At 46.6% G+C, this 144,179-nt stretch overlaps 1 protein-coding gene and 1 pseudogene across 1 annotated transcript; both read right to left on the bottom strand.

Annotated features, from left to right (window-relative positions):
• Positions 1–58,538: 58,538 nt before the first annotated feature.
• LOC8024664 (brain-specific serine protease 4-like) lies at positions 58,539–114,273 on the bottom strand. Its single transcript, XM_042292668.1, has 8 exons — positions 114,251–114,273; positions 83,481–83,613; positions 80,253–80,448; positions 79,629–80,146; positions 76,235–76,397; positions 67,005–67,285; positions 61,208–61,365; positions 58,539–59,224 (listed from the first exon to the last, which is right to left on the bottom strand). Exons 2-8 carry the CDS (start codon positions 83,581–83,583, stop codon positions 59,069–59,071), a joined length of 1,575 nt encoding a protein of 524 aa, XP_042148602.1. The 5' UTR covers positions 83,584–83,613; positions 114,251–114,273; the 3' UTR covers positions 58,539–59,068.
• Positions 91,170–92,583, bottom strand: LOC121835370 (annotated as a pseudogene).
• Positions 114,274–144,179: the final 29,906 nt, after the last annotated feature.

Below are 144,179 nucleotides of genomic sequence, written 5' to 3'. Positions count from 1 at the left end.
CCCCATCGGGATACCACAGGATCAGGAGGTAAAGGTAGGTTTGTAGAGTGGAGCCGTTGACTAAAGAATGCAACGCTGGCTCCTTACCGATGCCAAAATATTTTTCAATGGGTGAAAGGCACATTATATACGGACGTTTCAGTTAAGGAACTGGACATTTACTGACAAATCGGGACAAGGGGGACAATATTAAATCTTTCGGGATACTCGACGTAAACCGGGACGATCCGTGACAGGAAAGTTGACGAAAACCGAATGAAAACTACTTGATACATGTGTACTGCATAGCAGCTGACACTGCTATCGGGACACTTTTTGAAATAAGGATATATCCCGGAAATCCCGACTCTAATCATAACGTCTAGTGACATCTTGACTTCAAGCGACACCCGAACATTCCGTCGTGTGATATCACAAAATAACGTGACGTCACGATTTTACGTGACGTTGCGGTGTCAAGTCACTATGAGCGCATGTGACGTCATGTGGTCACGTGACTTTGTGATGTCACACGCATACATTGCCCAGCTCGTTCGCTACACATAATGTGCGTCTCTAAGGGCCGGTTGCACCAACGTCGCTTAGCGCAAAGCGGGGCTTAGTCGGGAACTTAAGTTTAGTTTCGGTTTCGTTCGGTTGCACCAAACTCGCTTATCGCTAAACCTAGCACTAAACTACGCTTAACTTGAGCGCTCAACATTGGGCGCTTTTCTTCTGGTTATTTTTTAATCCTGGATTTAAAACATAGCGGCTGGCTTGTCGCGGTCGACGCGGTGGACGAAATTGGTTGTGCAAAGTGCTTTAGGCTACATCAGCGTGAAAGTCTCGACAAAATGACCTTCGATTGTGACAAGGATGCAAAATATTGTCGCGTGAAGTGTTTATCGACCCCTGTTTTCAAGTTGGCTCTCCACTCTCAGGGCGTGTTAGCCCTAACCGAGATACGTACGGAGCTATGGGTCTGTGGGGCTCACGGGGCTCACGTCTGTCTTCCCGTTGGCTTTTCTGTCAACGAGCTTATTCGTATGTACTTACTAATTTTCGCATAACCGTAACGTATTGTTATTTACCACCTTGTTTATTTACACTTGCAGCGCGTATCCTTCAATTCGATCAGCGCCTTTGAATAGTGGCCGTACATGATCTCGGCGATCAGCTGATTGTCGACACCTCTGCCGTTCGCATTAGATTGCGGCGCTTTTAAGTAATAAAACAACGAAAATTCAATTTCTTTCGTTTTCAGAGTTTTGAGACAATCTTCAGTGAATTTTCCTAATCTCGCGAGTAGAATCTTGGCTTCAAAAAACTGTATCGTTCCATAACCGTAACTTTTTTGGTGACCGCGATTTTTAAGGAATATTTTGCTTTATATCTTTCATTCGTGGCGACGACAAATCGTAACGACTACTATGCTAGATTCGTTCATTGCTGTATCGGGGCAGGCTGGGGCAGGCAATGCGAAGAGACGACTGTTGTTATCGGCACGATGTGATGTACTAGTGGGAGATTTTTTTTTTCTGAACTCGACAGTGTGAAACTGAAGTCCGTTTGAGGCTGCAGCGGATGTTCAACGACGGTACAGTGCAGTTCTGTCACCTTGCTGATAGCAACGAGTACCGTCGATGCAAGGTCTCGTGACCTGACCTCTCGACGACTTCTATTCGACGATTTCCGGGCATTTTCGCAGCTGCCGTGGCGAGTTCGTCACTGTTTTGAACTTCATCGGTCTCAGGCATGACTTGATTTTAGTAGTCATCTTACCTGCCTACTTATATCGATGATGTTTTGTCTTCAGCGATGTAGCGAGTAGAGTCCCCGATGTCTCCTTCATTTCAAAATGTGATCACGAAAACTACTACCACTGTCAAAATATCCTGTTATCAACCGATATTAAACACACAATCACAGATGTAAAGAGCATTCGTGTTTATTTGAAGCTTTGACTTCTGTTATTGAAAGTTAAACGAAAAAATGATTGAATTTGGAGACCTTTAATTTGTTACTCACCCAAGAAATACAGCGAAAAGCAGACGCCGACGACAACTACTACGGTAGATTTTTTTTTTTTTTTTTTTTTTTTTGCATTACGTGATTCCTTTTTGTTAATCGTGTTCTTCCCTCTGAGCGTTCCCCAGTTCGCTCTGTTTGTCCCTATATTCCCTACGCAAATCCAGCGTTTAGCTAGGGGCGCGTCTGTAAAGCCGGCTTAACGTTGGTGCAACCGGAATTTAAACCCGTGCTTACCTGAGCTCCGTTTAAGGCGCTAAGCCGGCTTAGGAAAGTGCCGCTTTGGGTTAAGGTAAGCGGCGTTGGTGCAACCGGCCCTTAGTTTATCAGATAAAATCATGAAATGCTTAAATTTTTCATGTTTTTTGGATCGTCAAACAACATTATTTTATGCGATTAAAACGTCGCCGTTGGTCACATTTTAGTGTCATAAAAAAGCAACTAGACTGTTGTATTGAAAGAAAGGTGATTTCGCACAATGCTGACCGATTTTTGAAGTGCTGGAAACAACACTGCAAATTGACTGAATAATGCCTTTCCTCTTCGTTTTTTTTTTTTTATAAGTTGCTGGGAATTCTATTGCTGCAACCCGTCTCGGAGGGTGACACAACGCACAGGTTCGACAACACGTAGACATTTAATGACCGTTACCGCCTTCGTCGCGATCCCAAGAGCCCCCGATCCCCAAGTTGTTCACAAAGTGAACACACCACACTTAAGTAGAGATTCCGTTCGAAGGTTATTACGAGTCATCTTTTTTCACAAAACGTGCTCAAACCTTTTCTTTTTTTCAACTCTTCGAGAACCCTAACGCCTGCTCATTCATCCTACAAAAGACGGTCTGCAAACATGGGTCACCGCCATGTCTCTGGTTCGAATGCCGCGTGCCAAGTTTTCTCCTTGAACCCATTGCCATGCGGCATTCGGAGCACGGATCTCGCGGTGACTCGCGCTCGAACCTCTATGCAGACTGTCTTTTGTATGATGTATTCGCGGCGATAAATTTGCGTATCGCCGCCTAGTGGACATTTTTCACAACTTAGAGTGAGGATGCCTCCACTTCCTCTGCAGGTGCAAGAACGTGCATTGCACGTATCATATATGCACTATGAAAATTAAAACATAGACGCGTGGGTAGCACGAGCACTGCACAAAGTGAGGAAAATACAAGCACCCCTAGCGAGCTTCTCACCGCGAAGTAGCAGTGCGACCCCGGCTTAATAGGTTGGTAGTTAATTTAACTAAATCCTCCTTCTGTGATAACTTCAACGGGTAGCGAGAAGTTGGGCAATGCACTGGGCGGGCGTGCTGGGCGCTATTCGTGCTGTCCCGAGAATACGACGGTGCACTATTTTTTTTTTCTAGATTTCGCGCAACAAGTAACGTTGATACTTTTCAAACAGGCGAAGCGTGCACCGTATAGACCAACGTGCTGTTCACAAACAAGCCGGCACGAAGTGTGGGCAAACGCTCAGTTCCCGCACGAGCTGGTACGCACTGCGCCTGCGCAGGAACCAGATTCGCGTCAAGTGAAGAGTTTGCGAATGCGCCCTGCTAATAGCTGCGCCACCAAAGTGGAGTGACGTCAGGGCCACATGTCAGTGTGTATAGGAAGTATTCACTGGACGCCATATTTGTGGGTGCTGTTTAAAGCGCATGCTCAGAACGAGCTCACATCAATAGGCTGCTAAGACCGGCGCTCTTGATGGTGCGGAATGCACGTTGCAAAAGAACTGTGGAAGCTCGCCATCAGCACGCGCTCAGAATTCGCGCACACAGCTATGGCTGCCAGTAAATACTCCCTATACTCCGTTTCACCTCATGTCGTTCCGCCGTGAAGGCTTAGCGCGAGCTCAGCATTTGCAGCTGCCCTTAATGCGCGAGAGGCAGCTGCCCTTAATGCGACGAGATGTGCCCTGAGCAAGGAGCTCGCGCTTGTAGCCTTTTCTGCGATGCATCATAGGGGGAAAACGAGTGTGCATGGACGTGCAGCGTGCGCGTGAGCATAGTTTTGGCAAGCTTGCAATTGCACGGGCTTGCCCGCACGAGCAGAGATATGGCGGCGGCCGGTCGCCTTTCTTGCACTCATCCATAAGGAGTCTTTCAAAAAGCTAACACGCTGCACTTCAACCTGCGAAATAAACGACGCTGCTAATTACTACTGAGATAGCCGGTCATCAAACTATTGATACTGTAGAGTTCGAGGACTACAGAACTTCCTCATATTGTGGCGAAGAAAACATGAACTCGATCAATAAAACGCGTGGGAATAGCTGCTGACTCGGCTATTCGCACGCGGCAATATGCCGAATGGCATTCATCGTGAAGCGAAGGACCGAGGCTTAACTCTTTGTCTTGAGATCGTTTCAACCGCAGTCACCCGGATGCGAAGTTGTTGAAAAAAAATTTTCGGGGAAATTACGGCAGCAGGTCACTTAGCCCTACAATGCCGTGACTGCAAGGGCAAGGCGAACCTATACAAAGTTATCATTATGTGGCATCATCGAAACTGGTTTGCACGTGAGGTTTTAGAAGCTTTAAACATACAAGGGAAAGGGGACATGTGTGTAAGTTCACCATTTGTGACCTTAACCAGAGAAGAAAGGACGTTCTTGCGAAGTGGAAGTACCGCCCACAAGTAGACAGACGAAAAGGATGCCTTAGTTTAAAAATGAGGAAAAAAGGAAAGAAGTGAAGCAAGCTAGGTATGAATGATCTTGGCCGATCGATGAAGATGAAGTGTTTCATTAAATGTAGTTGGTAGTCCAGCGGTTCAATGCGTGTCTCTCGTCCTCCTTACATTTGTATGCTTGGTTTGTTCAGCTGGGGTCTTCTAAATACGCATATACTCTTCGTGGGAAAAAGAAACGCCTTGTCTAGACATCCTGAGGTTTTTAGCATTGAACGGAGTTGAAAGTTATGGATAGGCTTCACTAATATTGCAACGTGCGCCCTCCTAGTTTAATAACCTCCTTGCGACCATCCGACAAACCTTTGCGTTTTGTGACGTCACGCAGCAACTATGGATGTCAGCTATTGACACTGGCGATATTCGGGGTTCAGTTTCGTACATACGCTCATGAAAAGTTTAATTAATAGCAGGAGATCATATATCAAAATAAAAATGACGTTTGTCTACATGAAGGCTCCCTCAACGTAACGAGCGCAAAAACTTAAGTACTTCCGGTTTCGAGCGGACAATCCCTTTAAGTATGAAGCAGGAATATAGCACAGTGAAACCTTGGCACTCTCCAGGCCTCGAGCTCGAAAATTTATATCGCCGGAAGAAAATAGACCAATCTCACTAAGCTTTCCACTATGGTAACTATGGTTAGAGTGTACTAGAAGGGACTAGAGTTCCTGTATAGGCTCCCTACAGGCTCCCGTATGCTGTATCCTGTATAGGCTCCCGTAGGGAGCCTATGCAGGAACTCTAGAAGGAACAAGTGGGGCCACGGGAGCGCTATTTTGGTACCTCCGCATGTGGAAAAAAAAAACGGCTAATCCAAGCCACTTCGCTCGTAGCGCCCTCTAAGCGAAGTGGTTTGGATTAGCCGCTTTTTATGAAAAACGCGTTTCGCTCCAACCCAAGTTTGACCAAAAAAAAAAAAATTGGGTTGTGAGTGTGTTTATACAGCCTAGAACTTGGTCTGCCTCACAGGGGCGACGAGTCTCCCAGCTGTAGATGAGAAATTTAGCCAGTGCGGTACAGCCGCTAGCCTGGGGTCTTTAACGTGCATCACGCAGTAGTGATACACGACCGCACGCCGGTACGATGCTCATCCAGATCGAAACGGGCAGGGGTGGGGCTCGAACCCAGGATCCCTGGGTTCTGCAGCGCGAGCTTTCGCTCCACGTGCTCCGAGCTGGTGTGCGCTAGACCACTCGGCCACCGATCCTCTTTTTTTTTTCTTTATTGCAAGATTTTGACAGTGAACAAAGATTCACAATGCACGATAAATTTCACTTGAACATGTGCAATATTATATTGACGACGCTAGTGAAGGCGACGATAGAACGTCGCCTGTAAGGTTTGGAGAGGCGGTGAGAATTGTTAAAAGTTTCTCATCATCGACAGCTTCAAAAATGCAGGCAACCACTCCAGTTCCAGACATACTTTCTCGTAGACAGCTGCTATCAAGTTTATATTTTCAATGAAATAATACCGTACTGGACGGGCATCCAGATCCGCGTGACGAACTGCCATCCTACATCTCCAAATAGCATGCAGGCCCAGTAAAAATACGAGATCATATGGGAAAGGCGTCCCTTCCACAGACAAAAAGCGTATTCCCCGAGCCGTGAGCGGTAGGTCTTTTTTAAGAGTGCGTTGGAGCACGTCCCAGAACAGGATAGCATCCCAGCAGTCCAGGAACACGTGCTCCACGGTCTCCGGTTTCTTGCACAAAATACAATGCTCGCTCCATGGTACAAACATTCCCTTTTTTGCTAACCATGTCTTTACTGGAAGCGTGTTGGTATGTAGTTTAAAATAAAAGGTTTTCACAGATCCGGGAACTAGCATTCTTTTCACGCGGGAAAGCACATCACGGTCAGTACTGTCGGAGAACAAAGAGCGATACAATGGGACGGGAAACAGGCATTCAACAAGATCTCGCTTCAGACGCTTTCGTGTGACAAAGTTTAAGTACTCTCTTGAAAATCGCACACTAAGAAATTGGTACGCACAAACAACCTCTCTAAGAAAGCCCGTTACTTGGCCTTCACACGTGTCACACGTCGAAACAATGAACTCGGGTAACTCTCTGAACAACCGTACTTGAATGACAGTTCTCAGAAACGGGTCAGCCTGGTCTCGCAAAAAGAAAAACCTCGATACCAGCTGTCGTATGAACAAATGCGACAAACTAAGCCCACCCGACTTCACGCGGCGAAAAAGGTTATCTCGTCTAGTCCTTTCCCAGGTAGACTTCCATATGTACACGGCCATCACCCGGTGCATGCGTTGCAAATGCACACGAGAGCAGTGCAGAGCCTGTAACAGGTACCAAATCTTTGCAACAAAAAATAAATTACACACTGTTGCCCGTGCGAAGATAGAAAATTCCTTGCCACCCCACTTCGCGGCTTTAAGACTCATCTCCTCTGTTTTGTTACGCCAGAGCTCGTTGCTTTCACGGTAATTGTTCAAAGGCACTCCCAAGTATACGCCGGGCTCTGTAGACCACTGAATAGATTCAAACACACGCGGAGTCACGTCCCAGTGGCCGTGCCAGATCCCCAAGCATTTCGCCCAGTTCACAGCACACGCTGTCTGGGCGCAATATGATCTCGTGAGTTGAACAGCCGCTGAGACGCTTTCTCTATCACTACAAAAAATCGCAACATCATCTGCGTACGCTAATATGTTAACATCACATGCATTTAAAGAAAAACCACGTATGTTCCTACACTTTATGACACTTAGGCAGTAGGGCTCAAAAAATATGGCGAACAACAACGGCGAAAGTGGGCACCCTTGCCGAACAGAGGATAACACAGAAATGCGTTTAGTTACTTGTTTGTTAATTACAAGACTAGTCGTGCAGTTACTATAGGCCATCTTTACTCCATCAAAAATAATTTTACCAACGCCAACATGGTTTAGAATGCAAAAAAGAACATCATGGGACACTCGATCAAAAGCTTTTTCAAGATCGACTTGCAACAGAGCAACTTTCCGGAAATTAGCATCACATAGTTCCAACTCACTACGCGCAACATGAATGTTACTCATAATCGTACGTCCCTTGATACCGCACGTTTGATGTTCTCCCACCACATCTCCAATAACCGATTGCATTCGTCTCGCAAGGATTTTCATTAGAATCTTATAGTCCGTATTAGCTAGTGTAATGGGCCAGTAATTGGCTACATTACGAAGTTTATTAGTGTCTTCACTTTTGGGGATAAGGACTGTGTGGGTAAATAAAAAGGAAGGGGGAAAAACTTGGTTTTCATAACATTCGCGGTACACTTGTAACAAAATACAAGCTAAATCTTTTTTATACTTTTTATAAAAGGCAGCACCCAAACCATCAGGGCCCGGTGATTTTCCGCTTTGCAAATCATCAATGGCTCTTTCTACTTCGGACAGACCTATCGGCTGTTCTAACCATTCTTTTATTTCACTACCTATCTTTGGCAGAAGGGGCAAAAAATTTTCTGTGAAACCTCCTTCTTTTGGTTCTTTTTCTTGATCATCAATGCGACATCAACAAAGATACGTCGAATGCCAATGTGCGGTCGTTTACGAAATACCGTTTACATCTGGGAAAGTGTATGTGGGTCAGACAGGAAGGTGTGTCAACGATCGTCTAATGGCGAATTCGCGTGGTCATTTCCCGGCAAAATATTTTGCCATATCTCCGCCAAGGGCGTTCGCGTGGTCAAAGGCTGGCGAGTGCGCGCCGTTCGGGTGGCAGTTCTCAGGCGTGTGCTGGCAATTTACCGGCACAATTTTTGCCCGAGCTCCAAGAGGTCGGGCAGTTTGTCTGCCAGACTGTATCCGGTATCGTCATATCCTCTACTCAAGTTCACACATGAGTTACCTGTTAACACCGTCCTTCAATTCTTGGATCTACGACTGTCTTTCTTCGAACATCATACTTGTTGGAAGTACTCCCCAAGGTCCAAGAAAGGCCTCCTGCAATACGATTCGGCACATTCGAAGATTATTAAGAGAGGAATTGTAAAAAACTCCCTAAATGCGGCGCTAAAGAAATCCTGTGTACATTCAGCGGGGGAAAGCTTTCATGATCAAGTGCAGCGTCTTCAAGATTCTGGCTACCAGAGTTCCATCTTGTATGACGTGGCCGAGTCTATTATCACCACACGGGGACGACAGACGATACAAAGGGACACAAATATCCGACCGGCTGTGCTTCCATACATTCACCGCATTTCCCACAACCTTAAGAAGATTGCATCGAAGTATAACGTCAAGGTCGTGTTGTCTGCACCGGACAAACTAAAGAAGTTGTGTCCGAAAATTAACAACAAGTAGCAGCAGCAAGATGGGTGCGGAGTTCAACATCAACAAAGATACGTCGAATGCCAATGTGCGGTCGTTTACTAAATACCGTTGACATGTGGGAAAGTGTATGTGGGTCAGACAGGAAGGTGTGTCAACGATCGTCTAAGAGAACATGCCGTGTCACTAAAGTCGTCGCCATCAGGCCACTTTGCCATACATGTCAGGGACTGCCAGTGCTCCGCCTTGTTCAGGAAGCAAAAATCCTGAAACGTTTAGGGGAACGACGAACTCGCGAGCTCTACGAGGCACAGGTTATTCTGTCCTGTGGGGATGCCTGCGTAAGCGCGCCGTCCGTGGCCTTGTCACAAAAAGAACTTTACTTTTTAAGTCGCGATCTTTAACGGTCTTTAGATTCGGTGAATATTTTAAACGTAAATTTCCTCTTTCTTTTTTCTACCGGAATTTCTATTCACGTCGTCCCAGGACTCAATCGACAACCTAAACTGTCACATTCAGTGGGACCGTGGCCTTAAATTTAAGGCCACGGTCCCACTGAATGTGACAGTTTAGGTACTTTTTGGCAGGTCATTACTCATCTTCTTTTAAAAACTGTTTTGTGGGATTAATGTCATTCGAAAGGCAATGCAAAACTCTTTCATTTGATATTATGTATGTGTTGGTTTTTACTGTTCATGCGTGTTTGTAGCGTTGCGAATATGATGGCGCGGACCCTCACTTGCTCCGCAAGTTCATGTTTTATGAACGATCCATTAAAGATAGCACGGTTCCAATATAGCAGTTTTGTTAAGATGATGTCGGAGCAGAATGTAACGATACACTTTTTTGGTATTTGCACTACTTTGTTTTTTTCATCCCTCCAAATATTGCCCTAAAATTGACATTTTTCAGCACAAATATGTTTTTAATCACAAGCGCTAGGGCAATGAAATTAGCTACAGATGTAGTGCTGATAATTGGTAATATGCAAAAAAAAATTTAATGTCGTGTAAAATTTGTTTGTTTAGATATTTTATATCAAACGTAGCACTTTTTTGTGCTTCGAGTCATGGTACTTCAAATGCCGCTGAGGAAATAATTAAGCTATGACAAAATCTTTTATAACATTTAGAGCTACACTGGTTGCCCAAGAGGTGGACGATGGCTTTTTTTCATTTTCAAAGTCATAACGCTCCAGGAGCCCTTCAAAGTTACCTGTTTTTTATGCACATCTTTTTTGGACATCAAACAGATTTATTGGCATCTAATAACATTTATTGCTTGGAATAGATATACATTGCGATGTATTCAATTTTCACAATGACCTTGCTTTGGTTTCTTAATAGGTATAGAGCTTAGCTAATTTTAAAAACAATTAAAAACTGTTTGGATGTTTTGTTGCGCTACCTGGCGGGTGGCAGACAAACTGCTGATTTCTAGTGTTCAAAAAATTTCCGAGGGCGGCGTTGGCGTCTGTATCATCATCAATCTCCGTGTCTTTTTACCTTCACATTTAAAAAAATATATTGGAAGATTTACTATCAAAAAATGAATGGTTTAAGTACTGGGTCCGATTAATAAATCTAAGACAAATAATTACACACGTGTAGCGTGATATAATGTGTTCATTATTCGATATGATTGAAATCAATAAACAATGAAGACGAAGAGGAAAATAATACACCCGAGTTCACTTCATGTCTAGAGTCACTAAATGAGCTTTAAAGTATCGGCATTCCGTTCCCCGAAATTGTTTTGGGCGCCGACATTTTGGGTCTTGTTCAGAGCAAACGCAACTGCCGATCGTCATGATCCAAAAGTACGACTTCCTCAGCATTAGATGCGGTGCTAGGAAGCTGATGCAATATTGCAATGCTCTGTCGCGGGTTGTTTAAACATTTGTGGGGTACGTAAAAGCGTTTCCTGTGATTTTAGATAAAGCTTCAGGTAACTGGCCACCATGATTTTAAGCCACAATATGGCTTAAATCATGGTTGCTACGGTTCAGAGTAACTGTCGTTACTCTGAACCGTAGCTAATTATACCCCTGTTACACGAGCATCCTTAACCGTGGTTAACTCAGCTTTAACTGCTGTTACGTGGCACCACAGTCACCGCACTATACTCTCAGACAGCTATTTCAGAAGAAGTGGAGAGCGCTCGTGCACTGCTTCGATGTGTGCTCAAGATGCTCAAGCGCACGTTCGCCCATAGCTTTGACTGCATAGCCAAAGAATGTTGTCGGCCAGTATTGTGCGCTAACTGTGGCTTAGCGTAACTGCAGTTAAGTGCGCCCGTATAACAAGGGTATTACTGGCACAAGTGGGAACAATGAGGAAGAGGCAGGTGTCAAAAGGTAGCGGCTTGTGGAATCCACGGGGCTTACGTCATGGCCCCTCCAGGTATTACAAGCCTCTTGAACAAGAGCATGAATAGTGTCATTAGATAAGCTACGCGTCAGAGTAGCGACACTTGGCCATATTGTGGCTTAAAATCATGTTTGCCAGTTATTTGAAGCTTTATCTGAAATCACAAGAAGCGCTTTTCCGTCCTCAACTTGAAACAGTGTGCGACAAAGCAAAGCAACATTACATGAGCTTCCTAACACCAAATCTAATGCTGAGGATGTCGCACTTTTAAATCTTGATGATCGGCAGTTGCGCCTGCACTGCACAAGCACCAGAATGGCGCCGTTCACAACACTGACGGGGAAGAGAGTGCCGATACTCCAAGCGCAGCTCATTTATTTGCTCTAGTTCCAGCAAAACTCCTTCTCCCTGACTGAAACTGAAAGTAAATATGAATAATACATTATTATTATAGCTGATTTAGTTATAACTGGGGTGTGTACTTTCCGGTGTTTATTTGTGACAAAAATCGGCGGATGTTTTTCGGTGTTTATTTATTTTCAAAACACCGGTGTGTTTCGGTGGAACGTCTCACGACTAGGCTAAAATCGGTGATTATCGGTGGAAAAAAAATGCGATGGATCACAGACAGAGAGTTCCAATTTTATTCACATATTTCATACACTTCTTCTCTAGGAAGCACCTATTTCTCACACTTGGTTATTATAGAAGATGTAAGCATACTTCGAGAATCTTGCATCCGTCATTGCAGCACGTTCCTTGCGGTTCACAACCCGCAATTATGAAAACACACGCTCCTGTACGACACAGACGTTGGCTCTTTCAGGAACCACAGCAACCTCTGCACCGACACCACTTGGCCAGACATAATGGGGAAAGGGCACGTGAGGGCCCAACCTCCATTGCGTTAATTTTTTCACAAAAGGGGGCTATGGGAGACGCAATAGGGGAAAGGTGTGTGAGAGCTTAGCTTTGGCTGCGTTAACTTGACGCTTTTGACCCCCAAAAAGGAGGCTGACTGACGCCACGTGCAAGCCATGTATAAACACTGGAAGAATGAAAGATCCACGAGATGACACGTTTGACGAACCTCTACGAGGAAAGGGTTTCGCTAGGTCGGAAACATGCAACGACCGGTGTTTTTCGGTTTTAACCAGGGCAAAAATATCCAACCACCGGTGTTTTCCGGTTTTAACCGATTTTATATTTTCGTCACCGACGGATGTTTATCAGTGTTTTTCGGTTAAAACCGGAAAATACACACCCTAGTTATAACCAACTACACATAATGAGAGGAGGAAGCGGCCGGGTAGGTGAAACGTGGGTTTTATGTGCGACCGTTCTAACCGTCTCAAAAGAGAGAACGCGCGAGCTTGCGCTGGTTTAAAAAGAGGCATCCAAGGAAAGAGGCGGCACGCTGTGCTCTTTGTTATTTTGCGTCTAATTGCAAATTGTTGTGTGTATGTTTATACAGCCGGAAGTTAGTCCGCCTTAGTGGGCGTCTGACTCTCAGCTGTAGATGAGCAGTTTAGCCAGTGCGGTACAACCGCAAGCCTGGCGTCTTTAACGTACACCACGCAGTACTGATGCACACGACCGCACGCCGGTACGCTGCTCTTCCAGATCGAAACGGGCAGGGGCGAGGTGGCTTCTGCAGCGCGAGCTTTCGCTCCAAGTGCTCCGAGCTGGTGTGCGCTACACCATGCACTCGGCCACCGACCCCCCCCCCCCCCCCCCCCTTTGTGCGTCTAATTTATATACAGGTATAAGTATTTGAAGATCGACGATGGACGTCGATCGTCTCGAGGTAATGTAACGCAATAACATTATATAAATAATAAACATGTTGAAGGACTGAACAACTCAATTTTTCAATTCTTGTATTGTAATATGGCGATAGCCTATTGTACTTACTGTTGATGAAGAGCAATATGAGGTGACGATGTAATGATTAAATGATGAGGCTCTATAAGGACGACGACATTAGTGGGTGTCGAACCACAACGTACAGTGCCAGACTTGTCTCAAGTATCGTGTACCCAGACTTTCTTCACCCGCAACAGAATATGGTAGAATCAATGAGGATGCTGCTTTACAACTGCACTGTGCAGAAGTGCGGCTTATTCCTTAAAAGGAGGATTGAATTTCTAGCAGAATTCCCTGATTGACTACTTGGAACAAATGGCCTCGTTGACGTAAAGTGTCCCCGTTCCAAAAGATTCTTGAAGCATACTTAAACCGCAAAGGAGTATGAGGCGAAAAATAAGAAAATGGAGCCTGGTGCGAGAGGTACAAATCACCACCATAGCTTCTACTATGAAATACAAGGGCAGTTGCACAATACACAAAGAGAGTTTTGTGATTTAGTTATATTTACACTCAAGGGCATTGATATCCAACGTATTCAGAGAGATGACACCTTCTGGTCAACCAACATAGAGCCTTTTCTACTTAAGTTTTACATGGAAGGCCCGACTTCCGATGAAATTTCTTACGTAGACGAGTTGTCCGACCGAATAAACTGCAATTACTCCCGATCTGGGAATCTCTCGATCTTCGTTCGTAAGCCATGGTATCATGACATCGAGGGGTGTGGCTCTTTGTCCGCTGAATATTGCTTCGGCGGATGTTTTTGCCGTGTAAGATGAGACCGTCGCTTGCTGCTGGAACAACAACCTGGCGATTCTTCACTGAACTGCTTCTTCCGTAAGCTTCAAAAGGGCTTTTTTTTAGAGCGCAGCTCTTAGGGGCCCGTTCCCGGCTTGAGCGGCGTCGGCGTAACCAAGGTCACCCCAAGGTCACGCGACCCCCCAAGGTCACCCCAAGGCCACGCGACCCCAAGGTCATCCCAAGGTCACGTGACCCCCAAGGTCACCCCAAGGCCACGTGACCCCTCCCCAGGGTAACGCGACCCCTGTCACGTGACACCACCCGAGGTCACGTGACCACACCCCAGGGTCACGTGACCCCCCACCGAGGTCACGTGACCTCCCCGATGACGTCACCGGCATCCGTATCGTCATCGTCATCATCACTGATGACATCCGTGATGATGACGATGGCGATGCGGATGCGGGTGACGTCATTATTGACGTCACTGGTGACGTCATCAGTGATGATGACGATGACGATGCGGATGCCGGTGACGTCATCAGTGACGTCACTGATGACGTCATCAGTGATGATGACGATGACGATGCGGATGCCGGTGAGGTCAACAGTGACGTCACTGATGACGTCATCAGTGATGATGACGATGCGGATGCCGGTGACGTCATCAGTGACGATGACGTCATCGGGGAGGTCACGTAACCTCGGCGGGGGTCACGTGACCTGGGGGTGTCACGTGACTTCGGGGGGGCATCCGCATCGTCATCGTCATCATCACAGATGACGTCATCAGTGACGTCACTGATGACGTCAGTACCCTTCCCTCCTCCCCCAGTACCCTTCCCTCCTCCTCCTCAAGAGCTGCGCTCTAATTCGGTGTTACAGGAAGTTGTAAACGGCTTTCACTTTTTTTTTTATTTCGCACACCATCTGTTCTGCATGCCCGTTAGTTGCAGGATGGTATGGTGCACTAATGTGATGCCTGATGCCGGTTTTTTTTTCTTCAAAAACTTGTTTATTTTGTTTGAAGCAAGATTTGGCGCGTTATCAAAGAAAAGTATTTTCGGTAGGGCAAAAGTAGGTAAAAGAGACCGTAGAACGTCAATGACGTGTTTGGACGTCGTGGCAGGCATTGTGTAAACTTCCAACCACATAGAGTACGCATCGTCCATGACTCCGCAGATGCGGATACGCTTCGCCGCCCACGGATTGAATGGTGGATCGTTTTCAGTTACTGTTCATGATGGCGTTGGACTCAAGGAAGACTTCGAGTCTTTCCAGAAAGTTAGCCCAGGTGCCAGGACTTTTGTCGAAAGCGGTAAGTGTTCGAAACGTCGAAAACGTCGGTAGCCACGTGTTATGCCTGACACATGGACACTTACCATTCACTGAGAAGAAACTTGCATGTTCGTCTGCTACGAGTCGTCTGATATCAGGTCATCACCGCAACACCATCTCCCGACAAAAACGCATGTCCATAGTTAGCAATCACGTGAACTTATAAATTCCCGAACGCTCATAACTTGCCGTCGCTAAACGCCGTTCATTCATAGCGTCATCATTGCAAATAAACGTCTTCCTATTTCTTTTGATGGTTTTCATCATATTCCTCCTAAGCTGTACTTACAACATTATGTGTGTCGGTACTTCCGAAAATATTGCAACGGCGTTTGTTTTCTGGGAACCTATAATGTAACAACCTTTACAACATCTGCCGGACTCCGTGAAACACAATATTTCGTGACGTTTTAAAATGCTGAGGTAAGCACCGTAAATCGCGACTTGACGTCCGCTTCCACTCGTGTCTTGGAAGATTGAGTCTACTGAGCGTGCATTCCCGCAGAAGAAATTTTCATTGATAGAATATTAACACGTCAATCAACATTTGAATCCTTCTTGGAAAGATTTGTTGTGAAAGCCCGTTACAACCGCCGAACCGCGTCTCCGCATACATTCGTTTGATGGGCCACGCTACTTGAGCTAGCTGAGCACAGCTGGCAGCGGCGCGAGCAAGGCCACGAGGGGAACGTGATGGTGCTCGAGCCATCCCACTGTTAACCAATGTTTCGGCCACCCCACGGGTACGTGTCGCCATCTATTGGTTGAACTAAAGCCTTGTTCAAGATGGCTGCCGTGGGACCGCAGCCTTAAGCGACCAGCTTAAAGCTCGGTATTCTTAGCAATTCATTTTCAGGCAACTCAAGCTATAGCATATCTTTTTGCGGGTTTTCATTATGCATGTTTTAAAAGCATTTTTCGGTTCTTCTTCCTCTTTCTCTTTTTATTAAACGTCAGTTGTTAGTTCAGCGCTCTATTCTGTCTACCTTATCTCTCCTTCCTGTCGTATTTGCGCTGTTAATTCTACAAGAAGTACAGGGTGTCACAACAGAAAATTTACACTGTCTTTTTTACCGCAAAAATAAACTAGGCATCGCCAAACGCTAATTCTCCGCCCAAAGGTAGAGCTAGAGATCACAACCAGATGCCAAAGTTTCAGCCCGATCCGATAACTCAATCAAAAGTTATAAGTGATTTTATGAAAATTTCAATGGGAAAATGGAGCCCATTTTTGCCTGTTTTCGGTTTCTAGTGCCGTAGAGCCCCATGTGTTTGAAAAGTCTGTCGGCCGCCATTTTCCCATTGAAATTTTCAGAAAATCACTGATAACTTTTGATTAAGTTATCGGATCGGGCTGAAACTTTGGCCTCTGGTTGTGACCTCTAGCTCTACCTTTGGGCAGAAAATTAGCGTTCGGCAATGCCTAGTTTATTTTTGGGGTTAAAAAGACCGTGTAAATTTTCTTTTGTGACACCCTGTATATATGAGCAATTTAATGTAGTCTATATATATGCAGGTAAGCTCTCGACATTTGATAGCTCCAACTTGAGTGGTGGCATGTAGACTTTTTCATACCTTTCACATACCATGGGGCTTGCAGTGATAACCTAATTGGACCACCTGCACCGGTAATTAAAATCTGTCCCCTTGTCGTACACGAAGTGATCGTGAGCTTAAACGTGACGTTCAGCCTGATACGTATCTCTCGCGATTAAATCTCGCAATCGTCTGATTTCATAAATTAGGATTCTTGGGGAAAATGCGAAGCTCGATAAAATTGCAGCCAGACTCGCGCTGCAGCTTCTTGTGCTCATGGCACACTTTCTGCTATTGTTCTTATGCTTTTTGGAATTATTTATTCATCCGACGACCACGCAGTGGTAGCCAGACATCCATAGATTTTCGTAAATTGCAGCACAGTAAATAGGAGCACTCGGAACTAACTCATGCACGACGTCTGTTTTTAAGCCTTTTCGCCCATACCCTTGGCGGTTGCATACCCTGTGTCGGCGGGCAATCTAAAAATGCACCAGGTCGAGGGTACGTCAGTTACTGGCTGGTTTGAGGTCATGCGAAAAAGGTATATAGCTCGTCCCACTCGTACCTTCTAGTACACTCTACTATGATTCCATGCATCCGTGACGCCCCCATAAGCACGGCCACTCGATCCCCCCTGTTGTGCGGCCTGCCGATGTTATTCCGAAAACAAAAGAGCGCGCGTGAGAGGAGAACTTCTCCCATTTTCCGTGGGGGCGCTGCATATCGGTGAGCGGTAGGGTGCCTACATGTCTGTCTGTCTCAGGGTGAAGACATCCATTGTTGCCCTGAATGTACCAGCGCGTGATGCTGTCGCGCACTCGGTGCGTGACTTGGGTGGTAAAATGGCGTCTATGCATTAGCTAAAGTTACGCGCTCGAGCTGAGTGACACCGGATTGCGCGCACTTCGAAATGCATAAAAATACGATTGGGCGGAAAAATGGCTGAGATGTCACCACTCAAGCAAAAGCGCGCGTGTGTATGAAGGCACTCTAGTGAGCGGTCTTGTGATCTGAAAGCTATACCGTGGCTATACTCCGTTTCACCTTACGTTGTACCGCAGGAAAGGCTGTAAGCGCGAGCTCCTTTCTCTGGGGCAGATCTCGGCGGCACAAGCTCTCGTGCAGTAAGGGCCGCTGTCAACGCTATGAGCTCGCGCTTCCAGCCTTCGCTGCGGTACAACATAAGGTGAAACGGAGTATAGAGAAGGTGCCAAACGCGCTCTTGCTCCGCTACCCAGATAAAATATCTGCCTGTCATTGGCTTCGCCGATACCGAGGTGCTGCCGCGGTTGCAGAAGGCAGCAAAACTCGCTTTCCCCCCACCTATGCACCGCTGTGCTCGGCGAAAATATCGTAGTGTCACTCTGCGCTCGCGTGTGTGGTTTGTGTTGGCATTTTGGAAGCTGCCGGAAATGTAAATGCGCGTTCTAGTTGTGAGTGCCAGACTGCGATGAAATGTGCCAACTCCACTCGTGAAACAAGAAATCCTGCAGTTGATGAAGTACAATGAAGTCTCTTCCAAACTTGAGTTCGCACCGCTGACTTACATGGCTGGCTACTTGGCCTTCGTTCGCGAACAAAAGGTGACCATTTTTATTTGTAGAAATTGTTGTAATTTCAAAGTAATTAGCTGAAACATTCAACCTAGCAAAGCACTAAGAATTTCTCAGTGAAAGAAAGGAAGGCTAATGTGTAAAACCCGCTAAACTTTGCAGGTGACGTGTCCTGAATGCAAGCGCAACTTAAGGGAAATGCATCACATAATGGAGCATATCAGTCCATGTTTAACCTTGACCAAGGAGGACTCAGCTATCCACGACCTGAAGCTGTCTGGCTGTGCAAGCTCGTCTGCACCTTTGTCGAGAGGGCTCTACAGTCGGCAGAGATTCGTGGTTGTGGAAGGATTTGCAAGGTCCTTTTGAGCGCTGTGCTTCCACACCTTATGGACTGCCCACTGATGTGGTGTGTTAACTGCCGAGACCTTACCACAGCGAAGAGCTCTGCGAGCTCTTTCTCAGAAAACTCCTTAGACCTTTTTTGGCAAACTGGGCTTGTGACCGTAACAGCACACTAGTGAATATATTGAGGCTTTCGCGGAAGCCTCTTTCCCGAAAGGTACTACGCTTGTGGACTATATGACTCCCTTGGTCTGTTTTTGTGAACAATGAAGTTTATATTGCTGAAGTTATGCACGCGGAATCCGATTTTGTGTTGTCCTTCATAGATGAATAAATGGCACAGCTCGCGCGTGCTCAAGCGTGGGTTAAAACCGGAAATCATACGGCCTAGCTATATCCAACTATAACTCCTATATTACAGTGGTAATAGAAACGGGGCAACAGTTACGGGAACAAGAAAACGACAATTCGCTCATACTGCCAGCAGAATGCAGCTTTAAAACGCAGCCTGCAGCTGAGTGAGCTTTTCGCAGAAAAAATCATGTGCTTTTATCCTACACAGATTTGTCACATCACTCATGCAATCTGGCACTCGTTTCAATGGAAACATGCGGCTTCACGAAAAAAAAAATCTAAATAGCCACACCGGGCCAGGCAGGGCGTACTGCTCCTCTCTCACTGCATTTCGTCTTACCTTAGCATGGACTAACCGCGAACGCTGTGCTAGCGCGAGCGGCTAGCCTCTACTGCCTTGACTGGAGCACTCGCTGCACGAGCGCCCATGCAGCCGCCGAGGCTTCCTTCGAAGCAACTATCTCGCGCTTTTAGCACGCGCGGCTAACAAGTACACACTGACGTGAAACGAAGTATAGAGTTCCTCGATATGTTCCCCCGAAAGGAACTCTATCTGTCACCGATAACAAGCGCCACGGCTGGAGCCTGCGGGGTAAAGTAGAACTATCGCTCTCACCGGCGGAGTGAGGCATACGGCAGGCCGCTCCCAAGGGGAGTCCTAATCGAGTGACCGTGCCACAAGTGTAGTTCATAGGAGGCGGGCGCCAGTTCACAAGACAGCCTGTCTCGCCCCGTGCTCTGCACGCGCAACCGCTCAGCGGGGTTGTCGCGCGTGCAGAAAGACTACACAGTTCCAACGGTGCATTCCAGGCTTCCAGGGGGGATCGGTGGCCGAGTGGTCTAGCGCACACCAGCTCGGAGCACGTGGAGCGAAAGCTCGCGCTCGAGCCCCACCCCCGCCCGTTTCGATCTGGATGAGCATCGTGCCGGCGTGCGGTCGTGTATCACTACTGCGTGTTGCACGTTAAAGACTCCAGGCTAGCGGCTGTACCGCACTGGCTAAATTTCTCATCTACAGCTGGGAGACTCGTCGCCCCTGTGAGGCAGACCAAGTTCTAGGCTGTATAAACACACACACAAACCAATTTTTTTTTTTCAGGCTTCCTTTCTTTTCAACACTTCTCTCTCTCTGCCGGCAGCGCTGGTTTAATGAAACCGGCTGCGAGATCGGTCTATTACCTACAGTTTTCAAATATCGCTGAATTCTCTACCCAAGAACATGAATTTCACATGCATGTCTTATATGGGTGATTTCAGATAAGATCGACCAAAGGGTGGCTGGTCGACATTTTTAAATCAACTGATGTTTTTATATGACATTGTCTAGTGTCTGGTATAAACGAATCCACACTTAGTTTTGACCAGAAAAACAATTTGGAGACAAGAAAAATCGTAAGGCAGGGAGAGGTGGACAGTTGCAATAACGCGCACTGATGGAGGGGGCAAGTTTGAAAGTGAATAATTAAAACAATAAAATTAGGAGAATTTTAAAACTTTTTACAAACAAACTATGGGTACAACTTGCTTGTAATATAAAGTAATAATATTTATTAAAAATTTATTTAGTTTTCTAAAAATTGCCAAACATGCCTGCTCGAACGACAAATGGCAAACTTTGGAAATCTGTATCTCATGAAATAATTTAATCATTATTACATAACTTGCAGACATTATTTTACTAATATATGGCTATTATTGAAAAAATAAATAAGGTATCTGAGTGACACAATAGTTACAATATATTTAGGCAAACATGGGAAAAAAATCAAACAAAGAAAAATTCCAATGCGAATAAAAAGAAAACACCACCTTCGATTTTTTTAAAATTTGGGTACCCTGTTATACTCTATTTCGGCATTCATTTCTATTAAAAACATGTTGCATCATTGCACTGTGAAAGAAGAAACAACTCCCCAAAGTAGGGTCCTTTTTCAAAGCCTACATTTAGCAGTGTCCTATACAAGAAGTGACTCTGAGTTCCAGTTTCATGAAACTTGCACAAATCTTTTATATACATTTATTCAGATGAGGTCATTGATAAAAAGAGCGATTGGTCACACAGTAAAAGGGAGGAGAAACTATATACAGCATTTTACATAAGCGTACAAAGTGGTATCATATTAGAGACTAATGATTTGAGAAAAGATGATGCAGTGTGAAGTTGTACCTTCCGGTATATTTTACATCTAGAGTAAAATAAATAACTTTACTTCCACACACAAAAACAAAGATATAATAGTAAGATATTTAGGCTGGCTGTGTATTTACGATTACAAACAATTTCAGGTGACGGATGCCATAGTGCCTAACTGGAGCAGCTTCGATGCTCTCGGTGTATGAATGAATCGTGGCAAGCCGATATATTTTATCCTGCTCGAGGATAACATTTTAGGATTTTTTTATAGTGATCAGATAAAAATTATTAGTAACCACCAACAAAAACAGTAGGTTAAATACCCCGTGAAGAAAAATGTGATAAATAAGATGTCCCTGCATTCAAAATGAGCAGTCCTTGGGAAATCAAATTCGGCACTTTACGCTAAGGTTTTCCTCGCTGTACCCATTTAATAAAGTTGCTTCCAAGCAGATCCGACTGTCCGTGCTACATATACGTCACAGGTCCCTTCTGTTGATGACTTGCTGAGCCGCCACGCGTGCCAAGACTGAATGCCAGGGAAGGCGCGCACCGTCAGCCACTTTTCTTTTTTTTGTGCACGATACCGAACAACCTCATTTTTGTCCAGATATACAAGATGCACGCCTTTCAGTTTCTTTGATAGAACGCTCACCATTGTCCTGGCCGTCTGAATTGCGCTTACTGAACGTTCTCTCAGGTTGTTCAGCGTGGCCTGGTGCTTCACGAGTCCGCCAACTCCGTCACATGCATTTTTCCCATGTCCAGATGCAGAAAATAACCACTGGGCTTGTGGGCAATCGTCCTTTGCAAATTGGTGAAGCTGGTAGCGATTCTTGAAATGACTGGCGGCGCCGTCACTTACCTACGTCACGTACGAGTATACCGCAACGTTGTCTTCAACCCACTCCTTCACTTTTTCTAGAGCCAAGCAAGCGTGAGCGGCGTCGTGACACAGGTCCTCACTGATGATGGCAAAGCTGTTTGTAGATTTTCTTGTCGTCACTACACATGTAAATATCGAAACTTGTTTTTTTTCCAGTGATATGCTTGCACGTCGTCAGGAAGCACGATGGTCCAGTTTTCAGCAAAGTCGAAATGAAAGACAATGGTCCCGCGTTGCATGCACTGTTTTTCATCGTAGATAGCTTTACCTTGCGTTTGCCGGATATGGTTGTGAAGTACCCAACTTCCAACCGTCACTTGGATGACTTTTAGGAAAGTCTCAGGTTCCAAAGTTTTTTTCACAAGGTCGCCGGACTCCCATGTTGCAAGCACAATCTCTTCATCCTCCGGGATATCAAGTTCCTGGAGTGTAAGAAACTGGCCTTTTGGGCAGTGATCACAGTCTCCTTGAAGGCACAGTTCTGTTGCTGGGTCGCACAGAAATGCCGAGTTCATTTCACCAGTGTTGAATGTTGAGCCTGTAACGTTCTCTAGAGCGGCAATACAAAGATAATAATTGGCGCTGCGCACACAAACGCACACTTCCTGGTGTGGAATACATTGGACCCATCTAGGGCGCAACGAATAAAATTTCGTTAGCCCAACGCCGGAATCGGGATGCTTGTCTTTGTATATACGGAAGGCCTCTCGTATTGAGCGTGTCATGAAGCGCTTTGGCACGAACGTTTTCTCTCCGTTGAGCATGACAGAGATGACGTCCTTCTGGTCGGGACTTTGGCGCGAACATTGCAGCTCGTCTTTCGCGAAGTACTCTAGGGCAGCAGACAGGTTCTCAGGGCTCACCTTGCACCTCGTGTAAGGATCCGGCTCATACCACACGCCATGCTTTTCCTTGAGTTTTCGGGATTTACTGATGAGGTACATTGAGGCCTGTGGAATCATCTTTTGAACCTCATTCTTCGTCAGTGTTGACGGCAGGAGCGTAAGCAGTCGACAACGTTCCCGGAGAGAGGTGGCGGTTTCAAAGGCCTGCCGAAAGTTGTCCACCCACTCAGTGCATGTGGAGCATGTTGGTTCGGACGACCCCGATGGTGCGTCCCTGTCGTACGCAATACGTAGCCTTGAGCGTATATTCTTGACAGCAACCTGCTCTAGTTCTGTCTGCTTTCTCTTGACATAGGCAGGCCTGTCCGGACTTCTTACGACGCTTGGTTGTCTCAGCGGCGACACATCTGTAGGTCGTATGCTGCGATTTAGATCTTCAATTGCTTCTTCAGCTGGCACAAATATGTCAGGGCACTGCTCCGAGCTTCGCATCGAGATCTCCTTAGTGATGTGCATGAAGCAATGGTAGCACAGGTAGTCCGTCGCACTCACTTTGGTGGAACAGTCAGGCGGAAGAATTTGCTTCAACGAGTTTAGGTCCAACTCGCCAACACTTCGAAAATTCCGCTGCTTTGGTATAGTCTTTTTGTGTTTGCAAAAGTAATCTGCACAAAACACTCGTTCGGAGCTCCAGGACGTCTTCATAATGTATACATAAATAATAGAAATTAAACCCCAACTGATGGCATATAATTGCCAAGTGAAAGAACTACTGGGTGCACAAGTGACAAGTCCGAGGCTGAGGAGCTCACTCACTGCAAACGTACATTTGAAAAGAGAGGTCACAACTGAGGCTGTCGGCAAAGCTTGATCCACGTCAAAGGAAGAAAGAGGGAAAGTCTCCACACAAAAAATTGTGGTCAGCGGCCTTCGAAAGAGACTTTCCGGAATCGCACTGTCGTCCCTCCACGCGCTGATATGAAAGCACCCGAGCTTCTACCACGTGGTTCATGACACAGCCTGAGCCATGTCGGCGACCGGTTCGCGAGGGGTTGGCGGTGGGGTTACGTTGATGGTCACTCGGATTAGCCCTTGCTGTACTGAGCTACCGCCTGCAGTGCCTTATCGGCGGCTGGTGTCAACAACGGGAACACACACACCCTGTCTACACCAAAACTACAAGCGTTCACCGCACACGCGTCGCCGCCGCTTTTAAGCTTTTGTGAAATTGCTTTCTTTTGCCGCGGAGAACCGCCTTATCTTAACTACGCGCCTGAAATCCTTCCAGGCGGGCGTAAACAATATCAAGCGTTTCGAGAAATGCCCGTGGAGTAGAACTATGGGAAAATTCGGAGCCCGCGATGTCGATATCGTCGCCGTTGTGTTAGTACGCCGTCGCGTACTGCAGTCCCCCGTTGGGGGAGGGGGGGGGGGCGGTCTTACTACGATAACATGGCGACAGCGTTTACACTCTATGTATTTACGCGAGGCTCGAGTATTTGGGGATAATGCTGCCGGTTGGTGTGCCCCTTTGTGCCTGATATTATCGCCCGTGACGCCAGCGAGTGAGATGGCGACAGGCATGACTGCTCAGTAAACAGGCGTCGGCGTCCATGTTTTGCTGGTTGAAGCGAACCCCCTTGTCCTTGACAGCGAGCGGGGAAATGCGAAAAAAAGATTGTATCGGCCGTTTTGCCAGAACTAGCGACGAGTGTCGTCTGCGGTTTCCGGCAACTATTTTGCCATAATCGTGAGCTTGGCGAGGAAATGATTTTTGCTAGCCACAGAACACTACCACGCAGAAAGGGAATGCTTGAACATGTTTTTGTTCTGGATATATATCAGGGATATTTATGAGAGAGAGAGAGAGAGAGAGATGAAGGTAGAGCGGAAGAGGGAATAGCATATAGTGTCGCAGGAGAATAAAGTAAACAGAGTTCCTAGTGGCCGATGGCTGCATGATCTTTTCTCGGATCACTAGTCCGTAATATGATACCTCTTTGTAGACAGTAGTTTCTCCTTAATTTAAGTGTGTGAACGATTTCTTTAGTTATCATTGGCCTCATCTGAATAAAAATATATAAAAGATGTGTGTTGGTTTCATGAAACTGGAACTCAGAGTCAGTTCTTGTATAAAACACTGCTAAGTGTAGGCTTTGAAAAAGGACCCTACTTTGGGGAGTTGTATCTTCTTTCTCAATAAAATGATGCAACATGTTTTTAATGGAAATGAATGCCGAAATAGAGTATAACAGGTTACCTAAATTTAAAAAAAATCGAGGGTGGTGTTTTTTTTTTATTCGCATCGGAATTTTTCTTTGTTTGATTTTTTTTCCATGTTTGACTAAATATATCCTAACTATTGTATCACACAGATACCTTAGTTATTTTTTAAACATTAGCTATATATTAGTAGAATAATATCTGCAAATTATATCATAATGATTAAATTATTTCATGAGATACAGACCTCCAAAGTTTGCCATTTGTCGTTCGAGCAGGCATGTTTGTCAATTTTTAGAAAAATAAATAAATTTTAAATAAATATGATTACTTTATATTACAAGCAAGCTATACTCATAGTTTGCGCCTAAAACGTATTAGAGTTCTCCTAATGTTATCGCTTTAGTTATTCACTCTCAAACGGGCCCCCTCCATCAGTGCGCGTTAATGCAACTGTCCACCACCTCATGCATTACGATTTTTCCTGTCCCCAAGTATTTTTTCTAGTCAAAACTAAGTTTTGATTCGTTCATACCAGACACTAGACAATAACATATAAAAACATCAGTTGATTTGAAAATGTCGACTAGCCATCCTTTGGTCGATCTTATCTGAAATCACCCATATACATATGCACAAAAATATGACCCGGACCATCATTGTACAATTTGACGTGGAATCACCCTACATTATTTCACAAACCCTGCCTGCGTCTCGTCTTTATCAAAGCTTCTTCTCATGATATCTCGAGCACCATTACCACACCGCACCTGTGGTTCAACGGCCGAAGGTATTAAAATATTACTCGTAAAGGTGTGGTGCAACGATATTCAATTGGAATGTTTTTCACTTTTCACGACCCTACTGGCACTAGTGAGACTCAAGGATACTCGCACGCAACGCCACTGGCCAAGAAACTGCCTTGTTTCGGTGTAATTTCAAGGACAAAAGCGAATGACGATATTGGAATGCGGCTCATATGTTGGACCCGAGCACTGCGTGGGCACTCGATTTGGGCTCGTGATAATCGATAGCTCAAGAAGCACTCGGGTCGTGGCCCGTGTCCAATCGCTGCAATGACGACCATAGCAATGACGACCATGTATGAAACTTAGCGCGTTTCCTGTGCCTTGCCAACTCCAGCGCGTGGCTATGATCTACATTGGCGGCATATAATCGGCTCGAGATCACGGGGTCGCTTTTTCTGGCTGTAATTTGAGGGGGTGAACGCTGCTTGTTTCTCTTTAATTTCTTCTGCGACTTCGATTGAGTGTGGTGATAAACGAACGGGTGTCTCACAGGTCATTAACGTCAGGGATCCGTTCGAAGCGGTATTTTCGCGAAGCACAAAAATCATTGCATCGCCCCTTAAAAAGCCTCTAACACGCCAAACAATTTTTTCATGCTAGGTGTTGAAATGGCGTATCAGAACATTACAAAATAATTGTTTCATTATAGAGTTGGGTAGTCTTTTTATAAAGAATAGAAATATGAGGGCCAGTTCAAAGTTCCCGCCAGTGCACTGTGACGTAACAGTGTACCAGAAGGTGTCGGGGAGGTCAGAACGGAGGCATCAACCTACGTCACTAAACGTTGGTTCGCCGGAAGTCACGTGAGTTTCACTCCTCATGCTCTCCGCGACCGTGCCTAAGACTTTTTTTTATTTTTTTTTTATTCTGCTCTTTGTACGAGCGATCGTAGAAAACGAAGTTTCAGTTCCACTAGCTCTTTATCGCCGAACTGTTGGTTAGTGTGCGTGCTGTAAAAGTTGAGGACGAAGAGTCAGTGGATCGACGTGATGGAGGTCAATGATGAAAGCGGTGCGAGTACAAGCCAATGTACGAGTGCATGCCGTCAGTCCAATGATAGAGAGCTATACTGGGCACAAAACTGGCTATCAATATTTGAAAAAAAAAATTTAGAACGCTCGCAGAAATTAGGGTTGCTAGCATACGACACGCCCGATCGCATTGCTGAAGGTTCAGAGACCGAGGTCGTTGAATCATCAGATACTCTCCAGGCTGAAGATGCCTGCCGTCTAAAGAATACGAACTAGTGAGTGTACGAAGTACAAGTAAAAGCCAAGCATAAAGTACGTGTTTTGTGTAAAACATGAGTAGAACTTGTTTACTAGGTGCACATGCAGCCGATGTGTCGTGATGCCTGAGTTCAATCCTCTTGAGTGCCGCTGCTGCAGGGAGATGGGCAGGAAACTTACAGGCCTGCAGTTGAAATCTCACATCGAAACCAGTGAGTTTTAGTAAACTTCGCCTAGGGTTTTAATCTTTATCACTAGAGGGCATCGAGCGTATCCATCGCCTACCCACGGATTCTAATAGCTGTCCTGCGGGAACCGCAGTCAGCCGCCGGTGCATCTCTCTTAGTCTCTCGGAAATGCATGCAGTGTGATCTCTTCTTCAGTTGCTGAAATACCGGGACAGTCCCTCACACAGCACATTTTAAGCATAGACCCGTTGCTCTCGGGCAGGGGGCGCGAGTGCGTCCGCAAGACGCGACCATGTTATGCTGGCAGCACTATCCAGGCGGCGCTGTAATGTTCGATTTTGCACGTGCTACGTTCGGATTAAAGCAGCAGTCAGCATCTGTAGGCGCGCGATAACAAAACGTCTAAAAAAAAAAAAATAGAGAAGAATTATGCAGCTCGAGGCCTCAGCGTCCCATTCAGCTTTATTATTTTATTGCGTTCTTTCATAGCTTCCGTGAGCCCGTATGTTTCATTTTATGTGATGGCGAAGCTGATGCTACTTGCAAGAACCTGTTCCCCTGAACGATGCTCGCACTGCACGAGCGCGCGTGCTTGGAATGGTCACTGCAAGCTCGGAGCTCGCTCTCGTAGACCCCGCAGGGGGCACCTGTGAAAGCAGGTGTTTGGAGAGTGGCGTCTCCACGGACCCCGAGCCATGCGGGTTCGCCCGCCCACGTCTGGCTGTGCGTGGCTTTCCCGTGTCCGGGGAAAAGGGCATCCTGGTGGTTGAGCCGAGCCCGGGGTAGGTTTGGACCCTTCGGGGCCCCCCGGGCGAGGCGATACACCACTTCGGCCCCCGCTTCCCGTAGACGGGTGTCCTGGCTTGGCCCGACCAGGATGATTCAGTCAGTCGCCACTTCTACTATCCCCTCCCTTCTTTCGCCCTTATCTTCCCATACTCTTCACTCTCCTCATTTCTCTTCTTTCCTTTTTCAACTCCTTTGGCGGCAAGGGCTAACCTTGGGTGGTGACAGATACTCTCGTCCGGATCCACACTTGGTTATAGTTTCTGGGTCGCGCTAATAGAGTAATGCTTCCAGCAAAGCCATATTTGTTATGGGGTGTTACCTATTCCCTCGTTGGGCTCCGTGGTGGGCGGCGCGCCACAGATTCCGAACACTCCTTGCCCTCTTATGGCGCCCCTCTCTTCCAAACCCCGTTCGGGGCACGCCCTTAAAAGGCGCTGTCCTGAACACAAGACCATCGAAAAGGAATCTGAGATAGAAAGTTTTACGAAGTTTTTCGTTGTTCATTCTCTTGATGAACAGAAACCCGTGTCAAAGCTATCACCATTTGTTGTAGCCAAAGTACTTGAACAGCTTGTAGGGTTTTCCTACAAGGCTAAAAAACTCCACTCTGGAGACCTCCTAGTGGAAGTAAACAACAAAAAGCAAAGCGAAGCAATTCTCAAGCTGAACACCATCCTTGAAGTGAAAGTGTCGGTGAGCCCTCACCGCACACTTAACACCATCCGCGGAGTCCTCTCCGAGGACGACTTCTTGCTCACTAGTGAGGAAGAACTCCTCGAGGGACTCCAAGGTGCCGCTGTCGTTGCAGCAAAACGCATTATGTTTAGAAAAGATGGTGAAGAAGTCCCTTCAAAACATGTCATACTTACTTTTGAGAGGCATACACTGCCAGAAACAATCAAGGCTGGATACCTGAACTGCCACATCCGCCCTTACGTCCCCAACCCCCAGCGGTGCTTCCGTTGCCAGCGTTTTGGCCACGGAACACGCAGCTGTCGAGGGAAGGAGACATGTGCGAAGTGTGGCAGTCAAGATCACTTCTCTGACATTTGTGAGAATGTTGCCCACTGCATTAATTGCAATGGACCACACCCCACTTATTATCGTGGCTGTCCCATCTGGAAACAAGAAAAAGAAATCATTGCTATCAAAGTCAAAGAAAACATCAGTTATATCGAAGCTAAGAAACGGTATTCCTTTATGTCGAAGGGATCCTACGCCGACGTGGCGCGCAGGGGTCTTGCGCCACGTTCGGAATCGAGGGCTACCCAGGTCTCACCTGAGGTTCTGGAGGCAGCCCTCAAGGCCCCCCTCCTCCTGGAGGGAGTGCACAGGCTGCTTCGCTGGTTCCAGACAGGCCGGCAAATGCCGTACCTGTTCGCACATCGCTGTCCTCTTATGGGGAGAAGGGGCGAAACTCCCGCCCGACCTCCTCAGAGAGGACCTCCTCTTCGAAAGAGCGGCACAATCCTCGTGCCGCTCCCTCAGTACCCAAGGGGCCGGAGGAGGCAGAGTTGAAAGACACTCTGCCCAGCACCTCCGGTGCCTCTTCGGCTGGTCGTGGCCGGGGCAAGCCACCCCGTGCAACGAACCAGCCAAAACCTTCAGGTAAAGACTCGCCTCCAGAAGTGGAGGCGATGGATGATACCTCCGAGTCACCCACTCTTGCATCCGACCAGGATGACATGGAGTGGCAGACTTTGAAATCCAAAGGGAAAAAGCCAGTGGTCCCTCCCAAATAACCATTAATTTAATACTCTCAATTTTTCATTGCCTCTCTCTTTTTAATTTTACATTTCACCTTTTTAGATAAATGAAGAATTTACATTTTATGCAGTGGAACTGTCGTGGTCTTTTACCTAATATTGATGGCGTTAACTATTTTATGGATGATCTTCGGCCTATTGCCCTCGCGTTACAAGAAACCCATCTCCAGGCTCATCATACACAGATTTTAAGGCGTCATCAAGTTTTTCGTAAAGATCGTGTTAATTCTAATTCTGGGGGCGTGGCAGTGATTGTGCAGAGTGGGTTGCCTGCTCCGAGGTCCCACTGTGCACCCCACTGGAGGCCGTAGCGGTACGTGTTCTTTTAGACCGTTTTATAACAGTAGTTTCTATTTATTTGCCTCCAAATGTTCCCCTGCATCTCTCTGAGCTCCAAGGACTTGTGGAACAACTCCCTCAACCCTTTTTAATTTTAGGTGATTTTAATGCCCATCATCCTATGTGGGGCAGTACTCGTCTCGATTCTCGAGGCAGAGTAATTGAGCAGTTTTTACTATCATCTCAAATATGTCTTTTTAATAAGAGGGAGCCTACATTCTTTAGTTCAGCTCACAATTCATTTACATCTATTGATTTATCTATTGCGTCACCTTCATTACTGCCTTGTTTTTCTTGGCAGGTTCTTAATAACCCTTTTGGGAGTGACCACTTCCCTATTACTTTAAAAAGCGACATTTGTCTTCCCACTCTGTTAAGACGAATGCCTCGGTGGAAGTTGGACAAGGCCGATTGGTCTCTTTTTAAGTTAAGCTCCACGCTGGATACATCCCTGCTTTCCTCCATGACTGCGGATGAAGCCACATTGTATGTGACAGAGCAGATAATAAATGCCGCTCAGCAGTCGATTCCCCAAACTACCCGTAATCTGCCTCGTAGGTGCAAACCTTGGTGGAATAAGGAGTGTGCGATTACGCGCACGGAGCAAAATAAAGCATGGGGCAAGTTCAGGCGGTATCCCACCTCAATAAACCTGGTTGAGTTTAAAAAACGAAAAGCTAAAGCCCGGTGGACCCGTAAGCGATCGAAACGGACCTGGATTAAATATGTGTCGTCTCTAAGCAGCTTTGTAACTGCTAAGGAGGTCTGGGACAGATTCAAGAGAATCAAAGGGGACTACAGGGGGTTCACGATTCCCGTTTTCAACCCTCCATGTGCATCACTGAAAGATACTGCCAACGTTCTTGGGAAGTACTTCTGTTCGGTGTCCAGCTCCTCTAGTTATTCAGATTCCTTCAAGTTGTTTAAACGACGTGCAGAGCAACATAATATAGTCACAACGGGATCAAACGCTGCACCTTATAATCAGCCCTTCACACAGTACGAGCTAAAGAGTGCCCTTGATATAATAAAACTTTCTGCTCCTGGACCCGATGGACTGCATTACGAAATGCTGCGTAATCTCTCTCCAGAATCTCTTAAATCCCTTCTTAATTTCTTCAATTCATTGTGGAAAAGGGCTAGCTTTCCAGCGGCTTGGAAACGGGCACACATTATCCCTCTCTTGAAGCCGGGTAAGGATCCATCTCTGCCTTCTAGTTACCGTCCGATCGCTTTGACCAGCTGCCTTGGGAAGACATATGAAAGAATGATAAACAGGCGGCTGATGTACGTTCTAGAAAAGGAAAGTATTTTGGATAACAATCAGTGCGGGTTCCGCCGAGGACGATCCACTTTGGATCATTTGGTGCGCCTAGAAACGGCCATACGTGAAGCATTCGTGAATAGGCAGAATTGTGTATCGATCTTTTTTGACTTGGAAAAGGCCTACGATACAGCATGGAGATATGGCATCCTCCAAGACCTTTATGGCTATGGAATTCGTGGCCGTATGCTGCAGTGCATAAAAGATTTTTTGACGGACAGGACGTTTCAGGTTAGATTAGGAACTGTTTTGTCGGATCCATTCGTTCAGGAAAACGGGGTTCCCCAGGGAGGTATCCTGAGTGTTGCACTTTTTGTTATCAAAATGAATTCTCTCGCTCAGGTTTTGCCACCGTCCATTACATACTCACTTTATGTTGACGATATCCAGATCTCGGCATCGTCGTGCAATCTCTCGAGCTGTGAGCGCCAGCTACAGCTGGCCATAAATAAGCTTGCTAAGTGGGCGGACCAAAATGGTTTTAAGTTTTCTCCCAAGAAAAGCGTCTGTGTCCCATTTTCTCTACGCCGTGGTCTATCACTGGATCCATCCTTAAAACTGCAAAGAACCTGCATCCCTGTCAGGAAAGAGCACTAGTTCTTAGGTGTTACCTTTGACAAAAAGCTCAATTTCATTTCTCACCTGAAGTCACTCAAAGAAAAATGTCTCAAAACTGCGAATATTTTGAAAGTCTTAGCCCATAAAACTTGGGGATCTGACAGGAAATGCCTTCTACGGCTGTACAACGCTCTTGTTCGATCCCGTCTCGACTATGGGGCTCCAGTTTACGGTTCTGCACGACCGTCCGCGCTCAAGATGTTGGATCCAGTCCATCACCTTGGACTGCGACTCGCAACAGGTGCTTTTCGGACGTCCCCCGTCCTCAGCCTGTATGCTGAATCAAATGAGATGTCACTCGAGAAAAGACGCCAACATCTAAGCTTAACATACCACTACAAGATACTTGCGAACCGTAATCATCCAACTTACAACTCCCTCCAAAAATCTAGATATTGCCGCCTCTTCCAGAATAGGCCAAGCATCGTAAGGCCCTTGAGTTTCCGAGTACAGGAATTTTGTTCCTCACTTGATCTTTGTTTGGACGAAGTTAATCTTATGCAGAATGTAGAGTGTGTTGCCCCCTGGGACATAGTGCCATTTGCCTGTGACTGGGCTCTCACAAGGTTTAATAAACATGGCGTCTCTGCCCTTATCATCCAACAGGAATTTTCTGAGCTTGAGAAGAAGTATGAAGGCTACACACATTTTTACACTGATGGTGCTAAGACGGCGTCATTTGTTGGCAGCGCCGTACATTCTGATTGTTTTATTAAAGTGAAACGTCTAAATACTTTCTCCAGCATTTTTACAGCTGAAGTTTATGCAATATCTATGGCCATAGATTATATTCTCCGAGCTAAAATAAAGCAGGCTGTCCTATTCATAGACTCCCAGAGTGCTGTTACCGCAGTATGCTCTTTGAGAGTTACCAAAAATATGCTGGTGCAGCAACTACGAAATAAGCTCAATAAAGCTGTACATGGAGGCCTAAATATAAAATTTTGTTGGGTGCCCAGTCATATGGGAATAAAAGGTAACGAGGAAGCAGACAGACTCGCTACATCCTCAGGTAATCTTCCCCCGTCTCACGCCTGTTTGCCACACCAAGACATTAAACCTGTAATAAAGTCATCCCTTCTTCGTTTATGGCAGTCTGAATGGAACATGGAGTGCAACAATAAACTTCATATTACAAAGCCCGTTCTCGGGCTCTGGGAGAACTCTTCTCAGAGGAACCGATTCCATGAAGTATTGTTGTGTCGACTTAGAATCGGTCATTCTTACATATCACACAAATATCTCCTTAGTGGGGAGGACCCACCGGTGTGTTAGCATTGTGGGGATACACTTACCATCATGCATATCTTGTGGCTGTGTCCAGCTTTGGACAATGAACGTCATACCCACTTTCCTGAATTGTTTCATTTCCAAATTCCATTCCATCCTGCTCTTTTACTGGGAGAATATCCCCTCATCCCATTTGACCGTCTAGTGACTTATATTACTAACGCAGGTTATATTAATCAGATCTAGTTCCGCATAGCTAATTATTATTTTGTAGCACAGTAACAATAATAGCTTGTTTTCCTTTTAACTTTGTTTGGCGCAGTATGGCCTCCGTTGCTGTTGCGCCATAAAACCCCCAAACAACAACAACAGCTCTCGTAGAATCTGCTGCGCTGGCACTTAGAATGGAACGGAGTATATAAAACTGTAGTGAGGAAGCGTGATGACGCACGTTCAAAACGCGAGCCAAATATTCTATTTTGATCGCCTGTAGCGCTGCTCAAAACTTGAGAGCTACGGGCCTATCGTAGTTGATCACGTCAGTTCACTGACTCCTCTTCTACCTTTACAGCAACATTAAGCGATGAAAAGCAAATAAAAGAAACCTTGTCTGTTTGGATATCGCTCGTGGAGGTGCGGAGAATAACAAAAATATTGAAAAAAATATTACAAGCGCTCACGGTAAGCACGAGGAGGGATACAACTGACGTGACCTCCGGCGATGCATCCCTTCTGACCGCCCCGACACCGCGCGGTACACTGTTACGTCACAGTGCACTGGCGTGAACTTTGAATTATGCTTCCTATTTCTATTTTTTTTTTAATTACGCAACTCTATAGTGAAGCAATTTTTTTTTGTAATGTCCTGATATGCCATTTCAACGCCTAGCATGAAAAAAATATATATATCTTTTTTTGGCGTGTCAGAGGCCTTTTAAGAGTGGACGTTTTTTCTGTAACACCAACGACTGGAGCAACGGCTTTGAATGATGGGGGAACGACCTTGGGACTATGACTGTCTCTGGCATTCCAGAAGAAAGCGCTGCACGCGCTTCGTGACTTCCTTGTCGACCCTGAAAACTGAAAGAACATCTAACCGTGCGTAGCCAGAAGCGTTTATATAACGGTATTTGCAACTTTAACGACCTATAGGGGGCGCACTGGTGCCTATCAAAATGGCTGTAATCTGGATGATCGTCGTAGAACAGGGGGGCTATGTTGCACGTTTTGGACTCCCGTGAGACTAGAAAGAAGGAAGTGACGTCAACAATACAGCAAACGCAGATTGGATGTTGACAGAAGAAAACAAAATCAACATCCAATCTGCATTTGCTGCGTTGTTGACGTCACTTCCTTCTCGCTAGTCTCCTGGGTGTCCAAAAAGCGAAACATAGCACCCCAGTGGTACGAGGCTGTGTCTGCGACGTGTAAGTAATTCTAGTTTTGCTATATACGAGCTGTATCAGAGCCTTACGTTATTTTTTCACGTCAGGAAGGTGTAGGCAAGCCCTTCCATTTGAAGCCCAATCATCCAGGAGCTAGGGAGCGCGATTCTCACACCGCTGTACCACTATCGCTGAAAGTTGCGAATACAGGAATGTGTATATTATTTTGCCTTTCTGTTGGGTTCGGCGTGCATACTAACGAGTATGCATGGTCCATGTGGATAGATGACCTTGTCACGTACTATGCAAAAGCTTACATGGAATTTTCTTTCAGACATATTTTGTATGAAGTAGCCGGAATTGTAAAGTCAGTGATACATTTTCCGTTGGTTTTAATATATTCAAGGAAGCAACTCTGAAGTCAGTGCATCGAACTAAAAAAATGATAGTGAACATAAAAGTATGAAATACATAACGACTAGTCAGGTTCTTTTAGCGGTAGCTCTATAAGTCCAACAACGATCAAGGTCGCGTAATCAAGGTCACGTGGATCCCTGGCTGAAGTGCTCATGGCTGAAGCGATGGTGGATGAAGCGCTCGTGGATGAAGCGATGGTGGCTGAAGCGCCGGTAACTGAAGCGCCCTTGGCTCGAGCGCCCTTGGCTGAAGCGCTGGTCGCGCAAGCTATTAAGAGTCGGTCGCGCTAGCCCCGGTCGCGTAAGCGCCGGTTGCGTAAGCTCGTAAGCGCTGAAAGCAGGCGTGACTTGACGTCCTTGACGTCGTCATCCACGTTCTTGTAGAGTTCGTACTAGACGTCGTCCTTGAGGTTGTCCTAGAGGTCGACCCAGATGTCATTCCAGTCGCCGTCCTTGACTTCTTCCTAGACATCGTCCGTGAGGTCGTTCTAGAGGTCGTCCTAGGCGTCCTCCAAGATGCCGTCCTTGACGTCGTCCTCAGTGTGTGTCAGGGTATATTACCACCATTTCATCACCGTACCAATTCCTTCCCTAATTGTTTTCAGTAACGATGTTCCTGTAAAGCTACCGCATTTGATCGCGTTTGGCCGAATGAACAAAGCTGCAAAAATTTTTGCTCTCACGATATCACGTGGGTCAGCAGTCAAAGAGTGGACGGCCTTCTGTTTTTTTTTTGTTTTTTTTTTTGTTAGCAGTCTGAAACCTGCATTTAATTTGCTACTTCCTTCTGAGCAGACATACGGTAGTCCATTTCCTTCTCGCAAACCGATAAAAAGAAATTAACGGGATTATACAGCGGACATCCCTAACACAGTTTTTTTGGTTCTAGATTCGAAATGCGGAAAGAAACATGCAACGCTGCTTTATTCAAAATACTTGTTGTGTGCAGAGGTGAAAAAATTCACGCTGCGATGTACAAAAAAAAAAAAAAAAAAAATCCGCGATGCAGTTTTTATTTTTTTTTTAACTTCAACTTGTATGGGCCTCCAGACTAAAGGCTCATACACACTGCCCCATTTTTTTTTTTGTTCACGTTAGGTTACGTTACGTATAAGTCACCGAAGTCGAGTTAATAATCAAAGATAACCAGAGAGTTACTAACCAGACGAGCTTGTGCATGATTATAATAGAAAGGTCATCCTGGTCCTCTTGTCTTTCTCTTTACTCTTGTAGAAAGGCTTACTTTAATATTTGTTCCAAGGGGCAGACGATCCAGTGACTTTAGGGCAGACTATAGAGGATGAACGACTGGCATTGAGCCCCAGTGTACGGAAGGGTAACGTACAATATTGCCCAATGCACACACACACACAAAAAAAAAAAACAACAACAGCGTGCAGTTGAGAAGGGGAAGAGAGATAGAGAAAAAGGCCGGGAGAGGGTAAACGAGGTGAAGAGAAGGGATTGCATTACCTTTCCGTGTGGAGAGGTCTTAGCAGTGCGCTACCTATTTTCCTTGACGAGGCGAACATACGTAAAGGTCAATAATCTCTGAGTTTCTCATTACCGCGAAGACGCGACAGAGCGTGCTCGTGCAAATATCAACAAGGCATTCAAGAAAAACCTTGTTCAGCGGAATCTCTTTTCACCTTTATATTTTTCCCCAGTGCCATATAGCTTTTTTATTTTTATTTTTTTAATACTGAATGCCTTGAAAGAACTGAGCGCGTAACACCATCTAGTGAGCGCACTCGTCATTACGAATGTAGGCCACCGGCGCTCTCGGGTGTGACGTCATAAAAACCTTTTCTCTCGGTTAATAGATGGAGCCACCGTCACGACAGCGCCCCAGCAATACCGATGAGATTCCCAAACAGCATCACTACCGGATCCACGAAGCGCAGCCTAGCATGCGTCAGCATCGCCGCCAGCATGTTTCGCAGCGTAACCATTGGCCCCGTAAGTGACTACGTCACAACATGGCGTCTGGGTCTAAACAAACCGTTGCTAGGGGCGTTGCTATGGGCTAATGCATAGAGACTCCACGTGGGGCTAGAGTTTTGGTTACAACTAAGTAACTAATTTTTATAAGCAATCTAACTTCTTGATATCTAATTATGAAGAGGTTCTTGTCGTCTCAGTGTCGTATTGCAATGATGAAAGCCATTTCTGAAGTATATTACACTCCAGTCTGCTTTGCTAGCAGACGACACGATAGATTTCCTGGCCTCTGTTGCAGCGTCCGTCTTCACTGAACTGCGTCAGTAAACGAGCGACAAAAACAAGTGCATCGCCATGGCTGTAAAAGCCTCCGCAATGTGCGTTTTTTTTTCTTTGAAGAACCCAGTTTAGTTTAGAGGGGTGAAAATGCCGTAAGATCAAACCACGCCATGCAGATCAATTACGACGACGACCTGAAGTGCATTACCGCCGTAGTGCAGGCCAGCATGAGAAACAAATCGTACGCCGTCGAGGTAAGTCGTTTGTTATTATTACTGTTGAGGTTGTCAGGCTGTTAAAGAATTGCATGTCTATCGCGATTTTGCAGTATTTTTTTTTTTTTTCATTGGCATACATCAAATTCCGTGGATGTGCTTTTTCGGTGAATCCCGTCGAACCCCCGATGCGAGTACAATATGTAATAAACTCACCTTATGATCCAGTTCTTTCGCGCTTCGGGGTCTTGTGGAAACCTGGATAAACTGCAAGAATCTTTCTACACGCGGTGGCTACAACCAGCTACGAAGCACCCTCCCATAGCGCGAGTCCGCAAACAAAATTTGGGATCTCAACCGATCGCCTGAAGTGCTTAATTCTCACGGGTGCAATGCACTTTTAGCAGACAATCATCTCGATCGACGCCCAGACTTTCGATGAATCATATTTTGCATCGCTCCCACAATGAACTCTTATAAGAGTCTGAAACTCATTATACTTCAAACAAATGCAATATCAGAATATCGTCTTTATTCACCATATTCAAACGCCGGCGCCGGCTTGGCCGGCGAGCGTGTGGTAGACGACATACTACGTGCATTCATCGTCTGCTGCAGGCATCTTGAGGACCGGGAGTTGCAGTCGTAAATATTTCAGAAACAATCGATTACCGGCACACTTCTCTCGAAACATATATGACACTCAAGCTTTCTATATCTGTGATTTTTAGAAGTTTAAATCCTACTCCTGATTTTTGAACGGTCGGGTTTTTGTAGCGAAACCTAGCCATATGTATTTGTCCATAACAACGACCCTAGCAACGGTTTGTTTGGACCCATGACGTCACACTTACAGAGTCAATTTGAAGATTGTAAAAAAAAAGTACTTTGTAATAATTAAATAACGCATCTTTATCACCAAGAACTTTTATCGATTCCGAGGTTTGCTGAGATAAAATTTTGTTGTTGGCCTTGTGGAGATCTGGCTGCCCTCCCCCGCGCCGAACCTCCGGACCCCAATTTCCGGCAACTCGCACTCGATGCCTCCGACATGTGTCATGCCTCGGGGGACTGGCCATGGCCTCGCGCAGCACAAGGTTCGGCTGGACTACTCCCCTAAGCCGTCTGACGTCACGAGACTGGCTTCCCAGAAGAAAGGACCCAAGGCTTGAAAAGGGGAAGCCGGACAAAAGAAGGCCCCCCTCTTGGACGGCAGCGCTCTCGAACGGTGGACACGGAGACAGCGTGCAGCGGTGACAGGAGACGAAGACGCTGGCGCGGGACTTGGCGGGAGACGGACGCAGGCGCGGAGAAAGGCGGGCACTACGTCGAGTGGCGGACTCGACAAACGGACCGGACAGCGACCCTGGACGACGACGTCCCCATGACGCGGTGGGGACGACCACCGCTGGGACTCGGAGAAGCTGCTGTGGCAGCGGACTCTCCCCCGGCCTCGCTGATGACCGTCCCCCGATCCCGAAACCCCCCAAGGCAATGAGTGAGTGAATAAACCCTTTTGCCGAGAGCGAAGTATTGCAGTGTCATATTGTCACGGTTGGTGACCAAAAGAAAACAGGAAATAAACAGGGAGAAATAAACGTCCAATGTGGCGAACTTGTGCCGAAAATAAAGAAGGAAACAGAAGAAAGCAGAGCGTCGCGGGCGTCGAAGTCGGCGTGTCAGCAGAATCGAGCGCTAGGGCGAGAATGACTCGACAAGGTCGCGGGCGGCCTCTTATCTAGAGTGCGCCGCTATCTCGAAGATTCGGCGAAAGCGGTTCGAGCGTCGCGTGATCGGGGCGAGAATGAACACGCACTTTCTAGAAAACAAAAGCAGGGATAAATGATAGAAGTTACGTGCGGTACATGAATAAACGGGAACTTTCTGGAGGACCGTGACCGAGCGTTGCTTTCTCAGCCTTGCGCGCGGCATTACTCCCCCCTTTAAAAGTGCATCGCCCCGATGCAGTGTAAAACAAATCAAAATAAAAAAGAACGATAAACTAAAGAGTCTTTTGGAGCACAAAAGGTCCACAGTCCTATCGAGCGTAGTACGGCTTCAGGCGCACGACGTGGACGACCTCTGGTCGTGGTGGGCGGCGTGACGATGTTCGTGTTCCGTCGGGCATCACCTCGTAGTTCAGCTCGCCGAGGCGACGAAGTACCTTGTATGGTCCAAAGTACCGTTTCAGCAGTTTCTCACTGAGGCCGCGGCGACGGATGGGCGTCCATACCCACACCCTATCTCCGGGCTGGAAGTGGACGTCCCTGCGACGAAGGTTGTAGCGGCCGGCGTCGACGCGTTGCTGGTCTTGAATCAGGAGTCGGGCGAGCTGGCGAACTTCTTCGGCGCGTTGAGCAACCGCCTGGGCGTCGTCGCTCTCGTTGTCAGATGGCTCATGGGGCAGCATGGCGTCCAGCATGGTCGTTACCTTCCGACCATGTACCAGCTGGAAAGGGGTGAATCCAGTGGTCTCTTGAACCGCCGTATTGTAGGCGAACGTGACGTAGGGCAGCACCTCGTCCCACGTCTTGTGCTCTACGTCGACGTACATAGAGATCATATCGGCGATTGTCTTGTTGAGTCGCTCCGTCAGCCCGTTGGTCTGCGGGTGGTACGCAGTTGTACGACGATGGCTGGTGTGACTGAGTCGGAAGATTTCTTGGGTCAGTTGTGCCATGAACGATGATCCGCGATCTGTAATCAGAACTTCTGGGGCGCCGTGCCGGAGGACGATGGACTCAATGAAAAACTTGGCAACTTCCACAGCAGTCCCCGAAGGAAGAGCTTTCGTTTCGGCGTACCGCGTGAGATAATCTGTGGCGACGATGATCCAGCGGTTCCCCGACGTCGAAGGCGGAAAAGGACCAAGTAGATCCATTCCGATCTGCTAGAAGGGTGCAGTTGGAGGAGAAATAGGCTGCAGGAGTCCGGCCGGCCTCGTCGGAGGTTTCTTGCGTCGCTGGCACTCGTGGCATGATCGTGTGTACAGGTGGACGGTCTTGGGGAGCTTGGGCCAGTAATACTTTTCACGAATACGGGCCAGTGTCCGGCTGTATCCAAGGTGTCCGGACGTCGGGTCGTCGTGACATGCTTGAAAGATCTCCCCTCGAAGGTCGGTCGGGATTACCAGCAGCCACGGCGAGTTGTTGTTCCCGAAGTTCTCTTTGTAGAGTACACCTTGTCGGATGGCGAAGGTCGGCAGTACTCGTGAGAAGACACGTGGCACGGTACTCCTGCCCCCTTCCAGGTGCTCGATTAATGCGCGCAGCTCAGGATCGTCCCGTTGACGTCGTGCCATATCGTCGGTGTTCACTGCTCCTAGGAAGCACTCGTCGTCATTGTCGTCGCTGCAGCCGGAAGGGGTTTCGACGGGGGCTCTGGACAGGCAGTCGGCGTCGCTGTGCTTGCGGCCTGACTTATAGACCACTGTCATGTTGAACTCTTGTAGTCGAAGACTCCATCGAGCGAGGCGTCCTGACGGGTCCTTCAGGTTCGCAAGCCAGCAAAGCGAGTGGTGGTCCGTGACTACACGAAACGGGCTCCCGTACAAGTACGGACGAAACTTCGTTATTGCCCAGACGACCGCAAGGCATTCTTTCTCAGTCGTGGAGTAATTTTTCTCCGCCTTGGACAATGTCCGACTTGCGTAGGCGATGACTCGCTCGATGCCTTCTTGCACTTGGACTAGTACTGCGCCCAGTCCCGCGTTACTTGCGTCCGTGTGAATTTCTGTTTCCGCATCCTGGTCGAAATGTCCAAGCACAGGAGGAGTCTGGAGTCGTTGTTTCAGTTCGTCGAATGCCTGCTGTTGCTCCTCGGCCCATTCGAACTTCTCGGCGTCCTTCGTGAGATTCGTAAGTGGTGCGGAAATCCTTGCGAAATCCCGAACGAAGCGTCGATAATAGGCACAAAGTCCAAGGAATCTTCGCACGGCCTTCTTGTCCGTCGGCGCTGGAAATGCCGCGACGGCGCGAGTCTCCTCGGGGTCTGGGCGGACGCCTTCGTTACTAACCACGTGGCCAAGGAACTTCAGTTCGTCATAGGCGAACCGGCACTTTGACGGCTTGAGTGTGAGTCCGGCGGTCTGAATGGCTTGAAGAACAGCTCGGAGTCGTCTCAAGTGCTCGTCGAAGTCAGCTGAAAATACTACGACGTCGTCAAGGTAGACGAGACAGCTCTGCCACTTCAGCCCTGCCAGCACGGTGTCCATGACACGCTGGAAAGTTGCTGGCGCCGTGCATAGTCCGAAGGGCATCACCTTGAACTCGTACAGTCCATCCGGCGTGACGAAGGCTGTCTTCTCTCGGTCCCGTTCGTCGACCTCGATTTGCCAGTAGCCGCTCTTCAGATCCATCGATGAAAAGTATCGAGAGTGGCGCAGCCGGTCTAGAGTGTCGTCGATGCGGGGGAGTGGGTAGACGTCTTTCTTCGTAACCGTGTTGAGCTGCCGGTAGTCCACGCAGAACCGAAGAGTTCCGTCCTTCTTCTTAACCAGCACGACTGGAGAGGCCCATGGACTGCTTGAAGGTTGGATTATGTCGTCATTCAGCATCTCTTGAACTTGCTGATGGATCACCTCCCTTTCCTTAGCGGAGACTCTGTACGGCGATCGATGCACAGGGCGCGCGTCGTCCTCGGTAACGATGCGGTGCTTGGCAACCGCGGTCTGGCGCATCTTCGACGACGTCGCAAAGCAGTCGCGGTATTCGGCGAGGAGGTTAGCCAGCTGACGCCGTTTAGGGTCCGGAAGCTTAGGGTCAATGTCGAGCTGCGCTGGCGACGTACTGTCTTGCTGGGGCGGCGAGGATTCGTCAGTAATCGCGGTGATTTCGGCGGGGTTTCGGAGTTTCTCGATGTGGCCCACGGCTGCACCTTTTGTGAGGTGTTGCGTTTCGTTTCGGAAGTTCGTCACGAGGGCCACAGTCCGCCCGTCCTGAAGTTCAGCTACTCCCCTTGCGACGCCTATGCCTCTTCCCAGGAGCAATTGGAGGCTTCCCTCGAGAAGAACTTCGCCACAGGAAGCTTCATCGATCCCGACAAGTACGAAAACACTCGACCGCGGTGGTAGGTTTACGTGGTTTGCGAGGACTCGGACCGTGGGTGACGTCGCTTGGGGTCCCTCCGCTGGTGGAGCAGGTTTTCGTAGCGTCAGCCGGTTTGTTCCGAGATCGATGACGGCGCCATACTCGCAGAGAAAGTCCATTCCGAGGATAACGTCCCTCGAACAGTCTTGCAGAACGACGAACTTGACAGGGCACGTTTCACCGTGGATGTCGACGCGAGCAGTGCATCTCCCGACTGGTGTGATGAGATGTCCTCCGGCGGTTCGTATTTGGGGTCCTTCCCACGGCGTCATGACTTTTCGAAGGCGGCGGGAGAGCCTCCCACTCAAGACTGAGTAGTCTGCTCAGGTGTCCACGAGTGCCGATGCGTCGAGGCCGTCGATCACAACGTTCAGGTTGTTAGACACCGATGCAGGAGCGTCGTTGTGATGCTTGGGGTCGGGAGAGTGGGAGCGCTCCGTCGTTCTTGGAGGCTCTTTACGTCGGTTGTCTTCGGCAACTCCACCTCCAGGGGTTGCCGCGCCTAGTTTCCCCGGTGAGGAGCGAGGGGTGACAGGCTTTCACGTCGGGGTCGGTGCATCGGCGAAGCTGGACGTCGGGGCGATGGCGACCGGAACTCTCGGCGGGACGCAGGCTCGGGGGACTGGGGTCGTCGCAGGTACTCGTCGATCTCCCGAGGGCGTTCACCATACCGGGGGCGCGGGTCGTTTGGGTGGAATCCGCGCAGCCCGAGTCGTCGGTATGGGCATCGGCGGTACACATGGTCGGCTTCCCCGCAGTGGTAGCAGAGCGGGCGTCGGTCGGCCGTTCGCCACACATCGGTCTTCCGGGCTACACGGGGCTCCTGGCTGGCGTACTGGGGCTGGTCGTCGCGGCGTCGGTCGTGCTGCGGCGCAGGAGACTGGCGTCGGGGCGGCGCGACATAGGCGCGAGGAGGAGGCGGTGGCCGTCGGGCCACTGCGGCGTAGGTCACGGTGGGCTCCTCGGGTGCAGCTACGTTGGCAGGAGCCTCCAGTTGAATTGCCCGCTGAACCTCGTCGCGGACAACTTCGGCTATTGACACCGAAGCCGGCTGGTGGGTAGCAGGCAGGAGCTTCTTAATTTCCTCCCGGACGACGTCCCGGATGATCTCGCGAATGCTGGAGATGCTGGAGCCAAGGTCGCAAGCGGACGGCGGAACCGCGCTGACGCCGGGTAGCCTCTGGTAGTGGCTGGCTCGGGATTGCAGTGCACGCTCAATGTTCGTCGCCTCGGTTACAAATTCTTGAATCGTCGTCGGTGGGTTGCGTACGAGGCCACCGAAAATGTCGTCCTTCACGCCGCGCATCAGGATACGCAGCTTCTTTTCCTCGGTGGACTGAGGGTCGGCGCGGCTGCTCAGGCGGAGGACGTCTTCAACGAAGCTGGTTACCGTTTCGTTGGGCCCTTGAGTTCGTACTTGAAGGAGGTCTTCCGCTCGCTGTCGTCGTGTCTGGTTCGTGAATGTCTCCTTCAGGCCAGCGATACAGGTGTCCCACGACGTAAGCGACGCCTCGTGGTTCTCGAACCACTGCCTCGCGGTACCCTCCAAGGAGAAGTAGAGGTTTTGGAGGCGCTGCTCAGTGGTCCATCCATTATGGCGTGCTACACGTTCGTAGTGCAGGAGCCAGTCCTCTACGTCTTCGTGGGTCTCGCCATGGAAGGTCGTCGGGGTTCGCTGGGCAACAGGCAGGTAGACGACGGCGGCGGCGGTCGGGGACTGCGATTGCTGGTCGTCCATCGTCGGCCTCGTAGGCTGCCTGATCCTGGGTGGCAGAAGTCCGTATTCCGGGTGTAGACCTTGGGTTCGGCGACTGGTCCGAGTTTCAGGTTCCGCGTTGAGTGGTCTTGTCACAGGGCTTGGAATCGGGCTTGCACTGCGGGCCCCGGGAGGGGAACGCTGTACGGGCATGCGGTACCCCGCACCTCCACCAAAATGTCACGGTTGGTGACCAAAAGAAAACAGGAAATAAACAGGGAGAAATAAACGTTTAATGTGGCGAACTTGTGCCGAAAATAAAGAAGGAAACAGAAGAAAGCAGAGCGTCGCGGGCGTCGAAGTCGGCGTGTCAGCAGAATCGAGCGCTAGGGCGAGACTGACTCGACAAGGTCGCGGGCGGCCTCTTATCTAGAGTGCGCCGCTATCTCGAAGATTCGGCGAAAGCGGTTCGAGCGTCGCGTGATCGGGGCGAGAATGAACACGCACTTTCTAGAAAACAAAAGCAGGGATAAATGATAGAAGTTACGTGCGGTACATGAATAAACGGGAACTTTCTGGAGGACCGTGACCGAGCGTTGCTTTCTCAGCCTTGCGCGCGGCAATATTCATCCGGAGACCGGGTTTGTGAGAATCAGAGTTAGAAGCCCGCAGCCTTCTTCGCCGGAATAGGTGTCGACTACACCTCAAATTCCGCCTAAAACCGTGAAAATAAATACAAAGTATCGTGATCCATGTTCCAAAAAAGTGTCAGCCAGGGATGGGCAGTATTTCAAATACAAGTATTTGAAATACGTATTTCAAATACATTGTGTATTTTGCGTTTGTATTTAATTACAAATTGGGTAATGTATTTGACGTGTGTATTTAAATACTAAAACGTGGGTATTTCAAATACAATTGTAATTAAATACAATTTTGTGGGCGAAAATACATCCCTCAAATTTATTGTCACGACTCAATTTGCTCACCTAAGACGTGTCCAGTGTAGGAAGAAAACTACGTTCTGCACCGAATGCAGTGTCTCTCAATCAAGCACAAGCGTTTAGTGACCTTGTGATTACGGTACTTGTCCAGGGCAAGAATAGTGACGAAATCGACGTTCACAGGCAGATTGGCTTGTGACCAATAATAAATACTAATAAATAAATAAGTGCCTGTGACCACTTGTGATGCTTTCCAGCCTGATTTCCATCCATGCTTTTGCCTGGAACATTCTAAAAGCGACGGTCGTCCAGATTTTCGTAGCTGGTGCGAGTTGCAACAATAAAAAATTCTCTAGCTAGTTCTGCGCGTCTTGGTCGTCTCGGTTCTTTGTTGGGCTATAGCAAAATGTAATCGACCAAAAAAAAAAAAAGCTGCTTGAAGCTCTGTACTTGTTTCACTTATTACGTCCAAGCTGATTACATTTTTTTGTGATTATATTTCTATTACGTTACTAGAGCCTCGCACACTAACTCCCGAGTGTGCGATGCAAAATTAGAACGAGATGCACAGAAACCCGTTGCAGGTGCCCTGAAGTCGCCGACGCAAATTTTGAGGAATGTATTTGGAAAAGTATTCGGAGGAGACCAAATACATTTGGTCGCATTTGTATCTTGTACTTAAATGCTTTTTTGGAAATGTAATTAGATTTGTAATTAAATACATTTTTACGAAGTATTTTGTATTTGTATTTCGATTCATATTTGCATGTATTTTGCCCATCCCTGGTGTCAGCGAAATATTTAGTGAAGGAGTGCGCCGGTGAAAGTGAAAATGATTAGCTCTGCGAACATGCTTGCATTCGGAGTGGATTACTTTTAATGCGTCAGTTTTAGAGACACTTGAAGGAAGTGGGAAGCGCGGTGGTGCGCTAAAGTTACCACTCGTTCAACAGGCGCAAAGCTGACGGTGCGAAAACGAGGATGATGCTTGAAGCCTTTCTCCAACTGACTGCTTTAGCAATTTTCCATGACGCTCGGCAAGTTTTTAATTAAAACCATACTTATATTTTTACTAATTAAAAGTGTATTAAGCAATCTTAGTTCATGATTCAAGTTACTGTGACGATTAGCGCCCAACACTTTGTGCCTCTGGCCATATAAGTCACCTAAACAGACCACACAATTACGTAAAACTTCACGTTCTGTGGTGGCGTTTTCTTTGTCGTCCACTACACTTTCATCAAACTCAGGCCTTTCAACGACCTCACGCCCTCACCGACCTCACTACCTCACGATCTCTCGCCCTCACCAAAGTAATAAACTCACTAGCTTAACGCCGTCACCGACCTCACGCCCTTTGTCGACCTCACTTCTTCACATCCTCACTCAACAGATAATTCGTGAGTTTTTGGAGGCTTACAAACCTATTGTTACTTCACGGCATGAGTGAGGGTGAGTGAGGGTGAGTTAGTGCATTCATGAGTGAGTTTTGCCGTGGTAAATTTGTGCCATCAGCATTTCCTTACGTTTCCTCCTCAAACTACCCATACGTGTGCGTGCACTTTTTCGCTTTGGAGAAGTGCTCTTCCCGTTAGAACGCAGCCGCACTGCGGCGAAGCGAGAAACTCAGGACTACCAAGATGGACAACGCGGGTGTCGATTTTCCGCAGTGTATTTGTGCGTGGTGAGGTACGCCTTCGGAACTAACTAACCCATCCATCAATCCGGGATCAGTGACAACTATTCCGGAACGTCCAGGTTCCGTCAGAATCCGATTTAACATCAAATAAAACACAGCGTAATCATAAATAATAGTCGAAAGTAAAAAAAAAATAAAAAATATATATATCAAAGCTTTTCTTTGGGACCCAGGAGTGCAACGGGTCCTTAGCTCCGTGTTAGTTGTGAGAAAGTAAAAGATGAAAGAGTAGAACTTTCGGTCTAGTGTTAGCGCTCTTCCAGTTGGAGAAAATCTGGCAAGTTGTATGAAGGCATTTTTGTTTAATATGGCTTAGAGTTGTCTATTTGGCCGCAGTAATTACATCATGGCCCTAAAGAACCACCAAGTAGAAAAAAAGACAGTCCGTCCGCATTATATACAGCTAAATTTAGCTACCTAACATTGACGGTCAGATGCACACGACTTCACGGTTTGAAGGCCCTAGGCTATCGTATTAAAAATTTTTCACGAGTTTGATTATGCCGACAAAGACCAGGGAGTCCTGAATGTTTCCGGCACAAACCACACTCCGTGTATGGTTTGTGCAAATTCAAGGGAGTTTGAATCTTACGACGAGCTGAACGGCCGCTTTAGAAATGAGCTCCGTCAAGGAAATCTGAAAATAACAACACACCTGCTTCTGCTCACTTTGAAGCAAATATAACAACATAGAAAATTCTCCTGCCACCTCTACCCAACCGTAAGCTGCTTGATCTTTCACTAATTTCTTCACGTGAATTCATCAGCTCGGTCATAAAGCATCGACGATTTCGGTTCCGCTTAAAAGGCAAGAATGAACCCAAATGAACTGGCTTCGCTTGGAACTCTCCAGTAAAACCACTTATGTTTGCTCCAGTGTTGGACCAAATGCTTAACAAAAGAATTCGAGATAAGATACTAAATACACATTTGAAAAATATATATATAAAGTAGTGTTCAAGTTACTTTTACTTGGAACTACCTTGAGTAGAGTACAACTACTCTCAGAAAGTAATTCAATTACATTCAAAGATACTTGCCAAGTGGGTTGCAAGCTGATAATATACGAATAAAGAAGTCAAAGGGGATGCTCTACTTGTGATGATTTTGCTAAAAATTCATTGATTGATGTGATCTTTATGACTTTCAAACAGCGACTTTGCTAGTTTACTTTGAAATAATTCGGGATATGCAACATAACGGTAACCGAAAGACTTTAGGAACAAAGGAGACTCACGTATTTTAGGCTTAACAATTGGCGAGCTTTATTCTGGCGGCTGGCTTGGCTTGGCTCATAACGCATTCCGCAATAAGTTCGTAATAATCCAAGACGGAATTCATGGGACTTCACACATAGTGCGGCATTGCATATCTTTAACAGGCGAAATAGAAGTTGATCAGGCAGCCAGACTTCGCGAGTAAACGACAATCAGGCAGCCATACTTAGAGAGTAAACGACAAACGTGCAAGCTCAGGAGAAACATCGGCTCGAGGAGGGCAGCCTCTGTCACTGATCAACAATCAAGAGTGAGTATTTCGTCTCCTCAGCCAAAGGCGACGAGGAGCGCCTATACTTTCAAACTTAAAATATATATATATATATATATATATATATATATATATATTTATATATAAGGAAAGTCAAGAGGGAAACAAAAGAGACTGTCCACGAAGCCGCCTCCAATCCTCATTCCCTTGCCCCTATTCCAGAATCAGAATCCGCCAGTTTATACATAACCGACCTCACCTGGCGGAAAACGGTTTGGGAAGTCTGAGAATGCAACAGTGCGCGCATCCGGATGGAGATGAAACGAACACTTTTGAACGAGCTTGGGAGAAAACTTTAGGCCACGATGGCCACGCGAGGGGCTTTGGGGCAGCACAATCTAGGTCACTGCAGCACAGCAAAGCTAACGGGATGTAGATACCCGTTCCACAAGGGCGCCGCCATCTTGAACATCGTTACTTTCAGTATCAGCGAAAACATTGTTCGCCGTGGCCACGCCAATGCGGAGAGCATGTTGTTTGCTTCTTGCTGAGGAGCGGCGGTGACGTCAGGGCGACGCCGAGCTCTTAGTGGCTGATCCAAACAAATTGTGGGTAGACCTCAAGGCACCAAACATTAACGTGTACCCACTATTTTTTTTTTTTTTTTGATCAGCCAATCAGAGGTCGGCGTCGGTCTGACGTCACCGCCACTCCTGCGCAAGAAGCAGACGACTTGCTCTCTGCACAGAAAACATTTAAGATGTAAGCGTAACCGTCACCCATTCTCGTTTGGCCTGCCCTCTATTCTTATTTTTTTAATATTGGGGGCTTGAAATGTTTTGTCTTTCTGTCGCCCATATCGGCTATTTCTATAGGTGATTTGGGACCCGACTTGTGCCCGTTACTTTAAAAATGTAATGAACTACACTTACAAATTACTGAGCCTTTAATGGAATGAATTACCGTTACAAATTGCTTACGCTGAAAAGCAACGGATTACTTTACTCGTTACACTACAAATTACTTTCACGTTACTTTTCTTGTACGCATATAAAAAATAAATACAATTTCGATATTTTCAAAAATGTTCTGCAACTCTACTTTCCATTTCTCATACGCCCGCATTATGGCAGTCCTTGTGAAAATAAAATAGTGAATTTAAGAGAAAGAATGTAGGTGCAGCCGCCATCCCGTCAGCGTATTGCGACCGGAAATGATCCCTGCAATTCCGCAGACCAAGCAAGCGGTGCGCATCCTCAGTAGCAAAGTCTACCTGTGCTAGGAGATTCGAAGGCAAGGAACCGATGTGTGAAAGCATCCTTCTGAAATGAACCTTTTAAGCGTAAGCGCAACACCTCAAAGTGGCGGTCTCGAGGCTCTAGCTTTGACGCCCCCCCCCCCTTCCCCCCCCTTCCCCCCCCCCCCATCCCCCCCCCTTCCCCCCCCCCTTCCCCCCCCCCCCCCCCCCCCAGTGTCAGCTTATTCAAAAACATATAAGATAGTTGCATGCAGTACCAAAAAATGCATGGGCCGAGCGCTCGTTTTTCAGCTTTGGTCGAAGGGATGGTCGCACACTCATATTGCTCCAGTTTCTGTATTATGTGAATGTTTTAAAAAAGTAACGAGTAATGAAAGTAATCCGTTACCAATATTTTGTAAAAAAATTATATTATAAATTACCGCCGCAAAAAAGTAACCTGGCAATTACAAAATTACTCAAAAAAGTAGCAGATTACAAGTTTTTTTTTGTTTTTTTTAAATAAAATTCGTTACTTGTAACGGATTACTTTCCATGTCTGCTTGGGACACTTGGCCGAGGGAGCGTTTCCGCTTACTTCAAAACGTGCCCTTTCGTTTTCATATCCAGAACCCCCTGAACGGGTGGTTTCCGAAAATGGTCCATTTTGACCGTACCGAGCCTTGACGTCACAATCTTCCGCTGACGGAGCCACTCTAGCTTCAGAGAAAATATGTAATATTCGGATGACGTCACCAGCATGTTTCTAGATCCAAGCGTAACATATTCCATTCAAACTAAACTTGGAAAAAATATTTAAAAAACACGATCAAGAGAGCACAAAAGGCGAGCGTACTTGGGGTGGGGCTATCTTGGTCTTTTGGTGACATCTGAAGGTTGCGTTTTGCTCGTGCCTTGTTTCCTGTTTTGTGTTCGGTCGCTTCTACAGCTCCAAGTTTGCAATCGGTTCAGATTTGCCCTGGAATCTGACGATCCGTAGTTCCGCGGATCGTTCCAGCGACAAAATTGTTTCAGTGTTTAAAACTGTACTTGAGACGGAGAGTACAAGAGAGTAAGAAATGCAATCGAGATAGCGCAGCGAATACTCTAGACGAAATGGGTTTGAAAGATACCAAAATACCACCAAAAGTATTTGAAATCCAGTATATATAGGAGAGTGTTTAAGATAGGCGCAAGTCTCGTCTGCCCACACTGCGTTTTGTCTAGGAAATAGAAAGGCTTCTGCAACTTCGACAATCACAAGTGATACAAAAAAGTATTTGAGCTTCAACGCGAGCAAGAACGCGCTCTCCATGAAGCTACACTGAATTCCGATCAGTGTCCCAGACGGAAATATTGCTAGCACTCTTTCGGCGTTCTGAGTAGTAGTAGTATGGGTTTTGGGGGGACTCAACTTTCCGAGGGAGAGGGGGGCCGGTCAGGACGGTTACGACCGATGATGATATTCGCCCGATGGAAGTCTCCCGGGAAGTCGAATAAGAAAAAAAAAAGTTGTTCGATCCCGCTGGATACATTACGACGTTGGTTGGTTTACGGTGGCCAGTGTGGCCACGTTTATTTCAAAACAAAACGACAACAAATGAACAGTAGTTTACATTACAAAACTCCCAAAACTAAAACCCATACTTTAGTCCCACAGTCTCTAGAGCCGAGTCTGCCTGATCTCAAAAGCCGAAATCCCCAGAATCCTCTCGGCAGCCCTTTTCTAGACTCGTAGGGGCCTCCTTCCCTCCAGAGATGGACCAATCACTTCAGATTTGCCCATTGTCACGTGGTACACTCTTACCCAATGACCAGCGAGCTGTCAACGTGACCCCCCTCCGACACCTCAACGGTCAAACCCAAATTCTTTGTAGAGTCACTACATGCTTTTTTCAGCGTCTGGCTGGCGCCACCAAGTTAAGTTATTGCGTCGATTAAAAACGAAGTTTCTACACTAAGCGACGAAATACGCCGGACACAAGCCACAAGTGCGAACAGAAGCCCAAGACAGGGGTGCTCCGGCGCCCCAAACTGAAACCCAATCCGTTTGCTAACGACCGGGGTCCAACTCTTCTCCACCGAGCCCCGCGGCTGCTCGAGGCCCGCCCCTCCCTCCCCCCCCCCCCCCCCCCCCCCCTCCCCCCCGCGCGTGGGGGCGGAAGACGCCCAAAAATGCAAACAGAAACAGAAACAGAAACAGATTTAAAAAAAAAAACAAAAAAAAAAACAATGCCGACGCAACTGGAGAAAGATTGACTTTTCTAAAACAAATTTTACTTATTTCTAACAAAACCCTTCGTTACTTAACAGGGGGGTTTGGAAAATCAACTGTTGTTGGGGAGTACTGGGGCGTCTGTGATGGTCATAGTAGCCGCGGAGCGGCCGAGCGGGCAAGGGAAGGTGTGACCAACGGTAAAGATGGCTGGCTTGAATAGGTTCCAGTCGCCTAGATGGTGATTGGGAAAGTCCGATGTAAGCGAAAGAGGGTAGTTTCCTGATATAGTTCGACCGCGGGGGGTATAATTGATGAGTCAGTCTGTCGGAAAGGCTGTTGTCACCATTGCTCTCTTTGTTGCCTTTTTCTTCGGAGGAGGGAGATTAATCCTGTCTCGTCCAGGTAGTTCTCCAGTGCTTTCAGCGCCTTCTTTTTGGTGCAGTTTTTGCCTCGTGGTCTGATGATCTCCCCTTGGGAGCTGTAGGGTAGGTTGATTTCTCTGTACTCTTCTTGGAGCGCCCTTCTCTCTGTGTCGTAGAGGGTGCATTGTAGGAGGAGGTGGACGTCATCTGTGCCAGTCCCACAGGTGTTGCAGTCTGGACTCCAAGAGGCGCTCATCCTGTTTATCCATGCGCGGGTGGCGTTAGGAAAAGTCAAAAGCATTGTTCGAAACAAGTGGTAATTCTCTGGTAATGAGGAGGAAGAAACCACCAGCATAATCGTCTCGATTGAACTGGATGATGGGGGTGACAGTGAACAATTTGCCAAACCTGCTCAGGATTCTGGGAAAGAATGTTTTAGTATTCGTGCCTGGTAGAGCGTCGCTATGCCGGCGTCGTAAGGAGAAAGGATGCTTGTCCGGGGCCAGTGCCGCGCTCCTTGGTGCAGCACATGCCGCAGACTTTTTACGAAACAGAAGAATATATTTCCGCATACGCCAGTCGAAGGAACCCATCTATAGATGCTTGCAAGCAGCCGTGCGTCAAGAGCTCGTCTGGCCACCGTGTATGAAAAACGCTTTGTTTGGGCGCCAGTTCGAAAACCGTGGGTACACCTCAGCAATGCTTGACTATCGGACGATCTACTTACACCAGCCGCAAGATGGCGGCGCCCAGTGGCCATACTTGCAAACGTCTAAACAGATCTATTCAGAGGACCTGGGGGATGCAAACAAGACTGCCCAACAGAGGTCTCAGTAGATTACAGCAAAGTTTCCAGCCAGCTGAACACTGCGGCACTTTCATTATCTGAAAAAAGCAAGAAAGAAGCAAAGAAAGCCCATAATGAAGTCAACGTCACGTTATTCAAGGCTCCTCTCCATGACCACCGAACTGAAGAAAGAACTGAAGAAGGCGAAGAGGCATAAGGAAACGGAGGGAACAAACGAGAAGGAGGCACTTGAGAAACAAAAAGATGGTCAAATACAAGACTCCTCCAAAACTTGCTACACTCCACCATGAATAAAAGCAGAACCAAAGAAAAAAAACTGATGCCGACCCCACTATTGTTGCTTGTCTATGAATTGCGTTAGCATTCGTCATGTTTACCTCCTTCTATCGTTACTAGGAAATGGACGACGTTAAGAACGACGTCTAGGACTACCTCTGGAACCTAGAGCCCTAGAGGTTGCCCTAGGGGCAACCGCTAGAGCAATTCAGTTGTCCGGCTAAACTTAGCAGGGAAACTGAAGTGCATGTAGGTCCCGTGACGTCAGGTCACGTGACATCAAATTTCTGCTATTCGCGACTCCAGCGACCTATAGGGGGCGCCACCACAAAACAAACATGGCGGCTGAGTCCAGGTCGCGGCGGCTCGGCCGGGCCGCCTGAACAGGTGGCGCGTTCAATTTAACAGATTTTCTTTTGTTTAATGCCCAATTTTATAGGTATTTGAACTGAGACGGTTAAGTGTAGCCGGTGCAGATAAACTTGCAAAGCATAGTTTTGTTTTGCCGGTGTTTTTTTGTTCTTTTCGTGTCAAACTTTCGTTTCGGAGATTTCGTTCAAAACCGAAACTATGGGCTCCGGAGAGACGGTAATATACTGATCAGTTTTGATCATCTAAGGAAAGCGGCGATGACTATAGAATTGTTCCACAGAGAGTAACTTTTCAGCTAACTCGCATGCCTCGACCATGCGACTTATCTGTCCGCGAAATCGAGCTTTTGTGCCTATCCGCGTTGACGAAACAGCTCCAGTCGTCTGCTCGGCCAACAACACAGGCTGCAGGAAAATTACGAAAATTAAGCAACCGCTTCTTGAGCCAAGGACCAAGTTAACCCGCCGGCGCCCCACTTAGCAGCTGATACTCGTATTTCAATTCAGGTTTTAGTAGCAATCGAGAAGTCATTTTGACGAGCGGGTTATGTATTATATTACGTACATGGTCCCACTAAAGCGATATTAGTATATCCTTCGGGTTAAAATATGAGCTTAGTTGACTAGCTATTAGGTGAGCTGCTGAATAAAAGTATATTTGACAGACGGAGACATACTACTTAAACTTAGCCAAATGGTTCTATAGCCGACAGCACGGAGACAAACTGAAGAGAGTCTTCATTGAGGATCCACGCAGAACCTCTCTGCATTGAACTTTGCTTCGACCAATGTAGACGTATATTGCTGCTGGCTTCGACGTCCTCGTAATATAAATATAGGAGGCGGGATAGGTCAAAATGCCGTGACAGCATCTAACGTTACGAGACTTGTCTCCCACCTTTTGAAAACAGATAATTTCCCTCATTTATCATTTGCAGCGAGCAAGTTTTCCTGAATCAAGTAATTGCGAAATCAGCCCAACTCCTTCAGTCTGGTCCAGAGGCTTTTTCGGCGAAAAGCAGCCAAGATGAATAGCCAACGCACCGACCGGCGTGGGTGGCTCAAACTTGAAGCTAACCGAACACAACCAAACTCAAGAAAAGCAGCTATCGAACCTTCCCATTCACTTGACTGCAACATTGGTGTTCCCTCCAGTATCAGTTACCAAGCAGTCGTCACTTTGAATGATATTCGAGACAGACAAGAAATCAAAAAGTTTTTCTGTGATTCCTCCCCATCCAAGAAATCGAAAGCACGCGACCGTGTGCTGTGGAGTAAACGGGCTTTCAAACACGTAATAGAAGAAAACAATCTACTGAGGCTTCACCACACTAATGATCACTCAGGCAAACTTAAGAAATATTCGGACCTTCGTCAAATTACATTGTTCGCCACCGCGCCGACAACACGTCTCCGCGAAAGCCACCAGAGACGCGGAGGGGCGCGGAGCGACCTGGACCGGCTGGTTCCCGGTTTTCCCGCTTGGCGGCGTCCGTTTTGCTGGAGTCGCGAATATTGAGCGGGGAAACTGAATTGGTGAATAGGTCATGTGACGTAATTTTTTAGCTCAATTCAGCGGTGAAACTTAATTGGTGTACAATTCATATGACGTCAATTTTTCAGCTATATTTAGCGGGGAAACTGAATTCGTTTGTGTGGCTCGTGACGTCAGGTAACGTAACATCAATGTTTCCGCCAAATTTAGCGGGGAAACTGAATTGATGTGTAGGTCACGTGAGTTAATTTTCCGCTAAATATAGCGGGAAAACTGAATTGGTGCATAGTTGACGTGACCTCAATTTTCCGGTATGTTTAGCAGAAAACCAGCGACCCCCTCCCTGCCGATTACATTAGAGGCCAGATACCTAGACTATTGACGGAACTCAGTGACGAGTTACTTAATAATGCCATCGCATTAAAAAAACTAAAATCTTTATCTTCCGAAGCACCAATATGGAGCAGGAGTTTATGCTGTCCGACCTCGGGGATGTTAAAAATCAGCAAGACAAAATCACTCCCTTCAAGATATAACAAGATTCGCGCGTTTGGGCCAAAGGTCGCAGAGTTGAACTTTGTTTCTGTGCTCCGGGAAAGACATCTTTAGCATTCACGCGCTTCTTGTACCCTTGTCAGAGGGGCACGTGATATGCCTTCAGAACGAACTCTTCCAAGGTTCGGCAAATCAGGGCACGCCGATAAGTGTGAGATCGCGAGCTGATTCGCCGATTCTTCGGAGAAGTTCGTCCTGAAGGCCTTTAAAGGTGCCCTGAGAAGGAGAAATCCATAAATCATAACAATGCCCGGCCGATTTCTTTATTAAAAAAAAACAAGCAAAGATCGAGCACACCGAAGTCATCTCCGGCAATGGGAGGAGCTTTGTTCCGGCAGCCAGGACAACATGCGACCAACGAGTGCGCGACATTTCGTTGAGATTGTGAATGCTCTTATTGCAAAATGTGTATGCTTTTGTAAATGATAAAAACAAATAAGAGTAGTCGAAACATGTTATTTTTTCGCCCGGACAGGGAATATAATACTCTAATACTAGTCTCAAAACCAGCGCACTCGGGTTTTCTTTAATTTTATTTCTTGTTTCCGCGGGAGTGATATGTCTAATCGTCAGTTCTCGAGCGCGAGCTCGCTGTGTTGAATTGTAGTCCGGGTTGTATGGGGGGGGGGGGGGGGATCGGTGGCCGAGTAGGCTAAAGCGCACACCCAGCTCGATGCGCGTGGAGCGAAAGCTCGCGCTGCAGAACCCAGGGATCCTGGGTTCGAGCCCCACCCCTGCCCGTTTCGATCTGGATGAGCATCGTGCCGGCGCGTGCGGTCGTGTATCACTACTGCGTGGTGCACGTAAAGACACCAGGCTAGCGGTTGTACTGCACTGGCTAAATTGCTCATCTACAGCGAGTGACTCGTCGCAACTTTAAATGGCAGACCAACTACACGCTGTATAAATATCCCGACAACCCCCCGGGTTGTATCGGCAACGAGCCGCGCGCATTCCAGATACCACTCCGCAGTTCCACTGGTCGGAGGCGCGAGAATCCTTCGCTTGCTAGTGGCCAACAGGGGTCCTGGTTTCGGAACATGCTCCTTCCATCGCCGGAGATGTGTTGCGATCTTTGATTGCTGCTGTAATAGGGAAATCGGCCGCGTATCGTCAGGATTTAGGGATCTCTATGATGATTAGAGCCAACAGAGCTAGTGATCGCGATATTTAGGTGATTTCATAAACCTACTCAGGGCACCTGTAATGTGCCAGTCTGACCCAGGTATTACCTTAACATTCAAATTTCTTTCTAACGTTGTACCATACATTCAAGGTACTTTAAACAAAGTAACCCAGACCCCTCTTTGTAGTTATTCATAAATTCACGGGGTCACCCCTTCCTTCTTAGCCATCCTTCTTACCACTAAGAGGAGATTCAATGAGTCGGCTCTCCGGATGTCCCATAAACGCTTTCGAGAGTCAGTGACTGCCGGAAACTTCTCTGAAGCCTGTGTCTGATCTGCCAGTGCGAGACACTTTTCATGTCAACGAGTGATATGGTCGCCGAAACTTTTTTTTACGAGCCTCTGAGGTATGTCATATCAGCTCTGTGTACCACCACACTGTAACCAATAGGTTGTTCTGGGTCATGATACAAATAAAGGATTAAAATCTCTGCAATCTCTCTAACTCAACATAATGATGCAGTTATGTTAGCCGGCGGAGACACGTAGGCTGCAGACCATGTCAAACAGGCTCATAGGAATGGGCCTGCCGCCACGTGACTTATTCATACCATCGGCTGCCCAAATAGCTAACGCCCCGCATAAAAAAAAAAAGAAAAGATGCTTGCTCGAGCGTTTAAGTCAACTTTGATTGCGACAGCACTCCACTTTCTCAAGCGTGAAATAACAATCCCGTAAATCTGCGCGAAACACAGCCTTCCCCCCCCCCCCTTTTTTTTTTTTTTTTTTTACATAAAAAAAGAAAAAGAAAGACGTGCTTCCTTTTTTTTTTGTTGCATGCTGAAGTTACAACACTTAAGAGAAAAAGTTTTCTGTTGCATCGAAAGCCGACTTATAAAATGTTTACCGTCATCTGGGCACGGCCAATCACTTTTAGCAGTGCGATTTTACTGTTACATGAAGCCGCTTTAGTTTATGAAGTGCCGACCCACCAATTCCCCAGCTAATGGGTTGATGCGCCACTCAAGGCGCGCCACGACAGGCACGCCTTGACAAGTCACATGGCGAGCGCGCTCGCCATGTGACAACTTGACTGCGCTGTAAACACCACATAAAGAAAAAAAAATTCCTTTCTAAAAAAAAAAAAAAAAAAAAAATTCGCCACAAGAGAAAATACTTTTTTTTCTTCTTGGGTTGGGTTTGTGTGTGTGTGGGGGGGGGGGGGGGGGGGGGGCTTTTTGTTTCATATCATGCAGGATGAACAAAGGTCTTCGCCCTCGGGTTTCCCATTATCGATGCCGTGAACACCACACACACAAAAAAAAAAAAGAAAGAAAAAACAGCAAAAGCGATGACACATTTTAAATGATGAAACCAAGACAAGTGCGTACCGTTTTATTTCTGAGCAGAATAATAATCTGTCCTTTTTTTATATAAAAATGTATATCGTTGAAAAATTTCCTAGAAAAAAATATTTCCGGAGCGAATGCTGCTTGGCCAGCAAACAGAACATTACATTAGTGTAGCTTTTTTTTTTCTTCTCTAAAACACTTGAACTAAGAACGCACGCCGGCAGTCGCCACGTCGTCACGGCGGCACGAGCAGTGCCATCGTTCCCGCAACGACTGCTTCCATTGCACTAAACCTGAACGCAATTGTCCTTTTAAAAATATCTAAAAATAAACAACAACATCAGAACAAGAGCGCATAAAACTAACAACAACATCGACAAAAAATTGTTACGCCGAAAAGTTTCGAAGACCATAACGACGGTAAGCTGACTCGTTCGGCTCGAAATAATAAAGACTGGTGTAACTCTTTTGGGAACATTTGGAAACCTCAAGGACATAGTCCTAAGGTTTGCGCACTTCCGATGCTTCCTGGTTAGAGCCGCAAAGTTCGCAGCTGCTTGCGCAGTTCCACCTGCGTTCCTGGACAGCGCGCCGCACCGCACCGCACGCAAGCCACGCGGGTAATTTCCGACAGTTCACCCGGGGGTAACTAGTACAGGCTGGACGATATCCAGTCCGACGAACTGCTGACCCTGTGGTAGATTCCAGGCTGGTAGTTTTTGGCGCAGGAGTAGCCGGCTGACACGATGCCGATCAGGTAATAGACGCCGTAGTCGTTCAGCATCAGGGGACCCCCGGAGTCACCCTGCGAAGGGGGGCAAGCGGACATAGTTTAAGGCCTTTCTGTACCACCTATTAATCGTTCCTTCTCAAAGAAAACGCAAGCGGGATTTTGGTGGCGTTGCTTCTTACGCTCATTGTTATGGCATCTGCGTAAATTAAAAATTGTAACATAACGCGCCTAAAAAAAAAAAAAAAATTCACAGGGCCTCTTATGTTATCCATAAGACAACTTGAAGGCGAAAGCCCGAGTGCCGGTGCATGAAAGAGACGCACACGATTTACGGATGTGGCTTCAGGCTACTGAACCTAAGGTTGCTGGTTCGAGGCCCGCCAAGGGACGAAAGCGGGCCTCGGTGGTACTTTTCGTTTCGCCGACGTGTTTTCGTACCTTTTGTGTAGAGGACGCGTATTCGCTTAAGGACTTTGAATGTCGATTCAACGGTGAGATATATAAGACTTTCGGCTTAATAAAATACGCATAATGATATCTTTCGGCGCTTAAAGACTAATTGCCTTTACTAGTGGCATCTTTTAAACGCATGAATTATTGAGTACTTTGACGAACGAGTGGCGGAAATTATTTTAGTTAAAAAAATGGTTGCAGAATCCACCCCGCTGGTTGTCTACGATGTGCGAAGCATCGTGTATGAAGACTCACGACGTCACCTACAAGGAGACTGTTTTGCGGCCGCGCCGTTGTCGATCGGCTTTCCGTATACGTTTCAGGCGCCGTTGCCCTCGTCCGCCTTTGTTGCCTATCGGCGACGCTCAATGGCTGCACGGCGCCGTTTCATCTCGAGGAGCTCCTCTTCTGTGGGTGGTCGTGCTTGCGAGGCTCCATCTCATCTGACACGACGAGTCCCTCAAGGTCGGGTTTTATAGACGGTTTTGCGACGCAATCATTGGCGTCAGCGCGACTGCAAAGCGCCAGTTCGAAATGTTTTCGTTTTTTTTTTTTTTTTATAGTTTGGGTGCGAATGTGAAGGAGTGCGTACTGCCGCTCCGTAACGCGCCGCGTGTTTAGCTCCCTTTGTTACGAGGCCAGATAAATCGCGAGAGAGGTGGCTAAGGGGTGCTTCCCATTAAAAAAATTGTGGAATAACCCTCGACGCGCAAAGCACATACTTGTCGATGCGATTTGAATCTCGATCGAACTACGCAAATGATCACCACTCGGCCAACTCGCTCCATTTATGACCCTCGTGGTAATATTGCGGATTCAGAAATCCTAGCGCTAATGAAAAACGTTTTACAATTCAAGCTTTTGTTGCTGCGTAACTTCCTATATCTACTTTATGCAATGACGTATCTGTAGACCCAACATTTTTTACGAGGGCACAAGGAACGATATCTTTGCATTCCGCACAGACTTGTATTTGTTAATAATATCCTGTTCGGGATATTGCATTTAAGACAAACGTGACGGTAAGTTACTGCCACAAAGAAAACTTTATGAGCTAGCCTTACTAGTCTTTATCTGAATTTATTTTTAGTGTCTTCTAGTAATTATTTTCGACTCAATTTCAAGTTCGTAGCAGACACACAAGAACGTTATTTTCAGGAGGTAATTTTTTTTTTCCTTCGGCCTGATACAAATAGATGAGGTAGAAGCACAGCATGCTAAAAGAGGTAACCAACCTATAGGAGTAGCTCGTTTTGGCCCCGGCACGTTTTGATCTGGATGAGCATTATACCGGCGTGCGGTCGTTAATCACCACTATCTGATGCACGTTAAAAACTCGGGCCAGCAGAAGTCCTACACATGCAAAAATTCTTATCTACAGCGGAGTCACCAGACGTCTCTTGGGCATCACAAACTTTCCACTGTCTAACTATAAGCACGATACAATTAATTGAGCTTGCTTTTTGGACGGACACTCCCCTGCAGACATTACGTTGCAATTAACCATAAATCATGTAAATTGTTTTTGTTTTTTCTAAACTACAAAACATGTATCCCGTATGTTTCAGAGCGTTCTCGTGCGAACGGACTGTCCGTGCTTGCCTGGCAGGAGTCCTTGCCCCCACGCTCATATCCAGCGCAGAGCATCTCATCGTGGATGCGAATGTTGATGCCCTGCCGCCGGTGCCAGCTCTCGCAGACTTGGTTGGGCAGAACCGGGACGTGGACGTGTTGGAGCACCCTGGGCCGCACCTTGGAGCCTGCAAGTGGTGCCTCGCATTGTTCACTCTGATCGGGAGGTACAAAGACGCGGCCTCCACAGAAGCTAATATTCTACTGTACTCACGTTTTAAGTGTGTGAGCAGTGCCATAGTTTTTGTGATAGTGCTATTTAAGGCACACACACACGGGATTGTATCAACCAAACTCTTTAGCCACATTTTTAGAGGTGAAGCCAGGGACCTTTTCATAAATGTATTTCAGTCCACGTGCGTCCCTGTTTGTTCGTTTCGCATGAGTATTTTCTGTCCCGTCGCGGTTGTCACTGGTCAAATTCATTCTGGAATACTTTTCGGAGCTGCCAAAAGACACTTTTAGAGCAGCAACAAGGTATTTTGGAGCATAAGCGTGCACTTGATTTTTATTCATACCACTGCAAAAAATATTCATGCGCAGGCCTATCCAATTAAAAGAATGTCTTCTTTAACTTCCGAATCGGGTGCCACTTTTTGCTAGCATCAATTGCGCGGCAGGTTTAATTCGCTCAACACAGAATTAGCCAATCAGTTGTGTGTAGAAGCACTAAACACTAATAGCAAGATACTAAATTATGGAATGCAATCTGAAGTTCTGTGAATGGTAAACTGAATAGTATATTCCACTGAAATGATGTTAGCATATAACGATTTCGAGCACAGGAATTGATGTTTTGTCGAAATTCTAAAATAAAAAAAAAAATTAATTACTAAATTGTTTTAAAGTTGTTATTTTATTATGAACTCTGACAATAGTTTATATGCAGAACTTAATTATTAACAGAAATTGGCACGTAAGCGATAAATGTTCCGTTTTAAAAACGATCGTCACGAACTCGCTACGGTTATTACCAAGCTTCCATCCACTGCTTCAACTAATTTAGTTTTAATTTGCTCTCGACTGTGGTATTGAACAGATGAAAGCGATGCAAAGATGATGACTAAACGAAAAAAGCTGGCATACAAAACAGAAATATAAGAGCAGTCCATTGAACCCTTGAATTACCAAAAGTGTCCTCGCTATACTCCGTTTAAGATCGACGTAAGCCGACGTTACCATTTGATGGAGACCAAGCATCGACATAGCGGTATCGTCATGACACCAGTCCTATTTGGGCGCTTGTTGTCATACACAATGTGCCGCCATCCTTTTGCCTTTTTTAACGCATTAGGGAGCTCGCGTTGCAGAAAATCCAGCGTCTGTGGCGTGACGGAAAAGTCCCGATTGGCCGATAGGGTCATGACTTACAGTCACGATCAGAAGTAATTGGAACACGGGAGCGGTGGCCCAACTGCATTGCCGCGCAATCTAGCTGCGCTCGTGGGAACTGATAGGAAAGTACGCGCATGCGTGCACGCCGGCGCCGATGGCCCCTCTGCTCCTCTCGATCTATTCCTTTACCGGAGGTTCTAATCGTTCCTTGTCACTTCTGGGACGCAACGCTACGTCCCCGATTGCGCTGCAAGCAGACAGCGGGCACGCTTTCCACCCTTGAAGGCATCTTGGTGCAGACAGAAACAGAAAGATTGCTGTCCCACTAAAATATGCTCTCTAATATCTTATCTCGACAAAAATAAAATAAAAACGCCGTTCGTTGCTTGGAACTTATGGCCTTTGTCAGTTTCGCGTGTCATTTTCTGCAGCTGTCGTTGCTATCTACTCGAGAACAATATAAAGATATTTTTTTACGTAGCGATGCGTCACGCCATTGGCGTTTGCCGCGTCATTGAACCAGCACCGATCCGCTTCAGATGATTCTGATAGTGCACCCGTTTCCTCAGTTCGCGCTCGCGGTAAGCGTACTCGTAACGCTGTCGGACGCTATCAGCGCCATCACGTGTCGTATCTGAGAAGCAGCGAAGGATTATCTTGATCTCCGGTAAAAGAGATAGATAGAGCGGTACAGAGGGACTGTCGGCGCCGGCATGAATGCATGCGCTTAGTCTCCTATCAGTTTCTACGAGCGCGGATAGATCGCGCTGCAAAGCAGTTGGGCCACCGCTCCCGTGTTCCAATTACTTCTGATCGTGACTGTACGTCACAACCACATGACCTCGCGCCGGTATTTCAAACAAACCACAACGCTCACGTGAAACACGACGTCACGCGTTGAATGAAAGTGATTAAGAAACATTGCACGTGATTAGAACTAAAGGTAGCCGCACGTCTCAAATGATTTCACTTTATAAAGTATATCATTTGCCTTAAAGCAAGAACAAAAAAGGAACTGAAGAATTTTAGGCGGGATTCGAACCCACGACATCCTAGGTCGCGAGCCATACACGCTACTAACTGGGCCTCGCAAAGCACGCTTGCACGGTGAACGAGAAGGCGATGCGAGCGGGGCCCGATTTCGCTATCGCGTTCCAATCTTCAAGGTGAAGCTTGAGCTGTAGAAGGGTATGTACTTGGGCTAGTTGGTGATCCATTTTTGTGAGGGTAAAAGCGCTAAAAACAAGCTTAAGCGTCCTCCAAGTTTTGTACGTGACCGGTTTAGCCGGTCATAGCAGACGCTCAAAGACGACCAGCGCCATGACGATGCTCTTCTCACGCCGACTGAGTGGCCCTATCGTACCGTAGCATCGACAGCGATCAGTCTAGAAGTAAAAGTATTTAAATCATTAAAACAAAAAAGAAAATAATTTCAGAATATCCCAGCCTATCAGATACACTAGGTGTGGTTTATATTATAAAATCATGTGTTACGTCTCGCTCTTGAAGAGTGCTTTCCCTCTAGCACACGGGTGTGCCGCGGCAAAGCAAGACGCGCGGTGGCTCTCCCTCCACTGTGGTACACCAGAACGCGGTGCGAAGCGCACTCATCGAATTCCACTATCCCTCCAGAACACACCTCGAATATAAATATTACGAAACGTTCGAGTACTGTCAGTGTTCGATACGGAGATCAGATCGAATAGCGTGCTCTCAGGCGATAATCGAACGTTCGAAACAAATCTCGCAAACCTAGCGTAACAATCAGGCCGTGTAGCGGGCTTGATATATATTGTCCGCATTAAAAAAGGGAAAGTTACTTTTGCCGCAATGTTTGCGTAAATTTCTCACATTTTAGCAAAATACGTTAGGGTGCAGCATAGTTAAGGCCTTTCGCGCAGCACGAATGGTACGGAAATCGCAAAGTTCCGGAAGCAAAGGCCTGCCACCCTAGCTCAGAAGAATGCCTTGTTTTCACGAAAGCTCGCGCATGAAAGAACATTGCAAATGCTACGCTCTCGCACCCGTGCCTTTGCCAGCACTACGGATGTTTGTAAGATGGAGTTATGGTGTACCTTCTAGTACACCGCAGTACACCATAATGGAGTATTCACCGATGTTTGTTTGCAAACAAGCTCACTACCACCCCCTATCGGCAAACCCTGCGCGTTTCCGGTCTTCCTCTTTGTTTTGTCTCGTAACCTTTTATTTCTACTACGTTCTACAATCCGCGCAGATTCGTACAAACGCGTAACAGTTACTTCTCTGACGGAAGATCTCCTACCCGATCCCTGTGCGTTGCCGAAGAAAATATAAATACATTACCGGAAGTCTACTGGGCCATCAAATACTGTGGCGCCCTCGCGGTACCAACTCCCGCCAAATGCGGTGAGTGAACCGATTTTCTCCGATTCGTTGGACATTGGCGTCGCGTTCACGCATCGTGGTATGCATGAGTGCTTTCGGAAAAATAAATAGACATCCGACTTTTTTGTTCCAGACAATTTTGATTTCCTTTTGTTCCGCAGCTCGTGAAAGCGCGTTTCCCGGCACAAGTTCTTGGCATGCTGACAGCGCTACGACGGCACTCGCTCGAAAGATGTGTGCCGAAAACATACTTCTCCCGAGCGAACAAGTGTGTTTCGGGTCCTCGTCGATGCCAAAGCTGTGCGCTAACGTCTAGGTTCCCCGAGAAATAGCCCTTTGATGCTCTGTGCTACCAGATCCTCGCGCTCCAAATCTGCGATCGGACACTCTATGGCTCCGTCGCCGAACGGCAAGGCTTTGTGAGTATAGAGGAGACTATGGATTTGTCCTCTGGTGCACCAAACTCACGAGATGAGTGTTAGCATTGAGAAGCTCGCTAGGGGCGATTCTATTTTCCTGGCGAGTGCACCTGCTACCCACGCGGTTCTGTCTTAATTTTCATAGTACATAGAAGCTTGGCATTGCAGGTGTTTGCCCCAGCAGAGGAAGTTGAAGTTTCCTCACTCTGGGTTGTGCGAAAATTCCACCAGCTGACGATACCTAAACTTCGCGCCTCGAGTATAAACCCCCTTTATAGAATTTTTTCATAGAGAAACCTAATTTTGAGAACATGTCGATGAGCCTCCTTTTTGCAAATTCGGTCGCCGCGGAGCCGCGTGTACCGGTGGGTCAGGTGGCTTAACATTTTTGTAATGAGCCGCCACAGACTGTCGCCATGAAGCTTCGTGGAAAGGGAGGGGGGGGGGGGGCCGAAGGGGGGGGGGGGGTTGTCAAGGTCAACACGTGTTCTAGTCATGCACGCGCGAAGAAAGGAAGCCTTTTCCTAAAGAGCGTCCCCTCTTCGATAAGCGGAGTGTCCCTAAACTGAAGCCCACGCTTTTTCTATACAGAGTTTCGATAAAACGAGCCAGTTCTTTAGAACGTGTTTCGATGAAATGGCGCTCGGACTCTGGCACGCTCTAGTTGCCTTCCGTAGTGCCCTGGCATTGAACGAGTGCGCGCTTGAAGCTCTCGAGACGCCTAAGTGTTGTCAAAGGTAGAAATCTCAGGCTGGATGCTGGAAATCTGAAGGATTTCCTGCCGTTCTCATATTGGTGACGTGCGCGACCGTGTGATCGGCTATCCACGACTGGTCGAGCACCCACTGTGACGCCTTGAAAGGGATTTGATGTTGCCTTCATCGACGAACACTAGTGTAATGTCAGTCTTTCGGACTTTGGAAGTGTTTGTATTTAAAAAAAACACAAAAAACATCGCATTTTTCGCCTACAATGTGCGAAGAAATGAAAGCGGTAGCTGTGGTATGGTCGCGCAACGCGGGTGGAATGGTGCCGTCACGTACATGAGGACTTATCCACGCTGTCGTGATTCGCACTAACGACTGTCACCAGTGATCCGTGAAGTAAAAGGGTGAGCGCGGTGGAAGTTTCTAAAAAACATCCAATATTACGCGTAGCAACTGGATGCTGCCAAAGTGAGATTTCGCATAACGCAAGTAATGTTTGAAAACAAGTTCTTCAGGCAGACGACGGGAAGGCTTTCTTTGACGAGCCGTTACTGACGGGATTCCGGGACTGCCCTCCCTTCTCTCGCTGTGCTGCGTTGTCGACGGAAAAAAACCCGACGTCCCTCGACTCACGGCAAGGTCGGAGAGAATGGGTTTTTCATAACCGCGACGGCGGCGACGAAAGCGCAAGAGCTCGAAAACTCTGCACATTGTCGCCCGTAAAGCTGTTGCTTTAAAAAATTATTACTCCCAGCTTTCACCGAGATTTTTACACACACCATCAAACAGTCATTTGCAACTAATCACAACAAGCCAGGATCACAATTCGCGACGCCACGGGGAGAAAAATCCCGTTCGTGACGTCAAGGATGGGAACCATAAGAGGGCGCCACGAAAACCTCTCCGTACTAATAGAAAATGAGGAACGGTGTCACGTGCCGGGTTCAAGGGCGCCCCAGCCGGCGGCTTCGGCGACCCTGGTGACGAAGTGGGCGTCTTTGGGCGGCAGGCAGATGGGCAGGATGTTAGGCTTGTACACCACGGGTCGGTCCAGCACGAGCACGGCCACGTCATAGCGGTCGGCCTGGGGCGTGAACCGGAAGTTGGGGTGGATGCGGATCTGACGCACGCCAAACGTCTCGCTCGGGATGCTCTCCACGTCCGAGTTGAGCACGTAGTCGCCCAGCGTCACTCGGATGCTCGAAGGGTTGTACTGGTATCTGCGGGCAAGCGGGGCGCCGAACCATCAACACTCGCTAATGAGGAGTCTTCCAGAAGGCTTAGAAGGGAGCCAGGTCATATTCACTCTCTTTTACAGGACCCCGGAAATCTGCTCTTTGTGTGTAAAAAAAGAAAATACGTATAGCAAGATACAACTTCAGAATACAAATCACACCCCAATGGCCCGCCTGATTCGGTTTGTTTGGAACGTTGGCATTTGTAAAGATGTTCTCGTAAGGTTTTTTTTTTTTTTTCAGTACAAGCGACACAGAAGACAGAAGCTACAAATTAAAACATGCAAATTAAGAAAAAAAATGGAGAGGCGCAGTCAAGTATTTGGGGCATAACTCCTTAATAATAAGCCCTAAACTGGGAATAAATAAAAGAAATGACGTTTGTGATTGACTACATTTATTTGTTTCAATTCTACGAAATGCACCTTTCCGATGTGTCCTGCCGCCTATCGGGACATCCGGGTTAGAGATGGAGTGGCGAGAACACAGCGCGTTCGCAAGGCTTGTCAGACTCCTTTGACTGCGGCCTTTGGTTACCTTCGTATCATCTCCCGGATTTCTAGTCCCATATTTTCGGGATGAGCAAATGGCTTGCGTTTCAGGCGCACCACTGAGCCGTCATCCCCCAAACCGTACGAACTCCTCCCAGGACCACAGTACACTAGTCCATGCCGCTTGCCTCAGAAGAAAAACACTGTTAAAATAGAAGAGAATAGCCGACACCGTACAAAGGAAAACTATTTAATCTCATAAAATAAATGACAAAACAGTCAATTGAGACAGATAGGCTCTCGAAGTGACCACGCCATGATTGTTGTTGCCTCTACCCTCCCACCCGATCAAGTTTTGTTTCCTCCTATTTTCGTCAATATACTTGCGTGTGTCGTTTCGTGTTGACGTTTGAGGAGGGTGAACGGCTTGATTTTAAAACAAATTGGCACGCGCAAAACGAAAAAGAAAAAAAACACTTCCCGCGAAAAGGGATCGGTAAACGAGGCTTGTGCAAAACATACAAGGTGGCAAATCTGTTTCGGGAGCACGCAAACTCGAGCCCAAGATCCTTTTGAAAATAAGCGCGGCAAGAAAAGGACAGAAACTAAGAGACAACACCAAGCTTAACTTTCAACTGACTGCTCCTCTTAGTAAAAAAAAAATATATATATTTATACACCCCAATCAGGGCTCTCAAGCAGGAATTCAAATTTTTTATCTGTTAAATGAACTGTCGAGGCACTTATGCATCTTTCATCCTCTTGCAATGTTATGTTGAATAACACGTCCAGTTTTCTCAAGATCTTGTCTCTTAACTTCCCCAGAATTTTAATTGCTCTACAGTTCAGGGGCACAAGGGCATCTATCATAAAGAGTAGCTAAGTTGCCCAAGGGGGAATTCCTTGAATGGGTGATGCAACGATTTTTGTACTTCGCGCAAATACCGCTTAGAAGGGATCCCAGACATTAATGACCTGTGAACCACCCATTCGGTTTTCACCACACGCAATCGAAGTCGCAGAAAGAGTTGGAAAAAAAAATGAACAGCGTTCACCCTTTCATCTGGCAGCAAGTACAAGTGGCCACGTAATCTGGAGCCGAAAAAAAAATTGGGTTGTGTGTATGTTTATACAGCCTAGAACTTGGTCTGCCTCACAGGGGCGACGAGTCTCCCAGCTGTAGATGAGAAATTCAGCCAGTGCGGTACAGCCGCTAGCCTGGGGTCTTTAACGTGCATCACGCAGTAGTGATACACGACCGCACGCCGGTACGATGCTCATCCAGATCGAAACATCTGGAGCCGATTATATGCCGCCAATGTTGATCGTAGCCACGCGCTGGGGTTGGCAAGGCACAGGACACGCGGCGAGTTCCAGACATGGTTATGGTTCGGCTATTGTCATCATTGCAACGAATGGACACGGGCCACTACCCAAACGCTTCTCGAGCTATTGAGTATCACGAGCCAAATCGAGTGCCCACGCAATACTCGGGTCCAATCTATGGGCCGCATTCAAATATCGTCACTGGAAGATACTGCGATCCCATAGCTACGTCATCAAGGGCGATCGGTGGCCGGGTGGGTTAGCTCGGAGCACGTGTAGCAAAATCTCGCGCTGCAGAACCCGGTGATCCTGGATTCAATCCCCACCCCTGCCCGCTTCAATCATGATGAACTTCGTACCAGCGCGCGGTCGTGTATCACTACTGCGTGGTGCACGGTAAAGACCCCAGGCTAGCGGTTGTACTGCACTGGCTAAATTGCTCATCTACAGCGAGTGACTTGTCGCAACTTTGAAACGGCTGACCAACTACACGCGACCAAACTTTTTACGTCATCAAGTTTCGCGAAGGAGAGACTGAACGAAAATTCTCTGTTTCGTCCCTGAAATTACACCGCAATAAAGGAGTTTCTCTGCCAGTTGCGTCTCGTGCGAGTATCCTCGAGTCCCACTAGTGAAATTAAGATCGTGTGAAGTGAAAAGCATTCCAACTGAATATCGCTGCACCGCCCCTTTAATACCCGTGCCACACGGGTAACTCTAATGCCATTTACAACGAATGACATTTCAGCGGACATCCAATCAGCGAGCGACACTCCGGGCGTAGCGCATTCCACGCGCGACAGATTGCGAGCTGATTCGCCGATCACACAAATGTCATTCGTTTTAAATGGCACTCGAGTTGCCCGTGTGCACGGGTATAAGGCTCTGTTATATACTCCGACGTTGAGCATAGCAAACGCGGCGTAGCGCAGCGCCCAGAAATGCCGATTGGTCTCAGATATCGAGGTTCGCTCGCCGGGCAATGAAAGGCGCACGTTCTGCGCTGTGCCTGCGTTTGCTGCGCGCAACGTCGGAGTAATACCCGTGCCACACGGGCAACTCGAATGCCATTTACAACGAATGACATTTGTGTGATCGGCGAATCAGCTCGCAATTTGTCGCTCGTGGAATGCGCTATGCCCGGAGTGTCGCGCGCTGATCGGCCGTCCGCTCAAGTGTCATTCGTTGTAAATGACATTCGAATTGCCCGTGTGGCACGGGTATCAGCGCCTTTACTGACAGCGCGTGCTCCGGGCCCTGTCATTGACCCACCTGCCCGTTTAAACCACGTACGGTTTACCGCAAGTCATAGTAATCTCCTACATGACCGATGAGGCACAAACTACGTACTGCTTATACACGTGTCCCACTAGAGCGACATACAGAAACAAAAGACAAAGACAGGCCTCAAACCAGAGTCTTTCGCGATTTGAAACGCTTTGTAAAGTAACGGAGGCTATGCTGAAACACGAGCATCATGCACGCGAGGGTATCTTTGGCAGGCTTGCAATCGCTCGTGCTTACTTCGCGAGCACCGAACGACTAAACGCCTGCCAAAGGTACCATCACGAGCATGCTTCATGGGTTTGAGGCTTGTCGCTGTCTTTTGTCTCTGTCTGTCGCTCTAGTGGGACACGGGCATTAGAGTGTTTCTTTATGCACAAAACACCTTTGTACTTTTTTGTTAATTTTTCAGCAAACAGACAGTTTTTCTGGGGACGAAAACACTACCGGCACATACAAATGCGACGCCGATTCTTTTTGGTTGTGTGAAATCGTTTGCATATATGGTATGACGACGGGTCTTACTTCCTGTTTTAGATGCCCGATTGGGTGTACTAATAGTTAGTGTTACTTCAATAAACAGTCAATTGAAAGTAGCGCTTAGTGTGTGTTGTGTCATTACTTTTGTCCCTGTCTTGTGGTGCTTATTGTTAAAAGGAACTATGTAGAACTAGACCACGTGTCACAACTGATGCAATTTATTCCCTCTACAGCGGGCTCTGCCTTAACACTTAACAACAGACCGGTTACGATAACTCAACATGTCAGCCTTCTAGCAACTTCTACTGCAGGGCTAGGCATTATGCTCACGCCATGCGTACAGGAACATACCCACCGGAGTTAACGGGGCTCTTCGAGGGCGTTCTGCCCTCAGCGGGGAATGCAAAAAGAATGTTTCGAATATTTTGCTCGGAGATATGGAAACAAGCGGGCTGGTATCGATACTGTCTGCGGATGTGATGTCATCAGTCGAGTCCCAACGAAAGGTCTGCTGAGAAGGCCTTAGGTGATCACCTTCGGCTGGCGTCGCAGGTGATGGAGTTCCTGTGGGAGAGCCTCAGTTTTACCCTGCCCATGAGTATGAAGGCATGCGCTCTAGCACCTTGTCCGGTTCTCTTTCTGGGGCATGCGTCGGTGACGAAGAATGTGACAGAAGTGCTCTTGGGAGGGCCCAAGTACCGTCTCTAACCGTACCCAAACCCGATCGAGAAGTTGTGCATAGCGAGGGTTCTGGTCGAAAGAGCCGAACCAGAAGAGAGGGAGAGTTGTACCTCGGAGGCGGTTGACAACCTGACATACAAATCGGGCAAAGCAAAAGAGGGTACTAAGAACGGTATCAGTGGTTTCATACTTCCAGGAGAACAAACTCAAGCTTCTGACCGGAGATAAGAAGGGCGGCTTCACAGTGCTTCCTGGGGGCCTTTTCGAAAAAAGTCAGGGACGGACTTCTTCAGAACTTCAAGCAAGTGGAAAAGGTGTCGCTTAACAAGACCAAGACAGCATCCAAGGAGCTTTTTGAAGGACTGTGATTGAACCGACTAGCGAAGAATGTTGAGGTGTCCAAAAACCTTAGCTCGGAAGTTTTGTTTTTTTTTTCCTCCACGACTCGAAGAATATTGCACGTTTAGGGCGCGAGCGTCTGAAAGGGACTCGTAGCAGCGAGAAGTTGGGGGGTTGTTGGGCACATAGCTTGTGGGTCTTGATATGAGGGATCCGTTTTCGGATTTGGAATGCGGAGGCGGCCAGTGAGCGATGCCACCAAGCTAACTGCGCCTGAGCGCGCATTCCGGAAGTGGTGCCACCGACATGCTACTTGTAGTACTCGCTTTCCGGCTTCCCGGCTGCATAGGGCTGTCGTGCCCGTACATCCTCGTGCATAATTGTTTGGTAGGCCCTGGTACCAGTTTGGATTCTCCTGCATGTCAGAACTTCATAGGATTCTGTTTCTTTGTGATGCCTTTTAGTTTGTCAGCAAGCGCAAAAAAACAGTTCCAGTCGTCGTATAACTTTACAATCGCTTTGTCGTCTGCTTCGTCATTGGCTGCTTCTTCGTCTTCGTCAACGCGTGAGCTCATTGCGTTCACCCGGTGGTCCTACTGCGGCCGCGGGAAAAACGACGACTCCACTAGTCGAGCACCCCGGCTGCTCAGAAGTCTTCTTGAACTTGTAAACAAGTGAACATCTAATTAAATCTAGTTCAATGCCAAAGACTCCCGGAAATTCAAGGAACCTTTGGCTCGGTGTAGCACCAGAAAACAACATCGAATGTGTTGGTTGAAAACTGAGTTTGGTAGTGCTCAGGCTTGTGCATAACGTTTAATCGACAATGAAGCAAAAAGTACTAAATATGCTTTCTCGGGGAGCAATATTTTCCCCAAATTTGTTACATTCTGATTGACAGCCTATGCGTCAGACAAACATGTACGTAACGCGTTACTAGTAAAGAGTTACTTCTTAGTTAATATTTTTGGTAGCGAGTAACCTAGTTAGTTACTTTTTTAGAGAGTGAACAAGTAACGTGCGTAGTTACTTTAAGGGCCAAGTAGCGAGTAACGGTATTTCATTACTTTTGAGGAGTGAAGTGTACAACACCATTTGAAAAGCCTAATTTTAATTCTAACCCAGGTATGCGTCTCCTGCGACAAAGGCATATCGGAAAGCCAAAAAATAACTAATACGTACGGCAGTATAGCAACGTATGCATCACTGAACACGTCAGTCGAACTCCACGGCTGGAAACATCCTTCACCCAGCGAACACAACGAGGTTCGTTGGTCGAACCTTCTAGAAACGAACAGTTTGAATGTAAACCCGGAGGTTACCAGCACGGGAAGGCACAAAACACATTGTCAACTTCGAACTTTTGAATTAAAGAAAACGAAAAATCGAGGGTATATCCCAGATTCACCAACTGTTCCAAGCACAAATCCTGGCGTTTCTTCGAGTGCGTCCGTAGAACGACTCTTCAGCGCCGCCGGAAATCCATTCCCAATAAAGCGGGAAAACATAACCAATCAAAACTTCTAAAGTCCAGCGGCTACTGCAAAGAAAACAGACTATAAAACTGTATTTGGTCATCAAAGTAGCGAGAAAAGTAACTAGTTATTTTAAGGTAAAGTAACGCGTTGCGTTTGGGAATCGGTAACGAGTAACGCATTTAGTAACTTTTTGAGCGAGTAACGAGTAGCGGTATTTAGTTACTTTTTTGGGTAGCGTGTACATGTCTGGCAATAGGGTACAGATGAAATGCAAAAAGAAGCCCGCAAAAAAAAAAAAAAAGAAAAAAAGAAACGAGACGATTTGCAGAACGACCACGCCTCACGTGCCGTTACAACTCGCATCTGTCAAGAGGTATCAACTAGAGCCACTAAATGAGCTGCGCTTACCCCGTTCTCCGGCATTGTTGTGGGCGTCGCCATTTTGGTGCTTGTGCAGAACAGATGCAACTGCCGATCGTCATGATTCGAAAGTGCGACTTCCTCAGCATTGGATTCGGTGTTAGGAAGCTCATGTAATATTGCTTTGCTTTGTCCCGAACTGTTATAACATTTGTGGAGGACGGAAAAGCGTTTTCTGTGATTTCAGATAAAGCTCTGAATAACAGGCAAACATGATTTTAAGCCACAGTGTGGCCAAGTGTCGTTACTCTGAAGCATAACTTATTTAGTGGCACAAGACGCAACTATGCCAGATACCTGAAAACTTTGGGTGAAAATTAGTTTTCATGTACAGTTTCTATCCAGTTTTATTTGCTTCGAACGCTAACAGTCGCCCGACGGTCTTAAGCTTTTTCCTGCGGTCTCGATTGGTGATAATGCAGAATGGATCAGTAAAGCCAACCGAAATTAAGTTGTGGCATAATAAACCCCTACAAGCTGGGCAAGGTTCGTTTGCTACATTTTTGGCGGCAAGTGTTTCTTTTCTAGATTGCGTTACGCGGTGTTTTTACGTTTTGTTAAAAAAAATAGATTGCTTTCAAAAAAGTTTTTATTTCAAGTGATGCGTATCGGGAATCGCTGTTCCTTTTTAGTGAATATCCGGACCTTTTGAAGCATTGTGTGCTTAAAACATGTAGTTACAATAACTGTTATAACCACCAAAATACATAAGCAAAAAAGTGTATTAAAGGAGCTGTGCAACGATAATCAGTTGGAATGCTTTTCACTATACACGAGCTTACTGGCACTAGTGGGACTGAAGGATACACGCACGCAACGCCACTGGCCAAGAAACTCCTTTGTTGCGGTGAAATTTCAAGGACAAAAGCAATTATTTTCGTTCAATCTCTCCTTTGCAAAATTAAATGACGTAACGTGGGAATCGCAGAACACCCAAGTGGCGATATTTTAATGCGGTTCATAGATTGGACCCGAGCCCTGCGGCGGCACTCGATTTGGGCTCGTGATAATTACTTGCTGCAGAAGCATTCGGGTAGTCGCCCGCGTCCAATCGATGCAACGACGAAAACAGCCGAGTCATAACAATGTCTGGAACTCAGCGCGTGTCCTGTGCTTTGCCAACCCCAGCGCGTGGCTATGATCAACATTGGCGGCATATAATCCGGCTCCAGATCGCGTGGCCGCTTGTTCTGGCTGCGAGTTGAGGGGTGAACGTTCTCGTTTTTCTTTAATTTTTTTCTGGGACTTCTATTGCGTGAAGTGAAAAACGAACGCGTGTTTCATAGGTCACTAACGTCAGGGATCTGTTCTAAGCGGTATTTGCGCAAAGTACAAAAATTGTTGCATCGCTCCTTTAAGTACAGGCGCCGCAAAGCAGTGCAGAGACTCCGATTGAGATAGACCAACGGATAGACCGCTACGCAGCATGTGCTCAGGGAGATTCCAACGTACGGAACACTTCGACCCGCCCTTCTATGGCTCGGTCGCTGTGATCTTGTACACCTTAGATAACATGCAACCGGGTTGATATAAATTGGGAAGCAATTCTTGAAACAAATCGAAAAACGCTCTTTTGTCTGCCACTGTGTCCGGCTTTGTTTACCTTCGTTAGCCACTTTTTTCTGGAGCTGCTCTCTTTCGAGACGACACAAAATCCGATGCATTTTCGCCTGGTGCTGTTATTGTAGCATACCAACCAGTAACGCATAGATTTCAGAATTAACACTCAGCTTTGGTCTTGTACAGTGCGGGGAGCTGTGCAGTGATTTTGTTAACAGTAATTAGAACCTTAATGCTCAAGACACTGTCTGTTGAACAACTAGTCATTAAACTCTGTTTTAAGAAGCTTTAGTGCGACCGAGGCCGAGTTGTGCAGTGTTTGAAAATGATCCGATTCAATATTTATTGGCCTAGAGAATTGAGCGAAGGTATCGTAAATGGAACTTTTCTTACTAAGATAAAAACCGCTAATTTTGAGCGTGCATAAAGCGAGATAATTTTGAATTTTCATATTATATAAAAAAATGCCTGGTTCGAAAATGCCTTTAGAGCTCATAAAAAGCGTATACTTCAAGAATTATTTCACGGTTTCCGATAAGGCAAATTTGTTGTCAAGTCCTAGGCAGCAGGAGCTAACGTTGTTGGGCAACCACTAAAAACGCTCTGGGCTGCTGATGTCCGGGAGAATACTACATGCCACATCAGAAAATGGCAAATAATAACAGCTAATGCCTTCAGCGCAGTGCTGTCGTAAGCAAAGGAATAAAACTTCGTCTATATAATCGTGCTAGACATGCCTACCTTTTATCCTTATGCCTTGCTCACTATAAATTATTTAAAACAATCAGTATGCAATATTGCTGTCCTTCTTAACGTCCGTAGAGCTCTTGACGCCTTGTATCCAAACCCAACACAGTGACAATGCTGGTTCTTACTTGGCGACACAATGTCCCGCTGTGACGACATGCTGCCTGGAGACGAGGGTTCCACCACACCGGCTTCCGGAGACTTGAATGAACGCCTGCCAGGGAAACTGGCCGAACTCTGCTTCCTTGCCTCCCACGATCCGGCTGATGCGACCTCCACTACGCCCGCAATCTGAACAGATGAAGAGGAGCGAAACAGTAACGTATGTTTTCTTTCTCGTACATTGCATGCAGAAAACACTCATAAACATACGGTAGTGAAAACAACTTAATCTTGAACGCTGTTGCATGAATGGAACGCGTGCGGATGCGTACGCAGTGATGTCGAGCAGCGACCGTGTTACTTGCTTCAACAGCGTCGCCTGTGACTGCTCTTGTTTCACTTACAATCGTTTAGTCGCATAGCGTCTTATAATGAGCCACCTCCTGAAGCACGGCATGCCGGCTGAAACTTGGAGTCACTGACCACATGATATAAGGGAGATATTTTTGAAGGCAACTTTTGATGATGCATCTTTGAATGGCTTTAACTTCTTTAAAACACAAAGTACAAGTTGCACTGGAGTATTTTATTCACACCAACGAATGCAGTAAAAAGGAAAATAAACGCCAGGCTTCACCTTTGCAGTTTTACTAGAAATAAGACTGAACTAAACTGTGAATAGGGCAAACTAGACATTCACCAGATAAGTGAATGGAGGGCAAGGGTCACTACCTTCCTCATCTTCGATTATTCCTTTAGACAGTCACACAGTTTAGTACTACTAAAATAATTGCTTTGTGAGTGTTATAATTTGTAAAAAGGATCATTGCTTCGGAACTTTTAATACCCAGACCATCGTCGCAATCGGGCAGTGCACATGGGTGCACGACTGGTAAGCAAAATGCTAAGGTCTTCGTTCTTCTACTGCTGTTTGCAGAAGGGATGGCGCTGGCAAGTGACCGTCAACATCGCGGTACGTCACCCATTCTCTGCTGCATCCCCGCTGAGCAAGCCTGACATCGTCGCCCCTGGTCCGATGATCAATTCACATAGAGCCGCTCTTCGTTCAGCCTACAACAACGTCAACAATACCGTCCTGAAGACCAGCGCATACAAACAGCGAACCATAATACGAACCATCGTCACAATCGGCCAGTGGGTATGGGTGCACGACTACCATGCAGAACGTTAAGCTCTTTATTTTTCTACTGTGCAGGTTAGTAAAAGTGAGAATCATCCATGTTTTAGATCAAACTATGTGTGTATGTTGTACTTCCATGCCCATAAACCTGTCTCGAGTAATTTCGAGAGTTACTTTTGATGCTTTGTGGGGATGTAGTGGTTAACCCAGGAGACCTATGTTGCGCTTTTTGGATTCCCAAGGCGACTAGGAAGAAGGAAGTGACGTCTACAAAGCAAAAAACGCAGATCTGATGTTTCTTCTGCGGAAATTCGTCATCAGCGACTCCCACTAATCAACATCCAATCTTCGTTTGCTGCGTTGTTAACGTCACTTCCTTCTCCATAGTCGCCGTGGGAGTCCAAAAAGCGCAACATAGGTTTCCTGGTCCCGTGAGTGAGAAGCAACTAGGGCAGTTTATTGAAATGTGGTTTCTTCAAGACCTAAACGGTCGTTCGGCGAGGTTCGAGGAAATTCGAGGAAGGTGAAAACGCTGTGCTAGCTTCTATTAACCAAGTAATAGTAAACCTAAAGTAAATTTAAAAAAAAAAAACTCGGATCTTGTAAGAAAAAGTAACGACGGTGGGATCCAGAACTGCTGCGCTGGATGACACGCACCAAAAGCTGTCCGAAGCACATCAAACTGTTGCCACAATTGAAAAGAGATAACCGCCATTTAAATTCGAGACAACGATTATGTAAGATTGGTTGCGGAGGAATAACCTACTCTTTCACAGTATCAATGACAGCGCCCTGGGAACGTGGTCGCATTCAGAAAATACGGTGATATCTTGCTTATTAAATCTTTTGAATATACAAGTATCGCATAGACAAGTATCGCATAGACAAGTATCACGCGCTCATAGAATGTGGAGTTTTGTTGCTGAAAAATTTCTCCCTGTAATTCTACATTCCGAAGCTTTCAAAGTAAGGATCACATTCTTTCGAGCCGTTCAAAACTAGATTGCGGAAGTTTTTCGCCCAGACACGGGGGTGGCGAGAAAACGTTTAATTGAATACAAAAATAGAGAGGAATTATTTTGTAATTTTTTTTCGTGTGTTCACTCTCCTTTGTAATGTACCTTATACGTTGAGGGTAAATAAATAAATCATGTAGTGTTCCTAGATAAATTGGCTAATAAATCTTAATAAAGGCAGATTGAAGGACCCGGTTTGCCCGAACATTGAAAAACCAAACCTATGTGTATTCTCAGGTGTTCGGCGGTTTAAAACTCTGGTTCTTCAACGGCAGCACTGAATTTCTAACCGCTTCACCCCTATTACGCAGCATTCGCAAATATTGAAGGTTGCAACAGGTTAAACTAATCATACAAGTATAGTTGTCAGAGGAGAAGCATTCACAAACCCCATTGTTTCTAAGAAAGTGCTACTCACTCATAATATATATATATTACATTATTACCCTGACGCAGTGCGGGACCTTCTGGTAGGAGGAAAGTTTAGCTCTACCTTCTAGGAAAGCCCAGCACAACCTTCCGGTAGGGGGTTTTCCCAGGAATTAAAATTAAGGGGGGGGGGGGGGTATAAATGTCTGGGGATATGGGGTGGAGGAAGAAAAGGGGGGGGGGGGGGGGTAAAAGGAGGCTTTTTTTTTTTTACTCTACTTATTTCACTCTTTTTCTGTTTTTTTTTTTTTCCTGCATGTGAGCAGAGATGGAAGCGTGGTGCCCGACAAACGTTCTGGAACTCTACGTTCAACATGACAGTTTAAACATATAATGAAGAATGCGTAATTTCCGTTAGAAAGCACAAAGTGAAGCAAAAGGCAACGCCAAAAAATATAGTCATGGTATCAATACTGAGATACCGCAATGAATGTCAGTAACGAATATATATTCAACGGGCAAACCCCTCCTTCATTCTACTTCACGTCAATGAGAAGAGGAGCCAAAGAGCGAAGCAGCGCGGAGGAGAGGCGACGAAACGGCTTGTGCTCTGATGCAACTGTGACGTTACTCCATATAGGAGCCCCTTTTGCACCAGCGCGCTCAATAAAAGCAAAAGTTTCGCGCAAAATGAATATGTTTTTTGTGTGTTTTTTTTTTTTTTAGCGGAAGATTTTTTTAGGTGCAAAACAAGGGGAATGTACACCCCCCCCCCCTTTCCCTCTAGGAGGTGGGTAGGAAAATTACTGGGTCTAGCACTACCTTCTGGTAGGAAGGTCCAGCAATACCTTCTGGAAGGAAGGTTCGGTATATACTTAGTCATTTCCAACTCACAGGGGTCGTTCTTGACGGGACCGTAGTAGCGGGGCTTGATGATGGCATCCGAGGGCGTGATGCAGCAGGAGAGCAGCGGTCCGCAGGAAGAGCCCAGCGATCCGCCGGCCATCCAGCACTGCAGGAAGAACGTGCAGCGCGCCCCTCCGAAGCACACGTCTGAGCCGCTGCCCGTCCTACCGGGACGCGCGAACGGCGGCCGACGCAGGAACTTGCCCAGGCCGCCCGCCGACGCCGACGCCGCCGGCTGGTAGGCCGGCCGCTGAGCCGCGTCCGCTGCCTCTTCGTGCTGCGGTTCAGGCTGCTGCTGCTGTGCGGGGACAGCAGCAGCTGCTTGGTGCTCCTCTGGACGGTTTGGTTCAGCAGGATTCAGGAGATGGTACTCGGGAAGCTTCAGCGTATGGGGTTCCGAGCTGTCTAAGGAATGTTGTTCGGGATGATTCAGTTGAAGCGGTTCGGGACGATTGAGATGAAGCTCTTCGGGACGATTCAGATGAAGCTCAGCTGGACGATTTATACTTTGCGATTCGGGATGATTTAGGTAGTGCGGTTCTCTGAAGTGTTCCCGTGGCGGTCGACGTGGTGCTTGCGGCGGCGGCGGGGGGTGAGCGCAGGGGCTGGGGCCGAGGCTTGTAATGGTAGTAGTGTTCCTTGGGAGGCACACGGTGGTATGCGTGGTACGGTCTGGAAGGGTAGTAGTGTCCGTTGTAGCGATGGTGGTGGTGGTGGTGATAAGGCCGCAAGGAGGGTTTGGGCCGTCGATGAATGTGGTGGACAGGGCGGTACACGAACGGTGCCGCGTGATAGGAGTCGACATATTCTGCAAAAAAAAGAAAACAATTGGATTTAGCATATGATGGTAGACGCGTAATTTATTCTCAGACAGTGTACCTCATTTCGATGTGTCTTTCGGGTGCTGTATCAGTACGAGTTAGAGCCTCCGGTGACTGAGGTTCTTTCATGGCGCTTCAGCAGGGGAGGAACTTAAACGGGACATCAATGTATAGCGCGTCACCTCAACAAATTTGCACTTTTTTCACCTTAAAAATGAGGTACGCATCGCCCTGAACGCTCAATATCCGCCGAAATGTAGCGCTAGCGGTCCAGACAAGAAGTCAAAGTTTCAGAAGTAACCGTTACTTCATTCAGAAGTTGTAAGTGATTTTCTGAAACTTTTAATGGAAAAAAGGTCCAGTTCGCGGTACCCTGCCCCCTCCAACCCCGTGTATTCGCGGCCGTTGTAGGCCACTATTTTACCATCAAAGATGTTAAAACATTGCCTATACTTTTCTAGCAATATAACGGTTCGTTCTGAAACTTTGCCATTTGTACTCTAAGAAAAAATGGAGGAAAATGGCCAGCAACGGCGTGTCTTTCTCCCTTTTACCGAAGCGCCCCCAAGCGGACATGAGAAGAAGGGAAGAACCAGGCGTTTTTCTGCTTCTCCGGGCAGACGGCAGAAAGCTTTCGCCCTCCCGACTTCTTTTCTTTCGGTTTCGTTTTTCGAGCACGTCGCGCACGTTGTTTAATAAATGTTGCTGAGTTGAATGAGCTTCAGCTTTAGCGACGGCCGCCTTTAATTCGGTCTCCCAGTCCATACGTCAGAACATTTCGGTTGCATTGACGTTTTTTCCTCAAATTTTATCAAACGAGCAAACGAAGCCGCTAGAAACAGCGAAGTTCTGGAGCAGTGCCAGCAGCGCCAGCAGCGCTACGTACACTGGGTAAGATGGCAGTCTCCGGATTGTGGGACCCACTCGGAACCACACAGAACTGTGTCGAAGTTTTCGACGTTATGGAAATCGCAGAAACTGCCTCCAAGACAGGAAGGTTTTGCTGCCGGCTGCCTGGGTGCCTTCAGTGCTGAGTTCGGTTATGTTTTCCGCTGCCGAATGCCAACCGGCAATCAACGTGGTCCTGCATTTCGGCGTGTCAGCAACATAGCAGCAACATCGTGATGGCAGTGTTGTGCGTAGTGAACAGACGACTGGAATAGTCGCCGATGTGGCCGTGTGTTCGCGAATCAGTGGTGTAACAACAAGATGAGATGACGTAAACTGTCTGGCATTGGTGCCGCTGGTCGGGCCGTGACCGGAGGGGGCGGGGTATCGCAGGCCGACATTCCGCTTTACATTAAAATGTTTAAGACCACTCGAGGGATTCGGTGCAATCGATCGACGTGCGGATAGTCATGTTCGAACTCTGCTCTGAGCAGTAAGCTCCTATCGTACAGTGGCCAATGTTACTGTCGGTAGTCTCCTCCCCGAGAGCAATTGCGCTCTGGGGAAAGGACTGAACAGTACAAAAATAAGACTGAAAGTACGTATATTTACAGTGTGTGATTTTAGCATTAAAAAATAATAGGGAAAATCGAAAAAAAAGCTATCCTTTAGTTTGCTGTTTAAATGTACTACGGTTCCTGGAGAAACTGCCCTCCAGGTGGCGCGCTGGGATGAGCGCTAGAAGTTTTCGAGCTCACCATGGCGTAGCTCCGTACACTTAACACCTGCCACAAGTCGCGGCTTTGAGTGCATTGAAGTTGATCGAAAAGCGATTTCTTTGCCCGGGAAACATCACTTCCAGCTGAGTGAATACCCGCTCTACAGAGATTAATTCAAGACAGTTGCAGCCGCACACGAACAGCACAAATAGAAAGACAAACACTACAATAGAAATACTGGCTGCGACGTGCCGTGAGGGGAAACAAACGCATGGCTTGGAACCACATTGCAGCGGCTTGATTTATTGGCTTTCAAATAATTACGGCATGACCATTTACGTTTTACAAAGAGATTCATCCCCTCAGCCGTCCAACATACTCTTAGAGGTATAACATTGCTCCAAACAAAGCAACGCACTGGGAATATTCTTTATTGATTATGTGGTCACCGAGAATTCCGTACGTTCAAAACGACCAGTATAAAGGACAGAAACGCAGAGATTGGGAGTAGTGATCGGGTTAGTGTGCCGTTGTATTGATGTTTGCACGTGCCATGTATGTGTATACGCTCAATGTATGTTCAGCTGTAGTATGCGTAATGTGGCTACATGTGTGTATAGGGTGTATTCACTGGCGGCCATATCCGTGTGCGTTGCTGCTGAGCGCGTGCTGACGGCGAGCTTCCGCAGTTCTTTTGGAGCGTGCATTTAGCACCATCAAGGTTGCCCGTGGACGCTTGAGGCGCGGCGCGTGTTGTAGGAAGCTTCATATCGCCCCGAGGTGAGCGGAACTCAAGAACACAGTCGAGCTCAATCGTTGCGCAGCGACGAGGCACCTTTCCTTCGAACGGAGTGACATGCGGTTTCCCAAAGCACGAGCAGCGCCCCCAACCGCCGTATTTGTCACGCGCTGCGACTGGGTGTTTCATTTTAGTGCATACTGTATACCGGTTACATTGTGTGAACATAAATATGAATTGGAACTAGCTCAGATCAAGATTTCAAAAAAAAAAAAAAAAAGAAAAGCTTGTGTACAACTAACGCAGCAAAACGAAGGGGAAAGTTCCAGTGCTCGCGTACGCGGATTTGGCTAATGCTTCAGTTGCACGGAGGATTTGACAATATTATTTATGAAGTTGCGTGCATGCAATTAATAAACATCTCGGATGCAGCGTTCAAGGCAGTGTGAAAGTTAAGGATGACATGTATTTAATGCCTTGCGTAAGATAATGCATTTATTCGGGGCCAATTATATTTGATCATTCTATGCTTGAGTTTTTTTTAAATAGATAACCCCGATCAATGTCACGCACAGCAGCCGATCATGCCTTGGCGGCGCCTAAAATCTAAGAAAAAACTAATAAAAAAGAAACCCTAGTTTAGAGATGTTGCAAGAAACAAGTTTCGACTTACTTGGCGTGGTGTCAACTGCGTTGATGGTGATGTTGATTGTGTACCCTCGGATTAAAGAGGCCGCATGGAGGATCGTGGTCAGACATAATGCTCGGACGTTCATCGTGCAACCAGTCGCCGGGTGACAGCAGGCCTGCGATCAACGAAAAGGCGTGCCGTTCTAATCATGATTGCGAACACTTCACACGACAGACTTTCGATAAGAAACCGAACGAGTTCAGTAAGTCACCGGTACGCACGCGTGTCGGTCCGTCCACCGAACCGTACTTTCATTTTGACGCCCGACACAGCTGTCAGTCGACACAACACGCCCAACGCGCTGACGCAGCAAAAAACGGAGACTACGTTCGCGCACGATATCCCCTGACGTGATCCAGAAACGCGACGGACCGTTCGAACCATCCAAGATTCGGTGTTTGCGCGCGCGCAAACAACGACAAGCGCCGCTACAGTGGGCATTCTATAACGCGCAGTCTCAACGCTGCACGCGAATTGTCGGGTCATTGACTGTCACTTTCAGGCAGGTACGCGGAACTGCGACGCCGCCCTCCGCAGCGCGGTTAACCGTGCTTCCCCACAACGTCATCCGCGTCGGGGACGCGCTGGGGGGCCCTCGTCCCCGTGTAGTTCCGCGCTCATGAACGGACTCGCCACAGGCGGTTCTTTACGGCCCCGGTCGGCGTGTGCCGTCTAGACGTTTCGTTAAAATTGCGAGCGGCAGAAGGGTGTTTTCCGCGCCCCGTGGGGAGCATTCTTCAATTCCCCGGCGAGAGCCGTCCGCCAATAAGGTCAGGCAGGTCGAACGGCGCTGCGGGGTGGACGAATCGTCGTGAAGGAAAAGTTTGATCGACGCTCATGGCTAGGGGAGGATTAGGAGCGGATCATGGACCGGGAAGTCAGGCGCGCAGCAGTCGTCATCGGGAAGCTTCTGAATAAATTGTTAACACCAGGAAGGTCATCCGAGGTGGCGGGCCTCTTTTAGAACGAAGATTTCCGTGGCCCCCTAAAAACTACATGACGTCTGGACCACGTACTTCGTTCGGCGACTGAGGGACCGATAACTCTCGAGCTGTCGCGCGCTCATGCCATTCCTCCAAGTCATTCAACGGAGCAAGTTCGCTAGGAAAGCTTTTGCTTTCTTCTTTCCAAGTTACTTTCTTCTAGCGTGGCGTCGCTATTCACCTGCTGCTTCCGGCATTTAACGTTCGTTGTTTCGGTCGCGAAATGCAGGAAGCGATTGAATATTGTTTTTTATGACCTGCTGTTCGCGTTGTTGTATGTACCCCAGCTCGCTGTTCGGCCCAGCTCACAAGGTGCCGAGTCCACCCACGCGAGATACAATGCAACACGACGCAATCGGAACTTCAAATCAGTCCCCCTTCCCCGCGACCACCGACCCTCCTGCAAGTAATACAAACGTATCTAGGGAATTTAGCACGCTCTTTAGCTCACCGCAATTATCGCGGAGATAGATCTTTGTCATGCATCTCGCCTTATGTCGAGAATCGTTAAGATGACAATTAGGAGTTTTCCCCCTTATCTAGAGCAAACGGATCTGGATTACTATCGACTCTCAATGAAGCGGTAATGAATATCCTGCTGCATCTCATGCATGCCATTTTAATCCATCCTACTTATGCTCACCACTTAAAGCGAACAAAAACTTCCAAGGCCGCTTTGGATACGTTTAAAGCCAAACAAGAAAGCCACCGCAATTCCTCGGGCGGTGAGCTCCTCGGAAGTCGCGAGCGCTTACCCGCTTCTGGTAGAACCTCTCTCGGAGATTCGGGTGTGGCCTACAGATGGAAGAAGCATACGGCGTTTTCTCTCGAGTACATTTGGTTCCTCAGTATGCATTGGCTTCCACCGCCGACTCAAGACTGAGACACGCACACATTATTTTGCAAGCTGACGAGTCCCGCGTGAGGTATGCGAGCGCTCTGAGGCTCAGCAGAAGTTTGAAAATTCGGACTATCGGCGTTCTTATCTTTGGGTTATATTCGTTCTGATTGGTTCGACTCAGCCAAGTATCGTATCTCTCGAAATGTGTTCGTCTTCGGTTTTCCGCGCTTGATATCGAAACAAGCCGTCATCCGGTGTCTCTTCCCAGAATGAAAGAGCTTAGAGCGACTCAAAAACTTTATTTGATGTTTATTTTTTTTTTTGTTTTTGCTAGGTAGAATCAAAAAACGTCGTTTATTTTGATTTGGATATATCATGGCAGTGTAAGTATTTTAGTATAGCGTTAACACGTCATTTCCAAACTAGTTCTTTCATTTTGATCGTACCTGGTGACTCTTTCATTTGCGCTGGTTAGTTAGCGTCGACGGATGAGCGAACGTTTGCTTGACTCGAGGGGTATGGTTACTGATAAAAAATCTGAGCTTTCGTGGCATATTAAAAAGAATATTTTATTTCATTTCGTGCTTTGACTTCACTCCGGTACACGCGAGATTTTGTGTGGCCGTGCTATAAACACTTGAGCGCAACCTGCGAACATAATCTGGTAAGAAGTAGTCGGAAAAGATATCTCAAAATGACTGCAAACGTTTCGTTAAGAGACAGCTTCATCAGGGACGGGCGGTGTGTGAACAATCGAGCTAGGGAGCACGCGGCTTCTGTTAAAGGAACATCGGCCGGACATCTCTCTGCACACTGCCGGTCCTGCAAGTGAACTCCTAATATTAACAACATTACCACTATAAGGCGACACCAGAACGCATATGCACGCGAAGTAATTGAAGCCCTGGCCATCGAAGAAAGTAGTCCAATGTGCGTGACGATCCACGCGAAAGAAAGACAATATTTGGGATGTGGTACGAGCCGCTTAACATCCTAATCAACGTGAATCCTAATGGGTGCAGCGCGGATATGGGGAATGGCTTTTATCACTAGCGGCAGTGAAAAAGAAAAAGGGAATACGAAGTATTAAAGCAAGCAAGTTGAACTTGATAGTCAGCGGTGTGTATGTCTTTTCCTCTCTCGGTACTTCTAATTTGTAGCTGTTCGGGTGATCCTATTCAATATGCACCAACTAGCTCAAGTCAAACCTGTAGAAATTCATACTATGATGTGCTAAAAGAAAATCTCTGACAGCCAGATCATACCCATACCAGAACACTGGAGCTCCTGGCATCGCTATGATTAGAATATAGCTAGAAATATCAGGAACTCTTGAGTTCTGTAAAACGGCGTGCGTGGCAAGAACACGGTCCCATGGCTTAGAAGATACCTTACTGACGTCAGTTCTTCCGCGAGACACAAGACTAAAAAGCATACAGAAAAACCTAGAAATATGGTTTAATAAAATGTCTAAAATGTACTATGCTTTGAACGGGATTCAGGAAAAAGAAAATTGATTGAGATCTCCGGTTGAAAAATGAAGTTGCACATTGAAATTTGTTAACTGTTTACTACGAATTATAAATTACATTCTCTGTGTGACACTTTTGCATTACACGTTCGAATCGCTATGCTAACAAAAGGTTTTACACGACTACAAACAGACTTTTGGCTTTGCTTTTGGTAGCGTGCATTTCTGGCCGTATCTCGGCTTTTGCATTTGTGTGTACAGAAAAGTAAAAACGACAGCATTCGATCCTCCAAACAAGACAAATGACGGTTCCGTTCCCAGTAAGAATTCGAATAAGGAAGGAAAATTAAGTCCTTTATTCATAAAAAAAGACGGTTTATCTAAGATAACACGGAAGACAAGGCCGCGGTGACCCTGACCAGAATGACAGCGCAAAACTCGTAGGCGCTGATCCACGTCACGCGGCCGCCGAGTAGTACAGACGTGAAGAAGAAACGCCGGGGGGGGGGGGGGGGGGGGGGTGTCGTGATGCGGGGAAGGCAGGGTTAGCTTTGCCAAAAGTGCAAGCGTTGTTCCGCCCTGGGATAGGAGGAGGGGAAAAGATGGGACTTAGGTGAGTAGGGGGGGAGGGGGGGGGGGGGGAAGGCAAAATAAACCAGCAGCATTCATGTCTCAGTGAGCCAGTTGGCGAGTCCGAACTGGGCAAGTGGCACTTAGCGGAAGAGCAGGAGGGGCGTCATAGTTGCTCTGCTAGACCGGTCTCACGTAGGAAACCCAATAGGAGGGACTGTATGATCCGTCTTCTATGCCTGGGACCTTCAGGGAAAACTACGTCTGATGCTGTCATCGGTCGGATGTGTTGTGAGGATAGGGCGGAGAGAAACGTCCTTCGAGCTTCCTCGTGGAGAGGGCAGCCCCAGACTATGTGAACCTCGTCCTCTGTGACCGCACACCGCTGACAGAGCGGAGTGTCTCTGCGTCCAAACCGGTGGAGGAGCTTCCCTGTGTATGCGCTCCCTGTTCTAAGTCGGAAGAGCAGCGTCGCGTCGGACCGTTTTAACCCCTGGGTCAGGTAAGGTGGCCGCTTTGAGCTGCTCCAGGGGGAAATATCCGAGAAGAAAGCCTGGATGGCTTGCTGGTAGCGCTTGGGATTAGGAGGCGCCCTTAGTGTAGGAGAGAGGTCGTGGGCACGTAAGGCTATGCGGTCCACGATCTCGTTTCCGCGGAGGCCCACATGGGATGGGACCCACTGGATTGAGATGGAGTGTCCATGTTCTTCAAGCTGGCGGACTACCCGTCTCACCTCGTTGGCAGTGGGGCATGGACCAGGTTTGCGTATGCGCTGAATTCCTCCACGTGAATCCGTGAGGACAACGATTTGTTGTGGAGGCAGCGACTTCGTCGCAGTCAGGGCTTCTGCGATCGCCAGCAGCTCGGCGGTCGTGGACGACACCATGTGAGTAGTGCGGGCGCTCCAGTCTTTTTGTAAGTCCAGGATGTGGTAGGCTGCCGTGCTGCTTTGTCAAGACCTGTCCACCGAACCGTCCGTGTATATGTGTAGATGCCGAGGGTACCTTGCTGCTAGCTGTTCTTGTGCAGCTGCTTTGAGAACCAGAGGGGGCGTGTTGGCCTTCTTGCGGACGCCGGGTAGGAGTTCGGCTAACTGCAGGCCTGCCTCCCAAGAGGGTGTCCTGCCGTGCGGGTTGATTATCTGGGGGGGTTCCCATCCAAGTGCGGCAAGGGTCTTGGTGGCGAGGCTGAGTTTGGATTGAGTTCGGGTCCTGAGCCTCTTGATCAGGGACTGGCCAGGATGAGTCTCCCCTAGACGAATGACTTGCAGCAACAGGCGTTGGGAGGCTTGGAGGTGCAAAGGAAGCGACCGGGCCTCCTCATACACCCTCTCGTTTTTGGCGCTTCTGGGAACGCCTAGCGATGTTCGCAGGCCCGCACGGTGTAGCCGTTCCAGTTTGTCGGCCTGACTGGGGAGGAGGTCTATGTATGGTAAGCTATACGTGAGTCGGCTCACCACCAAAGAAGAATGAAGGGTCAGCATGGATCGGGGAGAGTTGCCCCAGTTCTGCCCTCCGACCCGGCGCACAGCGTTCCGGGAAGAGATGGTGGAAGCCGTGACGGCCTTTATCTGGTCGTGCCACTTGCAGCGGTTCTGAAGAGTAATGCCGAGAAAGCGGTGCTTTGATACAAGGCGCTGGGGCTGCGAGTCCAGTTGGAGCTTGACCTCCCGCAACCGGCGGTTCCTTCCTGGGAAGACCATGGCTGCTGCCTTGTGACCGGAAATTGAAAGACCTTGGTTCTCGAGGAAGGCCTGGATCTTGTTTATGGCGGATTGCATTATGGCCCTCAAGGTTGGGTGTCGGAAGCCAGAAACCCAGATGCATAAGTCGTCCGCGTACATAGATATGCCAATCGGGATCCTTGAGTTGGGAAGAGCGGCTGGGAGGCCCGCAATGGCGATGTTAAAGAGTAGAGGCGACAGGACGCTGCCCTGGGGTAGACCGCGTTGCACCGGTCTTGACTGGCTGAGTGTGTTGCTCAGTTTGACTTGGATTGATCTGTTCGATAGAAACCCCTCGAGGAAGCCCTGAACTCTTCCCGTGATACCCCAAGAGGTTAGTTGGGCCAGGACTGATGCCGGTTCCACATTGTCGAATGCAGCCTGAATATCGAAGAATGCCGCCACGGTAGACTTACGGCTAGCTGCTGCATGCTGCACTGCACTGACAATGTCCAGGATACTGTCTTGTGCGGAGAGACGGGACCTGAACCCAGTTATATTTGACGGGAGTAGGTCGTGTTCCTCCAGCCACCAGATCAAGCGGGCGTTTACCAGCCGCTCGAAGAGCTTGGCAACGCATGAGGTGAGGGACACCGGCCGGTAGGACGATAAGTCTCCTGCTGGTTTGCCACTCTTGAGTACAGGGACCACCCATGCCAGTCGCCAAACCGCTGGAGATTCCGATGAGGCCCAGATATCATTGAACAACGAAAGAAGTTCCTGTAAACGTGAATCTGGCAGGTTCTGTAACATTTGCGTCGTGACCCCGTCTGGCCCCGGTGCCCCTCGTCTCTTGGAGGCTCTCAGTGCGGATCTCAGTTCGGATTCCGTAAAAGGGGCATCCATGCAGAAAGGTGCTTTATCCGCATGGCAGCGCGGCTTTGGCTGGGAAACGGCCGCGGCATAGAGAGTAGCAAAGTCTTCGGCCAGGGCCGCTTGTAGCTTTCCCGTGCATAGGGCCAGAGAAGCGAATGGGAGGCTGTACATTCTTTTCCCGGACAGACTGTCCATAAGCCTCCAGATACGCCGGGCTGGTGTGGTTGCATCCACCGAAGAGCAGATCAGATCCCACTGCCGCTTGAAGCATTTTTTGGCATAGCGTCGTAGGGCAGCGTCAATCTTGTTAAAGAGGGTCTTAAAGGTCACGCCACCCTTACGTTGCAGAAGTCTCTGGGCCCTCCGTCTCGCTGCACACAGGTTTAGAAGGGTCAGGTCGGGTGCAGGGAAGGATGTAGGTACGGATGCCTTGATTGTGGCTTCTTTCACCGCGTCGCTGATGGCCTCCAGGAGGGGTCGTGTAGATCGCCCTAGGTTGTCTCGGAACCGGTCCCAGTGAATGACGGAGATCTCGTGGACCCCAGGACGTTGTAGGCCTATGATGTCGATGAAGACTGGGAAGTGATCACTGCCCATGGTGTCGGCTGCAACCCGCCAAGCCAGTGGGATCTCCGGTGAATGGGCTGTGACGTCGATGGCACTGAAAGTGCAGGGTGGCCGGAAAAATGTCGGGGAGCCGTCGTTGGCCACAACAAGGTTGTGTTCTCCAAACTGTTCTGCCAGCATCCTGCCCCTTGCGTCTTCTCTGATGTCGCCCCATAGAGCATGATGAGCGTTCCAGTCCCCACAGATCACAACCGGATCGGTGATCCTGGTGCGCAGAGAATCCACCAAGCCGGCGACCTGGGCGGACATAAATTGAGATAATAGTGAGGCGCCGCCCGGCGCCTCACTATTATCAACGAGGTCCCGGTTAACAGTGCAGAGGTCAGAGACATCCACGACATGGTGAGGGATAGTTTTTTGGATATAAATTGCAGCGCTGCCGTTTGGAAAGCTTGGTATGGACGGGCTTTTATAAGCAAAATACCCAGGGATGCTGCGATTTCCTGGGAGACCAGCTTCGCAAAGAGCTAAAATGGGTATCTTCCATTGTTGAAGGTAGAGGGACAACTCTGCCAGTCTGGTCACCAGACCTGCACAGTTCCACTGTAGAGCCACAGGGGTCTGTCGTCGCCCTCTAACAGGGGACTGATGCACTGAGGGAGGCATCAGCGGGGCTAAGGGTACCGCTGTCAGTCGAGCTTCAGAGCAGCGCCCCTATGATGCCCTCGAGCGTTAGGACGGCTTCCAGGAACTTACGGAACGAGGATGTTGGCAGGATGTGGATTAGGTCACGCACGGCGCCAAAGATCATGGTTACAATGGACTTGAAGGGATGCGGCGAGAAGGGGGCGGCGGCTTCGGTGTGGCCTGAAGATGGCGGCACAGGTGCGCCTTGTCGAGAAGCTTGGGTGTCGCGGCCATTGGATGGTTTCGAGCTTTTGACAATTTCTGCCCAGGTCTGTTTTACCGTGGTGCTGGAGGCTGAGAGGCTGGTGCCGGGAGTGGCATCGGTTTCTTGGCAGGTAGGGGATGATACCGCCGGTGCATGAGTGTCTGTCGGGGAAGGACGCGTCTTGGGGTACATTCTTGTCTGAGGGGGTGCTACCCTGCTCACTGCGTGAATTCTTGTCTGACTTGGCTGACGAGGAGTTGCGGAGTGCTTCGCGGGCATCCCGGAACGTTGCGTTGTTTTCTGAGCGGTAACGCGAGATGGCGACCTCTCGACGTCGGGTTGGGCAGGACGAGGACGTGGCCTCATGGCTCTGACGACAGTTGATGCACTTTGGTTCGGGTGATTTGCACCCGCCGTCGTGTGAGGCGCCGCATCGTGCGCATGCCTGGGGACGATTGCAGACCGCGGATATATGGCCGTAACGGAGGCACCGCCGACACTGAAGGGCTTTTACCTTGAAAGGCAGGACCGGAGTTCGAACTAGTCCGTAGAGGAGGGAGTCGGGCCGCGTCTTCCCGAGGAAGACAATCTTCACGAGTTTAGACTTCTCCCCAAGTCGCCGCACGTCCCAGATCTTGACTGGAGCCCGTATCTGGTTCCGGATGTCAGCGTCGGAAAGGCCAAGTCCCACGTCCCTGATAAGCCCGATGCAGGTGTTCGGGGGACTGGGGAGGAATGCTCGGACAGGAGTGGTGCAGAGAACCTTGAGGTCCAGGAGTACTCCCTTGAGCTTGGGTGTCCGTGCTTCGACCGCGATTAAGTTCCTTGCCTTGTTGACGCGGACTTCTTTGACGGCACCTGGCGCAGCACATTCGACGTATTCTGTAAGCTTGGATGGACTGAGCGACGCAACCGAGTCGGAGTTGGTGGGGGCGAACAAGACGGTGAGCCCCTCTTCAAGTAGCCTGTGGCTAGTAGTCCCGGAAGTGCCCGAGCCGCCACTTTTCCGTCGGCGCTTTTTGCCTCGCGATTCGGTCCAGTCTTGGGACCCTTCAGAGTCGTCCATATCGGAGATGCCTTCCTTGAAGGTAGAGTCGTCCTCCGAAGATTCGGCTACCTCATGAGCTTGTCGGGGAGACGGACGAGTCCCCGACGACACGTGCTCCGGCTCCAGGTGGTAGGTGGGCCTGTCAACTTGGGATGAAGGTTGGCCAGCAGACATTCCGTCGCCGGCAAGGGGCTGAGGTTGGCTCTGCACGAGCCCCCCGCGGCGCTTGCTTGCGGTAGACCGGGCGATGTTCGGCGTCTCCCAGAAGGCCCCAGAAAAAAAGGCTGAAGTTCAACGCTCGTACCGGCGAGGTTTTCGGCGTTAGATGTGACAGTAGGAACAACACAGCGTGCTTCGAGACGACAGCGAACGCAGCTCAGCTGCAACCGTCCACTTCGGACGCCGAAAAAAAAAAAAAAAAAAAAAAAAACTCCTCCGCCGAAAAAAAACTTTGCAAGAAACGCCGGTGTCGTGCGCAAACATTTATGCTCGTGAACGGACGTGCACAGCCGCCCTGGGGCCCTAAGCTGGACGCTTGACGAAAACGACGGCGAGAAATCTGGCGGCCACGATTGGCCAACGCCACACTTGACCTTGGCACCGGCCAATCATAGCCGCCGAATTTCTCGCCGACTTTTCCGCCAAGTGTCCAGATTAGGACCCCTGGTGGTTGAACTACTGCCTTGTTCAAGATTTCGTTCGTTAAACTGCAGCCTTGACGATAATAGAGCAGAGGCCCTAAACTCGTCAAACACAAAGTTGCAGCCGAAAGTTCACAAAGCGCACTGATTGGACGTTGGCGAAAAAAGCGCGAAGTCATCGTCATGATAGACCAATCGGTGTGCTCCGTCAACTTTGGCCCCAGCTTTGTGTTTGACGAGTTTGGGGGCCCAGGGACCCTAAACTCTTGAAACACAAAGTTTGAAACGAAAGTCCGCGAAGCGCGCCGATTGGACGTCGGCGAAGAAAAAAAAAGCGCGAAGTCATTGCCGTGATAGGCCAATCGGTGCCCTCCGTCAACTTCAACATTAGCTTTGTGTTTGACGAGTTTAGGGCCCCAGGTACACGACGAACGCCATTAATTTGTGCTTTTAACGGTATTTGATTCGCCCCGTCGGCTTGTAGCGTCGGATTCGCCAGGACTGAAGATAAAACGAAGTGTGAAAGGCGTTGGTGGTGTGAGTTTGTTCTCGATGGTTCCTCGTGCGTAAAGTAACAATGGTGTGATCATGAATATCGAAGCATTCACCCTGCTTGGAATATACGCATTTGCTCGAGTTTCACCGATCGACGTCTGCTTCTCTAGCGGCTGCCTCTTGAGTTAATAGAGGAGCGCTGCGTACCAAAACGAAAGCTTGAAATCAGTATTATATGTATGATCGTGATGCCCTTGCCAAGTCTCGTCATCGCTATCAGCCGCATGGTAGCCAATGATTGAAAGGGATACTAAGCTAAAGCGATCTCGTTCACCACGCATGAAAGCGTCGTAGGACGAAGTCACAGTCGTGTCCTCCCACACCTTCGAGACAGTGTGTCTCGTCGTCGTCTAGCAGGAACTCTTCCAGCCCGTCTTCCCTGTGGCGTGCGATGTCACGCAGGCACCCTTGCTGTCACGCGACGACGTGGTCTCACTCGATTAGCAGCGAGCTTCGCTCTTTCCTCTCCCGCGTAATGCCCAGGTCACGAAGCAGAAGGCCATACAGCCGCAGAACCTTTTTCTCTACCGTAGAAGGACTTGAAGCGGACGCACGACGCGTGTGGACGGAAATTATCTTAAATCATTGACCTCTCAATGACTATAAAGGTAAACTGATTTAAATGTAATGGTTGGCTTTGGGTCATTATTTACTGCTACGCAACACATAAAACACGAAAAAGGCAGAGGAAGCGCGGCAGCGCCCCTTTATATTGGTAATTGTAGACAAAGAGTTTCACTGTGTTAGAGCGAATGAGTCAGGCACGCTTATATTTGATTACCATATCAACTTCTTCCAGAATGGCGTGTTTGTTTTTCATGTTTTTTTGTTTGCGTTTTGCAAGAAATCAGTTGAGGTGTGCTGTGTCCTAATGTCTCCCTTTGGTCTTGTCTGCTTTATTCTTGGCGTAGTAATTCAAGCGCTTTAATGCGTCGCTCATGCAAAAGCGTGCTTGCACGGATTGGGAAATTTAACAGAATGGCGTGACACTCTAACAAACAATCTCGCTCTTTTTTTTTCGTTTTTCTGTTCAACAGTTAGGGAATTAGTCAATTTTATTTACGAAGGGTGTATTGCGACTGAGCCGACAGTACGTTTATAAAACGAGACCTTTGACGTGACGCTACAGCGTGGCACGAAACATGAAGTTTCAAACCGACGTCAGTGTGAAACGCCTTGCACGGTGTCGCGGAGCTCGCATTATTTTTTTTTTTTTTCTTTTTGCCGTCTGCACTACGTTTTACTTTTTAGTGCGACCTCAGCTTTCGCTACCAATGAAGCCAATCAAGCAGCGCTGAAAGTGTACCGTCACGGCGCTCATTGCCTTTGTGCGTTCGCATCATCACAGACGAAGCCAATCACACACAGGGGCAGCAAATTCGCTGAGATAATACGTTTTTTTTTTTGTTTCTGTGCGTGCTTGGTTTAGGCGTGATAGCAAACCCACACAGACGAAAAGAGCCGTGACAATGCACTTCTGACGCTGTTTGACTGGCTTCATCGGATCGTAGCGTCAGCTGCGGTCGGACTTGGAGTGAAACGGGGTGCAAATGGCTCAGGCAAATTAAAACTGTGTTCCGCAAAAAAAAAAAAAAAAACACGAATGCGGAGAGTTTTGTGCTGCAAGGAGCTCATCTCGATGCACCTAGATTGAAATAACTTATCGTAGTGGGGGGGGGGGGGGGGGGGGGGGGGGGAGGGGGGGTGCCTCCAATCATTATCTCGGAACCTCATTTCGCAATTTCAACAAGAGAAAAAAAAATTAAGAATTACGCAAAATGGGGCAAGTTTTTATTTTAGATAACGTACGATGGTCAGCTCCGTAGCCTTAATATTTTATCTGCTTATCGTAGAGCAATGTGTGGAGCCGCCTAGAAAGATTAGGGGGCTTTAACTGGAGACGATGACTTCGTGTAATCGGTTAGCTGAGACAATTAATTTGAGCTTTTTATTACACTAATTTGTCGTTAATTAAGAGCCGAGAGAATCCATATGTTTAAACGCAGTGGAAAGCACCGAGAAACTAAGTTTGGATAATTTCGTCCAGCTTAGCACTGTTGATCATTCTGTACGAAGCCATTCTGTTTGTGATCGTTTTGTTAGGGACCATTTTATTAAGACTACTTTGACTGGAGTAGTTTTATCAGGGTCTATTTTACACGGTACCACTTTGTCCTACACCTCTCAATTTCTTAGGTTTGGAGGCTGTTCCCACTGCTTGACCTAGTACCCGGAATCAGTACCCTTCCGTACTTGATTTCAAATTGGGTTCTTCGACATGCTTCGAGGTAAAACGAAACGTTGTTACGCTATTCACTGCGATGAACGTGGTACTTTGTGTGTCGAATCTTCTGAATATATTTGAAGATGTAGCGAGGCATGCTCGAAAAGTGGGTGCCTTCCTGCGAAGCAGTTATCCCAGACGAATGGCAATTTGAGACTTCTCTACGTAGTCCTCCTTTAGTGTGATGCTCTTCTCCGGTCTCCCAGCGGTGTTCCAATTCTGTCAGCCCATGGAGATATAACGATTGGTCTTGATCCTCACACTACCCACGGACAGCGTCCACACCGGCTTTATAACTGCGGAAATACTGTCCTCAAAAATGCCGTTTGATTCCAGCAAACAGATGAAAGTTTGACGTTGCCATATTCGACATACTTTGCGTTGCCATATTCGATTGGCGTATGATCGCTTTGGTTCCAGCTTTCGTTCTGTCGGTCTCGACTTTCCGAGCTGTTGATCTTCTCGGCTGCATCCGACCGCTGAGGTTCGACCGCTGAGGCTCGCCCCTGCGCTTAATCGTCTCCGCAGGGGCAAGCCGATGCCGTTGTCGAAAGTTCCAACACTGCATATTGCGTTGCTCGCGAACTGGACTATTTGAAGCACAGCAACATATTGTTCTACAAGTGCATCCTAAATATTATATATTAGCCTTAATTAATAAATGTGACTTTTTGTCGCCAATTGGTGTTTGTGCTCTGTAAAAAAATGTCTTCGCTTCATGTAAACTCAGTCCGTTTTCCCCGCTTTTTTGTGTAAACTGCTTTTCCTTCTTAAGAGGGGCATTTTATATCACATATTTTTTATATAAACACCGCAAATAAAGAAGAGGCGCTTACATGATTATTTGATCGCACGCGACAAGACACATCATGGATTGGCGGCTCGTGCGGGTGCTTCCGGGGCGTAACGGAGACGGGCGTATAGCTTGAGGGGCCAGGCGTGCTGTACGTGCCTTACAGGCTGTGTATATCACAAACAGGTATATGACCCCGGTGTGGCTACATGAAGAGCTCGTTTCGTTTTCTCTGCCCTTTGTGCCCTGGCCTACACCGTGGCCCTGGCTTTAGACACCGGATAACGGAACACCCGCTGCACCGCTAACGATCAGACTGAAGAATGTCAGATGCCATCATTACAAAATTAAGAAAATACAATATGTAGCCAAGCACAAATGTTCTCTGTCAAAATAAATTTATCCGCTACATTTTAACAAAAAAATAAGAATGACCAGTATAGTCTTTGCTGCGAAGCCGACCTGCGGCAACTGCTTTTAGCCGTTCCGAGAGCTTGGTGCGATTTCGATCACTTGTTAAAAAAATGCAGCAAAAAAAAAAAAAAAATTGTGATTGCATTGAGTTAATTGAAAGTTCATATGATCGGCAGCAATAATAACAATTTGTTTTTATAAAGCAGGTTCAAAGTGATGGTATATCTCATTTTTGACGATATTTCAGATTAAATATAAAATATTCCTTAAAAATAAAATAAACTTAACGTATGCCCGAAAATAGCCCATGTATAGTGCACCCGCATAGTATTTGGTAAGCGACAACTATAATAAATCATGAGTTACAAGGTTCTGAATTTGCCACCGGATTGTCAGGGAGACGATGTTTGGTTTTGTTTTTACTTCAATACAAAAAACAAAGTACTGAAGTGTTTTTTTTTAACTCAAAAAATATTCAGCATAGCGTGCAATGACGCAAAAATTTACTGTCAGTTTTATATGCTTTTCGTACTCATACCAGCGTACAGAACTGGGTAGAAAAATGACGGAGTAAAAAACAGACTTTCACGCTGCCCCACTTAATTTTTTTTAAGAGAATTTTTTTTATTTAAAAAGCGGTTTAGTTTTTTACAAGGATGGGACAATTACATATATTTTAAAAAAATCCAAAGACCCACCCGACAAGCGTGTTCAATTTCGAGTGAAACCACCCTCATATGTAGGCAAACAACCCTCGTGGGTGCAAGTGCATACCATTCAATGCCCATTCATTGGTCGGCTCACAAAATCATAAACATTGCTAACAAGACGCGGAATGAACAAAAGAACATAAACCAGCAAGTGTAAAGTTCTCCGTGTTTCATTTTCCTTCCGCCAGCGAACTTTTGACCCTAAATAGTCCTCATGTGGAACTCGAGATTGTCTTCCTCCCCGTCGCGTTTTTTTTGTGGGACAGATTCGGCGGTGGTTCGTGCGGTCGGCCGCCCGAGGGTCCTTCCCCGAAAATGGTGCGCCGTCCAGGAGGCTGTAGGGTCTCCGAATGCCAGCATGCTTCAAACATGGCGTTTCCTCATCACGAAGCCTGTTTTCTTCCCACCGGATGCGCGTCGGGAAAAGAGACCTGGTGCGCGGAGTGCTTTCGCTGACGCCACCTCTGGCCCGCGAGTAGGATTTTGCAATGCGTGACAGTGAATGACGCAGAGTAGGGTTGCGGAGATTCCACTCCAGAGTTGGAATGATTCCGGAATCATTAAGCACTTCCACGACCCCCGAATTGAATAGAAATTGAGAGGCGGCAGCGCTTGTAGTATTGCAATGGGATTAAATTGGATACATTTGGCCCTGAATGGAGTGGGATTGAAGCCGCTTTTACATGAATGCGACTTGGTCGCACCGAATCCGGTTTTAGCATTCAGTGCGGTCATGCTAACGACATAATGCGCTTAGGGAGCGCATCGCATTCAAGTCGATAGACATAGGTAAATCGAGATGGCGAATGCGCATTCATTCCTACATCATAAAGATCGTGCCAAAATAAAAATTAAAAGAACTCAATCACGAAGCCAAACATCAAGGTGCAACGAAAGGGGTATAAAATACACAAGTATATGATCAATTTCAAATAAAAGAATATTTGCTTGAAGATACATTAGTGCGTAAAGTACAGAAATGCATAATAACATGTTTAATTCAAGATAAGTAAACAAAAATGCTTAAAAAATTGTTCCCGCATTTTTTTTTTTTACTATCGGAGGATCATGCTACGGGCTCAAACACCCATCCGCGAGTGCACATGGCGAAGAGGTATTTCTATATAATAATCTATTTTTTAAATTAAAATTAGGTTTTGCACAGCCTCTATCAGCTGTAAATTTACTGTCCCCCACTCGACGTCATTAAAATTTTCATGGTTTTAATACTTTTCAGCCTTATATAAGAATTCTCCGCTATAAAATGAAATTAACACGTTTTACCCATTTCTCACGCGAAAGCATATTGCACGCCAACCATTTGACAAACCAGTCAACGGCTGTATCGTATATTTGTGAAGCTCAACATCCGCTCCCTAAACATCGGTAATGCCAAAGACGAATAGCAGTGCGTCGAAAGTCATGTTCCAACTCAGACGAGAACTTCGTGTAGACGTTTCACTTCTCCGTTTCAACAAATAGGGCACTTGAGTTGAACTCCGAGAGTAGCCCGAGCTAGATTTGATGTCCAAACAAATATAGTGCTCATAAAAAAACATACTGAAGCATTTGTGAACAATAATATTTACTGCGCCAAATGTCAACTATAGTGCTAGAATATGCACTATTTTGATCGATATATTTAGCGCTTCTCTTTGGGCGGATGCCGTAGTGGTCACAGTTTGCTTGAGTCTGTGCTTGCAGCTCTAGAAGCTGTTCCAGCTGAAGAAGTGTACTCAACTCGCAGCACGCGGCTATAAAGTAGTCAAGTCACAAGTGAGAGCGTTTCGTGTGACACTAGTTATCTCGGCACACAGCTCGAGCTAAAGCATCTTGACGTGGCTGGCTTCCATTGCTGCCGGGGAGTGCATTTGTTTTTCTTCCATGCCAGGGGTACAGGCCCTTGTGAGCCGACCATAGTCGCCTTTTGTCCTATCCTCCAAGACGTCTGCCTGAGTAAAGTATATTCAATTCAATTCAAACCAAGGGTAAAAAAAAAAAAGAAATGAAAGCCGTTTACAACTGCCTGTAACGCAGAATTGTAGTGCAGCTCCTGAGGAGGAGGAGGGAAGGGTATTGAGGGGAGGGTAGACCCCTCCTCAATCCTACTCCCTCGTGATCCTGCCTGCTACTCCTGGACGATAGGGCTCCGGCTCAAAGCCGGCCGAGGGACAAGAGATAGAAGTCTTTTAAAATCATTTTTCGGAGTAATGAAAATTCGGATTCGTCCCCCGTGCTGATCCTTCCTGCTCCCCTCCTTTCTCCTCCTCCCCTCCTCCTCCCACGGGCGTCACGTGATCTCGGGAGGGGGGGGGGGGAGGGTTTACGTGACCCCCGGACCGCGGGGGGTCACGTGACCGGGGGGTGTCGCGTGAAGGGGGGGGGGGGTCACGTGACCTGAGGGGATCACGTGACATGGGGGAGGTCACGTGACCTCACGCTTACACCGACGGCGACGGCGATGCTGCTCAAGCCGGAAATGGGCGCTTAAGAGCTGCGCTCTAAAAATGAAAGACGTTTACAAATCTTTGTAATATGAAACCAGGGCGCAGCTCTTGAGGAGGAGAAGGGGTGGATATGCGCCTGCTCTCCCTCCGTACCCTCCTTCCCTCCTCCTTCTCCTCTTTTCCTCCCGCTAAGTTTAGCAGGTTATGTTTCCCCGCTAAGTTTAGTGCGGAAATGGACGTCACGTGATCTCAACATCAGTTCAGTTTCCCCGCTAAATTTAGCGGGGAAAATGACGTCTTATAACTTCGTGTCACGTCGCCATTAATAAATTCAGTTCCTACGCTAGATTTAGCGCGAAAATTGACTTCACGTAACCTCAACACCAACTCGATTTCCCGCTAGAATTAGCGGGTCGTTTACGCCGACGGCGACGGCGACGCCTCGAAACGCGGAAACAGGCGCCTAAGAGCTGCACTCTCAAATAAGCTTTTTCCGGCACTGTTCCTACAATCTACTGCGATTGCTACTCATTGTAAAGAAAATTTGAACCTCGAAACTGGAAAAAATAATCTCGATCCCTGGTGCTCGGAAGGCCGATTCGGGGCTGCCCGGGTCGCTTGTACGCCTACCCGCCGGGGACGTAGACGGGTAGAAAAAAGTATGGATTTTTTTATTGCTGCCAGTAGGGAGTCGTCTCCTTGTACCCTGGCGGCCGGCGTAATTTGAAAATTTAATAGCTTCACAGAGAATGTTTTCCTTTTAAAATATTCTGGCTATCATTTGAGGAAGGGTTATTATGCGGTCTGCCAATTTCCAGCCAAATCGAAGACTATAAAAAAGTCGGCGGAGTTCCCCTTTAAAACCTCTCAAAATCTCTCACGACGAAAGAAAATACCGGCGCTATCTACCGGGTAGCCATGGAGCACTTGACATTTCACCATATTGCATATTTTTTCCCGCATCATTTGTTTGTTGTTGTTTTTTTTGCCTCGAAAATTTGTTGATATTGTTACCAAACGCTCATTTATCATATAAAGCACTTATATTTAATCTCGCAAATACCGCGGAACCTTCGCTCTAGTGGAATGCAGCTCCAAGATCACCTCATAGATGGCGCCAGCGTGCCCGTGTGCTCTCTCATCGTAAGAGATAAAAAGAACTCGGTCGTAAGCAAACACAAGTACGTGAACGAGCCTTGAAATGTAAAGCGCGTAAGGTTCGTTTGCGAAGAAAACGGGTGGTCTTAATTTCTACCGTCTATGGCGAGCCTTCTCGGCTTGATACGCAATATACCCTTTTTAAAAGTTCGTCGAGCAACATTGGCGGTCGTCTTCGCTAGGACAGGTGCGTGTGATTGGATCCGACTCCTCGCCGAACGTTGAGGTAACCGTTGTGTAATACACGCCCAGAGTACGTGATCGTGCAATGGTGGACAGGCGATGGCGCGGACTTTTGAAAAGGGTCTATTGATTTCTGCACGGCCACCGAGCACTTTGGGCAACCTCCGCTCGGCTTGGCAGAATTGGTACTCCAGGGACGCGTTTTACACGTTTTCACTGTTGTCTGTGTGTTTGAAAAAGTCCACTTTACGCTGGTTTTGTTCTCAATACGGTGTAGCTGTGAAGTCATTTTCACATTAGGAATTAGATGAATGGAATGGAACGGTTCAACCTTTCCAGGAGTGGTAATGGGCCCAGTGTCTTCATTCCGAGCAGTTGAAGGAAATGAAATTTTCGGAAACTTTAATTCCCTTGAATGGAGTGTGGGGGAAAAAAACAAATGACTAGTGGTTAGTTGTTTATACAGTGGACCTTAGTCTACCAGAAGATGGCAACACTGTTACCCACTGTAGATGACAAATGGAGTCAGTGCAGTACGACTACTAGCCTGTGGTCTTTAACGTGAATCACGCAGTAGTGATACACGACCGCACGCCGGTACGATGCTCATCCAGATCGAAACGGGCAGGAGTGGGGACTGATTCTAGAATCCCTCGGTTCCGCAGCGCGAGCTTTCGCTCCATGTGCGCCAAGCTGGTGTGCGCTAGCCCACTCGGCCACCGATCCCCCCAGCTGAACTGTGTTGAGTATACCAGCGGTTCTTCGCCACTGAGAGAAGACGAATAACAGAGAAGGATGCACGGAGCGCGAAAACAGGAACAGCTGAGACTACCCAAGGCTCCTGTATTAAAACACAATTGGCACAGGAGTATTCGCATTTTGAGTCCATGAATTAGTTAAACAGTTGATAGCATACGCAATCCGAGAGTTTCTGAAGTCAAGAGAAATTTCTCACCGTCGGTCCACGATTAACAATCCGCAAGCTAATAGCCGGGTTGGAAGGTTCAACCGTGTACTTCAGGAGTACGTTCAAATCATCACACAACGGGAAAAAGAATCCTACTTGCATTACCGAGTTTTTGGCTGTGTAATTAAGTTCACAACATGTAGCGACAAAGCTCTCCCCTGCAGAACTAATTCATGGACGCAAAATGTGAAGACGTCTAGACGTCATGGGCTTCCCGTGTCTCGACGAGCCGGCTAACACCGAGATGCAAAATCTTCTCCAGTGCATTCATCGTTACCAGAAACTCAGCAAGGAATGCACAATGATAGGCGAAGGGAAAAGCCCATATTAGTAGGTGCAGGAGACTACTTTCGAGTGAAGCTTCCTACACATAATGCAAAGAAAACATCATCGTTCGATCTACCGGTGCAAATGTAAAACACCGTCGGACCAAGCACCCTCGTCACATCAGGAGGATGATGCTGTAAGTTAATTAAAATTGTCGCGGGCCTATCCACCACGACTGCAGTCACAAGGGTACACGGCAGATGCCGGAGAAATGGAAACAGTTAGCTATCGGCGATTTGCACCCCTGCGAAGAACCGCCAGAAACAAAAAACCTCCGTACAGGCTTTACCCCTAAGGGACTTTCCTACGAGGGAGTAATAAGTAAAGCAATGAGTCGCTAGTTGTTTATATAGCGGGAGGTTAACCTGCCTAAATATGGCGACATTGTTACCCACTGAAGATGAGAAATTTGGCCAGTGCAGTATAACTGCTAGCTTGGGGTCTTTAGCCTGCATCACGAAGTAGTGATGTGATACCCGACCGCACGGCGGTACGGTGCTGATACATGGATACATGGATCGAACTGCAGAACCTAGATCTCTAGGTTCTGCAGTGCGAGCTTTCGCTCCCCGTCCTCCGAACTGGTGTGCGCTTGCCCACTCGGCCACCGATCCTCCTCTACGAGGGGGTATTGTGTTGCGTCCACTAGTGGATCTTCGCCGCTGAGGGAAGATGACGAAGGATACAGAAGGGTGGACGGAGCGTGAGGACATGAACAGTTCGTTTTTAGCGGAGCCTAGCTAAGGTGGCTAGAAGGGGGAGGTATGAGCATCGCGCAGCTCGCTCCGTGTGTGGCGGCGCCCTAGTATATCATAGCGACGATAGGTGGCGCGCTCATCGAATCTGAAATCCTGGATCATCGGGAATTTTCTTCGAACCCCTCCTCCTCCCCCATCACCGGGGCTGCTGCACTTCGTGCAAAAAGTAGTCCAACAGCTGGTCGACGCTATGCAAAATCATAAGTGATAGAAGGGCCGCGAGCGGGAGGGCAAGAAGCATCTTAGGATGGAGGCTTGGGCGAGTCGGGTATTCATCATGTAGGAAATAGCGCTAAGTTAAACTCAATCACACTGAAAATACACGCACACCGGAAAGAAGATCCCTCACATCGCGCGACGTGAATGATCTTTTTTCTCGTGTGCGTGTATTTTCAGTGTGAGTGAGCTTAATTTTGCCTTTTTCCTACGCAACAAGCAGTTGATCGCGCTTACGTTAAGAAAGCATATCAACAATCACCTAGCGAAAACAGGAAAGTGTTGTGGTAGTTTTTTTTTTAATATGAGTGATGCGCGGTGTTCACGAAAGTGGCTTGAATTGTACACGGCGCTCCACATAAAGTCCGTTTCTATATTCGGTGTAGGGGAAAACCACTTGCGGGAGATGGAAGAACGGTATAGATTCAGCCTAGTGCTGCACTGCCTGCAATCGAGCTGAAGTTTAAAGGCAAGGCGGAGGCGTAGGAGTGCTTTGGTCAGGTCATGAACCGGCATGACTTCGGACATGCGAGGACGGCTGAGGGCACCTATGTGTGCACGGAAAGAAAGGTAACGCCGCAGCCGTCTGCAATATTTATGTTTCTGTGGAAAATAACCGCCAAGAAGAAAATAACAATATCGAGTGTGTTCGTCGGGATATGCAGAACCTGCTCACTGGTCTCTGTTGTGATAATGGGAGACTTTAAATGGCCGCCCGGTCGAACTGGATGGACGGGAAGATAAAAATGGCAGGATGATGAGACAGTTTGCGGAGGACCTCGAACTGGATATCTTGAACTTAAAGGGCAACTCCGGCCAAAACTCAATATGAATTAAATTACTGGTATCGCTTTAGTGACATAAAATACGACCCCAGCCAAAATTTTACGTCCGTGGGACGCCGCATTCTCAACTAATGCCGATAATAAAAACGCGACCCGCCGCGAGCCGCTGCTCCTTAGCGGGCGGCCAGCGGGTTGCCGATCGCTAAAGCAACATTGGGCCGTGATGTCAACATCGTCCTCTTTTTTTCCTCCGTTCCGGACGGGCGCACGGCGCAGCCGTCGCGCGCGCTTCTTTGTGCCGCTATTACCGCTACTTCGGCTTGTAATTGCGAGTTTAGCCGTTGCTTTTACCTGTAGCCCGTGTAGCTTCGGCATAGCCTTTTGTTAATTTGGTTGTGAGGACTCCTAGACTCGTTCTAGCGAGCAACTCGGTGCGCCCAAGACTGCCCAGCTGTTCCTCGAAAGATGCCGAGTGCAACTTGTAGCACTGTGGGCTGCTCAAACAAGCCGCTGCGCAACCCGGAGGTGCTTTTTCACAAGTTTCCAACGGATCGGAAATTGGAGAAGGTGTGGGTGAACGCTGTTCGACCAGTGGACTTTGGATAGCCTTGGACGTCGACCCCCTGATCGAAGCTCTGCTCCGATCATTTTTCGCCGGAGAGTTACGAGCGAAACCTACAGGTGTTGGTTGCTTGTGGCTTGTCAGCGAAGGGGTCGAGGCTTAAAAAGGATGCCGTGCCGTCGCTCTTTGCCCATCGTACATGTACAGAAAAGGTAAACATGATAAAAGTATCCTGATCAATAAAGAAAACAGTCATTGTCAAGTGCAGAGTTGAAGATTGAGCATTCACTCTCCATTGAATGTCTGTTGAATGGGGAATGGTGGGCATGTAGAGTACAACCACTAACTAGCTCCAAACACTGAAGTTTGTAATGAAAACGAAAACAATGTTCTGCTTTGCGTCACTGCTTGTTTACTACGCAATTTCGTGCGTAGTATTCAGGTCCGTGACGACTACTAGCGAATAGCCGGCGCGTGAAGCTCATGCGATATAAACATTCGCCTCCCAATCGTTCGAACCCGTTACGCAGCAGTATTAATTAAATATGATTGTAAATCTGAGACTGGGGCAGAAAAGAGAACACAACAGAAGGTAGTAAAAGAGGAGGCAACGTTTTGAGACGTTGCCTCCTCTTTTTCTACCTTCTGCTTGAGACGTTGCCTCCTCTTTTACTACCCTCTGTTGTGTTCTCTTTTCTGCCACAGTCTCAGGTTTACAATCACGTTCAACTTACACCAGCTCGCCTGCACTCTGACTATTTTTTAGTATTAATTAACATTGCGCTTGTGAATACCACAAGGGACTTTAAAGAAATCGCGAAAGGTCGGATTTGTAAGCTACAACTCTGTAATTTGCCCGAGTTCGGCTGGAGGTAAATATAATATTTAAAAATGCAAAAAAAAAACAGCACGTGCCTTAGTTAAAAGTTACGAAGGAAAACTTAAAATCCTATGTATTCTAATAAAAAAAATTGTGCGTGGGGGTGGGAATGCGGAAGGGAAAGAAAGTGTTCTCACCTTGCTAACGTTCTCTGTTTTCCTTTATCACCCACAAAAACTTTTGCTAGCTTTGAGAAGAAAATGACTGCCCAAAGAACTTTTTTTTTTTTAGTGCGGCAAGTTTTTTTTTTTTTTTATTTGTACAAAGATTTACTACCTGGACGAACTTATGTGGTGAATCAGTGTCGTAGCTTACAAATTCGGCTTTTACGCGCGTGAGGAAAATATAACGAAAAAACAGACGTCTACAGCTTGACACACGTCTGTTCGGTTGTTGCGGAACGCGCCGGAGAGCCTCAAAGCTTCGTGTCTGGGACTGACCCGCCGCACGAAAGCGCCAGCACTGTGCGTCACTGGCAGCGCGGCGTAGAGCAACGCCACTCCATCCACGGAGCCCCGATGACAATTTAGGCCTAGCGACGAGTACGGAAGACCGCACGCACGCCGACAGCTGCCGAGTACGGCACCGAACGAGTTCACTCGTTTTCCAGTCACTAGCTTTTGGGTGTACAAGTAACGAATACGGCACGGCATAGCGCACGCGCGGCGGCGGCCGCCGCCGCGCGTCACCGCGCCACCGAACGAGTTGACGGGTTTTCCAGTTGCTAGCTCTTGGGTATACGCACTAACTCTTGCTACATATGCTGGATAACTACCACGTATACAGAATTAAAACAAAATCAGCTTAAGTTCTATCTTTAGACGGCTAGCGCAACAGAGGTAGGTGCCGCTTGGACAGCGTACTCGCTGAACGAGAACGATCTTGGCGTCACGTCCACATAGCGGCTGATTTCCAGTTTTGCCGGAACCTCGAGCGGCTTGTTTCGGTTTTGTCGGCCGCGCCCCAAACAAAACTTTGAGACGTCGATATCTTTAAAACTACGCACAATTACGAGAAAAAAAGTACACCTTGCAATTCGGGGGCGCTAACTGCACTAAAAACAGCCATAATCCCAAAATCGAAAGTATAGACCGGAGTTGCCCTTTAAGAGAACATTGTGAGGGACATAACATAACGTATTGCAGCAAGTTTCTTCCAAGCATATGGACCCTGTTAGCTCCGCTGCACGACCAGCTCTCGTGCTCCGCTGTATCCTTTGTTAGTGAAAAGCATGAAGTGGGACTGGTCTAGCGCCGCCGACAAGGCTTTCAAAAGTAGCAAAACAGCTTTGAAAAACGCGAATTTCTTTGCTCACTTTGATCCCAGCAAGCCTCTTAAGGCCCGTTCACACTTTTCCGACCGAGTAAGACCGAGAGAGACCAGACCGGTTTTTATGCCTGTGGCCATGTCTTAGGAGCAGCTCCGATGCAGCTCATCCGGTCCTAAGACGTCGCAGGATGCTTAAAAACCGGTCTGGTCTCTCTCGGTCTTACTCGGTCGCATATATGATATATGTGAACGGCGCTTTAGGGTAGAGTGCGAAGCATTGCCATACGGCATTGGGGCGGTATTGTCAATAAAAGTCGGAAGCGAATATCGACCAATCGGGTTTCGTTCACGCACCTTATCCGTGGTCGAGCGGAATTACGCTCACCCCGAAAGGGAGGCGCTGGCTCTTGTATTTGGGGTGACGAAGTTTCGACAGTACTTGCTGGGGAACCATTTCACGTTGGTCGCCGATCACAAGCCGTTGATTGGCCTTTTTTGTCCAGATCGGCAAATTCCATCGATGGCTGCCGCTCGAATACAGCGATGGTTGTTGTTACTACGAGCTTTTCCTCGCCATCTCGTGTATCAAAAGGGACCGAGAACCTAAACGCGGGCGCTCTCAGTCGGCTGTCGTGCCCAGCAGAAGAGGACTCGTCAACCGAGGAGCTGTCAGAGTACTTCCTCCTGATGGAGCAGCTCGATAAAAACTTTGTTTCGACGGCGGACCTGCAGCAGCTGATAACTGAGGACAACGACTTAAGGCAAGTCCAGATATGGATTCAGAGCGGCTCCTTGCCTTCGAAGATTCATAACGGGGAAGTAATCCTCAGGCCATACCTGGAAAGGCGAAGCGAACTAACCACCTCACACGGGTTGGTGTATTGGGGGTCGCGAGTTGTGATGCCAAAAAGAGCTCGGAAGACTGTACTTGCTCTCCTGCATAAAAGCCACCGCGCCGCATCCGCCATGAAGGCGTTAGCTCGTTCCATTATATGGCACCCCGGAATTGACCAAGATTTGGAACGTAAGGACGGGCCCGAAATGTTCTCAAGTTGCTCCAGTCGCACCGGCAAGAAATCCTGTTCCGTGGCCGGAGACAAATGAGAAATGGTCCGGAGTATGCGTGGACTTCGCCTGCCCAGTAGACGGGTTCATGTTGTTGGTTGTGACTCCCACAGTAACTGGATCGAAGCAGTTCCACTCAAGTGCCCATCAGGGGAAGCCACCACGTTCGCGTTACGGTCCGTGTTCAGCTAGTTCGGAATAACACGTATTTTTATTTCAAAGAATGGTCAGCAGTTCGTCAGCGCAGAGTTCCAACGATTCTGCGAGCGGAACAATATTCGACACCTCTCCTCACCTCCCTGTTTCCCTATCAAACGGTCTCGCCGAGCGAGCTGTCCGCGCGGTAAAAGAAGGGCTTCAACGGCTGAGCAAGGACAGCATGGTGACTCGACTAGCGCACTTCCTGCATGAGTATCGTGACACGCCTGGCAAAGACGGTCGTTCTCCATCTCAGCGCTTAGTCGGCTACGATATACGTTCACGTCTGAACGCCGCCCTGGCTCCATTACCTACACCGTGCAGTCAACCGGAAACTAATCCTTTGCGTCCAGGACAACCAGTGTGGTTCCGAAACTACAGTCTTGGCGACAAGTGGAGCCCCGGATTCGTCAAGTCGACCAGTGGTTCCCGCCTGGTACAAGTGCAGTCCCCGAGCGATGTCAAGGACCCCCGGCGCCACGCCGACCAGCTCCGCCGTCGTGATCCCGGAGGAATGGGCCTCCTGCGCTGAAGCTTTGAACAAACTGTGGCGCCCTCGTTTTGGGTAGTACAAGCCCACCTGGTTGGGATTCCAATATTGTGGCGCCTTCGCCGTGAATTTTTCCGTCTGTGTAGTGTAGAAGAACGGAAAAAGCACCTTCGGGACGTCCGAAATCGGCTACATTCTACGCCGCAAGACAATCGAATGTTCCGAATTCATGCCACCACCGCTGGGGTACGCGTATCGTATCTCTAAGTGGTGACGTTAGGACATCTGGTCTTCCTACGTTTTTGTTCTTCCTTCCCCTTTATGTTTCTTTGGGACGCGTGATACGGCGTTTCTTAGTTCACGCCCTTATCGTCCTAGCTTTGGCCTGTGCTTCAACGCCTCTCGTTATCGTGTTCCGCGCCAGAGCACCCACGCTTCTATATGTGTGGCAGTTTAAGTCGCTCAAGTTTTTACTACCTAAAACAAGTCCTAACAAGTTATTTTCGCAGCACCTCCATGGGCAACGCAGGATGCCGCCCCAGCACCCGCTTCTGAGGCTGCTCCACCCAAGGCCATACCAACATCCGACGTCCCGGCTCTAGTGCCCCGAATTCCACGACGGTCAACGCGAAGTAACCTGTCCCAATCACGTCCCCTTCTCCAAGGGTAGAGTAGTGTTAGAGAACGAGTGAACGCTGCACACGCTGCGACTGCACTGCGGCTCCTGCGGCTGACAAAGCAGTTTTGTTTTCTTTATAAACTTTCCACGACCGATCAACCAAGATCGTCCGAGCCGATGAAAGCTATTGGCACCGTCGAATAAACGTTCAGTTTGTTGGCAAACCAGACACGCTGTCCATGGCTCCTTTCTTCAAAGTTTACTTCAGAAAGAATGGTCAGTACCGAGCAATAGCAACACTTGCAAGCTATGTATAAAAAAATATTACCTAGGGTCCATATCTGAGCGCGTTATTAACAGCGCGTCCGAGGTGGAGAGTGGGGAGAAGGGGTTATGATTGGCCTGTCAGAGATCCCCGCAATCTCAGATCAAGCTCTAGACTATCATCTGCAAAAAACGGCGATCTTGATAGCGTGAATGCACGTTGCTGAAGCACTCTGGAAGCTTGACGTATGCAGCGTAGTTAACTCTGCAGCGTTCTCCGCCTAGTCCCAATCAGGAATAACTCCACGAGCGAGCCATACTGCCGCGAACCCGCGCTGCTTCTTACGGGCCCGTGACGTGGCGGCATTCCAACAGAGCTTCACAGACCGCCACCAGGCGCAATCTTGAGATTTCTTAGTTCGTCTTAAATTTAGTTTTCTTCACTTTCCTGCTGACGGCCCAGAAACACTAGTCTAGACTAGTGCTTCTTGGCTGCCGCACAACACGCACAGAAGGTCGAAACTTTCGTTTCCGTACTCCTTTAAATGGACATTGTGATCATCAGTGAGATCGAATAAATCACGTAGTGTTAAATATAATGGTCCCTGGTGATCATTTGAACACCTAAAAATACTTTTTAGTTTGTAAACAAAACTGTAAAAATAGAACTTAAAAGTATCTTTGCTAATGCATTCTCTGTATCCTTTTGGGATCCTGTGTAAAAGTATTCTAATCATAGGTAGATTATTTAATTAGATAAGTAACGAGTAAATATTTAAACGGGTTTCTTATTTTCCGCCTCCAATACAATACCAGGAGGGCGTTAATTTTACATTGCATAATCAGTGTTATATAGAAGTAAAGGAACGCTTTTTAAAGTTTTGTTGGAAAATATGTTTCAAGAACACTTAACTTGTTTCACGGCATATTTTATTAAATAACTGAAATAATAATAAAAAGCTATCTTGTTATTTTTTAATACAAAGTGAGAACGCGAAGTGAAATCATCACTCTCCAAAAAATATTATGTGCAGAGAAACATAGGAAACCCAGAAAGTTATTTAATTGTTAATTATCTAATTAAATTATTTAGCTACAGAAAACATATTTCAGGTATGTTTTCCTAGAAACAGGAGAAGTGGGTTGGCAGGCCCAGTTCTGAATATTTGTTTATACATTTTTGTAAATAAACTAAAAAAAAAAAAAACCTTATGCAGCCATTTAAGGTGGCTAACCAGGACCGGGGGGGGGGGGGGGGCGGGGGGGGCACTTGAATCCCCTCTTTCTTAAGAAAGGATTGTTTGAGAGCCTGGATACGATACGCATGTGCATTCTACTATATGTTTCGTACATAAGAATTTTTTTTTTTTTTTTCTTGCCTCGAAGATTTTTTGTCGGTCAGCACGTTGTATTCTCCTCAACTAAATCTATATTTTCCTTTGTATCCTTAAATTCGTTTCAAAGCTGAAACTACTAGATAATACGGACAGAAGTCGCAGTGCGAGGAACACAGGGGAAAGCGATCGACAAGATCTACTCTTTTCACCCCAATGGCACATTACTTAAATCACAAACAGTCAGACAGAGACACTTTCCCATTCAAATAGTGACCATTCCTTCAATATGATTGTCGTAATGCGTGCTACACGGGTAGCTATGCACTGGCGCCACGACCAAGTAAACGCAAGGTGGGACTAGCTCCGCTATATTCACCTGGGCATAACGAACCAATTTCACTAATGCCGCGCAAACCTTAGTTTCTTCGCGAGGCTGCACTTCAATTTCGGCGGGTCAACCGACCCTTTTCTAGCTCCAACCCTAGAACGCAGCTGCGATTATCGGTTTCGAAGGAGCGGAAAATAATGCAACCAAAACAAAAAAAACAAAAAAAAAAAATCTATTGTCTATAGCCTGCATTCGCCGTAGAAAGTGAACGTTCGCCCGTGCGCTCCAGTATTGTACCATATATTTGTGTTGCAACTATACTTTCCAGGGAACAACCTCTTTTTTATTTTTTTTTTATTTTTTTTTTTTGCGCTTAAGAACAACGGCCCGCTCGGTAACCGTGTGCATACAGCTTGACGTCAATTTCTCGCCACTCTCGTTCATGCTCAGCAGCGTCACGCGAAGAAGCGCATGTCCATTGCGCGCACGCATGCGCAGAATGTTCTTGAGAGACTCCCTGGAGCAGCGGATTCCAAGCAGGGTCTAGCGATCCATGGCGCCACTTGGTGCGGAAACACGGCTATAAAAAAGCGCATATAACAACGAAACGAGGAAATGTCTGAACAAAAAGAGGGTCGTCCATCTCGAGCGTAGCGACTCTAGATCGGGATGGATCTCGAGGTTTTGTTTCATCGCGGAAAAACAACAATAAAGAAAGAGAGAGAGAGAGAGAAACGGAATATAAGTTTTGTGCGCGCAGTTGATTCAGAGTTCAACTCCTTTTTTTCTTTTTTCAGAATGTGCTTGCGGTTTGTTTAGATATACCGTTTCAAAAATACGTGTGTTTTTGTTTTTTAATTGTGCGTGATTTCCGGCGAAGCTTGAAAACTGGAGCATCTAGAGCGAACATTTCTCACGAGTCGCCCCGACGCTTTTTTGAAACTGCTGTTTATTTATTTATTTTTTTTATAAACGACGATGAGCGAGTAATTGTTTTCTTCACTGAATGAGCAAGGCGCTATTTTACGTGTACAGATACAAAAAACACGCATTACGTAAAAACATGACTTTTTTTTTTGGCTTTTTATCATTAAAGCAATTCACGTGTGCGCAACGCCTTTTGATGATATAAGTATAAATTTACAGTTTTGTTTTTTCACCGCGTCACTTCTCAGTATATATTTTAGAACAGAAAATACAACAAAAACGTGTGACCTTGATAACTTGAAGTAGGCAATTGAAAATTAAACTTCTATTATAAAGAAGGTACCGAGAGAAAAGAAGAAACGACAGCTATCTTTCTACTTTTTTGTTGTTCTCATTTTCTTGACATATTTGATTCTAGTTTGGCTTTTTCGTTTTATCGATTGTTGAATTGAACCCCTGGCCACTTCAGGGAGAGACGGAGAATGCTCAAGATGTATAAGGGCTCTGTAAAAGGTCTCCTTTTGACCCTTGGTTTATGTAAACGCTTTAAATGGTACATGATGAATTGGCCCACATCCCCACCTTGCTATGAGACTCCCTTCGTATATGGTTTTACCACTTGCATTTCGATAAGCAGTTAGTGGCAAGTAAACTCAGGACAAACATACTACCATGGTCAAAATGACATAACATCGGTATGCAAACCTTATTCGAAGGATTCGAGTTGGTTTACGTGCGACTAAACTCACTTTTTCTAACCTGCTCGAATTTATGGCCCTGATAACCGGCATGTCAGTCCCAGGAAAATATCCTCAGATGCAAGTTGTGAGCTGGATAAAACTGATACAAACTCTTACAAAAAAAAAATGCAAGAAAGCAAAGAAAAATTGCTTCACAATGGAATACAAAGACCTTTGCCAGAGCGCGCAACGGGAAGGGCAACGAACCCTCTCCCCCAAGCTTCAGCAGGTGGAGTCCTATTGTTTATTTTTTTCCCCAAAAAAAGAAACTGTTCCCAATATCTTAACGTTCCTCTCTCTGCTTTTTATCAAGTATAATAATCTTATATAATTCCATAAACAAATGGTGTTCTGCAATATGGAAACAGCACAAACCTATGCTGCGTAAAATAGTTTTGAGGCAAAACACACAAGGCCGTTAAAGTGCCCCTTTGACGCCTAAATGCGAGAAAACGACCGACGGCTACAGCAACCTGGCCCGGGCAGCTATATTGCCACCATAGTGTCACGTTATGCTCCTAAGCTTTGGGCTCCTTCTCTGAAATAGGTTGGACTCCTGTCTTAACTTTCTCTACAGCACCTTTTCTTGAAGCTAAGCTAGGTTAAAGAAAGCCCAATATACCTCTCAGGTAGTGAAGAAGTTCTACAGGACAGCGTTTTTTTTATATATAAATATCCGCTAAGAAGAGTTTCAAGAAGCTTTATGATGCAAGTATTCAAGTAATCAATTAACTTGACAAATACTTTTTAGAGTTGTTGCGTGAAATCACATAGAATGCAATGGTGGAACACAGAATGGTGTATTTGTTAAATTGACTTAACGGAACAAGTGTGGTGAGGGAATCTAGATATACGACACTTGTAAGTGCGTCATTCAGTTTTGAGATTATAGGAGAATTTTTTGATAATCAGAATTGCACTTACGAATTTCACGAAGGCTATCCATTCCTGGCCGCTTCTGTCATTCTTTCAAGAAACTGTAACAGAAAACGCACGCAAAATCAGTAAGGGTGAAGTCAGTCTAATAAAACACGAATGAACCAAGGTAATTAAGGTGATTAGAAATGATCAGTAAGATAAAATCTGGGGGAGATGGTGAACTCACCGATAAGCTAGAATATGGTCACTAATCAGTGCATTTTGATAAACGATGTGAATAATGATTACACTTTTCCTTTGAGGAACTATATTATTGTGTACATTTCTCGTTGGGTAGTGTTGTCCATATTTCGGATAAGAAAGACTTTAACTTTATTAAACATTTGTACGTAGATGCTTGCAGTAAACCCACAAGGACAGAAATACGGACACTCTCAAAACTTAAGCACGCAAACAAAAAAGACTTCTTGCGCACAAAACAAAATCGGAAACAAATTGAAAAAGTCTTGAGAAAAATTCCCACAACACTGGACGCATCAATAAAGAAATAATCCCGCTCTAATACTAGTGAATACACCACAGTCCAGTAGGATGTCCCGCAATTTTACGAGCAGGGAACAGAGTCAACAGAATCTCCAAACCAGACATTCTCGAAATCCTCGCGGAAAGCAGGACAGAGGTTTTTTTTCGCAGTGACACGTTGCTGGAAATAACACAGACTGGGGTGCGCTTTGGTCTCGCCGCAAACCCCTACTTTAGACTTTCTTTTAAAGAATATTTTTGGAGAGATTTACTGGTTTTTTTTATAAGGCTTGCTAGTTTCGGAGTAACATACAACATTCAATGTGGCACAGCGGTAAAACTCGGTCAGTTCAGTCAAGCAGTGCAATCTAATCTCCCATCTTTTTTCACGCCTTCTTTAGTATAATCCCCGCTCGCAGTTTCGACTGAGACCTCGCCGAGACAGTCGTAGCGTACCGCCACTTCGCGGAAACGAAAGGGTCGTTCTTATTTGCAGTGAGAAGATACCAAAACAAACTTAGGTAGAAGCTGAAAAAAAAAAAGTTAAATGCATGAGGTTGTGCAGATGTCTGACTGTGGACGTCGCTGAAACCAGCCCACTTGTTTTCATCGTCGTGTTCGCCGGCAACTCACGGCTCGGTGCCTTAGACGCGGACGGGTTTCACGACTCATTTTTATACTTCTCTGCTGACTGACTCACCTTCTCAGCGACTTGGAGGGCCCGCAAGAAACGCCGCGATTCCGCAGTGCGTCGTCCATAAACAGGCGTAACGTCTGTCTCTTTTTGTTTTTGTTTTTGCTTATTTTTGTGCGTTACGCGTTAACCTCAAGCTGCGGCGCTCCAATATGGTCGGCCCGAGCGCTGGCGTTCATCATCTGTATTTGCTTTGACAGTTGAGAACTGGCGGCGTTCCCGCCCAAAGGCTTGTCCTGTGACGCTAGCGCGAAGAGGCGTCTGGCGAAGTGGGCTTTTGGGGGAACGCTCGGATACGCGGTCCACCAGGCAGGTCTGCGTCAAAGCGACGTTGATATTGGGGTCGCTTCGGTGTGTCCGCGGCGAGAAAGCTGCGTACGTTCGCTCGAGAAGACAGGTTGAACGGGCCCGAAAAGTGAGGCGATCTCTCCAGCCCCCCAGGCACCCCCGTCCCCACGAACCGATGCGCCGGAGACTGACGAAAATGTCAGCGCCTTGACCCACCCGTCTAATTTTCTGCGTAGTGGCTTAGTGTGACGAGCCTCTTCAATCACCAGGTAGTTTTAGATGCTTCGTTACGAACAAACTCAATGCACGAGCGGTGCGGTCATTCAACTCACGGCCTTTGGTGGACAAGCGAACGCTATTTTCTTCAGAGTATCAATTTGATTGAAATTTAAACATCCACCTGTTGTATTGCTCGTTTATTTGTTTGTTCATTTCTGCCACGTTCTGTCCCGCGTTCTTACGCCTCACCATATATTAAGTTATATATTGAGTCCGACCGGTGTCAAAAGTTAGTGGCAACAGAAACAGAAATACGCAGGCCAATAACGCGGTCTAACAACGGATCTTCGCGCTTGATTGGATCAGTTGGTGATGACACCCGCGTAAAAAGACAAAACAAATGGCCATGGTCTAGTTATTTTCGAGGAACTTGAATGATTCCACTGCCTCGAGCGTTGGTAGCCATTGGACGTAAGTTGAAATGGAGTATAGTGATTCAATAATGCGGCTTGATTTTATCTTGACGACTTCGGCGCTTTCTCGTAACTTGCTTATACAGGCATTGTGCAAAAGAAAAAAAAAGATGACCAGATAGGTACCGCACATTCGACCATTTTATGACTGAAAAGTTAGGTGTAAGCGTTTTCATCATGCGAGAAAAACAGGACAAATATAAGGCCAGGTGTTCAGTCTAAGGAGGTCGCTCTCTTTACGTCTTTCGAACAAGAATAAAAATCGTTCGCCTTCACTGTAAAATATGGTGGCAATTATTAAAAAACAAATGTACCACTGAGTGAGCTAAACTACAGTCTGCTGCTAGTTAAGAGTGCAGGACAAACTCATGCCGCAAAGCCCACCTCTCCTTTCACGTTAGCAGAGCGAACGCTGGAAAGGAAGTGAGTCTTCCTCTCCTCCTCTCCAGCATTCGTTCAGCTACAGCGGAAAGTCCGGTAGCTTGTCACGGACTTCCAACCTGTCATTGAATATCGAGGCTTCCTCAAATAAAAATAAAATCGAGATAGACGCAATCAAACCTTAATCCGGACCGTGGTAAACTTCGAAGAGCGTTCTTTAATTCCGATTTGCAACATTCTCGTGAATTTCTGATAAAGTTCAGGGACATATTTTGAGACGACCCATTGTGTAGAGGAAGGCGCACTGAATCACGGATGAACTATACATTCCTGCCTCGCGTATTTGAGATATGTAAATAACATTAGTGATTTATATAAGTGATATAAAATTTCCCTTTACGAAGCATATTTATATTAGTTAATTCGCTTAGAAAAGGGCAGGTTATCAGGTAACACACATCATCGATTCATAACGCAAGCATCGAAACTCTTAACATTAGAAAGTTTTACATGAATTTACTCGTAAAGAAGTGCTCATGTTAATGTTGCATGGTACTTATAGTCTCTGACACCTTAATAAACCTAGGGCGTGCACTATTATGATCGCGCATTCGGTTTTGTGACTCTTTTCTTAACGCTGCTTATGCTTTTCTATTTTAGGCATAACTGTGGGGTGCTGCATGGTTTACTCAAAACAGTTCAACATTAAACTCAACGAAGTGATGATCGACCCCTTCCATCAGCTGTACACACTCCTTCACACCCCTAAGTATCAGTTAGAGGAGTGCATCTACTGTGAAACCCGCAAAGAAAAGAAGGTTAAAAAGGCGCTCCTTGGGCGTTTGGTGGAGAAACTTTTTGGTGAATATAGCAGCTCTGGAGACCGCCAAACGAAGTAATTAGGAGGCATTACTTTTTAGGTCGCTTACCCTCGTTCATATTCGAGCTGAGCAAGCCGCGTCGCTTCGTTAGTGACTGAACCTTCGGCTCTCATTGGGCCAGGCGGAAGTCTGCGCGGCTGCAAGCGGAATTATGAACATCTAGAGCGTTCAGCGATCTCTTGAGGTCTGACCGCTTTCGAGACCCGCTGGTGCTATCCTTCCACTCGAATTTGAAAGCTGGAGGTTTGTACTCACAACTAATGCTTAGTCATTTTGGTTTTATAAACTTCGCATAAGAAGCGCTTCAGGTATTGATCGTGAATTAGGCACCTTGTTGTGCAGTAAGTTTAGCTTTACACTTTTTGAGAATTGACTTCGATAGCAGTTAATGCGTGATGTCTGTTTTACCCTCTGTCTATAGACAAAAGGCACGCAGGGTTTAAGGGCTATTAAAGAACTACAGTTTTAACCTGCCGTGTGACATTTTAACAAATAAACACTTAGCACCGTCACTGAAAACTTGCCTGCCTGATGATGCGAGAACCAAAATAGCAGAACTCTACTATACTCATGCTTGTTTTTTTTTATCATCATCAGCGCAACTTCTGAACATCTTAAAAAAATGGAAAACATCATTTGCTTCGAAATTATTGAGGCGTTTATATATATATATATATATATATATATATATATATATATATATATATATATATATATATATATATATATATATACCGGGTGTTTTTGCGAAGACTTTCAAAAATCCTAAAAATTAGGGCGATTGAAAAAAGAACAAACTCTCTTCGGGAACAAACTACCAGCCACGGCGGGCGTCAGGATTTGCCAAAAACCTACTAATTAGTCAGATAATTAATTAAAACGGGTTAATCAGCTTTTTAATTAGTGGAAATAGACATATGATTCCAATCAGAAAGTTGCTGAGCGTTATCGAAAACCACTAAATCAGTCATTTTCAGAAAGACTTTAAGCGCTTGAGAAGAGTAGTAGCGCACTAAAATTACCACTCGTGGAGCAGGTACAAGGCTGGGGCTAGATAAGAGGCGGAAAAATCGCGCGGGCGCCTTACCGCAACCGCTAGCTTTGTACCTGCTCCGCGAGTGGTAATTTTAGTGCGCTACTACTCGTCTCACGCGCTCAAAGTCTTTCTGAAAATGACTGATTTAGTGGTTTTCGATAACGCTCAGCAACTTTCTAATTGGAATCATATGTCTATTTCCACTAATTAAAAAGTTAATTAACAAGTTTTAATTAATTATCTGGCTAATTAGTAGGTTTTTGACAATTCCTGACGTCCGCCGTGGCTGGTAGTTTGTTCCCGAAGAGAGTTTCTTCTTTTTTCAATCGCCCTAATTTTTAGGATTTTTGAAAGTCTTCGCAAAAACACCGGGTATGTATATATATATATATATATATACGCCTGGTGTTATTATCTCTTAATAATAAAATAAGGTTTGCCTTTAACAACCCTTGGGTATATATATGTGTATATATATACGCGAAGATAGCTACCCATGACTGGATAGTTCGATACATTTCAATTTCTGAAGCCTATAACATTTGTTTTGTGACATAAACGAGCCTAAACTCGATGCTAATTTCCCTTCATAAGCGTTTACGACGTTAAGAACATTGCATGTTGTCCCGAATAAAAAACACATAAACAAATCAATTCAAAACTGAAAGTAAAAGCTTAATGTGGCGAACTCGTGCCTGAAACTAAAATAAAATAGGCAGCCGCGTACTTTCCTAACTCCGCCACGCACGTGACAATATTATATGCCATTAGAAAAACTTACGCTGAACCGGAAACAGCGGTTTCGGTGCAGTTGGTGAAATCTTCCCAGATTTTTGGGGATTTTGTAAGCAGTAGTATATTGTATGTTTCTACACGTAAGCTAGGTTCAATTGACTTTCGATCACTTCTGGTTGATCTTAATTTTAAAAGCTGACATTCGCGCTAAAGTACGCGTTTCCTCAGACTAGCAGTCCATTCAAGACGAAGCGACGATGTGTGATTACTTAATAATACTGTTAAACTGAGCGTTAATGTAAACAAGCGTACTTCGAATCACAGATTTCCAACTTCCAATCACCTGGAATCTCAGCTCTCCTATCCTCTCCTCCACCGGTACGCACGGTTCGACCTGTTGTTTTGTTCGCCGATTCTTCCAAAAATTCTGGCATCGTTTGCGCTGCTGGCTGGAGCTTGCTTCGCTCGAAAAACTCTTTACCGAAGAAATGAGGCAGCGTTTCTGCGTCTCTTTTTTGTTTGGTCGCCACTCCATCGCGGGCTTTTGTGAGACCCCAAATTGGGGGGAACCGCTCGCCCAAATGGGACGCGCATAATGGTGCCCAGACCCCATGCCCTCCGTGTATAGCCCATTTTCCCCTTCTCTCACCTGATCGTTTCTATCATTGGTGTTGTTGTAGTTTTTAGCTTTCTGTCTTGCCCCAGATAAAGAATTAATATCTTTCCACCGCAGAGGAGTCATTGCGGTAGATTCCCGGTTTTACACGGTACCGACGAGGTCCGGCAATCGTTGGGAACTATCCGGCTCGGGACCATGTATAGAGCTGTAGATTGAAAGGCCATGGAGCTCTTTGTGGCTACATCGTTTGGGGTAATGTTCCCCTGCTTTTTCGGGACCTCGGTCATTGCAGCAGCATGCTAGAATTTTCGGTCCGTCTGGTTCCACATTGTATCTAAATGTATATATGTGGATTGACATACGACAGTAGTACTATTCCTGGAATTAGGAGAATACCTATGGGAATAACATCAATTAACCCCCTAATAGTTCTGTGAACGTCTGGGGGCCAACATTCTTCAATTACGGAGCTTTTAGCAAAGTCGTCGACGGACCTTAATAATTTCGCACCACTATTTTTTTTATAAAGTTCAGCTTTACAAAAATGAGTCTTAGAATAAAAATAAAAGTATCTGACCATCTGAAATTTGAAAACCCAAACTTTCAAGGTCAGCTTGGTTTTTTGATTAGGGGTGACTGATGTCGTCCTTGTCGTCGTCTTTTAAAGTGCGCAGTACACCTTTTTCGAAATGCCTGGTGTCTCTGAAATTGCTCGGTGAGATTGTTCCATGTCAAAGTTCAGGGTGCCTTTCGCTTCATTTCAAAGTTCAGGTGATTTTTTATGGTTGTTTTTTCCCGAAACTTCCTGGTTGACGCATCTTAATCGAAGATGCGTCGCGTGGGCATCGTACAAAAAGACAGCACATAAAAATACTTTGAACTTTGAAATGCAACAATTTCACCGGGAAATTTCCAAGACACGAAGCACATACAAAAATATGACACCGGGCACTTTAAAAGAAGATGACAGCGACAAAAACAGTCACCCGTGATCAAGGAGCCTAGCTGGGCTTGAAACGTTGGGTTTTCAAATTTCAGATTGTATTTTTTTTTCTAATTTATTAATTCCTAGTTTCACTTTTCAAATTGAGTATCTGAACATCGTAGAAAAACCGGTTTCAAAATGGCGGCGCGTTTTAGTGCATGTGGAGGTACTTACTTCTCAATATACTTTTCAAACTCCCCGCTACTTCAGCTTCACTCTAAAAGCAGTAGCGCCACGAGGACAAATAAGTAAGCACTTGTTAAAAGCGCGTAAATTATTGTCCATTAAATACTATATAAAAATAGTTCAGAGATGTCAAAATACTGAAAATCGAACTCCAACGATGTGCTCTCAGGAACCGTATACCAAACTTCTGGAAGAAAAGAAAATTACGCGTTGTCGTGTAGACTGGAAAGAAATCTTCCGTTTCCTTCTCAGTCATGTAACCAATATCGTATTATGCGTCAAGAATAAGAAACGACGTTTAGCTTACTTTGTTTATTGTTTTTTGTGAGTGGTCATTTTTGAGGTGACCGTCGTGGAACGGACATTAACGCTGTTTGGTGTTTCAGTCATTTAAGTCACTGGCAAATACAACACTTCATCACCTTCGTTAATACCCTATGCACATTCAACTCAACACAATCGTTCTTCTTTTAACACGTTTAGGTAAAAACACACTAAGAAAACTAGCTGTCGCTTGTTTGCTGCAATAGTGTCGCACTGTGTATATGTCTGATTTGATCAACGAACATCGCGCAAGGTATGGACCGGGGCTTTTAATGACTTAGGGGTAAGAGCTTCGAATGATTTCATCTGGATTTCCCACAGTGAAACCATGTGCTTATAAGTTCTTAAATTGTTCGTATCTGCAAACTACACACGTAATCTGGTATTCATAAGTGCACTAATGAGACTCATTAGCTTGAGCTTATTTAACGGCTTCCAGTAAGCTTGGTTATTCCAGCTACCGTCACATTGAACCTGTTAAAAATATAAAGAAAAGAAAATCGAGAAAAATATGCAGTTATACTCTTTCTTCCAACCCTATTTAGCGCACTTTATCATCTACTTCAGCGACTATATAAAACTTTTTGGAAAAAGGTATCCCTGAGTAAAAAAAGTAGTTTGGAGTCATGCCTTCAAAATCAAAATTTAATTTCTTATGTACATTTGCCTGGTGACAACAATCGAGGAATGCAATAGCTCTGGATGCATGGCCCCCTTTTCGTCGGGATTGATAAGGCGGATGAAAATGTGTTCTTTGAATTGTATTCGAGGACTGCTTAATCACTTTAATTCATGTCGGTGGAATGATTTTGGGAACGTTCATGTTAACCCGAAAGAAAAATGAAAGGAGTATTGTAGTCGCGGTAATAAGTTATTTTCTCGTTTCATTATTTTATTTTAAAATGAATGCTCTCGAGGCAGCCCCAAAGGATCAGCAGCGTTGTAAGTAAATAAATAAAAATATAGCACTATATTTATCTCCCCGCCCTCCCTGCTTCGTTTTCAGACATGATAATCGATGAAGGACCCAAGTTGTTCCATCAAGAACATTTTGTCTGCCATGTCGACAACTCCACTCATCACTTAGATATTCCTGTCATGTCGTGCGAGTGGTTGTCAGTGCTTACCTGCGACTACCGCATTATCAGAAGGAGGGCCACAATTACCTCCCCTCTCCCCCCCCCCCCCCCCCCCCCCCAGGTACCCCCGCACACTCCGGCGTCATGGGAACCATGGCGGCCTCTCATTCCGGTTTAATTTTGTAGTTGTTCTTCTTATCGCCGGGCTTCCTCATAAGCCTGATCCACGCCTGTCAACGGTAACGGAGGATATTCAATTTGGACATCCCTGTCACGTCTCCCTCGCTGGAATCGGGGTCAGGTTGGCATTTGAAAAGCAAAAGCATGTACATGAAAAAAATGAACACACATAAACGACGAAATTCGCGTGCCACTGGAGCGTTTGTCAAAAAAGAGAAGAGCGGAGAAAGGGCGGGGAATGTATGCGTTTGAGGAAAGCAAAATGCCTCACTCTCATTCTTTTCTTGTTTTGGTTTCCTTTCGGAGTGCCATCTCGTCGAGTTGTCGGCATGCGGCGGTTGCACACATCAGCCGTCACGCTCTCTCCCGAAAAGGAAGTGCATGTTCAATTCTGTTTCGTGTCAAGCTGAATGATATTAAACGATTAAACCTTCTCATACTACATTTTGTGTATAAACAAACATTACATTTTGTAGATTTTTTTTTTATCTCTGCAAACCCAGTTTAGAAATTGCCCCTGATTTTTTTAGTCCTATATTAATAAATGAATTGTTCAAATGCGCCATGATGCCCTTAGCTCAAATGAGATTTGTTTGCTTGTCTTGTGACAACGTACTGTTTTTATGTATAAGTATTAAAACACAATTTAAATAGAACTATGGTACCTATGATATTTTCGAATAAAGGCTAAATTTTCGCTGAGCACGGAATTTGATCAAGGGGGTACGCAGATACATACATACATACATACATATATATATATATATATATATATATATATATATATATATATATATATATATATATGTATATATCTGCGTACCCCTTTTTATTATTATAAAAAGTATTCATTCAGCCAATTTAGCAATGGCACATGAGCTTTGATTAAATTTTTATTGAGAATAGTCACGATTTTTTAAATTATCTCAAAGTAGAATTGATGCTATCACTGTTATTTTACTTTATAAAAAATGCCCTTATGAGTAAAATAGTAAGGATTAGATATGATTGCACAGTTTAGTAACGTTCATCTTTTTGTTTTTGGTTTACCCTGAAGCGAAAAAGACACAATTGCAAGCTAGAGTCATCAATTCACAAACGCACTCTCCTTTCAGATCTGTTTACAGAGCGCGCGAAAAGAAACAATCAACGCAAACAAGCAAAAAAAAAAAATAGAGTCCATCAGATGAGGACGAGCAAATAAGTTTCTGGCTCAAAAGCGCGATCTAATGTGTGCCATCAATTTTGACATTCGCAACTGCGAACTCCGAGAAAAACATTGTAAGTTCAAATTTCGCTCATTCAGGTTTAAAGGCGGACAAGCATTGCATCAGTCTGCTTTCATGCAGTCATTTCTGCGTGGTTCACACATGTAAACGGCAGGATAGTTGTCGTACAGCTCAGAAAATTACTCATCGACAGCGGAGACGCAAGCTGTTACACTTTTTAGCTTAAATAAATACAAATGTTTCGCTGTTTTATGACATTACGTCGGCTTCTTTATACTACGTGAGCGCAAAAATAATATATGTGACGAAAATTGTTCTGGGCTTCTTCATTTGCCTCATCATTTGAGAATCGCAGTGACGGCTTCCAGATTAAGTTCTTAAAATCAAGCACTGTGCGTGACGGATTATTAGGATTCAAAGTCGGAACGGCACCGGAACGGCAAGAAGGTATAACTTCAAGTCAATGATGCCCATTTAGGCGCTCTTGCACAAGCTGCAGTGTTGACAGAAAGAACATCTGTTTTCCTGGTTAAACTGCATCTCATTATTAAAGCATTTGCAAAGAAAATTGCACATTTGAACTAATAATCAAAAGGAGCACCGGCGTCTTCTATGTTCTGTAAAGGGCACAGAGCAGATTTAAGCGGCGAAGATTGACACATCTACAATGCGACGTGATTCCTATAGTCATGATTACGAATTTAAGTTTAATTTGTGGTTACCTTAACCTTAAGAAGAAATAACTTAATTCATAACCTCAGACAGAGCCCTTGATAGTTCTGTCAATAACCTCGTCGAACAAACGACTGAATGACGCCTATTATTAACGCCATAGCGTTAAGGAGCACGTGTCGCAGAAAAGCCGACGTCGGTGGCGTCGTGAGGGGAAAATCTGAAGCCAGACTCCCGAAACATTCATACGACAAAAAGTTCATAAATTTATCTTACGACAAAGTTACGAACTTTTGAATATTCCCGAAACAAAATGATCGTAAGTTTTGTGTAAGTTACGGATGCCCTCCGATTGGTCGATATGGTCTTTACGTATAGCCGCATGACCTCGCGCGTGAATTTTAAATAACCCACAACGCTCCCGTAAAACGTGACGTCACGCGTGGAATGAAAGTGATTAAAACGTGACATCTAATGCTAATCATAAAGGACACTGCACGTCTCAAATGACTTCACTTAATGAAGTTCTTCATTCGCCTTAAAGATAAAATTGAATCATTTTAGGCGGGATTCGAACCCTAGACCTTTCGGTTGCAAGCCAGCTACACTACTGACTAAGACATACTGAGTTTTTTTATTTATATCTTCATTCAACCGACAAACATATGTACAAGCTATTTACACATATTTACATTTTTTTCCTTAAATCGGCCCAGTGCTTATGGGCGATTTGCACTTAAAATTCTTTCATTTGCGCAAGGCTATTCAACCCCGTTATCCACTCCGGCGGGCACTCGTTCCGTTCGTATACACAGCCTATCTGCGCAATTAAGTCAATAAAGAAGATGCGCGCTGTTTTGGGGTGTCGCTCCGGATGTCTGACAGTCATCCTAGACTTCCACAGCAAAACAAACCGAATAGCATTATCATATCATATGGTAGGCCCTTGTGCTGTTCGGTAGGTAAAAAACGGATAGAGTGGGGTGTTATACAAAGCTCTTTCTTTAAAGATCGGTTCAACACATACCAAAAAAAATATATATATATATTGCGTCCCAGCAGTGCAAAAAATAGTTTTTAAGAGCTTCGGGAACTTTACAAAGTGGGCAGTTGACGCCCCCGGGGACAACCATGCCTCGTTTACCCAGCCAGAGTTTAGCAGGCAGGGTATCGCTACGCAAAAAAAAAAAAAAAAAAAAAAAAAGAAGAAAGCTGCTTTTTTTTTTTTTTGGGGGGGGGGGGGGGGGGGGGTGGCTGAGGGCGGGATACGCATCTTTTTCACGTGAACTAGAACATCTTTCCCTGGTTCATCCGCAAAAAGCGTCCGGTACATCGGTGCGGGGAATAAATTATCAAGGAGATCGCGGTACAGCTTCTTTCGCGAAATGGTGCACAAGTAATCAAGTGAGTACCTTGCCGTCAAAAATTTGAAAGAGTCGACCCCTTCTTTCACAAAGCCCACCAGGCTAGCAGTACGACCAATGTCCGAGGAAACAACAAAAGAAGGAAGGTGGGAAGCAAGCCTCGTTAGGAGCATCACCTGAAGGAGGGGGTTCGTCTGGTCTCTCAAAATCAGAAAACTGGAATTGGTCGGACGGAGAAATAGTTGCGGCAATGCTAGGCCACCATTTTGGACATGACTAAAAAGGTTGTCTCTTCGCATTGGTTCTCCTGCATTCTTAGACACAAACAAGGCAAAAACAAGGTGCATGTTGTGTATACATATTCGCGGACAACTCAAAACTTGAAGCACGTACCACACCTTTGCGGCCAGAAATATGTTACACATCATGGATCTCGTAAAAATTGTAGGGTCACAGGAACCCCATTTTGTCGCGCGCTCTTTCATTTCAGAAGTAACATTTGTACAATGCATCGATGTCTGCCTTAGATGCTGGAAAGGTGCGCCAAGGTACCTGCTGGGTGTGCAACTCCATTGAATTCCTTCGTAACTACTGGGTGCTGTGGCCCACTCGCCATGCCATAAGCTACTGCATTTGTTGATGTTAATTACAGCACCTGTAGAGACCCACAATGCCTTGCACAATTCCAGGGCATGGGCGACACTTCTTTTGTCAGAACAGAAGACAGCAACGTCGTCTGCATACGCCAAAATGTTTACTTCTACGCCTCCCATGCCATACCCGTTCACTAGCTCACTGCGCAACACACTTAAACAGAGAGGATCCAGGTATAGCGCGAATAACAAAAGAGGGAAAGGAAAACCCTGGCGCATGGACGACAGCACTTGTATTTAAGGGGCTAAAGCGTTTTTCACAGTTAGTTTTGTCGTACAACCGGAGCAGGCCATTCTGATACCATCTAAAACAGTTTTGCCGACGGTCACGCTTTCCAAAATTTTTCAAAGAAACTCGTGACAGACGATGTCAAATGCTTTATCTAAATCAATTTCAATTAACGCCACTTGTTTTCCTTCGGATTTACAACTTTCGAGAATAGACCGAGTGACGTATATGTTACTCTGAATTTCTCTTCCCCTGATACCGCAAGTTTGCTGCGGTCCTAATAGCTCAGTAATTACGCGTTTTAGTCTCTTGTTAAGAATCTTTGCAAATATCTTGCAATCTACATTTCAGAGCGTGATAGATTGGAATCCAGTAACTTGCCTTCGTTTTACTTCGTCATCTGGTTTAGGAATCAAAACTGTATGGGTCTAAAGGAAGGAAGGGGGCAGCGCTTTAAGCTCGAAACCTTCACTTATTACCTTAAAAAGAAAAGGGCACAAATAACTTTTTAACGTTTTATAAAACTCAGCACAGAGACCGTCTGGCCCAGGACTTTTAAGCATAGTAAGGTTTTCAATCGCGCGTCCTATCTCGCTTTCCGTGATTGGTTCTTCTAACTCCCGCCTCTTGAAATAACTCCGGCACATTACGAAGTCCTCGAAGGTGGCTGTGCCGTTCGGTTTTTTGTCACCCCTGAAGATGCTACAATAATGTTCATGGACGGCACGTTGGATGACATCTTTGTCATTACTGATGCACCCTTTATGTTCAATAGCCGCGATTTCTTTTCGGAGCGCGTACTTTCTTTCCTCACCTAGAGCACGCTTCATGGGCTTCTCCCCTAAAAGAAATCTTTCAGATCGCGCTCGTATCACTGCTCCGCGATAACACTCTTGCTGGAAGGCGTCCAGCTTGGCCTTGACCTGCTTTATGTCTGCAACGCATGACCCCGGTTTATCGCTTTCACTTTGTAGTAAATCCATCTAGCACTCGCGCAGCACCTTTTTTCGTTTCAAGCCAAAACATTGAGCTGCGATGACCTTCCTATTGCGACTTGTCTTATTTCCTGCTTTAAAAATTCCTATCTTTCTAAGTAAGTAAGTTGTTTCATCATGGTCAATTTTTCACATGTCTTCGTCACTTGCTCAATATAAATATCATCTCTGAGAAGTCTAACGTTAATTTTCCACAGCTCCCAATCGAACTTCTTTTTGTTGCATATTTTTACTCCTCGTGGTCACTGTTACAAGACAGCGATCACTAAAAAATATCAATCTTACGTCGTAGTTCGTTACTTCGCTGGCAATATCGGCTGATACACAAATACGATCCAAACGGGCGTGTGAAGACGATTGAAAATGGTGACCCGAGGTTTGGGTTTCGAATCTGTCAGTTACACAGCGTCTTCTAAGCCATACTTATTTAATATGCTCTTCAAAAGCGTTACGCTCCTGTCTGTATGCATTTCTCCTGGCGCTCTGTCCTCACTTCTGCATACGCAATTATAGCCCCCTAGTAGGACAACCGCACGATCGCACTCTAGGTATGGATCCAAGTCCGAAAAGAACAAACATCTATCTTTGACTCGGTTTGGTGCGTATATAGACAGAATCCTTCACTTTTGATTGTGCAAGGTGAAGTCGCATATTATAAACCTGCCTCTTGCGTCCGTGACTATATTTAAATCTCTCAGTTCTACTCTTTTAGGGAGAAATAAGAAACAACCGGTCGAGAGACCGACAGCATGGCTGACAGATACTTTATATCGGCTTAAAAAAGGTCTTAAAGCACGCTCAATCTTGTCATCATGTTACATTTTAGTTTCCTGAATGGCAAGTATGTCAATGTATTCCTCGCTTAGTAAATGCTGTAACTGGTACTGTTTTTTCCCTGAATTAAAGCTTCGAATGTTGAGTGTTCCGATGCGAATTGGGGTTGGTAGGTCTGTTATTTTCTGTTTGTTTCTGTGACGCTAACTGAGGGTTACACACTTTCTGAAAAGTTACGGAGAACAAAACAAAAAAACAAAAAAAAGGAAAAGAAAACATTCAAAAATTAGGTTGACGTATACACCGTACACTCACTTGGAGTCTTTGTGTCTACGTACGTCCTCGGCAGTACCTGGCATTGTTGTTTTTCAGCTTTTTTTTTGCGCCTTTCACGTGACCCAGCTGGGCTTTGCCAAGAGTGTCATCCGCTGGCGCCGTCGGGGAGACTTGTTCGAGCGTCCGCTTTTTTAACTGGACCGACGTGTCGATCATGTCCACTTGATCTGTGTCCTCGTCTCCCTCCTGGAGTGGGTTGTGTACGAAGTCGTCGTCGGTAGCCTTCGCCACTTTCTCGGCCGGCTGCGGTCGAACTGTGGGGGGCGATGTTTCATCCGCCTCCCTTACCGCATTCTTTGGTTCCTTGGCACGTTGGGACGAAGACGCTGCCTCGTCGCTTGGACGGCTGGTGGCCGGCTTCCTCGGTTCATCTCCGGGCTGCCCCTCTGGCAGGTCGCTCGCAGCTGTGTCCTTAGCCTCCACCTCATCCATTGTTAGGTCATCCACGTCTTCGTTTCGGCGTTCTCGGGCGATGAAGGCGTACATATTTACGCAGCTTTCGCTGTCGTGTCCGTAGCGATGACACTCGTTGCAACGCGGAACCCGAAAGTTACGGCGGATATTTCCAGCAAGGCGGCACCGGAGGCACAAAGGAGCCCTTCCAGGAACGATGACAAGTACTTTGCATTCTTCTATGCGCAACTCGTGCGGAATGTCGTCCACAGTCGTACCTTCTTAGCGTCATTTGAACGAGTCGCGTATTAGACTCGACGTTCTCAAATCCCTTCTCACTGAAATGGTCACGACTAATGTCCGTCACCTTGCCGAAGCGGTCGAGTTCTCGACGTACCTGGCAGTTTGGCACGTCATAAGGAACCCAATGCAGCTTGACTTTCACCTCCGTGTTGGCGGGATCAAAGGCGAGGCAACGCCCCTCTTTGATCCGAAGTTCTTTGGCATCTACCAACCGTTGCTTTGCGGTTAGCGAGTGCAGCCGAAGCATCCATACGTGATTCATTTGGTGGGCTCCCGCCGACGCCAATTCTTGAAGAATGCTCAGTCTTTCCAATTCTTCTTTGAAAGTTTGAATCCGATGAGGCCGGTAGCGAATATCACAGCGCAGTAAAACTGCGTTCTTTGCCAGATAACCGGTGGGCAGGTGTGGCAGAATGATCTTGTACTCCTCAGCAGTTTCATAAACAGAAGAACCGCGGCCAAGCCTGGCTGTTGCTGCCGCTCATTGGGAGCCCGACATCGCACATCCGTACTCGGCGGAGGCCGGAAGTGGAATCACTAAGCCATACTGAGACTTTTCTTCTTCTTTATTTTACGCCACACAGAGACGCTTGCATGGCTTGAGAACAAGCGGGAGTTTATATGTTTAGCTATTGCGTTCCACTCTTAAAGGCGAAGTTTAATCGTCCTCCAAGTTTCTTCGGTGCCTGTCTCACTTGAAACTACCATAAGATAACGCGGAAGCGCCCACTTCGTTCAAACGTCCCCTATTGTTCTTAACATTTCCCAAACTCGAGTTCCTTAAATTACATTATACGTTAAGCGCGCGATGTGACCAGTCAAGCGCCCATGTCTAGGCTAACCCAGTTTTAAGTGAAAGTAGGATGGGTGCTCCGCGTTATTTTACGGTAAAACTTTCAGCCATATAATAGAGAGTTTTAGAGAACCGTTTTTGCACATCCGTTAAGGTACGATAAGCCCTCCGGTAGGCACTGCGCATACGCTACCGCAGAAGACTCTCCCATGCGCAGTTCGTACCGGAGGGCCCGTCGTACCTTATCGGATGGGCAAAAACGGTTCCCTAAAACTCTCTATAGCGAGTTTTAGAAGACCGCGTTTGCCTCTCCGGTAAGCCCCTCCGCTACCCAGAACTCTACAGCCAAGGCCATCGCCGCGCAGGCGCAGTGGCGGTTTTTTCGTAGCGGAGGGCTAGCGGAGTGGGAAACACGGCCTACTAAAACACCCTCATAACAATTATAACTACGCAGTCATCATCACTGTATAGTCCATAGGTAAAAACCGAAAACTTATATTTGCTACAATAATAGACAAATTACGTATATCGTATCTGTGCTCTCCTTTCTAGTTAAGCTATCTCATTTTCCTTTTTCTTCTTCTAAGCTGGCAGAAGTTTGTGAAAGCGCTTGAGCACGAGTGTTGGATCACCTTATAAGGCGCGTAGGGTTGGTAGAACGTTACTCTTCTTGGTGCCATGCCCTTAAGTTGGACGGTGCGTATTGCGAACGAACCCTTTCCCTGGCTCCGCTCCAATGCTTATCTTACTCGCAGTGAAAACAATACACACTCCCAGAGCACGACGGGCGACCTATATTGCGGAGCTTACGCGAAAAAGGAAGTCAAACAGCAATCGCCGAGAAACGACCCCCGCTAATCAGATCAGAAGCATCTGAGCTCTTCTTTCTACTGGACGAATGGGCCGGCGTATTGTTTCATCGGAATTATCTTTCCCACGGTTTCCTACGTCATGGCAGCGAAGTCATCGGTGTTTTATTATTTTCTTTTACGCGAAAAAATGCGGAAGATTTTTTTAACGTTTTTGATGGCTGATTATAAACTCTGCCTGCAAAACTCAGTGCGCGTCATTCCTACCTGCGCGTTTATAGCGGTTATGTTTAAAGTTAGTTTCTAAAGGTAACAAGGCACCGGAAGTTATCACTGTGTTCTATCATACCACTACTCGTGGAATTCGAAGTGGTACAATCGAGGTCGTACGCAACCACTCCACCTCCCCTTCCCCCCCCCCCCTTTTTTTTTCCTGACACAGTTCCCAGTGATTTTTAGCAATGCATTTCAAACTGTTGACGACAAACAAGCTCATTTACAGTCCAGGCCGCTCTATGCCTTGTCTATAGAATCGTTATTGTGGCCGAGATTCACTTTCTCTGCTCTGAGAAAGGTTTGCCAGCAGGTGTCTCTGCTCACTTCCGGACTCCCAGTTCCCTGACCAGATTGCGTGTAGAACTGCCGCGTGCCCGCCCCCTCTTGCCCCCCTCTCTCTCTCTTCCATCGCTAAAACCCGTTAACGGCTAAGTCTCAGGACGTGTGAGTGAAGGAAGCTTTTTAGGTAATACGAGAACGACGGTTTCGGACTAGAAATTCTTGCCGCGCTGCCGACCGGGAGTCTCGGCCGTGTAAGGCTAGACGGCGTAAATGGCACAGTTTCGTGGGAGTCCCAAATGTCCAGCGTACCTAAGCATTACCCTTCAGTGGCGAGCGTTCTCTATTTTTTTCGTTTGTGGAAAAATATAGGGGCACACTTTTGGCTGGTAGGAACAGCACAAGTTAACAATTTCGAAGTACGGTACGAGCCGATAACTATGGTGTCGGACACGTCCGCCAGACATTGTAGACATTACCTTGGTATATGTTTGTTCCCTTTTCTATACGTTGCCCACTCTCAGGGTTTTATAATTATAAGTAGCCATCTGATGTGCTGTTTGTTATTAAGTAACATTCTATAGTTGCCACATGTTTTGTCACGTCTCAGAGGTATTTAATGAGTTATTAGATAGAAGTGAAATATGTCGTGAAAATAATCACGACATTGTTTTATCCGAACAAATATTTGTGTTAATTTGCCGCGTTCATACAACCCTTTGGCTTTGATCTGTGCTGCGATAGAAATGGTCAATATTCTATAAAGAAGTTATTGTTAAACTATGGCCACCGAAGTGTACAGGTGCTGCAACATCTAAACTTCCGTTCCTTTCAAAATATCACGCGCCACTCCAAGACCCACTGAGGACCCTGAAGCATTGTGGAACAACGAAACGTCGTGAAACATGCGCTTCTTAAATCACATACATTGGCATCGCCATGACTGCACAGAGAACACCACAGTGCAGTTATTTTTAGATAAACCAGCAAACAGCACTATTTTGACGGGTAATTTCGTGCCTTTTACTACAAGGAGCATTCCAGCCTGCGATAAAAGTAGTTGAACAACGCGAGCTTGTCGCTTCGGCATGCAGGGTAAGCAAACACACGTTACGCACAGCGTTTCAAAGTAAAAGTTGTTGGCTTTTTGTTTTGTAGGTGGAACGATTTTATAACGTATATTTCTTTTTTTTTTTTTCTTTTTTTTTTCCATTTACAGCAACCGGACGCACACTGCGTGGTCACGAAGCAACGCCACCCTAAGTCGTAACCTTAGGACAACGTTTAGCTGTTATTTTGCGGGATTTATGTGCAAATGTGACGCTTTGAAAGGCTCTGGCGGGGTTCGGGTGGAGCCTTTGCTCGTTCTTTGCGCGCCCGGACCGTGTAAACTTTGGCTCGTACATCTTGAACGCCTGTCTAAGCAAGCTTTTTTATGCTAACACCTTCCGCATTCTTGAACCAAATTGCTTTAACCTTACAGCGTCTTTATGTGCAAGACTTTAGGTACTCGAAGCGATTCGTCCGTGCTACTTGTCTGTGCCGAAGTATATGGTGTGGCTGCATTGGATTTTATTTCGTTTCGCTACCATATCAACTTCTTTTTTATGTTTTTGTTTTATTTTTAGAAACAAGAGAAATATATATGTTTAAAAGTAGTAGAGTCAGAATGTAGATAAAAAGTGAATACAACATTAGTGACACATTCGCGCTGACCCGAAAAGCTCCCTCGTTTGCCTAGCTTTGATCGGCGGCCAAGGTGAGCGAGCACGAGGGCACCCATAATCCACAAGTGCTCTAAGCAGGATCTCTTTGTGTTAGTATGCACCAGCATCATCATCCCCATCATCGCTTTCGTTTTCATAACAACCGTTTCACTGTGCTGTCGCATTATTATATTTTTTTTTATTTTTCCTTTTCTCCTAACCTAATGCAGCGCAGTCTCGCCACCTAAAACAGACTTCATGGATAACCTCTCTGATTTCTGTCATCAAAATTAATAAATCAGTTAATCGTAACGTCAGCTGCGCGAACGCTTGTGCAGCTGGAAAACCTACCACAGAGTCCCTTTCGCTTAAGTAGCCTTTGCCGAAGCCTCAAGTTAAGGCAAGTCAAGGCATATCTTGTAACTAATTTCATCCGGCATTTTACAACTCGTGTTGGAATGGGTCAAGTGTTGGTCTCAAAGCCTTGCCCGGTCATTTACGTTTTTAGCGTGCGTAATTTATATCCTGCATATCAGGACTAACTAGTATGTTCTATACGTAAAATGCGTGGTCTCGCATTGTACCGATATTTTTAGTGTAAACTTGCCAAGTTGCTTTAACAAACCAATGTCACGCGCGGAGGAACAAAAAAAAAATGCTCCCAAAATATTGTTTGATATATGATGGAGCGTTCGAATAAAGGCACGCTGGATCATTTGGTGGTCAAGCTACAATAAAAATGTTCACACACTCCGCCGCCAGTAGTGAAAAACCAAGCAATGATATGCCATACAAGGTTCGTCTATTACGATGGTTACAAAATTTTGGAACGGCGAAAGCACTCGCAGTATGCCATCTAGTTCTCATGAGGAGTGCCCAAGAAATACTATCTCAACGGCCATCTTAGTAGACCCCCCCTTGGGATTAAGTTTGTGTCTTCGTTCACTCCCACACTTGTCGACTCGGCGACTTTGTGTTGCGTAAAAATTCGATCGGACTGTTCCCGCAACTTATTCTTGAGGAAAATGCGACGCAATTGTTCGCGTTGAAACAATGGCGGCCAAACAGCAACGAAGGACACAAAACAGAGCGAATTTCTACAGTGTAAGAAAACGTGTATTGGCGTAGCTGCTTGGCCCAAGACTTCATGCAGCAACAAAACAGTATGTACTGGGTATTTGTAAGAAGTCCGAACCCGGCTTTTCGCACCGCTAAAATAAACTAGACATCGCGGACAGCTCAAACGCTGCCAGAACGTAGCCCCAGCCGTTCGAGCAACATGCCGAAGTTTCAGCACCCTGCTGTCATCTTATTCAAAAGTTATAAACAATTTTCTGAAAATTTCAAAGGGATAATGGCGGCCAACGGAGCTCTCGAATACATGGAGCTTCATGGCGCTAGAAACCTTAAAAGGGCAAAAATGGGCACCATTTTTCCATTGAAAATTTCAAAAAATCACCTATAACTTTTGAATAAAATAAGCTTGGTGTTGAAACCTTGGCATCTTGCTCGAACGGCTGGGGCTACGTTCTGGCGGAGGTTGAGCTCTCCGCGATGTCTAGTTCATTTTTACGGGGCCATCCTCAAACAATAGGTCTTCATACAATAGGGCGCCCTATGGTTTAAAGGCCGGTGGCTTCCTGCGTTTTCCATAGAAGCTAAGCCTTTTTTTTCGTTACTTTTTCCTAAAAAAAAATCGCTCTTTACAAATTTTACAAAACAAAAATGCACCATCTGTGGGCAACGCTGCACAAAATCGTAGCGCGATATAGTAAGAAACCGAATTTCGTGGTCGATTTAAAGAGCTTGGCCGCTATTTGGGACACCCGGTATAATATGAACGCATGCGTTTATATTCCTGTTATCTCTAAATATTTTTCGGTTGCTTTCTTTGGATTTATATATTTTCTCATAGATTCGAAATCGCTGAAATAAGACACCACTGAATCTCAGTGACGGCAATCCTAGCTGTGAATTTCGAAGCACTCGGCCAATGCGGAACGCAAGTTCGTCTGCTTCTTTTGAAGGGGTTGTGGTGACGTCAGAAAGACGCCGAGCTCTGATCGGTTCTGAATGAAGGATAGTGGGTAGACCTAAAAGCAGCTTGCTTTGAGGTCTACCCGCTATTCTTCAATCAAAGGGAATCAGGGCTTGGCGTCTTTCTGACATCCCCGCAACTCCTTCAAAAGAAGCAGACGACTTGCTCTCCGCATAGATGTTAGCGTTCCTTCGTTTTGCCAAAGTTACCACATGCCTGAGTATACTTTAACGGAAGCCACCGGCAACCTGGATTCTCCTTGAGTGACTGAAGGATGCTATTCTAAACTTAAGAATCATGCCAGCTTAAAAAAATGCTCCCAACATGGTGTTTCATCTTTCTCATGCACTGTTTCCCGTTATTCCATTTGGAATCTACATCGGATTTTTATTACCTGTCATCGTGTGCTCAGAGCTGGCATTTCTAAATACCGTGGAAAAGACAATAACTATTATGAATTGCAGCCTGGCAATTATCATAACGATACTTATTATAAATAGCGAGGTACAATTTAATTATAGTCAGTGTTGGTCCTAACGCTTTGACAGTATCGGCGCTACCTGTAACACGTAACTTTTTCCGATAACGTAGTAACGAACTCCTCCCTTTTCCCCACGCTCCCACTTCCTTGAAATCTGGCGCTTATGGATTGCTGTAAAGTTAAAAGGTAAAATATTCTAATTCAAGAATAAAATGTAGCTCGCAAGTAGCGCGCGTTACTTTTAGTCGGTTACGGTAACAATAACGCGTTACTTTTATTTTCAGGTAACCCATTTCTGTAACGCGTTCCTTCAACCTTGCAAGTAAGGAGTAACTTATTTCGTCACTTTTGTTTCCCCGGTAACGCCTGCAACATTGATTATAGGCGCTGAATATACATATTCAGTACAAATAACGGCGTTTCGATAGCTTCGAATATATGTGATCCTGAGGTATAGAATATATTTACTTAGTACCAGTAAAACTATTAACATTACAACTAAACACCGAATGAAGATCCTCGTCCGGGTTCTCTATGAGATACACAACGTTCAGATATGAAGCGCGCTCTCTTGATATCCAAGTGTAATATAAAAAGTGTCGTAGAGCCGGGGATTTGTGAAAGACCACGAGCGCACAATGTAATCAAAACGACGAAAATGAAAGCGCTAGACTACGGGACAATGGACGCGGGACAAACAAAGCGTTTTCTTTGTCTCGCCTCTCCTATCCCTTACACTGGCGCTTTTGCTTTCGTAGAAATGCACCAACTAGCCCACCTTTCAATTCTAATGTAATCAAAGCAACTACGGATAAGCGACTGGGAAACCGGGCTCAGAGCAATCCAGACCATGTCTATGGCCCACCAGTGTTTATTGGTAATAAGCCTGTGCGCGTGATAATTAAATTGATACCATGTGGTGCACCGTCCAAAAACAACCCCCCCCCCCCCCCCCCCCCGAAAAGTAACACTGCAGGTTCTGTAATATTTTTCAGTAAAGAAATGGTTATGCATATTAGAGCCGTATAAATGTGATTCCCCTTTCTAACTCCTCTATCCTACGTATATGCCCACATTAATTGTTTGGCATTTTTTGGATATTTGCGGGAGTTTATTCGAACCACAGACAAAAGAGAACACCCGGCTGCAAGGCTGCATTAGAGTTGCACATGTCATTTTCGCTTGTTCAAGGATATTCATGATACTCCACAAGCCTTTTTACAACGGACCATGCAGTGCCTTTGGGCTTTAGAAATGTGCATTACACATAATGCTTTGTGGTAGTCATTAGATAGTCATGCTCGTTTCACGTAAAAGAAACAAAAAAGAAACGTGTTTTTTTCTTTTAATGGTGTTTGATTGTGCAGACATTTCAGAGAAAACTAACAAAAAGGTATCTTAATGCCGCATATTTTTGGCCAGCTCGAGAGAGTACGGAATGACAAAGTTTTGCTCGACGCTTCGAGCACATGCTAACCTCAAAGCTTCAATTTCAAACTCAAACGTCTCAAACAATCGGGTAATACAGCGCTGCAACGAAAAAGCAAATTTGCAGCTGAACGTCGGTGTTTCGATCAGATCGTAACATGCAGAATTCCAGCGTCTTTTTCTGAAGTACAGACGCACAGACTAAGGCTAGGGGGCGTCGTATGGGGGGGGGGGGGGGGGGGGGGTGACGACACGGGACTTGTGCAAACATGCGCATTTGGTTGGTGGCTCAAGTTTTTGGCCCGAGGTCAGCTCTGCTGCCTCCTTGTCCTTCCGAAGACAAGTTTCAGATCATGCAAAATCTGAGTAAACGTACAAAAAAAAGTCAAACTTTTTTTCTGGATATAAACCGGAAAAATCGCACATTGTCACTGCACACGGCGGACATCGCGACGACTTACCGGCAACAGTGCGGTAATCCGTTCGACCCGGGAGAGCCGCGGGCCCGTCATCGAATCCAAGTCAGGCCCGGCTCGGTGCACTCCCACGCCGGCAGGTCGTCCCTAGCCTTTATCGGCGGCGATGCACCACCCCGGGGGCCTCATCCTTGTGTAAGTGGGGCCCGCTGTGGCGACGCACGGACACTAACCACGACCACGGTACGCAATTCCCCGGAGTTCTCAGGTCACTTATCGGGCCGGAGGAGCGAGCGTCTCGTGGAGGGGGGCCTCCCGCACTGCCCGATGATCCCCGCGAGTGCCGACTTTAGCGGCAGGGAAGCGAACCTGGCTGGCTCGGCGGCTGAGTCGGTGGGCCGACGAGTGCGGGCCCTCTCTCCTGACCGCCTTACCTGGAACGCTGACCTCGATTCCCACTCCGCCCGCAGATGCGGAGTCGGGATCGGCTTTCCTTTTATGCCTCACTTGTACACCGAGAGGAGGAGGCGCCAGTTTACAAACACAAGCGCGAGCGCGATGAACGCGTTGGTCGGAATACGTGTGGGCAATTTCTTCGGGCCGATTCTGGGCCAGGGACGGCGTCGCAGCCACCGCCTCCATCGAAAGCAAGTCGGCCTTCACCTTGCACGCCGCCAGCCCTTTCGTTCGGAGTCGCTGACCGGATGCGCTGCGCAGGGCAGCACGCGGAGGGCGCGACGCGACGGTTCGCCAACGTGGCGTGGGGCAGGCACGGCGGGTATGACGGCAAAAGTATTCGGTGTACCTTCGTATGTCCTACGGAAACATTCGTTGCAAATATTTTTCTGTCGACCATATATCCAGTCGACAGGAAGGAAGTGAGCAGACTTTAGAGAGTTTTAATAGACTGTACGCTGCGCACTACGAGCCTAGCGGGCCCTTGCTGAATCCATGCTTTGAAGTAAGGGCACGAGTTCCCGCGAGCAACGCCGAGCTCTAGCGTAAGGTATATACAGAAAAGTCTCTATTACTATGTATGAATGTATTTTTATACCCTGGTGAAGAAACTAAACAAGAATGCTGCATGTGAGAGACGGATACAACAAAGAATGTGACACTGATCGCTGTTCCGTCCTCCTTTAGTCAGTGACAGGTTAAAAAAAAATCTCTAGATGCTCCACGTATAGTGCGGGCTTTCCGTCTTCGATAACGCTTAGTTGCTCCCGCAGCCACAGCTAAGCCGTAGGCGACGAGTGCCTGCTGAAGGCGGTGCTTTTCTGCTTAATTTTTAGCCTGTCCCCTACTATAACAGCCTTGACAACCGTTTCTTGCGTTTAGAATTCTATTCTAATGTAGCAGATATAGAAAACGATGACGTATTCGATTAACAACTTAGTGCGTTTTCGTACTCGCAATTTAGTGTCTTGTGAAGGCACTCCGATCTGCACTCAGGTTAAGTTTTCACAAAGAACTTTATCGGCCCCTCCAAACCGGCCTCCTGTCTTCCTTTCCCCTTCCCTTTCTAAGAGCATTCATTCTGGTGTAACGGGCGAGCTCGATTGTTACCTTGAAAAATGCGATTGAGCAGTTATGCAGCGTTCATCGTTCTAGGTCACGCTTTATGGCACAAGTTATCTCCGGAATACGCCGTCACACGTCCCACGGAGGGCACTCTTGATTGTTTTGCGTGTACTAAGCGCTCTTTATGGCCAGACCGAAGGTGACGACAAAGTTACTCTCTAAATTTTACGTCTTTGACGAGAGTCATCACATATTTGAGAACCCAGCATCCAGCAAATTAAGACGATGTCCCCTTCCTGCACTCAGATGACAGCATAATTTCAGTTCAGGAAGTTATACCGGTGTCAGACGGCGTTTTAAAGATCCTTTTCACTAAGCTCCTTTATAAAAACGGCGAACCAGCGCACGCCGTAGAGCACGTGCGCACTCCACATCGCGAGCTGATTGGCCGATTTTTATAAAAGAGCTTAGTGAAAAGGATCTTTAGAACGCCGTCTTACACCGGTATTACTATGCTTCGTCTCACGATTATACATCAAAGAGTGCTGCAGCGAGCGCAAAGCTTCGAAATGTAATGTTCCGAGTATATCCAAAAGACGAAAACTCATGAAATTGAAGGGAAAGTGCTGATACTATCACAAGTGATAAGACATTTTCATCTCAATAGTTGCCTGAGCGGCGGATGAGCGGCGCCGACGCTCTAGCCGCCGTTAGGTAGCTTTTGCCATTAGGTTGCTCTCGTTTGTTTTGGTTTCAACGTTCAAGCGGTTGTGTTGCTCACTCATGTCGTTTTCGCTTAATTTTGCAATCCAAATGTGTCCCTTGTAGCGCTCAAGGAATGAAACAGTGGTACTGTGCCACTTTGTGAACCACGAATTGGTTTCAAGTCTCAATTTTGGCCATGTATGTACACCTGTGATGCACCTGACTGCGTTCATCGTTAATTGTAGCTGGATTCAGCGACGAAGCGACTCAACTGATGATTCACAGGTAAGATTAGCATTGTCAACGGTCCTACCCGATAACAGTGGTTTGCAGAAAATTAAGCTAATGAAGAGAATACTGCATTATTGCATTTTTAAGAAACAGGTCGAGATCCAGATTAATAATACGCTAAATCGTGAAGAACAGATGAACTTGCAAGTTTACTGCTTAATGTTTGGTTTTTGTGGACATATCTTCTGTGAACTTAGCAAAGTTGAAGGTTTTCTATAGTGACACAGTAAATCTACAGAATAAGTGAAATTGTCTCGGCCTGTTTTCCTTAAAAAATTTAAGTAATCTAGAAATATTTCTATTGCCTGACTTAGACCAAGTAGGACATTTCTTTTATTATCGGCCCTGCTAACAACCCCAAGATTGGTGGACATTGGCGCGTCCCTACAACTTGCGCCATCTATCGGCTACCAAAAGCGGGGGCCACCGTAACTCAATGGGCGAAAGCCGTTTATATTCACTTACTCAAAAACTCGGCCAATAATCGCTTTGCACTCATTAAGGTTGTGTTAGGTGCGGTGTCCGAACTTTTTGGGAAAAATTTAGAAATCGTACGATCACGTTATACACAGCCAAATGACGATCAAAAATATTTACATTGCGTCTATGGCAAGACCCAAAGAAAAAGACCGAGTTTTAATGAAAGATCGTTGTTCTACAGAAAACGTCCTCCCATACTGGATTGCACTCATCAGTAACAGGTTGCCAAGGGACTCAGCTATCTTTTAGTAACTTTCATTTTTAGTTTAATTAACTTTAAAGTAGACCGCCATTGCTCCGAATATTTAAAGGGAATGCTGCGCAACCTGTTTACGGCTTGCAAATAGCATATTGAAGATTGTGGTGCGCCGAATTAACACATCAGAAAAAAACTTCTTAACCATCACTTTTACATAAACAAAGCCTATAATACCACAGTCACAGTACTCAAGGTTTGAGCCCGGGTTTAGAATCAATAGTTATTTTATCTGTATCTTAGTTCTATTAAAATGTACCACCGTCTTACACGTTGCCGCTGCGTGGAAAGTGGCAAAACACGCAGATACCGCACGAGGTTTGAACCCCTCGTGGGGTTCAAACCTCGGTAAGACAGCTAAAAAGGCGAGATATGGATCTGAAATCCCAGTTTTTCGATGAACGCGCATTCCTATACCCAAAGGCTAGAACTCCTAGCTGTGTCAAACCTTGAATTATACCGTAGGCTATATAGTTTCCGGTTTTAACCGAAAAACACCGATTCGCATTCGCCGGTGTCGAAAGTATGAAATCGGTTAAAGCCCAAAAACACCGGTTTTTACATATTTTCGAGAAAACGCTGGTTTCTTTTTTTTCTTTTTTTTTTCCCTGCTAAATCCTGTAGTTTTAACCGATAAACATCCGCCGGCGACGGAAATAAAAAATCGTTCAAAACAAAAATACCCCGGTTTCCATATAATTTTTCTCTAGCAATGTTTTTGTCGTTTTTTGTTTTTTTTTTTCACTTAAAAAGTCCAACACGAACTTCCGTCAAACAGATTATCTTGCCCGGAATCATGCATTTTGCCTGTCTTTCTTTTGTGACCTACGTGTTCTTGGACTCTTGGAGAACAGTAGCTTTCTTCTACTGTTCCCTAAGGCCAGCGATCGTCCTGGGTCATCGACCCTGAAGATTACTATTAGTGGACCGAGAGGCCAGCTACAGTCGGTGCTCTTGTTCTTTTGAGATGACAACCTCCTCAATGCCCTTGTCCTATACAAGTCAGAACGGGAGAATTATGTGAAAGAGATTCTGTAAAACATGTAAATAAAATTTGAACTGTTCTTCGTCTTCAGTGGTTGTTTACGTTCGCAATTTTTCCTCCCGATAATCACCGTTTTAGCACCTGCACGAGAGAATTCAGCGAAAACCACCGGTATTCTAGAAATAAATAAACACTGATAAACATCCGCCGATTTTCGTCATAAATAAACACCAGAAAGTATACACCCTAGATATACGATAGTTCCATGTTGCACAAGAGTGTCACGACGAGTGCAAACGCAATTTCTGTGTAAATAAATTAGAGTAGGGTCATAAAAAAAAAGTTCAAACAGCCAAGAAACCTGGGAATTATATCGGAAAGACCACTTCTTCGACATACGCGGAATCGTCCTGCCCAAAGGCTAGAACCCCGAGCCGAGTCAAACCTTGGTTATACGATAGTTTCATCTGTGTACAATATCGTCCCGCCGAGTGCAAACGTGATTTCGGCATAGATTAGAATCTGGTAATTTAAGACAGGTTACTCTGCCAAGAAAAGGCGCGAACTATATCGGAAAGACCACTTTTTCGACATACGCGCAATCGTCCTGCCCAAAGACTAGAACCCCGAGCCGAGTCAAACCTCGGTTTTAGGATAGTTTCATGTGTGTAAAATGGCGTCCCGCCGAGTGCAAACGTGATTTCGGCATAAATAAATTAGAATCTGGTCATTTAAGAAAGGTTACTCTGCCAAGAAAAGGCGCGAAATATATCGGAACGACCACTTTTTCGACATACGCGCAATCGTCCTGCCCAAAGACTAGAACCCCGAGCCGAGTCAAACCTCGGTTTTAGGATAGTTTCATGTGTGTAAAATGGCGTCCCGCCGAGTGCAAACGTGATTTCGGCATAAATAAATTAGAATCTGGTCATTTAAGAAAGGTTACTCTGCCAAGAAAAGGCGCGAAATACATCGGAACGACCACTTTTTCGACATACGCGCAATCGTCCTGCCCAAAGACTAGAACCCCGAGCCGAGTCAAACCTTGGTTTTAGGATAGTTTCATGTGTGTAAAATGGCGTCCCGCCGAGTGCAAACGTGATTTCGGCATAAATAAATTAGAATCTGGTCATTTAAGAAAGGTTACTCTGCCAAGAAAAGGCGCGAAATATATCGGAACGACCACTTTTTCGACATACGCGCAATCGTCCTGCCCAAAGACTAGAGCCCCGAGCCGAGTCCAACCTTGGTTTTAGGATAGTTTCATGTGTGTAAAATGGCGTCCCGCCGAGTGCAAACGTGATTTCGGCATAAATAAATTAGAATCTGGTCATTTAAGAAAGGTTACTCTGCCAAGAAAAGGCGCGAAATATATCGGAAAGACCACTTTTTCGACATACGCGCAATCGTCCTGCCCAAAGACTAGAACCCCGAGCCGAGTCAAACCTCGGTTTTAGGATAGTTTCATGTGTGTAAAATGGCGTCCCGCCGAGTGCAAACGTGATTTCGGCATAAATAAATTAGAATCTGGTCATTTAAGAAAGGTTACTCTGCCAAGAAAAGGCGCGAAATATATCAGAAAGACCACTTTTTCGACATACGCGCAATCGTCCTGCCCAAAGACTAGAACCCCGAGCCGAGTCAAACCTCGGTTTTAGGATAGTTTCATGTGTGTAAAATGGCGTCCCGCCGAGTGCAAACGTGATTTCGGCATAAATAAATTAGAATCTGGTCATTTAAGAAAGGTTACTCTGCCAAGAAAAGGCGCGAAATATATCGGAAAGACCACTTTTTCGACATACGCGCAATCGTCCTGCCCAAAGACTAGAACCCCGAGCCGAGTCCAACCTCGGTTTTAGGATAGTTTCATGTGTGTAAAATGGCGTCCCGCCGAGTGCAAACGTGATTTCGGCATAAATAAATTAGAATCTGGTCATTTAAGAAAGGTTACTCTGCCAAG

The sequence above is a fragment of the Ixodes scapularis genome, unplaced genomic scaffold (genome assembly GCF_016920785.2).
Source record: "Ixodes scapularis isolate PalLabHiFi unplaced genomic scaffold, ASM1692078v2 PGA_scaffold0__279_contigs__length_252992795, whole genome shotgun sequence".
NCBI classification, from domain to species: Eukaryota; Metazoa; Arthropoda; class Arachnida; order Ixodida; family Ixodidae; genus Ixodes; species Ixodes scapularis.
Note: the sequence above shows the minus strand (reverse complement) of the source record. Positions and strands in the feature narration are given on the sequence as shown.

Excerpts from the sequence above, each read along its gene's own strand:
- LOC8024664 (XM_042292668.1), bottom strand. The coding sequence starts at position 83,583 with ATGAACGTCCGAGCATTATGTCTGACCACGATCCTCCATGCGGCCTCT. Across the intron at positions 76,398-79,628 it reads TCCCGTCAAGAACGACCCCT|ATTGCGGGCGTAGTGGAGGT; the intron begins GTGAGTTGGAAA and ends TCATCTGTTCAG. Across the intron at positions 59,225-61,207 it reads GGGGCAAGGACTCCTGCCAG|GGTGACTCCGGGGGTCCCCT; the intron begins GCAAGCACGGAC and ends CCCCCTTCGCAG.